The sequence below is a fragment of the Corvus moneduloides genome, chromosome 4, assembly GCF_009650955.1.
Source record: "Corvus moneduloides isolate bCorMon1 chromosome 4, bCorMon1.pri, whole genome shotgun sequence".
Taxonomy (NCBI): domain Eukaryota; kingdom Metazoa; phylum Chordata; class Aves; order Passeriformes; family Corvidae; genus Corvus; species Corvus moneduloides.
In genome coordinates, this window is record NC_045479.1 from 14,869,528 (window position 1) to 15,013,706 (window position 144,179).

General features: G+C 41.8%; 3 protein-coding genes and 3 long non-coding RNA genes across 10 annotated transcripts; 4 read left to right on the forward strand and 2 right to left on the reverse strand.

The window, feature by feature from the left end:
* Window positions 1-3,749: 3,749 nt before the first annotated feature.
* Window positions 3,750-10,877, forward strand: LOC116442575 (DNA repair protein RAD51 homolog 1-like). The gene is given in 7 exon segments (XM_032105739.1): window positions 3,750-3,821; window positions 4,226-4,304; window positions 4,504-4,802; window positions 8,664-8,781; window positions 9,339-9,430; window positions 10,110-10,136; window positions 10,138-10,877. Coding segments are annotated over 7 exon segments (780 nt in total). The 3' UTR covers window positions 10,231-10,877.
* Window positions 10,878-11,441: 564 nt separating this feature from the next.
* LOC116442464 lies at window positions 11,442-16,084 on the forward strand. Its single transcript, XM_032105493.1, has 4 exons — window positions 11,442-12,889; window positions 12,998-14,050; window positions 14,923-14,977; window positions 15,305-16,084. Exons 2-4 carry the CDS (start codon window positions 13,982-13,984, stop codon window positions 15,994-15,996), a joined length of 816 nt encoding a protein of 271 aa, XP_031961384.1. The 5' UTR covers window positions 11,442-12,889; window positions 12,998-13,981; the 3' UTR covers window positions 15,997-16,084.
* LOC116442463 (transcription intermediary factor 1-alpha-like) lies at window positions 14,891-73,573 on the reverse strand. Its single transcript, XM_032105491.1, has 19 exons — window positions 73,171-73,573; window positions 51,478-51,596; window positions 43,397-43,544; window positions 40,745-40,877; window positions 39,349-39,465; window positions 38,207-38,321; window positions 37,388-37,534; window positions 34,657-34,774; window positions 33,147-33,412; window positions 32,357-32,521; window positions 30,239-30,418; window positions 28,302-28,437; window positions 27,138-27,210; window positions 25,658-25,826; window positions 24,817-25,115; window positions 21,638-21,770; window positions 20,528-20,602; window positions 19,163-19,312; window positions 14,891-18,103 (listed from the first exon to the last, which is right to left on the reverse strand). The coding sequence occupies exons 1-19, from the start codon at window positions 73,556-73,558 to the stop codon at window positions 17,894-17,896; spliced, it is 3,141 nt and encodes a 1,046-aa protein (XP_031961382.1). The 5' UTR covers window positions 73,559-73,573; the 3' UTR covers window positions 14,891-17,893.
* LOC116442465 lies at window positions 21,754-31,586 on the forward strand. Its single transcript, XR_004239558.1, has 2 exons — window positions 21,754-21,839; window positions 30,471-31,586. It is a non-coding gene; the product is annotated as an uncharacterized LOC116442465 (long non-coding RNA).
* Window positions 73,574-85,348: 11,775 nt separating the features above from the next.
* LOC116443276 lies at window positions 85,349-108,378 on the reverse strand. Of its 4 annotated transcripts, none has more exons than XR_004239803.1 (6): window positions 106,793-108,364; window positions 104,123-104,198; window positions 95,244-95,376; window positions 92,251-92,363; window positions 88,991-89,109; window positions 85,349-88,593 (listed from the first exon to the last, which is right to left on the reverse strand). It is a non-coding gene; the product is annotated as an uncharacterized LOC116443276 (long non-coding RNA). The 4 variants fall into 4 exon arrangements; XR_004239802.1 differs by having other exon boundaries at window positions 94,767-95,376; XR_004239800.1 differs by having other exon boundaries at window positions 92,251-95,376; window positions 106,793-108,378.
* LOC116443277 lies at window positions 105,325-117,094 on the forward strand. Of its 2 annotated transcripts, none has more exons than XR_004239805.1 (5): window positions 105,325-105,559; window positions 105,677-105,733; window positions 110,568-110,686; window positions 112,487-112,684; window positions 115,984-117,094. It is a non-coding gene; the product is annotated as an uncharacterized LOC116443277 (long non-coding RNA). The 2 variants fall into 2 exon arrangements; XR_004239804.1 differs by having other exon boundaries at window positions 105,326-105,559; window positions 110,571-110,686.
* Window positions 117,095-144,179: the final 27,085 nt, after the last annotated feature.

Here is a 144,179-nt window from a genome sequence, read left to right on the forward strand (position 1 = left end):
AGGGCAGAGAAAGAATGTAGAGAACCTAATTTAGGATTGAAATCCATCAGTCTGTTGGTTCAGGCTCCTGGCAGGAAGAGGTTGGTGAGGAACTTTCACATAAGCAGTAGTGTAGGTTTGCAGAGGGGTTTGACAGCACCTCTCCCATGGACTGTTCGTGTTAGCAGAGGATTAAAGATGTCAGTCACGTGAAAGAGAACACTGTTTTGTACAGTTTGTTGCCAGCATCCAAGTGTGTCTTGGCCTGCAGAAGTGCTGCAGCATTTCATGGCTCTGCATCACTTGGTGACAAGACAGGAAAGCGAGTCCTGCGTGTGCAGAGATCCATCAGTTGGTGTTGACTGCATGTGTTCCATGGGCTTGTCCCAGCCAGACAACGGTGTGGGGGACACTCTGCACCCCAGCCAGAGCAGGGAGGGCTGAGAGGGACAGAGGGTTCTCCCCAGCCTGCTGGGAGCAGTGTGACACGAGGCAGGTGCCTGCAAAGGTGCATCTCATGGAGATGGGCCCATGATGTTGGTTTGCCGTGTACCTGAGACCCCTGGCACGTGTCTGTATCTCATTTTGTAAAGGGTGAGTGTTGCACAGAACAATACCTCAATACTGAGGTATTTGGTAATTTGGGATGTTGTGTGCTGTGGGTTTTGGGGGACCCTTCTGTGTTTTGGGTGGTTCACACTGGAAAGTTTCGGGTATAGGTGATTCTGATCTGCTGGGGTTTGTGCTGCATGTCCCACTACAAGCTCTGAGCAAAGGAAGGAGATGGCAGCTCTCACTGAGTTGGCATTCTTGGCCTGAGCAGTCGTGGAAGCAGCAGGCAGGTTTCTTGCCTTGTGGTGTTAAGGCTGATATCCAGTGCTAAAGAAAATTCCTCTCTTTTCATATGCCAGTGGCACTGAAGGAGAGGGAAGGACTGGGGCAGAGTACTAGGAAACTCGGAATTTCAGGCGTGACTCAAAAGAAAGCTCAGAGTGCAAAAAGGGAAATCTGTGCCCAAACCTTGAGGCAGGTTTGCTGTCTGTTCTCATGCAATTGTGTCTTCTGAAAATTAGACCATTTTATTCATTGTGCTGTGCAAAACACTTCTCACTTCTCATAATGCCAGGAAACAGATGATACTAAAACTTGAAGGAATTTAGATGTGTAAAAACAAGCTGCTCTTTCTTCTGCAGTGCGAGGTGTTTGATGTTAGGGAATCCTGAAGAGCAAGGAAAAGGTTATAGTTGTGTTCGTCTCTCTTTATTTATTACCCCCTTGTTTTTTGAAACAGAGAAGTAACTGGGAAGGTTACAGGAAATAAAGCTGGATGTAATAAATCCCTGAATCTTAATAACCAAAGAGGCTTAATGGAGAAGTTAATGCTCCTATGAGGGGATTATTTTTGAACTCAGAGGAAGTACACACTGCAGAACCATAAAATGCCACCTGCAGGAGCCTCAGTCAGATTGGACTTTTTGTCACTTCCTCACGTTGTTTTTCTTATTTTTAATCTCAAGGGCTGACACTGTCATCCTTCCTTGTGGTCTTGGCCTTCCCAGCACAGCATTGGGTGGATCCTTCTGTCTCTGCTGGAGGTGCAGCTTCACAGACGAGGAGTGGATTCACTGCTGGGGAAGGGGAGGCCAAAGCTGCTGTGTGTGAACTGGCAGAGGGACTGGCCTGATTTAAACAACTGAACACAGCAGAGTCACAAAGTGACTCTGCTGCTCTCCAAGCTCCTGCCAGGATTGTGGACACAGGTGGAAATTAAGGGAAGGTGACCCAGATCGAGCTATTCGTTGGTGAAATTGTTTGTTAGGGAAAGAATGTAAGAATCTTGGGCTGAATGGGTTTTTTTCCCATGAAATGCCAAAAGCAATGTTGGAAAACTTACTGATTCTATTGGCAATGGCTATACACTCTTGCACTTACCCTATTACTTTTCCTTTCAAGTAACTGGAAATTCAGAGACTGTTCAAATGGAATTGTTGCCTGTCCATGGTGTTTTCTTGGCTGTTTTCCAAAACAAAAATACTTGGTCAGTAATAGTTAAAAACTCCTGAAATGCATTTGTTTGTGACCAATGAAAATGCCAAGAAACACCACCAGGAGAAGGTGATGCATTAATTCTTGCATGGAGATGAACCTCCATAGTGGGGATGAACCTCCATAGTTATGCATAGTGGGGAAACTTCTCTGCCCCTTCAGAGCACAGGCATGGGACTGAGTTTGGGTTGATTTGACCCAAGGCAGCCCAGGCTTCCCTGCCTGTGGGCCAGGTTCAGGGCCAGCTCTGTGTCCTGGCTGCCCACACACACCTTGACGTGCTGTGTGTGCTGCAGGAACCATCAGGAAATGTTCCTGCTTTTCTCATGCCCCTCTTGCTCAGTCTCAAAGTCACCATAGGATTTCCAAAGAACCTGCAACAGAGAAGCCTCTCATCACGTTCATTCAGAGCACAGTGAGATACTGGGAGGGGAAGAGAAAGGATAAAGGTGAAATTTCCCTGAGAGAAGGTTGGGAGATCAGGGTGTTCACAGGTGGCACAGGCTGGGATTAGGGCTGAGCAGGACCCAACCTGGTGCACATCATCCATCAGCTTTCACCTCATGTTTTATCGGGGTTTATGGCCCTACCAAGAGGCAGATGTTGAGTCCCAGGCCGAACCATGGCAGTAAATGGTTCTGTTTGAGCTGGTGGTTTATTTACATTACATGTTCATCAGCCATACTCTCTAATAAGTCCTGGGGTTTGTTCTTGATTTTCTTTCAGCCTTACATCCAACTTTCCACCACTTTTCTTCTGTCTCTCTGGTGTGTCTTTTGTGTTCCTTTCTTGTCCTGTGTGTTCCCCATCCCATTCCCTTTCACTACTTCACTCTCTCGTTCTTGTTTTTCTTTAAGTAAATACTCAATATTTATTTAATAAATATTGCTCAATCTCTCTCCCTATTGTCTCTCCTTTTTGTCTGTCTCCCTCCCTGCCCGCATTTTCTTCCTCTCCTTATTCCTTTGCCCTGCACCGTGACTGTATGTCCCTCTCACTGTCCTTTTGCCTGTACCTGTCTGGATCTGCTGCTCAGTCCCTCTCCCTCACTGCACTCTTCTCTTTATAACCCTCTGCCCTGCTGCCCGTCCCTCTCTTTCTCCATCCCTCTGCTGTGCCTTGCCCATCTTCCCCCCACACCCACCTGCCGTGGTCATTTCCTCTCTCTGTCCTTGTTTCCCTCTTTGTGTCCCTCTGTCCTTCCTGTGTAATTACCACTCTGTCTTTATTTTATATATACTGGCAAGTAATACTAATTTATATATTAATTCATTTCGAAACAAACCCTCTCTAACTACTATATTATATACAGGAATATAAGAAACTCTGAATATAGATCTGTAGGGTTTGAAAATAATGACATAACGTTTTTACATACGAATGAAACAATAAAGCGCCTGAAAACGTAAGAAAATACGATGGGGGTGAAGGAAAAGAAACCAGCTCTGTCCCCGCTTTTTTCTCGGACCCAAACGTGTCGCAGCCCTTGGCTGAGCTCTGCGGCGGTGCTGCCACCGGGTGACAGACACCGGCACTGCCGGCCCAGCGCCCTGGCCCTGCCTGCTGTCCCCCGCTGTCCCCTGCTGGGTGACACGAGACACCGGCGGCCTCCGTGCCTGGGGAAGCGTGCGAAGGGCAAGAAGCGGGGCCGAGCGGGGCGATGTCCGCAAACAGAGCGGAGGGGTGAAGGAGGGTCAGGAGCGCAAGCGGGCCCGGCCGTGGCGATGGAAGGAGCGGCCGCCGTGCGGGCGGTGCCTGAGGCGAGCGGCAGCGGAGGGGGCGGCCCGGCGGGGCCCGTGAGGGGAGCGGAATGGAGCTGCCCCTCTGCCACTCTCAAGATGGCGGCCCGGAAAGGAAGTCGCAGTTCGCCACTCTCAAGATGGTGGAAGCGGCAAAAATCACGTGACAGGACGCTCCAGAGGGCGGGTCGGGGTTGAGCCACGCTCGAAATGGCGGACGCGGCTGGACCGCGACAAAAGCGTCCCCGCCGCTGCCTGCTGCCGCTCGCGCGGCTCCCGCCCAGCCCCCGCGCCGTTGATACCACCAGCCGTGTCCCCACATCGGGAAACGCCGCGAAAAATCGCGCTGAAAGCGCAGCATCGGGGGCGGGGGCGCGGGGGCGCTTCGGGCAGCTGATTAGACAGACACACTTGTGAGGTCCGGGGGCCTTAACGGTACCATACCAAAAATGGCGGCCTAGCCGGAAATGACTTCCGCCAGCACCCAAGATGGCGACGAATTGGGACGTCACGTGATGCCACACCAAAGATGGCGGTTCGGTACGTAGCTCATTTGTCCTTCCAAAGATGGCGGCATCATGCACATGCGCGTTGGGTAGGAATGAAAATGGCGGCCCGAAGGACCCCGAACCATCTCTTTGGCTGCCTGAACGTGACCCCAACCCCGACGTGGGCCCAGCGCTCTCAGCGCGATTTCCCGCGGCGTTTCGCGGTGTGGGGACACGGGGGGTGGGGTCAGCGGCGCCGGGGCCGGGCGGGAGCCGCGCGGGGGGCGGCAGGCAGCGGCGGGGACGCCTCTGTCGCGGTCGCGCCGCACGTGATAAAAGCCCCCGGCGCCACCCAGTGCCGGGTCGGGCTCTTCGCTGGCCGCCCCGCGCCTCTCCCCGCTTTCCCCCCGGCCCGGGGAAATGCAGGAAAACACAAAACCATCGAGGAATTACAGTCACCGGAGCTGCCCGGGCCATCCCCCTGCCCGAAGGGCGGCTTCTGCCCGGAGCCGGGAGCACCCAGCAGGACGCAGCTCCTTTTTTCCAGGAGGTGAGAGGTGGGGGCCGGAGGTGGAGGCAGGGTTTGCCAGGCATGGGGAGCAGGGAGGATTCCAGCTCCCAGCAGCTCTCTGCGAGCGCTGGATGGACTCTGGGCTGAGGAGGTGGGAGTTGTGGGTCGTGTCCATGTCGCCGGGAGCTCCTGAAGTGGCAGCTCGCAGCAGTGTGTCTGTGCGTGGAGCCAGCTCTAATGCTGGCAGCCAAATTAAATTTATATCAGATTTGTATCAAACGTGGTGTTTATATCTGGGACCGCTCAGTTCCCTGGGTGTGAAAGTCTTTGAAGTAGCAAAGCTGAGCCGTTCTGGAGCATTCCAAGTGTTGTGTCCTGGGCCTGTCAGGATTAGCCATAAAGAACCCAGCCAAGCCCCCGAACCCTCCCTGGATGTTTGAAACACTTCCACAGACAGCCAAGGCAGTAATGATTCCAGAGCAAAAATTAGAGGTGCTTGCTTATGATCCGTGGGGAATTTCCTCTGGAATTATCAGTCAGAGAGTGTATCGAAGCAGAGCCCATCTTTTGGCTTTTTCTGGTCTGCAATCTCCTCTCTGGCTTAACAGAGTTTTGTGTGCTCCCACGTGTTTTCAGGTTGAAATTTGGGGTGGTTTTGTTTCTTTAGGGCTTGGGGTTTTTTCCCAAGTGAATCAGCTCTCCCATAAATACTCCATGTTGTTCTACACGGCTGCTTTGGTTATGGGCCAGAGAGAGAGAAGGGAAATGGGCTTTTATGATCTTGACATTTTGCCAGTGGTATTTGAGGTGAACTGTGGCAGAATGGAGGAGCAAACACTTGGGATTAATTTACTGCAAGAATTAACTAGCAGCAATCAGCTGAGCTGTGGTGAGAAACCTCTCCAGTTTGTGCTTCCATTCAGCTCCTTCTCCTGTCCTGGGCTCCTGGCACTGCTGCCATGGGAGACAGGCTCCTCACTCCCAGTGAAGCATTTGAAATGCCACAGATTAAACATTCACGTGGAGTGGGAAGTGGGAAACAACTGCTGGCAGCAGGGTGACCCAGCGAACTGGCACTTCCCTGGGACTTGGCAGCCACGTGGGGAGGAGCGTGGCAGGGCTTCACCACGGAGTCCCAGCTCTGCCAGGGAGATCAGCTGCTGCTTCCGATCCTGAGCAGGCACAGATTATCCATATTTGCTTCTCAAAGAAAAGGCTGGAGCTTGGTGTCCTGCATTAAGGTTGTTTACAATCTTTGGGGTTTCCTTATTCATAACTGCCCAGGAAGGAGCTTGTAGGATGTGTTGACAAGTTTGGTCACAACTGACAGAATTCCTGCTGCCTCGCTACCCTCCTGGCCTCTTGTATTTCACTGAGCAGAGCTGGCAGCACTGGGAACATCTTTGTGCTCCTGCTTTTCATCCCCTTCTTAATCCAGAGGGTCTGGCAGGGGAGAAAGAGAGGAGCCAGGAATATTGGGACAATGGGGGACTTCAGTTACTGTCAAGCAGAGACTTCCCAGGCCTGGATCTGAAAAGACCCAGGCGCTGCAACCCTCTGGCTGCTCCGTCCCATCCTGGACTTGATGCTTCCAGTTGTGGTTTAGCAGCTTGTCCCAGAAAACCTGCACAAGCCTGACACAAGGTTTGTCCTGGGTTCTGAGGAACCTGGAATTCACACCTTTGTCCCTTGGCAGTGTTTTCTTTGGCTCAAATTTCCCTCTAAGCACTCGCTGCTGGGATACATGGGGAAAAGCCCTGTCCCTGCATGGGATGGAAACTCCTCCATGTCTTACCAAGGAGTTAAAAGCCCGTTGGGTTTTCTGGAAGCAGTCGATGAACTCGGCCTCGCTCGGGGGTCTTGCTCGGAGGGTCAGCATTCCCTCTGCCCGGAGAAGGGGCAGAGAAGGACACGGCCCGTTAGTGAGAGCATCCCTTTGGGAAGGTTCCATCTGCCTGCCGTGCAGAAGGCACAGCAGGAGTGGGTGTTGGCACCAGAACTACCGCGAATCAGGGCTTCAGGGCAAGGCAAAGTCCCTGTGTGTGCCCGAGGCTCCGTGTGCTCTACCAGAGGTGCCCCCGGAGCAGCGGCACCTCCCGAGCTGCTGTGCCCGGATCCGTGGCTGTGCCCGGCCTCGATCCGGCCTTGCTGGGCCGGGAGCTGAGGTGTCCCCCCCACCTTCATCCGTGCCCCTCTGCGCTCCCCGTTTGTTCCAGCACTGCCCCTCCTGGCCCTTTCTTCTTGTTCTGCCTCCCCTTCTTCCCTTGGCTGAGCTGTCGGAATGCCTCTGCGGCCATCTGGAGCCAGGTGATGAACACTGGGATGTCATCTGGGGTGCAGTTCTCTACCAACTTCAAGCGGCAGGTTTGTTACAGAGCCCGGACAGTCTGCCTCCTGAAACACAGAAATGGGGCCGCACACGCCTGAGTTTCTGAGCTTTGGGGTAAAATGACGGGTACAAAGGGGGATATGTGGTAGGCGGTTCAGGAAGGCTGTACCTTCCTAGTACCTCAGCCAATGGGGAAAGGAAGAGGGCAACAAGAGGGAGTTTAGGATAAAAGGAGGCTGCGCCCTCCTAAACCTCGAGAGAGAAAACTCCACGAGTGAGTGTCCCAGTGGTTTCTCTCCCTTTATTTGAATAAAGTTTCAGGCATCCTCTGTCTCCTCTATGGACGCTGGCTTCTCATAGCGTGATTTTCCATACAGGAGGAAACAAAAAGAAAAAGGAGGGAAGGACAAAAGGAAAAGGGGGAAAAAAGAACAAAGGCCACTAAAGCAAGGTCCGCGCAGCCTGAGGGCCGAACTCCCACAGCCCGGTCCCGTCCCATTCCCGGCGCTGCTTCCCGCTCCAGCTGTGCCCGCGTGCACTCCCGAGCAGGGCCACGAGGGGCATTAAACAAAGGGCTGGAATTGGGCACCGTGAGGGGACCTGGGCAGGGAACGCGGGGAGCTCCAGACCGCGGGCGGGGGGCGCTCCTGGCTCCGGCAGGGCCCCGCTAAAGCTGGAACCCTGGAATGCCAGAATGGTTTGGGGTGGAAGGGACCTTAAAAACTCATCCCGCTCCATCCCCTGCCACGGGCAGGGACACCTTCCACTGGCCCAGGTTGCTCCAAGCTCCATCCAGCCTGGCCTTGGACACTGCCAGGGATCCAAGGGCAGCCACAGCTTCCCTGGGCACCCTGTGCCAGGGCCTCCCCCCCCTCACAGGGAAGTATTCCTTGCTAATATCCAACCTAAACTCTTTTCCTTCAAAACAACGTGAATCTACAAACTTCTTTGCTAAATTCGTACTTGTGCTCTGTGAGAAAAAAACCCAGAACAATTCAAAAATACTAACAAGTGTCTTTTTCCCTCCCTCCATCCCTCTCTCCCTCCCTCCCAGCAGTGTGGCATAAATGCCAGTGATGGGAAGAGGCTGGAAGAAGCTGGATTTCACATGGTGAAGGCCATGGCTTATGCACCAGAGAAGGAGCTGCTGAACATTAAAGTCATCAGTGAAACCAAAGCTGACAAAATCCCAGTAAGGGTGTTCTGGAGCTTTAACCCAGGATATTCCACAGGTTTATTTCTGCTGGCTGAAAGTGTTGTGGTGAATTTGGAAGGTCTCCAAAGGGCAGTAAAGGTGATTGGAGGTGTGACCTGACTTGTGATGGGAAAAGGCAGAATGTACCAGGACTGAACCGAAGGGAAGGATTTCCCTAAAACACACAAAAGGGATGTTGGAGCTTTTACTTGGAGCAGAATTTCCGTTCTGTGCAGAGGTACCAACCCATGCAAGGTCTGTGAAATGTGCATGGGATGATGCAGGCGCCTCTCCACAAGGCAGGAAATATTAATTACTAGGGGGTTAACAAACGGTGTGAACTCTCCTGGCACTGCTCAGTTGGGTTTTCCCGCAGGCTGATGCAGCTGAACTGGTTCCCATGGGTTTCACCACAACCACAGAATTCCACCAGCGGCAGTCAGAGATCATCCAGATCCCCCGTGGCTCCAAAGAGCTGGATAAGCTGCTTCAAGGTCAGCATTTTATTATTTCTCTTTCCTGCTTAGGCTCAGTTTTTGGGGTGGGGTTTTCCCATGAGTGTGATCTTTGCATGGAACCATGTAAGGCAAGTCTTGGTTGGATGAAAGACCTCTAGGACTGCTCTTGAATAATTGCTTTTATTTTAAAAGCTGCAGAAATAGTTTTTAATCCTTTTAGTTGTGATGCAAGACCCAGAGCTTTCAGTTTTTGGATGTTTCTGGTTTATTTAAGTCCGTGCCATGTTTAGTGAAAACAAAACCAGGCATCACCATCTCCTCATTCCTCTGGTAATCCAAAAATGAAAGCAAGCAATTTCAACTCTTCAGCATCTTCAGAAACACACCTGGACTTCCTATCCACAATACAAACAAACCTCAGGATGACAAGCGGTTTTCCCTCTTAGTTTTGAAACTTTTAGCCAAATTCAGTGTTTAAATTTTATATTATATATATATAAATGTAATATTTTATATGTGGGTTAGATACATAGATATCAGTTTGTAGCATGTGACCTTTTAATTTTTATTAATAATTGTTATTTTCCTTCCAGGAGGAATAGAAACAGGGTCCCTAACGGGGTTATTCGGGGAATTCCGTACTGGGAAGACGCAGCCGTGTCACTGCCTGGCAGTCACTGGTCAGGTGGGGGGTTCACCTCATTACAATCCAATATTCAGACCCCACAGCCGTGGGATATTTGCTAATTTGGGCACTTTCTTTGACTATCTAAGTGTTTACTACTGTCTAGAGGTTACCATTCTCTAAAATATTAGTGGCTTGGACTTAATTTGATCATTTAGTTAACTCCCTAAACTTCCCAGCTCAAAGCTGAGCACCTGTCATCTTTTGTAGAATCATGGAATCCTGGAATGGTTTGGATGGGAAGGGACATTAAAGCCCATCCAGTTCCATGGGCAGGGACACCTTCCACTATCCCAGCTTGCTCCAAGCCCTGTCCAGCCTGGCCTTGGACACTGCCAGGGATCCAGGGGCAACCACAGCCTCTCTCGGCAACCTGTGCCAGGGCTTCAACACCCTCACAGGGAACAATTTCTTCCCAATATCCCACCTATCCCTGCCCTGTGTCAGTGGGAAGCTATTCCCCCTTGTCCTGGCACTCCAGGGTGACGGGCACTACAAAGGGAAGGTGTCAGAGATGGGGGAACAGGCATCTTTCCTCTTGCTTTTCCCAGCTAAATGGGACTTTAGTCACAATAGCTTGGGATATTATTTGCTGTATGACCTCTGTGAGGGCATGTGGCAATATCTGCTGTATTTATGGATACTTTATTCCCTGTTCATTCCTTTCCTTCTCCTTTAGCTCCCCACAGACCCTGGGGGCGGGCAGCAAGGGAGAAGCCACATCCATGGACACAGAGGGGATCTTCCGTCCAGAGTGGCTCCTGGCTGTGGCTGAAAGGTCTGTGAGAGGAATAGTTTGACTCACGACTCAGCTGGAAACTATTTTCCACAGGTCCTGGAGGTTGATTTGGCAGGTGTTCCCTGTAGTGGGTTGACCCTGAGTTGATGGACAGTCTTTTAGACGGATGACACTTCTCACAATTTACATATTTAAACTGCGCGGAAAGGCGGGAATTGCCTTTTGTCCCAGCTCGCCTGCCAGAAGGTGGGGGGGCCTTGGAGCCTCCGAGCCACTGGGCCAGGACCCCTGCCCCCCCCTTCCCCAACGCCACGGCACGGACCCTGGGTCGCTGGGGGGGCACTGTCCCAGAGCCGCAGGCAGCTCAAACCAGCCAGGGACTGCCACGCAGCTGAACCCATCCGCTGCGGCTCCCTGGGACCGGCGGGTCCCTCTCCTCTCCATGCAGAGCCAACGGGAGCCGGCAGAGCCTCCTGTCTGCAGCCAGCACACTCTGTGCTGAACTGAAGGAGACACCACGCAGCCAGCAGCACAGAGGGAGCGAGGCTTTCTCCACCATAAAGCCTGAACAAGAACACTCTTCAACGTGGCGGCTTCAGAGTCAGAAGGAGAAGGTGAGTCACGTGAGACCCAGCTGGAAATGGCGACGGGAGAAAAGAGGGCGGTGCCGCGAGTCTCACGCGTAGCTTAAAAACCTTCTTGCATGCCGTGGTAAGAAACTGTAATATCACACACAAACTGTCTCTTTAATCCATCTGAAGTACATGGGGGGATGGAGAATCCTTGTGTGGCCTGTGAAGATTGTGAAGAGTGCCTATGCCAGGCTATATAGAAGCAGTGAGAGGCTTTTAGAGACTTGTGGCGAAGAAGCCTTTGTGTGCAGGCCAAAAATAACTCATCCTTAAAAAGATTAATAACCCCGTGTGATGGCCCATGTTTGGCAGTGTGAAGGAACTGTGAGATTTTTTCATGGCAGAGATGTTTTACACCACAGCAGATTGTTTCTTTCTGGGCAGGTCTGCTGTTGGTGGCTGTTTGGGAACCTTGTGCAGCTGAAGAAAACCCTTTTTTCCTTTAGCATGAGAAAGAGACTTTTCAAGAACTGCAACATTGACTAAAATCCCACGTTCTGTTACCCTTTGTGTGAGTTGGGTAAAAGGAGGAAAGTGCTGGAAGGGGGGCAGGGGGTTTGCTTTAATTTCTTGTTATTTCTTTTTACTTTTAATTCTGTTGGTAATAAAACCCTTTCTTTGTACTGCAACTGTTTAAGTTTGAACCTGTTTTGCTTTCTCCTAATTCTTATCTCACAGAAGGAAAGTAAGTAATGGATATTTTGAACCAAACCACTACGCTTAATTGGCGTTTCTGCCCAGTTTACGAACTGAACCTGCCACATTCCCTTTGGAAACTTCGGTGCTGCCATTCCTCTCCCGTCTCTGCCGCTCTCTCTGCAGCTCTCGTGTCACTGTCCCTCGGCACGAGGTGATTTCCCTCTCTTTTCCTACTGGAAGGGACTGGGACCTTCCCAAGCAGCTGGGGACAGGACTGGCTGGATCCTGTTAGCTCTTTCTGAAGGGATTTTGATCTAATCTTGCTGGCTTCTCCCACAGCAAGGACTGTTCCCATGTTTCCTGTTGCCAGGGAATACTTGGCAGCCAAGTGAAGGAGAGGAAGTGAAATGTTGTTTGCAGCAGGCACAGGTATGTCTGTGCTGGCTGTGTATGGAGTGTCCTTGGAATCATGGAATCCTTCAGGTTGGAGGAGCCCTCGGAGATCACGGCGCCCAACCGTTCCCCGGCGCTGCCGAGGCCACCACTGTCCCTTGTCCCCAAGTGCCACATCCACACGGCTTTAAATCCCTCAGGGATGGGGCCTCCACCACTGCCCCGGGCAGCTGTGCCAGGGCTGGACAGCCTTTCCACTGAGAGACTTCCCAATATCCAGCCTAAACCTCCCCTGGGATCATGTGAGGCCGTTTCCTCTTATCCATTTCAAGTGGTTCTAGTCATTCAGTTCTCTTTTCATCACCATGTCTTGCATTTTTTTCTGTCTGTTTTTATCTCTGCCGGGGATGTGAGTTTTTCTTCCAGTCTTTTGGCAAAGCTCCTGGCTAACTCCAGGAGCTCCAAGGTTCATCCCTTTCTCTTCCCTGCTTTTGCAGGAATGGCCTCTGGCAGCAATGCCCTGGACAAGGTGGCCTCTGCCGGGGCTTTAACAGCGACCCCCAGGCCCAGCTGCTGTTCAGGCTGATTCAGGGAGAGGACCCCGGCCTGTGTTTCCCTCCTGAGCCCTTGGTCCGCAGGGAAATGAACGTCTCGGGCAGTTCGTACAGCTCTGTTCGATGCTGTATGGATTAGGATGATTTTCTGGGAGCAGGCTGTCCATCCTGACCCTTCCTGTCAGGCTATACCTGCGGCAAGGCCGAGGTGAGACCAGGATCTGTAAAATCTCTGACTCTCCGTGTCTGGCCGAGGCTGAAGCCGTGTTTGCTGTCAGTGCCGACGGAGTGGAAGATGCTGAAGACTGAAAACTCCTTTTCTTCCCCTGAATCCCACGACTATGTCTGTAAAAGGCTCCTTTCTTGGTGGCACCTTAGGGAAACTCCCCAAGGCAGCGGGCGGAGGAGGCGGTGGTGTGTCACTGTGGGAACCATCAGGACACACGGAGCACAGTTGGAGCTGTTGGGAAGAGATTCCCTCTGGGCTGCAGGCACAGACGAGGTCAGTGTGGTTAATTAAAGCAAATGATTGAGAAGGGATTTGAGCAGCCCTTGGTTGGAGCTGGCAGCTCTTCTTTATTGTCTCTTCTTTCTTTGAATTCTTTCTTAGGCAGTTATTGCAATCAAGATACGCAATGAGGAGAACAGCATTGCTGCCCTGCTGGATTGGGAAATCCAAGTCCAGTTCCTTGGAGAGATTGAGGGGAGGGGGAGCTGAGCCTCAGGCTGGGTTTTGGCAGCGGGAATTCAGTGAGGAGGGGAGATCCCCCAAAACTGGTTAAAGCCAATTCTGCTGGGTTTAGGTGCCCCCACCCCAAAAAATTATCCTGGTTAAAGGGGACTTGAGGAAGCAGTGGGCTGTGCTGGGGGGGGCTGTGCTGGTCAGCGATGCTGGGCAATGCCAGGTCCACTACAGGTGGGCTGTGCTGGGACCCCGAATTCCAGCCAGGAATGCTGGGCACTGCCAGACCTCTGGGACACTGCCTGATCCAGAGAATTTTCCCATTATCTTCTGTCATGCTCAGCACCTGGCATTTCATTAGAGTTCCACAGGCTGAAAATACCATGGGAGCAGCTGGAATCACAGCCAATCACACAGAAGCTGGTCCAGGATTGGAAATGAGCTGTTCCACAGATTTATTTTTCCCAGTGCGTTTTTAATTCAAAGCAGAACACTGCCCGCCCCATATCCTTATTTTTGGGGTTCCTCCATGAGAATTATCTGCCTGTGCGGGATAAAAAATTCCCCCGGCACGGCAGGGAGCGGCGGGGTTTGGAGGTCCCGGGGCCGCAGCCGGAGCGGCACCGCCGGGCTCAGCCCCAGCGCCCGTTCCAGAGCGGCTCCTCCCGCCCGCGGGCGAGCCCGGGACCCCGCCCAGCGGACACGGACAGGACCCGGACCCGAAGGCCCGATCCCAGTGTCGGGAGCATTTCCCGGGGCTTAAATCCCTTCGGCCCCGCCCCGCGCAGCCGCTCTGGGGCCCCGCGCACCTGAGCTGGCCCCGCCCTTCACACCTGAGCCGGCCCCGCCCCGCCCATAAATCCCGGCGGATTCGCTCCCGCTCCGTTCTGTGTGCTGGATGCTCATCCTGAGATGCGGCGGGACCGTCGCTCGGAGCGCCGGACCGGGGGCTGCTCCCAGCGCTGCGCGGAGCCCAAGGCGGTAAGGTGGGGCCGGGATCCGGGCCCGGGAATTCGGGTTCGGGTCCTGCCGGTGTCGGCTGAGAGTCCCGGGCGGAGCCGCTTCTCCCTCGGCGGGCGGGATGCGGGTCCCGGGGCCGGAGGACCGGGGCGGGTTTTGGGCTGGGATCGGTACCGGGATCGCCGCGAGCGGGAGGAGCCGCTCCGGGACGGGCGCTGGGCTGGGGTCCCCCTGGAGCTCCGGGCGGGGTCCCCGCGCCGTCTCGCTGCGGCCGCGGGGAGCCGGGGCTGTGGCGGTGCCGGGCCCGGGAGGAGGGCGGCGGTTCCCCGGAGCAGGCGCTGGGTCGCGGCTGGAAGCGGGCGGGGCGCGGGGACCGCCCGTGCGGGCCCCGGGACCCCTCAGGCGCCGCCGCTCCCTCAGGCGCCCCCTGGCGGACACGGAGCGGCGGCGCGAGCGCAGCGCCCCCGGTGCGCGCTCCCGGCCCCGCAGGCGCCGGTGCGCGCTCCCGGCCCCGCAGGCGCCGGTGCGAGGATGCAGAACCGCCCCCGCCCCGAGGGCCACCGCACCCCCCGTGGCAGAGCAGCGCCCGCCTCCCCCGTGCCCGCTCCCGCCCGCCGTGCCCCCGCGGAACGAGCGCGGCTGGATCGCGGCGGGCGGGAGAAGCCGCTCCGAGGCGGGAGCTGGGGCCGAGTCCGGCGCTGCCGCTCCTGCTCCGACTCCGACCGGCGTGGGACTGCGGCCCCGACGGGGCTCGGTCCTGCTCCGGCTGCTCATCCGACACCTGCCGGGTGAGACCTGATGCTCTCCCTCCCTTTTTCGGTGGCTCGCACTCCAACGGAAAAAAACCTCTGGGTTTAAAAAGCCAGTGAAAACTATTTACTCTTTATTTACAGAGCACAGGAGATTTTAAGTTAGAAAGACCTCCAAGGATCATCAAGTCAAACCATGGTAAGTAATTGGCCCATCTGGGGATTGAACTCAGAATCTTGGCATTTTCAGCACCCTGCTCCAAGCACCTGAGCCAATCTCGGGATCGTGAGGAAGGTCCTGCCTGGGATGAGAATGACTGCTGCCAGCAAGAGAATTCCTAGGCCAATGCAGCTCCTTCTTTTCTGCTCATGCTGCTTCACCCACCAGCCCCTGGAATGGCTCTAGAGCAGAACTGGCTGGCACCTGACATGACAGCACAAAACTCTTACAAATAATGACGATTTCCTGCCCTTTCCAGGATTTACCCAACAGCTGTAATGGTACTCATGCAATGTTCTTTTCCAGGGAGAAAGCACAGGACGAGTCCTGAGGGTTCACTTAGTCCGTTGCAGAAGTTGTTCTGGAGTGTCAGGGCTGGTCCCGCTTGCACAGGGGCGTTTTCTGCAGGTGAGTGTTCACAGCCTAAAATCAGGGCAGGTGCTGAGGCTGGGGCTGCTTTTCTGGCCCAGAGCTGCGCAGAGCCCTCGGTGACTCCCGCTCGCTGCCAGGAATGTTCCTTGGTGTTTTCTCCGTGTGTCCCAGCTGGCCGGGAAAGCGGGGTGGGAGGTCCGGAGCCACAGAAAGGGAACTGGCACCTCTTGTCCTTTGTATTTCCAGGGGAGCAGCTGTGCCTGCAGTGTCCTGCCTGTGGCACGCAGAATACAAAACACACATCCCAGGCACGGGCACTGGGATGCCCGGGCAGTGCTCAGATGGACATGGATAAAGGGCTGCCCACAGCTCCTTGGCCAGGGGCCGCTCTGAACAGGAACCCAGAGATGCTTTGCTGTGGACAGACCTCACTGACACCCCAAAAATCCCCCAAGGAACAGCTTGGGCATTACCTGGGAATGTCGGCACTGTGTGTTTGCAGAGGGGCTCAGACAGCAATTGCCAATGCCGACCTCCTGGAACTCCCACACACCTACCAGGTATGTCCCATGCACCCCAAATCCCTTCCCTTCCAGCCTGAGGACATCATCCATCACCAGCATTAAAGCCAAGGGAATCTTCCCTCACAGAAATTAAATCCCAAGCAATAGCCCTTGGAGATGCCTTAAAATAAATGTTCAAGAGTTGGATGAAGTTTTGTTTGGATTAAGTTTGGAGTTTTTCAGGGGCTGGCTGGAACTACGGAACTGATGGAAAGCTTTCACAGGTGGGTCACGCTGGAGGTGCCCTGAAGGCAGGGACATGCATCCCTTTCCTCAGGGAAAAGAACTTCCAGAGGCCACTCCTGAGGCTCTCAAAGGAAATCAGCTTCTGCAGGGAGATGTCCTCACCTGGGCACAGGGGCTGCCTCAGCATGGGCTGGGAGTGCATCAGGCCACTGCCTTCTCCTGCTTTAAAATGACAACAGTGACAACAGCAATAATAATTTAAAAAACCCAGCAAACCGAAGCCCACCAAAAAAAAAAAAGGAAAATAACTGGTTACTTTGGGCAGCCTAATACTCCACCACATGATCAGAGGTTATGTCAAAAGGCCTGCTGCAACCACAACTGAGTATTTTATGGGAGTGTCCACTATATTTTAGTGTGCAGTGCCACCCTATGACAAAGACAGGCACGATCTCATCAGGTGAGAGGCAAAGCCAGGCCTTTTTCTCATTCCACACGCACGCAGCAGCGAGGCACAAGCAGCACTTGGATCCAGTCTCTGCCATGCTCTATGCACCACACCAGGGCTACAGAGCCAGGCAGAAGCAGGCTTGGGTACGCTCAAGTGTCTTCACAAGTCAAACTGCAGAATTCTGGCACAGTCAGAGCTCAATTAATCCAAATGACTGTCTGCTCTCCGAAACACTGAGTTTTCATTTAAGATTACATAAATGAAGACTAAAAAACAATAGCTAGGGCAACCACAGACAAGTACTGCTCTAACTCTGCAGCCTCGGAGGGCAGAAGCAATCCTAATGTTGTTGTCAGAGCTTCTGGAAAGTAGACCAAACAAAATAAGGTACTTCATCCTCATTTTGTGGTGATCTTAACCAGGATCGATGAAGGGCTGAAGAGCCTTCTTTCTCTTCAAACTTGTGTACTCCCAGGTGAATGCTGGTTGCATTCTCACAATGACAGATTTAGAAATACGGAAAAAGAACAAGGGATTGTGGACAGAAAGGATGCTTTTTCTCCCGTCTTTAAAAATACACAAAAATGACTGGTTTTGCAAACAAACATTTTTCCACTCAAGACGTCCCCATCAAATTCATTAAACAGAGGTACATCACACTTGAGACACCTGTTAAACAAAATAGTACAGAAATACCATTGCTTCCTGCTGGTGGTGAGAAAAATGGTGCAAACCAAAGTATTCTGTCCTTTACTTCCTCCATTAGAAACTCTCAAACAAATTCCTCTTCTTCCTTTTTTTTAAAGTTATTTTTAATACCCTCTCCCTTACATTTTAAAATTCCCAGTAACTTCTTTGGGGGCAACTACACTCTCATTATACCAATCAGTATTGCAGGACAGTAACATTACACCATCTTTTTTTGTGGTTTGTGTTGAATACAGTACAGAGAGATCAAATTATGGCCAGCCACATGCCTTTGGTAAAGTTAAAAATCTGGTGAGATCACATTTTCTTCAAACTCAGAAAGCCACATGTTGAACCCATGTCATGTTTTGAGGTTCAATTCTATACAAACTTCTTCTTCAAAGCAAAGTTAAACAGCTGTCACCCCACACAAATGGCAATTTCTGAGCTGATCCACAAAAGAGATGAAAGGTTTGAACTTCAGAGAAGCTCTTCACATGCCTTGATCTCCATTAGATTTGTGTTTCAGATGGGGAGAAAGTCTAGTAAATATTCACAAACCTACAAGTCAAAACAGTGAGAACAGTGATAAATATTCTCAGTTTTAAAAAAACTTCCTGTCGTAACGCATGGGGCTCATTTAAGCAACTGACGGTCTTCTCCTTTGAGGCGTTTTTTCCGGGGCTGTACAAAGTCATCATCTGAGTCATCAGTAAGTTCTGGATTCTCTTTTTCACTCTGGCTGCTTGGCTGTACAGGGAACTTTCTCTCAGGATAAAGGTTCCTTAGAAGATCTTCAAAGTAGGCTTCGAGTTTCATGCCGGCATCAGCCACTTCTGAGTCAGGCTGTTGGGTGAATTAACATCATCAGTGCATCATGAAATAGCTTTGTACTCAGGTCACACTAGGACTTTTAGGTACAAACGACAAGAAAACATCAATCAGCAGCAAGAATGGCTACAGAACACAGGGTCCCAAAGAGCACAAGTCTGCAGAACAGAGAGCGAGGGCAGATCTTTCAACACCCCCCAATGATTTTTTTCTCTGACAGGTGACCACAGAAGCCACTCACAAAAGCCACCCTGCCTGGGTTCTGAAAGCTATGTAAAGAGATTCTAAGAACTCTTAAATCCTGACTGGGGTGGGGGCAGGGGAACAGAAGTTGTGTTACACTGTGAAACACATAGATACGTCCTCAGGGTGTTAGAAACTTCTCTAGCTTAGAGATCTTTTTAGTAACAGTGAAAATATTAGTAGACAATGACTGTAATGTGGAAGACTGGGCAGTCCTAAAGTCATCCATACCCACCAGAGCTTTTAGTTTCCTGAAGTGGAGATCACTGTGGTGGGAATAACTCCTGGCTATCAAGGATGACTGGATGAGAACCCCATGGAGGCCACTTGGAGAAGCCTTTATTCCACTGTAATTCTCTCTCATTTTGTGGTCCACTCAGAACCTGCATCCCTATTTCACCACGTGTTCCCTTATGTGCAGTAGGGGATAATAATCACTCAACATGCAACTTGAAATCATAAGGGTGAGTACAGAGCTCCCAGAATGAAAATCCCACTGAATTTAAGATCTGAGACAAGGAGGATGAAACCAATTTTTAAATCATAATGTCCACCATTAACCTGCATGATAAAAAACTGTCCTTTTCTTTACCTGCTGTCCTGCCATTCAGCTATGTTTGTTACCATCCTCCTCCCCTCCATGGAAAGATCTCCACTGCAGAGTAATCTCAGACCACAGCAGTGTTAAATCTGATCAATGTTTTCACTGCAGTCTCATAATCAAAATAAGTTTAATACAATAAATTCTTGTGTTGAAAGTTCTACCCCCATTACAGTTTTCCTCAAAGGAACTAAACCAACAAAACCTGATAAAGTATCTACTTTTCTAACCTCATTAAATTCAGCACAGTTTTGGAAAATCAGTCTGAAATCAGCCACAAAATCTTCCGGCTTTGTGTAGAATGAATTGGTCACTTCAAGTCTTTTCTTGATGGTTGACAAGTCCATAGGCTTTTTGATTATTTTGTAGTAATCAGGGACCTAAGTGGAGAAAAAAAAATCCCAAATGCAATCATATTCATAATTTATTGTTTTATAAACCTTTAGATTGGAGGGCGTGGGCAAGGTTTAGTTTCATCTTCAAAGTACAACTCAAAGATACAAGAATTGCACTTTTAACATACATGCAGACAGCTTCTGGAATAACACTGATGTATGACAATTTGTTGGCTAAAATACACTCTTTCTAATGCCTATTTTAAAATCAAAGAGAAACACATAAAACCTCCACCTCCACTGACTACATATAATAGAGCCAATGACTTGGTTTGGACATTATTTTCAGGTATAGTCAAATAAGCTTTCTATTATGTTTCATTCTCAAGACCACCATATGAAATAAGTCCTTGAAATGGTGGCAAATTTCAGTGATATCAATGGTTTTGATACTCAAACTGTGGCTGTAGGATTAACTTTTTTTTTTTCTTTAGAAAGAATAAGAAACTAGTAAATAAGCTATGAAATCCAGTGGTAATATATTGATACTTTTTCCTAGCTAGATTCACATTTTAATGTTTTAATACCTGAATTTAGTAACACATGACCATGATATGATTAATCAATGAATCTCTTGTGCCATTTCTTATTAAACTCTGTGATATGTTCTTCAGAATTCTTATTCAAATGGAATAAAGGCTGCATAGGAACATACTACTTTTTGATTAACTCTTTCCCCACTGACTTTTCCTTCCCTACTGACTTGTTTGAAGAACATCTTTTCATCTGATCATGGTGGTAGTTCTGTGTATCCTTGGAATTCTAATGCACCCAGGTACTGTTTCACATTTTAAACGAACAAATTTCAAGCTAACAGTAAGAAATTCGATTTCATGTTAGTACTATGGAGAACCCTCATTCTCAAAATCAGGTAATGTTTAAAACCCCCAAATATATGCCAATTCACCTTCTCAGTGATACAACTCAGGATATGAAGTTAGCAGTGTTAGAACTTACTTTCTGTAACTATTTCTGAAGTATTAAGTAAAATCAGCTATTGGGGAATTTTACTTGTAAATCCCCTGCCAACCCAGTGCTTCAACTTTTAACTTCCCCCCTTCACAGAGTTTTAATAAAACTAAACATGTTTAATGTATTCAATATCTGTGGAATTTGACTTCTGATAATGGAGTTTGGAATGCCATTAGAAACATGGCAAATATGCTGCTAACATAAAATGGGAAGAAGTGAGGTACATACTGTGGGAGGAACTGGATCTTGAAAGGCAGGACTCATTTCATGGCAGTAGAGGTACAGCAGCAGTCTTTCACACTTCTGTGTCAAGACAAATAGAGACCCAAGTAATTCAGGAATCCTACACGGTTTATTCTAAAATCACAAACTACAGAAGATATGGAACAGATGCTTAGTATTCCCCCTTTTTCTTTGTGTATACAAATATATTAAACTGGATCTTGAGCCTTGAGAGAGATTCTAGAAATACTTTTGTGTGATTTTATGCTTGCTGATTCCTTATCAGAATCTTTACAGGACTTATAACTTACATTTAATGCAAAGTATCAATAGAGCACATGTAAATAATGGTGTGACAGTCTGTCCTCCACACACACACACACACACACTGCTCTTGATGGGCAATGTGATTTATCCTAAGATAAGAACACCAGGTGGGAATTGCAGGAGGAGCTGTCTGGATGCTTGCATAATCAATGCATTCCAGAGATGGGGGAATGGTGAAGATTGTGATTGATCTTGGTACACGTGGGCCTGCAAAAGGGTACAAAATGCTCCTGGAGACTGGGCCAACTGGGCAAACTGATCTCCAGAGCTTGCAGGGCAGCTTCCAGGTGGATCCCACCCCAGCAGGGACACCTGCAGGGTACATCCAGCCCGAAGATGGGAACACTCCGTTTTGGACAGGGGAGTAACAGGGCTAAGATCCAGCCACACGTGGAGATAAAATCCTCAAGTAGCTCCGTGGGTGCTTTGCTGCTTTGCAATTGTGCTTTCTGCAAACCTGCACGTTTCCAGCTGTACCTGCTTATGTTACAGCCCTTTAGACCTGCTGGTATAATACACTGCATTGGCAATACTTAGGTACTGTATTAGCAATAAATCTCATCAAAATCACCCACATTATCAGTGTCGTACATCGTGAACCTGAGAGTCTTCTCCCTAGTACTCTGCCATAAATGGCTCTACATGTAGACCAAGAGCCCACATAAAATACTAATTTCAGCATATTTACACAAGTTGCCAACTGAAACCAGGTAAAACACTGATGAAAGTTTCTAACACAGCTCAAAACTGCTTCGGTTTAAAAGTTTTAAATAGCAATTTTATCCTTACCCTACGGTCTATGGGTGCCAAACCCGTGGTGTCTTCCAATTTTCTTTTTTCAGAGCCGTGAGCAGGTTTATCACAGTCATACTCAACTTCTGGCTTGGACAAATCCCGACAGAATGTACAAATCCACTCTCCACTAAAGAAGACAAAAAGACTTTGTGTGAGGGAGCACACCTTTGACAGAAGGCTTTCCACATATTTCTGGGTAAGTCCCTCATCTGTGGGGTGGGTTTTCTCTGCATCTCTGTTGTTTTGTTGGTGGTGATTTTTAAAATATTACAAAAGGCTGAGACAGCTGGCCAAAATGCTTTACTACAGCTTTGTTTCCTTTTAGTGGCACTGGTGTCATTAATGGTGTCCTAACAGAAAGATAGACAGATGGTTTCTACCTTTGTCAATACTGAAATTTTTCACTTGAGCTCACAGGATTTAAGGAAAGCACTTTTAAGAGCCCTGTACAAACATAACTACAGAGACTGAAGGAATCATATGGGCTGAACAGAAGGAAAAGTGTTAGTATTATATGGTGAGAATTACATATTCTCTACAAGCTTGATCTACAGCACACTACTAATCTACAGAGATTACCACAGACAAGAGTTTTTGTAAAACTGAAAATATTTCACTCCCTAAAACTTTCAGATGTTCATGATTTTACCAGTTTTATATATAAGACAACCCTGGAGATTTAAAGGTCAGCATAAGACTGCGACATAATTAGTTCTGCAAGCTATGTCCACTGATTGTCAAACACAATTTATGAACCTCACAGTTTTGAAAAAACTATGAAGAGTCTATGTTTTTAATATAGTTCTCCACAAAAGAAGAAACTTGTATGCTTGCAGATAACCACCAGAGGGCTGAATAGTCAGTCACACAGAAGGTACAGAATCCAGCAATAACCAGTTATGAGATCCAACTGCATGTATTTGCTCAGAGGTACATTATAATAACAGTGTCTTCATAAATGGGAAATGGTTTCTGCAGCACCCTTTATTTCATTTCAGTAATAAGGCAGAAGACTTCAAAAATTTAAAAATAAAATCTTACTGTTTCCTATTCAGAGTGATCCAAAGATTTTCACCATCTGCCAGTTTTAGCATACAGGGGTGAATGATGGGCATTTTGCTTCAAGAAGAAGTTTTACTTTCTACTGTCTTAACTTCACAGAGTGATTTATGACAATGTCACCTCTGTGCCTGGATGAGCCTTACAGAAATGATGTGGCAGACATGCAAAAATTGATACAGGCCATGACCTAAAGATCTTATGATACAAGAAAACAAGAAACAAATTAAAGACAGAGGAATGATGCATTACAATATCCAAGGATCAGGAAGAATGTGGTAGGCTGGAGTGAAGGAAAAAAGATGCAGAGGCCTTATGAATCTATATGGGAATATTGTTTTAAACTGAAAGAGGATAGACTCAGACTAGATAAAAGGAAAAAGTTTTTTACTGTGAGGGTTGTGAAACACTGGCACAGGTTGCTTGGAGTGGTGGTAGAGGCCCCAGCCCTGGAAACATTCAAGGCCAGATTGGATGGGGCTCCAAGCAACCTGATCCAGTTGAAGATGTCCCTGAGCATTGCAGGGTGGTTCAGATTAGAGGGCTTTTAAAGGTCCCTTCCAACCCAAACCATCCTGTGAGTGTATGAACCTATGACATTGCTCTATCCATCTGAAACAGGAACAAAAAGCAATCATGAAAGCAGCAGACTGACACCACTGACATAATAATAATGAAATTATTTTGTATGTTTGAACAAACTAATGCTAAGAGACTAAATGTTTGGCAGACTTACAGCTGGGGGGGGGGAAAAAAAAAGCAAGCAACCCCACAAAGATGAGAACAAAACCCTGATACATCTGAAGTCAGGAGGAAACTTCAGCTAACTGTGCTCTGGAGCCCAGGAACACAGTGCACTTGTAGTAGCATGCACCTCTATGGATCTGAACACCTGCCACCAAGCTGGTTTGGCTCCCTTGCCCTCAGACATCGTTACCTCAGATCATCCACTGAATGATCCAGTAAAAATGAGACATTTTACAGACTTGTTCTTGAATATTTAATTTTAATAGAAACCAAGTCTTGTAATACATAGTTATCTACCTGCTTCAAGATTACTTTTTGTTTCCTTGCCAGAAAGAATATTTATTAATTTAAGTGCTTACTGTAACCTTACTGAGTTTTCCTTATGGCACAAAGCTGTAACATAGCATTATTTTAATAAGAAAAACCCTGGAATTTGAAGGTTCAAAAACTAAGAGAAACATTTTTATGTGCCATTTCAAATGACATTTAAAAGAAAGATATAGTTCCAGAAGTACGCCTGTTCAGAGTAGCACAGAGATGATCAATGGGCTAATCTAAGTTGCTATCCAAATGTTTTGCACCAATAAACTATGCTGATATTTAATCAGAAAACCTAATATTTATAAAAGCATTAACCAATGAGCATGTCATGACCAATGTTTTTATCCTTTAATACAAACAAGCTTATTGCATGATGTTTCCAAGCTGGGGCATTGCAAAATGCCATTTATTTTAATCAAAGACACTAATTCCAGAAGCAAAGGCTGGTAATGCTTATAACAATAACCTATTTAAGACTCTATTTTGAAAGTCAAGAAACTGAGCAATGGTTTTGTAACAGCCAATCAAGAAAGCTTAATGCTTGTTTCAACACTGACTGAGATGTTATAAAAAATGTCAGTCACTACACATCCCATGCTTGGAGTGTAGCCATGTTTAGCGCTGAAGTAATATATTTAATACTATATATTACTTCAGGTTTTTCTTGTAGACATTAATTTTTCTTCTTTTTTCTTTTTTTAAATAATTATTATTAAGAAGTATAAATATTTTTCAGTCACCCTTAAAACATTTTATGACAGATTGGTAATTCTGTGTCCCAGTTTTAATAATAGATGCCCTAGATGTGATCTTACTTAATTGTCAAATAAGTGAAGTTTTACAAAAGATTTTGTAGAAAAAAATACAATCAAGCTGAAGTTTCATGAAAATTCAGATTTTCTCCAAATAATAAAACTTCTGGATATAAGACTTTAAAGACGACACTGCTCTTTCTCTGAGACTGAAACTTCTTATCCTGGGTTTCATAATACAAGTCTAATGTCTTTTGCTGCAATTTTAGATGGAATTGAAGGGGTCATAATTACCTTGGAAAGTTCATCAGTGTAGGGACATGACAAGAAAGATGGAATACTTTGGGACACTTCTCACAGCAAAGGAGCTTCCCTCCATTCTGACACACAGCACACCAATCTTCATTGGGATCATCCTCTTTTCTGCCCTCCCCAGCGTGGGAGGATCCCATCCATCCTGTTTTCCCAGTGAATGTGTTCTCCTGCAGTACCCCTGGCTGGTCATCTGTGCTGTCTGGTGCATCTGTTCTTAGCACAGCTTCATCAGAAGTGGAATTGTGATTGGTATCCAGCAGCAATGAAGTGAGTATGGACTGCAGGAAGAAACAAAGGAAGCCAGGTTACAATATTTATGTGAATTTACATGACCTTAACAACGTGCAAACTGACCTGAGTAAGAGATTTACATGCAAGCAGCCATAAAACTTGCAACGTGCATGCAGAAATTACTACCACACTATAACACAGGCAAATGAACACAAGAAATTAGCTACAAAAGGCTATTTACTGCTCCACTAATAAAAAACTAATCTCTGATGGCCCAAAAGTCTAGCAAACTTGTTTATGGATATTCCTGCACAATGACTGGAAACACTTCCCAGCAGCAGCTGAAAATTTCATCTCTGCAAGTTATTTCTGGACTTCCCAAGTTTTCAATGGATAAAACCAGTCTGATCACACCAGTTAATTTAACTGGCAGTAGGGCTAATTTGATTTTGAATCTCACCTCTTCCTTTTAGCTTTTTAGTTTTCCCCTGAAACAGTCCCCAACACAATATGAGTAAGTTATTTTACTCCCCATAAATACAAACTACCCTCCAAAGAGAAAGGAGATCTTTCTAGCTGTAAATATTACATTCCGAGGCTGAGATTCCTCCTCCGTCTCTTGCTTCACGACAACAATTGGGAAATCAAAGTTCTCGTTTGGTGCACTTGACTCCTGTTTAATTCGGATCGGCTCCAACATAACAACCGGGACTTTGTGCGTAGAGTCAGCTCCTGGTGGCCTGCTGGAGGAGCCAGAACTGTAAATGACAACAAGAGGCAGGGAAAAAGGGAAATTACGAGTCAGAACTGGACACCTCCTGTACACTGATGCTTTCCAAGACCTCAGGATGGTAATCTACTTTGCTTCTTTGAATCCAGAGCACCGCATATGCCCTTTATGGAATACAACATCCAAGCTTATTTCCTTTGATGTATACTGAAAAAGCATTACCAAAAGGGAGAATTTTAATGGTGCAGCTCCAAAACTAGAGAATTACTCATGGTCTGACCCATTAGTGCAAGATTTGCAAATAATCTCTGTTTCTTTCAGATCACACACAAAAAAGCACCTCCACTGAACACTATAAACCACACAATCGAGTAAGGCAGATAAAACATGTATTTACATTATCTTGGAAAACTTTCTTAGAGCCTTGCAGCTCTACCAAAACTCACACCCTACTTTTAGAACCAGATCTTTTTTTTTTTTCATGTATTTAGTCCTAATAGGATGAGAATGAACAATCAAAAATACCTGCTTACTTTTTAAAATAAAACTGAATAATTCAAATTAACAAAACGAATTCAAGCAGCAGCACATTGAATCACATTTTTTAAATGCAAGTAGACTCTTCAAACAACCATTTAAACTGTTCATTTAAACTGTTCATAAGAGTCCTTCACACAATTTACCATGTAAATGGAATAGAGCAAAAGGTATTCTAGATTAAAAAGCACCTGCATTTCCAACTCAAGTAGGATGAATGTCATCTGATTTTTCTCCGCATGAAAAATTAATCTCATGTCAGATGTATGCTCTAATTTATTGCAACACATTAATGGATCTGCACTCTTCAAACAGCACTGTGTAAATATATTTGTTCATTAATATTCCATCAGTAAGGGATAAAAACATTCGTGTAGACTCTCAGTAGATATCTAGTGCTCACTTAACTGTACTGCAGCAGAAAATTCTTAATAACCCTCTTTGTAACATCAGTTCCTTAAATCTGAAGTAATTTATAGTTCCACAAGGACTTTCAAAATGCAGTTTTTTCCTTTAGCTGAATTTTCTGAACTTCAAACCTAATTTGTAAATGGTATTCTTTAAATAACGCAAACCTAGCCATCATTTACAGAGTTAATACATTTTTACATGTTTTATTAATACATTACAAATTAAATTACTGCTTTTAGAATGCAAAGAGTGCTGTAACAACCATCAGGTCTGACCTGTTAACAGAGAAGATGAGACAAATTGACATCTATGTGCATTAAAGAGAGAAGAGACTGAGGCGTGTTCTGTGGAGGTGGAAGTTATATTTTCTTCTCTCACATTCTTTCCTTACCTCTCTCTGCTCCCAACACTGGAGGCACTAGGTGAACGAATTGGAGGGTGTACGTTTGTCACACTGATTCCTCCTAGGACAGAAAGATCAGATTAGAACAGAACACAGGTCTGTGCCAAGTCTGAGATACAAGTCTCGGAGAAGTACACACGTTTTGGGAAAAATTTCTCCTGCAGTGAGAAATATCTCATTTAATACATTTTCATGAGAGGATGAGAAGCATGAGATAACAGAGGGAAAGAGAGGACTAAGAAAGGGCTCATTATATGTAAGCAGGCTGATGGGTCAGTACCTTTGCCTGGCTGACCCCTCCACCTGATCACTGCAGGTTGTTTTGTCTTACTAAATTCAAGCAGATCTCTCAGGAGAACTGCCACGAAACTTTGAGCCAGCAAGCAGGAAGAAATCTGAGGGACAGATAAGAGAGAGACCAAAGGTCTGGGGACCAGAGAGCCGAAAGCCTTGTGAAGGACCTTGCTGAGCAGCAGCCCTGAGAAGCCTGGGAGGGCTGTCTGTGCTGCCTGTGAATGCACGGCTGTCTCTGCTATCCCGCCTCAGTGTGGGACCACCACGCAAGCGCATCAGTGTCGAAGCTGCATGAGTGCTCCCCGGGAATTCCCACTCACACAGCCTTCCCACAGCTCACATCAGATAATGGGAGCAAGGAACAGCTGCTGAGGGCCACCAGCATGGTGACAGGAATCTCCTGGGTCCTCTGGGTCCACCGCATTCAGCCACCCATCACAGTAACTTCTCTGGTCATCCTGTGTCAGTGCTGCACTATCTTTCCCGAGGCACCATTTCTAGTCTGCTGTTACATCCTCTCTTACTTTCTCAAATACTTGTCTCTTACCACAGCTGCTACATTTTAATCTGGTGCACACCCGAAAGTGTCACTTTTCTACGGATTTCTACCCAATTTGCTAGAATCTACTGGTTTTTTTCCCTCCCTGTTCTTAAGATCTGGATGCTTAACTTTTGATCACAACACTAAACTATTGTCTCAACTCTACCTCCTACTATGGTTTCTAAAACTTTGCCTTCATTTTCTTATTTCTCATCTTTAATGTAAAACAGAATTAATTCTCATGGCAGTGCTAACATTGCCACGTTAGGTTTTTCAATTGCATCACTTAAATAGAAAATTGCACCACATTCAATTACCTGAGAGGCCTGGTGATGGTACTGAGGAATTTGGTGACTGCACAGTCCTGTTTGAAGGGGGTTTTGGCTGATTCTGCTCTACAGTGTCATCCTTCCTTACAGCAGTATCCAGTGTGATGTTTCCTGAACAATCAATCTAAAAGGTGGAGAAGCAAAGGGAAGCAGTTAGTGTTGGGAGGGGAATAAAATCCTCCAAAACAACAAAACCAAAACAAAACCAAAAAGCCTCTGCCATAATGTTATTTTGAAAGTGAAGACCAAAATGCATTTCACCTAAGTTTAGCCATCCAAAAGTGAGATGGTTACTTTAAAATGCATCATCTTGCTTTCCCTAAAAAGAAAACAAAATAGCCAAATCCAGACAGTGCTTCATTTTAAGAGCAGATGATTCTGTAAGTGCCAATTTTTCTCCAGAGGCTACAGAGAAGGCTTAAATCAAACAGAGAGCTTTCACACACTGAAGTAAATGCTGAAGTTTATCTCCACACCTTCTTTGGACATGCTCACATTAAATACTCTAAAAAAGATAATACGCTGTACACAAACTACCCCTTAATCCACTGGTGTTTAACAGGACTGGAAGAAACTCAAAGGACACTCAATCCCATCTGTCCTACATACCTTCTGGACAGGAGCCATGCATATTGGCTCAAAATGGAAACAGCAAACCAACACTTGTTCTTTCCACCATGGCTCAGGCCAGAAAACTGAGCTTTATTCTAACGGCTCCCAATGTAGCGTTCTAACTTTCTGTAAAAACTACACATTCCAGTTTGATAAGGAGGAATGACTTTCTGAAGTGTTTGGTTTCTTCCAATATATAAGATAATGTTTGACAAGAAAACACCTCACCTTGGTATCGGTTTTCTCAGTGGACACCTCATAAATCCCCTGGTATCAGACACACTGACTGCTGTAATTTCTACTCATGAGCCAGATGTATACAAAGTGGATGCAGCAGCTTTGGCAAGGTGAGCATATTTGCAGTGATTTGGGCCATGTAGCTTAATAGCATAAACTCAATCATACACAAGTAGAAGAGTTCATAATACTGTGTGCAAAAATAAATATGCTAGAATGTCTCAGACTCAGTAGTTTTATGACCATGTTGTGTGGTTCCCTCTTTAAGTCTGACAGATACTGGGATTGTGTAGTCTATGTACTCCATTTTAATAAAGAGAACACACAGTACATTGCTAAGAACAAAGCATAGATGGGAGATACAAGAATTAACAGCAAGCTGTGACCAGAAAACCATGACACTTCAGATTTCTACAAACCTTAGACCACAAAAAACAGGTTAGGCAGTAATGTGAAAAAATAAAGTCACCTGACTAAAACTCAACAACTCCAACATGGACCTCTGGCAAACATGTACCATTCAGAAGAAACTATAAAAGTGAAGCTTAGAAGTTTAAGAAAAGATGATTTTACTATGCTCTATCATCAGCTCACAGGCATGTTAGAGCAGATATAAAGAAAAGAAGCACCAAAAGGAAAAGATATAAGGAATATATCCAGTATGCTGACCATTAATACCTACCCAAGATAGCTCTTTTAATAAGTTAAAAATATATTTTAAAAATGTTAAAAATCTACCAGAAATGCCATCAGCAAAACACTGCTATCTATGGACACTGGTAAATGAAAGGGAAGCTAACACATTTTTGTTAGGATCATTATGAGGGCTGGGGAAAAATACGCAGCATCCAAATAAACAAGTCCAATTACAATTACAACCTGTAATGTTATTTTTCTTAGTTGCCCTAACAGCTGTCTCCCAGAACAGTTCTGAGTATTTCCAGCAATGTGCAGGCAACTCTGCATTGTTTATTTCCTAGAACTGTCTCATTTTGACAAACAGAATTTCAGTCCAAAAGGTTTCTATTTCTCACAAACATTAAGACTTCAAAATATTGCTTCTACGTTACACTTACATCAGGAAGAGATGGTAGATTATAGGAGCTCCCCACTGGGGAACTCAAATCTATCACAGGGGGACCGTAATTCTTTCCATCACACCCAGCAGCACTGGTGACTGTGGGGCTGGATGGAGTCGATGTTGTGCTGCTTGCAGTTGAAGGGGTGGTTGAAGTTTGTCCACTACTGATCTGCCACTAAAAAGAAGAGACAATAATCCACAATTCAGCATTATTTTCTTTGCAACAGGTCGCATCTACTGAATATACTGATAAAACCAGCAGCTCAGTTCAGGAAGCTGAATTCAAACATAAAATCCTGATTTACTGTGAAGTTATCTCATTTCAAAAACCAACCTCACAAGACAACAGAAGATGACACGTAGCTGAAAACTATGAATAGAAGAAATGAATGCAAATACTTAAATTCAAAGCTATACCTCAGTGTTAAGTATCTATTAATATTTCATGCTGCATTGACAGTGTTGTGGAAGAAATGTAACAGTTTTTGTGAAATAAAAGCGCTACAGGTAACAGGCTGAATGCACAACTGCTCCAGTGCTTTACTAAGTAAATGGCTACAGTGTCACCTGGATGCCATCAAGTCTTTGATGTTGTGCTTCCCTTAACAACAAAGTCATTAAGAATTTGAAATGCTGACTGGATCTCCATCCACATATATATTTAACACCATGATATGAAGTGCACAGTCAAGTCAGACCAAATTTCTTTCTCATTTAGATGTATGCAGTTTTCAATGACTTTAATGGAATTTCACGGCAACTGCAGGCAAAATCTGACTCTGCTCAATTCCTTTTTAGTCAGTCCTTCTATTTACTGGCCTCTAGTTCCAGAAAGACATTACTGAATAATGAGGTATCTTGAAAGAAAGGCTTGTAGACAGGCCAGTCTTCTTTTCAGAGGCATGGAATACAAGTGACTTACTTTTTATTCTTACAAGTTCTCTTAGATATTGTACAGCTTTCTTCAATTTGTGGAAGATAAGAAAAATCTTATAGAATAAGAGCCTTCTAGGCCTCTGATCACTTCTGTTCACTCACAAAAAGAACTTTGGAAGATGTGCAGCTGGCATGAAGAAAAAATAAGTTGTGTAACCTCCTCATAAGCAGAGTGCTGACTGGTTAAGGAGACACGAGGACAGCAACACAGGTGTTGACATGCAGCCAATGTGTGTTTGTTTTGGTTAAGAAAAATGCTAACAGGTATAATTTTAGCTAGTGTATTTTTAGCACAGTATAAAGCCTGCATGGTGTATTTTTAGCATAGTATAAAAGCTTAGGCATACTCCTACAGTATATAAGGCCTTGTGTGATGGCAATAAACTCAATTCTCTTCGGAACAAGAACCAAGAGGGTCCGTGTCTTTATTTCTCATTGCTACACAATTTTGTTGGAATTAGTTCTCTGATATCATAAGCACTGCAAACATAAATGGTATTACACCACTTTTCAGGTCACAGATTTGTTTGATCCTTTCCTGCTTACCTCTAGTGACATGACTTTCTCTTTCCTTCCATGCACCTAACAATTCATGTGTTAATAATAGGCTTTTTAATAAAGATGATCCTTCCTAAACATTTAGAACACATATGATGTGTTTGTTTCTGCCCCAGCTCAGCTGCTGATTAGCTGGGCACTGATCAGTCTCACTCAGCAGAGGTCCCACAATTGTGGACTCTGCTTTCTCCCCTCACCTGTAAAAGTTCAGATTTGCCATACTCTGGAGAATCGTGGCAGCTCTAACTTTCTAGTCAAGGTTCCTGGTGAAGCCACTATAATCTGTTTTGTCTACTCATGGACTGCAGTGTGCAGACCATGGCCACGCTAAGTTCTGCATTAGTGGTCAGAAACCACAGTAACAGCAAGTAAGACAATGAAACACCTACACGACACACACGGAGGCTCAGGTCCATAATGCTTCAGCTGCTTAGAACTGTCAAAATGAAAGCAGCTTGACAGTTACCTCATTAAGAAAACTATGGGTATCTTGTCATAGAGAAATAATGCAGCCTCTGTTTTAATTGAAAAGCACTCTAGAAGTATAATATAAAATATGACACAAAGCACATTTGATGCTTTATTTCTAAATGGAGAGTGAAAAGGGAAAGAACTCTACCTGTTTTATAGCTTGCTGCGCCAAGAATGCCATTTGCAATGGGTTGGGCTTTACTGCTGGCCTTGGCAGGTTCTGATTTTGGGGAAATCTCATCTGTTGTGTAGGAAGAGCTGAACCATTGGGCTTGGGGCTATGATTCTGGAAATGAATCAAGCGCGGAGGTGCCTGCATAAAAACCATAAAAACAGTTCTGCAAGTTAGCTGATATCTATTCAATATTCCACACATTTTTTACTAAATGGCTCTCTTCTGAAACTCCTCACAAATTATATGCAAACGAATACTATCACACCATTTATCAGAATGATCAAAAGCATAGACTTTCAATGTTAAAACCTAGTAGACAGTTTTGAATTATTTTAATATATGAAGAGATATCACAAGAGCCAGTGAGAGTGTTTCCATCTTGGAAAGATATATGGGAGAATCATTGGGTATTATGCAAAAGAGATGTAGAAAAAAATTAATGACATTCACTTTTTCATCACTTGACAAAAATTCAAAAATGATGCTCAGCACTATATATGGCTAGATAAAACAAGATTTTATTTTTTTAATGAATAAATATAGGCTGAGTGTTACCATGCATTTTGCAAGGCAAGTTTAAAATGCCCATTCAATTCTCCGTAGAGAAAATGTTCTCTATCTACATAGCCACATGCTGAAGATGAAGCTATCTGAAATTATGTATCTAGACTTAAGTTCTTTCCTTTTTATCCTATCTTACTTTACTTTCTCCTTCAGTGCCATGAAAAAAAGAGACTCTTCTTTGTAAACAGTCCTAACTTACCTGATGAGAAGCAGGAGGTTGCTGCATGGCTCCTGGCATTCTTGGGTTTGGCAGAACTGCTGGTCCTGCTCTGCGTTGAGCTTGCTGTCTCTGAGCCATGACCTGCTGCTGCATGTGCTGGAGTCGGAGCTGCGCTAAGCTGATCTGTGTCGGGAACTTGGAGAGCTGGTTGGAAGGTAAGCTGCCTGGTGGCTGTAAGTTTGGTTCCATCACAGGGCTCTTGGGCATATGTGGTGGGGTTTCCTTATCTTCAATTACCAAAGAACCTATTTTAGCCAAAATAAATAAAATCAATACCAAAGTATGGTAGTTAGCAGAAATGCCATCACATGTCAGCAATATGCAGTCTGACTAGAACCCAAACCATTCCTGAAGTAACTTGTTTCTTTACTCAGACTTTATTTTTTCTTCACTGGTTCTTAAATCTAGCTTATCTAAAGAAAGTGAACACATTTGATCATAAACAAAATGGCCTAAAGGTTGTGATTTCTGAAACTATATACATAAACATGATATGGTTTTATCTATCACCTAAACTCTTACAAGAACCTCAGTGCTGGTCTATACAGGTGCCATCTCTATTATAGCACTTTTCAGAATGTAAGGGACCATATTTCAGAAGTTCATTAAATGAACACACACCAAAGAAAGAGCCCACCAAAATCAAGAAAAAGTGAGTCATGACAAACATCTCAGCTGAGCAGCAGTTCAGAGTTATCACCACACAACCTGACAGCTGGTTTCTGGAAACAAGTTTCACTTTCAATTCCTGTCTAAGAAAATTATTTATAAAGAAGAAACTCGGAGAATTTCCTTGCTACCATCCAATGTCCTCATGTCTGGGAAAAGCAGTTTGTTTGCCTTGAAGAACTGCTGTAACACTTTCTTTCTCTGACACTGTAGAGAATCATACACTTGCCCCTCTGTACACTGAGAGAGCACTTTCTGATGAAAGGCAGAAACGGTCCCACAGGTATCTCACAAAGCCTTCTGCACATGACAGAAAAACAACACTGCCCACCAAGCTAACAGTGGAGAGAGAAAGGAAGCACAACAACAGTCAAAATCCTAAAAGAGCTCTAAAACCTTTAAGTTCTCCTGCTAAGCTCTTGAGTTTCTAGGGCACTTATCATCGTGGCTGAAAGCTGTCCCATGGGAAAGGACCTGTGAGTGCTGGTTGACAGCAGGAACCCATTCTCAGGATAGGGTTATAAACTGTGTTCCTTGCTTCAGAAGCCAGAAGTTATATGTATTGACCAGAAAATTGAAAGCTGCTATTTTCACCATCACATACACAGTTCAAACAAGGTAAGTTTGTTAATATTTTCTCATAGTATTCATAAATAATACTTTTCCCCATGTTATGCACTTTAAATGTTTTTCACAGTTAGGGAAATACATTTAACAGAGTAAATCAAGAAATGAACAGTGCAGAGGCTATCATCGCAAAAAGAAAGCTGCTTTCAAAATAGGATCAAGACACCAAAGGGCTAATAAAAATTTATCATACCTAGATTGAAAATATTCTGAGCCCAGAAGCTAGGATCACAGTGGAACTGGATGGTATTGTTAGTCACTGGTGAAGGATCACACCTTGCTCGGAGAAGATACCGTAGTCGATATGTGATCTAGAACAGGAAAAAAACCAAAGGGTTTTTTTCATCTGGGGCCAGAGCCATGTATCTGAACAGCATAAAAATCCCAAAACCACACACACCCCCCAAACAAAGCAAGCAACCAAAAAAACCACCAAGCCCCCTGAACAAGCCCCTAGAGAACTGAGGTTAAAGACAGAGAAACTTGTCCAAGCTACAAATAAAGAGGTATTTTTAACATCTTCCCCTTATTCCTAAAGTACTTTTAAAAAGAAGTTAGCTACAGCCTAAACAAAAATAACAATTCTTCCCAGTAGAAATACATATCTTTCCAAAAACTAGGCCATTATATTCAATGATTTTAACTGCTTGCAAGTGAAGTTCAGATTTACATAACCATTGATGTTTTTTACCCTACAAATCTATTTTATCCCATTCATTTTTCTGTCAAAGAAAAGTATGCCATACGTTTGGCAACAAGTATGGTCACAGGGAATTTTCTTTTGTACTAAATTTAAGTTTTCTTCAGACAGCCAAAGAACAGATTTTTATAAACTGTCTTTGAAAACTCAGGTTCACAGATATTTTCAGATTCTTCCAATACCTTGGTTCCCAAGAACTGGACTGTGATTACACAAGAGGATATTCTACCAAATGCTCACAATTTATCTACTTCCTGGAAAGAAAATGTTGTCTTGCAGTTGTTTCCCTAGAAATGTCAGGAACTGATATACAGAAATATAACAGGCACTCATTTTAGAATCACACACAGCAGATCCTGAAAAAAAAACCTCTTGTTTTTCTTGAGTGATAGATTATTTCCTGGAAAAGATAAATATTTGGCAAAATCATCTTAACTGTTCAAAATAATACAAGTTGGGCTTTTTTTTTTTTTTTTTTTCCCCAGAGGAATTTTATAAGAGCTTCCAGTGAACAAGTTTTTTCTTTCAATTTTAGGCAGGTCAGTTTAAGACCAGATACAAAAAACATTTAATGAGACTCAATATTTTTAAATGACCATGGAAAATTTTAAGTGCATTATTAATATTTTGGATATAGACTTCCTTAGGATTTCAGTGTATACTAACAGAATCAAGTACATGACACTACAGAAATTCTAGTCTTTTGTCCTGTTACCAGTACTGGTCACACACAGTTCCTGTCACAGTTTGTTCCATTATTTTCCTACTACTTTGCACACACACAGGCATTGTAGATAAACTCATGACTAGTTACCTCATGTTAGTTGTAATGAAAAGTACAGCCCCCAAGCTGTAATGATACCTTTAAATCTGACAGGCATTCCTTCCTCTCTCCTGGATATGCTGGAGCAGAAGTCTCACATGCTCCTCTACATATCACTGCTTGGAAATAGATTTTTCCAAATGCCCACAGATAGGTTAGCTACTCAACTCCCAAGCAGCACCAGCTTTCTAAAGCTCAATCTGTTCTTTTCAAAAGTACTTCTCATTTGCTGAGGGTTATGGGCTAGATGGTCCTTTTCTTCAGCTGCCTAGTGTTCACATGATTAAAAAGCCTGAAACTCAACTTGTTTTCTTACACAGCAGAGTCTTTGTGGCAACACCAAGCAATTATAAACAACATGACTCAGTCTGATGTCCTTTTTCTCTATTCAATTAAAAAAATATGACTGGCTGAGGCAGAATAAGGCAGACCCAATGAATTTAGCGACCTGAAGTTGATAAAAAACAAGCAATATTCTAGGATAGCCTGCAGTATCAATGGGTATCAAAAGAAGGAAAAAAACACCAGCAAAACCCAACAGCAAACCCAAACAAACAAACCCCAACAAATATCCATGTAGGTTCTCAACTAATCAATGAGAAAATAAAGAAAAAAACTTTGTGAACCAGTTTATAGGAATTTGGGGGGGAAAAAGCATCTAGCATCTTTCCTCAGCATTGTTACAGATTTCTGATATCAGGCAAGTACAGCCTAGTAACCTTTGGAAAAATCAAGGTAAGCTTTTGGTTTGCTTTTTTTTCTTTCAAATTTTCTAGGATTTCTGTTCATCATGAACAGTCAGTTTAGTGAGACAATGTGCACTCAGACCTTAAGGGCCATTATAGCAATGAAATATTTAGCTTTGTAACTTGTTTGTATGGACAAACAAAAGCCCTAGTTTAATTTTTATCAGTTTTGGAAGACTTTTAGTGGGAGATGAATCTGACAGAACAAAGACACACAATAATATTTACATTAAAATGCTAGATACCAGATACTATGATATACAAATACTGTTTTCAAATACTGTTTTTACTCAGATGCTGTAGCAAGTACTGAAAAGAAGCACACTGATGATGTAGCACACACAGCATTTTTTCCCAGTGTTTCACAGGTTCACAGTTTTCAACCCAGAGAAAAGGAGTTGTTCCTACTTCTGCAGATCTACAGAAGTTCTGTGGTATTGTAACAGGAAAGAACCATGACCAGAGAGCCAAATTAATAGAAACGTTCTGCATTTATGTTAAAGAGAAAACCACGAAAAACTATATATAAATATTCCAGTGAGTAGAAAATCATGAAAAATTCTAATACCCTAGAACACCTGACAAACATGTGCATGCATATCTGAGTTAACTCTGGTCTCTAAGTGAATGGAGAGAGCTGTCTTCCTAACCTTACCAAGCGTTTGCTGTACAAGAGCGCGGTGCTGCTCCCACTGGAAACTGCCCATTTGGAAAAATTCATGACATGTTCCAGCTGTTTAGAGAGACCTGCCACTTCCTGTTGCTGCTGCAGAAGTTTCATCCGATGCTCTTTTGCCAGAGTCTGCAAGTAGAAAAGCAGTTCCAGTCAAAAGGTTCAATGGGCAGTTAAAAGGCATTAGCTTTCATATTGGTAACTCACAATGATCAAGTGGTTTCACTTAGCTCCTCTAAAAAGGACTCCTGCCCCCTGATGCAGCTATCAAAAGAAAAGTCACTACACATTTACTCAAGATATCAGGACTTGCTGTGCTAATGACACATTTTATATATATTTATATATGTGTGTGTGTGCCTCTCGACACACACACTCTTTTTAAAACACAACTGGAGATTCTATTTTTCCAGGTGTCCATTCTAGACAATTCTCTCCTATGATTTGCTACTGGATTGTTGAATTTATGAAAAATTCTCATAGAACACTTTCCATGCATGATGCATAGAACTATAAATTGCAAAAGCATGGAGAAAGAAAGTGGGCTCAGAGACATCCCTGATCAACAAACCAGGGCACACAGATAACTACAAACAAAAGAGCAACCACCCCTCAAAAGCCAAACTTGTCTCCACCAGAAACCCCACTGGCTCAAGTAGCTGGTATAGGACATCTCTCCACTTAGGAATCATGATAAGACATGCACAGTGCACTGAAGCTAGAAATTTACTTTAATGTGAATACATAGAAAAAAAATATTAAGACTGACATTTTTCTTTCTTATGATAGAAATTAAATTACCTCCAGCTGATGCAGCAGTGCTTTTCCCTTTTTATTTATTTCTACCATCAGTGTAAATATGGCAACTTTAATATCCTGTTCCACCTGCTTTTGATTCTGATTCACTTCAAGAATTCTGTAAGTAGACAGTATAGAAAATAATGTTCTTTAGCTCACAAACCCACCCTCTAAACAGTATTAAAAAAAAAAATCTGTTGCTTAGAGTACAATACTTCTTGGTCATATGCATCAATTAATACATGTATCATCAGATACTTATAGTCAGGAAAATTACAGGCAGAAATACAGACCAAGTAAGAGTGACCTATGATAAAATTAATTAACTAATGCCATAACTCGGTAAAATTGCTGACATCTGTCACTGATAAAAGTTAAATGCTAGTGGTAATTGAAATTGTCAATTTTCAGTTGTCCGGAACTTCTCTGGAATGGTTCCTGGCAATCAAAACTGCTTAAGTCTAATTTCCATCTATGGTAGAATGGCACTGATTTAGCCACGTCAACAACACTGCTCAAACTCATAACAGCAAAGCTTAATGTTATACTGGGGAAACCTCTACTGCTAAGATGAAGGAAGAGTTCAAGTCATACTCGGCATCCCCGACTGTGCTGAATCTCCCTGGGCACTGCTGCCCCTGAACTCTCCTGAAGGAGCAACCAGAAAGGCTCACTGCAGACTGCATTTTACAGATTTATTTTTCTCCCAGGTTTGTAGTACCCAGTGAATAAAGCCCCAGGCATAAAAGTATTACATAAATCTTCAAACACATGTCACAAACATTATGAAAACATGAGTCATAACCTTTCACTTTCTAAGAGGGATCTACACTAAGAAAATTAATGTGCTGATGGTGGGGAAGCATTTAAGACTGTCTTTTACAGTCTTTATTGCATAAGTTGTTTTGTTGCACCCAAGCAACTGCTGCCCATTAAGTCCACAGGCCGAGCAGAAGAGTTACCTAACACAACCAAGCGCATTGAACAGGCAACAGTCACTACAGTGAACTGAAGATCTTAGAATTCCTCTTTCTGGAAGAATTAAAGGAGAGAGGTACAAAATGCACTAATTTAAACATTTCAAGAAACTACAGTATATGTAAAGTTGCCTTCTGTCAGTTTTAACCTCACAATCTGATACATACCTGTTTTGGATCTGTTTCCCTGTATATTTTATGTACTTAGTCTTCTCCATCAATTTGGTGATTAGTGTCTCAATGATAACTTTCTGGTTCTGAAAAGCTTCTTCTATAAACTGGTACCTGTAGTAAAAAGCAGTGAGGATTTACACTTGTAAAAAGTGTGATATACTTGCTAAAAAGCAGAGTGACTTACAAATAATACTTCTTTAATTGACGAAAGGAGCTGCTCAAATCCAAAATTTAACTGTCATCATGGAAGCATATGCCAGCAAATGCTGATAGATTTTATTTATAGTATATTTAATTTTATAGTCTATTTCTGGTCATACTGGGGGAAGAATTTACAATTTTCATAGATACAAAAGGACATTGTATGACCATAGCCTAATTTTAGCAAAAGAAAAATTATTGTTTTGAGGTAGTCATCACTTTGAATGTGAAAATGCATGTGAGCTATTACTTCATGCAAGACAAGGATGCAGAAATAGAAGAAGAGATTGCTGAGTTGGCGGAAGTTGGCAACATTTTAAATCAAGGAACCAAAATCTTTAAAAATTTGAGGACAAAAGGAGGTGGCACATTATACAAGGGATATAAATCCTCAGAAAAGGAGAATATAAGAGAAAGACTGCAACTCTGCAAGAGCAATGTTTAGGCTGTTCCAAGGAGCAACAGCAGCCAACACTTTCCCACCTACTGACGTTCACCTGCTCAGGCAAGCAAGTTCTTTGGGTGGTTGCATCAGGTACAGCAAGCATATAATATTTAACCAGAGTGCATCTGTCCCAAAACACTACTGAATGTGTCAACCAGCAAGATCTTTGCCTTGCACTCAGAAGTTGTATATAATTCTGCTTTTCAGCTTCAGCGGCCAGTAAGAGATGACCAAAGAACAGCAACACAAAGATTTTGGTGTCATAGTGTTGTCCAAGTACAGTATTAGCCAAACTGTAGGTTAACTCCTCCTTTGAAAGGGCTCTTCACAGAAAAAAAATTCCCATTTACTGCATTCTGAAACTGTTTGGTAATGCTGTTATATAATCATCTTGTTGAAGGACAAATGAGAAATTACATGTAAGTGTACAGTTGCATAACACAGCCCCTGTGTTTTCTACGGACTCTCTGAAGAGCTGCATAGCAACAATTCTAACCAAATAACTTGACTGTAAAGAAAGGTCTTGTGTTTAAGTCACCAGATTAACAACTGGAAGAATTAGATTTTATTCTAAATGTAACACACACTCCTCAATCACATTCTTTGGGACACAACCTCAGTTTATTTGTGAGTTTTATGTTGCACTTTTCCACCTGACTGTATTCCATACAGCTAGAAGTACAATCTACTTCAAGCTACCTTCCTGTAAGTGAGATAGATAGAACATGTGCTTTGCTTTGGTACCTGTGCTCTTTGTGCTCTAGTAACTGACAGTCTCGGCAGGTCAGCTTGTCACAGGTCTCACAATACAACTTCAGCTGCTCCTTTTTGTGGTAAGGGCAGAACACTGGTCGCTGACTGGTCACACCAACTGCCTCTGTTGAATAAACGAAGATGTTAGTACAGGCTACTGAACTTGTTCAAGATTTGCATTCTCCTGTTTTTCCTTATGTGTGCAAGTGTGTATCAGGTCAATCACTGAGACTAAAACAGCCATAAGCTCAAACTGCAATGTCTCACTCTTGTTGCTCAAGCATGGAACTAGCACCCTCTTTAATGGAAAATGTCTAGAACCTATTTTAACGTAATTCCTTATGGCCTCACAAAACTATTTACAAAAGGAGTAGCCAGTACTGTTGAGGCTGCAAAAGACATTGCACAACCAGCAAGTTCCTTTCTTAAATGGAGGTGAGGAGGTGGTTGACTTAATTCGTGCTCTGTCTTCTTTCTCAGCTGAATTGGTGAAAAGGGGTTTGAGGATATCAAGACACATGCATTCAAAAGTGCAGAACACCCAGGATGTAATAACCAGGAGATAGGAACTTCCCTTCAGGACCCCATTTTAGATGGGTGAGAGGTCTCACTTCAGTTTCTAGTGAGCAAATACCAAAGGGTGGAGGAAACACCACCAGATCATAGAAATGAAATCTGTTCCTTTAACAGTTTAACTGACAAAGCCTCATTTCCTAGGAGTTAAGTTTGACACTGATTTCATAAGGATTACATGGCCTGTAATGAAAACTGGCTTCACACTTGTCCTGGGTTGCAGTGTATTCTATTACCATCCTCAGGAGCTGTTGAAACCAGGTGGGGCAGTGTTTCCTTGCCTCCTCCCCCTAGACTATCTTGCTGTTAATTGCCCATCATTGTCCTGCTGCATGACTCAGAGATAACTCCCTCCGGACTATCTTCTGTTAATGAGCCTAATCAACACTTTGCCTCATAACTCATTACCCCATTGTGAGATGCTCCACCCAGAGGGAGGAACCAAGCATCCCATCGTGGATATAATCTGGGACTCTGACCACCAGAGACAACCCTTCCTACTGGATTTCCAGAGGACAGGAGCTACACAGCCACCATTGGACTTTCTGAGGAAGAGCAGACTCTTTTACTACAGGATCACTGCTTCAGAGGACTGCAGCCACCATTCTACCAGACTGCCACCACCACCCTGCCTAACAGGGTGTCAGGTTGTACCTTGACTCTGTCAGTTTGACAGTGTTTTCTTTTACTTTTTTTTCCCTTTTCTTTAATTTCCATTAAATTGTTATTTTGACTTGGTGCCTCCCACTGGTTTGTTTTCAAACTAGTACAACACTGCAGCCCATCCTTCACTGCAGATCAATAAGGACTCTTTTTCATTCCCCTTCATTTACTTATTTTCAAGAAATCTGGAAGAAGTTATTTTCAGATCTCTGTCCTTCAGTCAAAATTCTTTTCAACTCATCAACAAACTTCCTCCCAAAGAGGCCTGAATGCACTGAGACCATTCCTACCACCAAGTCATGTTTCTGCCTAAGAGTCCATCAGCCACTTTTACTCACTTTTGTCTTCTCTTGAAACTACACTCTACTCACTTTTGATTAAACATGTGTGAAAGTGGGATACAGAATACAGTGTATATCTTCAAAGTACCATGGTGGAAGATACCCTTTGAGCAACAGACTACCTCATAATACTAGATAGGGTGGAATGAAAATAAATATATATTATAATACATATATTTAAAATAATGTATAACAAAAATCAAATTTAAAAATTATACCTTTACAAGAAAAATCATGAAGTCCAATGAACATATTAGAACCAGTAAATGTTTGTCAGCATCCTATAATGTTTATTATTCTCCTACAATGACACTAAAAGACGTGACACAGTGGGGAAAAAACTGAAACAAAAGGGGTTCTCAATGAACAGGAATACAACCTTTTCTACCACAGAGTAGTCAAGATTTCTCAGAGAGGCTGTACTGTTCACCACATTCACCACTGTTGGTTCCCAAGGCCCAAATGGATAAAGCCCCAAGCAACTGGAGCTCAAAACTGAATGCTTGAAGCAGGAGGCTGAACTAGATGATCTCCTGAGGTCCCTTCCAGCCCAAATTATCCTAGATCCTACTGAGGAAAAATGCCCCAATTCATAATATACTTCCCTTACATTTCTAAGGTAAAACATTTCATCAAAAGATACTTCGCTAAAATAATGAATTTTGGCTGGCTTTTTATCAGAATGCTGAAAAAATTTAATCTATCAGTGCTCCTTTCCTGTTGTTCCTTACAACAATAAAGCTCATATTAACCATTTGTTAGACCTCTAGTAAAACTAAAGGAGCCAAATGCCTAAAGAAGTATTTTCTGCAGCTGATCTCTAAACTCAAGAAAATAATTTGCAATTAATCCACCTGAAAGACAAAATCTATGTATATTTATTGGTTTAAAACATATTACATTAAAAAAAAGATAAAGAAAAACAACCTTTACCACTACTCAACTTATGTGAGACAAACTGACAGAAAATCAGCTTTCAGTTTACCACTTTTTAAAACAAGTGTGTTGGTCCAATATAATTTTCCAGTGCAGACACAAATTCTTTGTGAAATTATAAATATGTTACCTGGCGATACTTCCTCTTTCTGCCTCACAGTATGATCCTTGGTGAATTTAACCCTCTGGTGAGCTCGGATGCAGGTCTTGCACAACCACTCTACACATTCCACACAAAACCCATGAGCTTCTGCATTGTCTTCACAGCTTGTGCAGACCTGACAAGAGGAAGAAAAGGTAGCTGTCAAAATAAGTTTGGAATATACACACAAGTTATTTTTCATACATCATCAGTGCACTTCCATCGTTTTCTGAAAACAGTGAAATGAGAACGGAAAACTGCCTGAGGTACAGGAACATTATAAATAACAGCATAGAAGTAATTGAATGTGACTTTTCAAAGAAACAGGTCATTTTGTCAGTGTTACCCTAAAATCTTTGCCTGACATGATGAAAGTCAGACCACTATTTTCTGCCATTCCCTGCACACTCAGAAGCCATACAATGTTTACTATATACAAGATGTATATTGTGAAATATTTACTAATGACAGAACACAACCAGCACTGCTCTGATTTTAGAAGCCTCCCTCAGTTCACACAGCAGCTCTAATTTTAGCTTCCTGTCACCTGCTTGGGTTTCAGGAAGCACACACAGTACTGAGCAGCAAGGCTCCTCTCAAGAATCTTAGCATCACCACTTAAAGACAGTATTCCAGTTAAGTTTGTCAAAAAAGTTACCCCAGAACAGATTTGCAGCCAATGCATAAGAATTTTCAAACTGTGGCCTGTTAACCCCTGAGGCTCTATGGACTATACCCAACAGACCTAGGAAAAAAAAATAATTAAGGAAAACAAACATGTCAGCAGACCAAAACCTCTCTGCACAGACTAAATACATACACAAGAAAAAACTGCTACAGTACCACAGTCTGAACAACTGGTTGAAAACTCTGAATGATGGACAACACCAGTTCACACGTTCATAGTATTATTTCATTTTTTTTACCCCTCCTTTACAACGCCTCTGTAGTCCTACCTTCAATGGGGTTTTGGTAGTAAAAAATAGTGAACATGCTTATGCAGATACTTGTTTAGGTAACTACCACCCATTTCTGGCAATGTTTAGCACTGCTGCAAACCAAAGCCTCAAGGCGTCTGAAGACTGCTGCATCCTACAGACCACAGTGACAGATTTCTGCTCACAGGAGCAACAGGAGAAAATTTTAGGTTTTAGTTTTGTTTTCAGTTTGATTAAAAAAACCCCAACCAAATGACTGTACCCACATATGGTAAATATAGATTAAGTTAAAGAGGAAGGAAATATTTATATCTTATGCAGATAAAAACTATATACATAGAACTATGTTCCAGTTTCCTCTTCAGGAAAGAGGAAAATTAGCACAAAACTTGCCTTAGGCCAGATAGCAAGTTACTGACAGAACTGGAATTTGAACATGAGTTCCAGATTCCCAATGCTGTGCTTATTCTTCTGGATCATATTACCTCTCAAAGCAAGTCTCTTTTGAGAAATGAAATTACAACACAAGGGCTGTCAACCCCTCCTGTTGTCACTTGAGTTTGAAGCAGTTTCTTTTCATTAAAGGTGACCTGCAAAGGAGAAAAAATTGGGCTTGTGCCCCTTTTTCTGTTTCTTTTCAAAAATAAGGCCTGAAAGTTTTCTTCTTCAAAATAATCTCAAAAATTTAACTTCTCCTTGGTTTTTCTTGTAATTCCCCTTCTTCTCTTAACAATAAAAATTCTTATTCCTATCCAGACCAGTAGACTAGGGAAAAACACCAAAGTCAGGACACTATTAAAAAAAAGTCTAGGAAATGGAAATAAAGCAATTAAAGGGAGTGAACTGTAATCAGGAAATCGAAGATTTTTACTTTCTGTCCTGATTTCAGCTGGGATAGAGTGGGGGTTTTCCTTAGTAGCTGGCACAGTGCTGTGGTTTTGGATTTAGTACGAAAATAATGTTGATAGCAACAACCAACACATCAGTGTGTTAACCATTGCTTATACAAAGTCAAGGACTTTCAGCTTCCCATGCTTTCTGCCAGTCAGGACATGCACAAGGAGGGAGTGTGGCCAGGACAGCTGACCTGAACTTGCCAAGGGGATATTCCATAGCACAGAATATCATGCTCAGCATATAAACTGTGGGGAGTTGGGTGGGAGGGACCAATCTCTGTTCAGGGACAGGCTGGGCATCGGTCAGCGGGTGACGAGCAAATTTATTGGGCATCACTTGTTTGTCTTGGGCTTTATTCCTCTCTCTCTCTCGTTACTACTATTATTACAATTATTTAATATTACTTTATTTCATTTATTAAACTGTTCTTAGTCCAACTCACTGTTTTACCTTTTTTCCCCCCCAATTCTCCCATCCATCCCACTAAAGACGGCATGGGGAAGGAAGGAGGAAGTAAACTGAAAGGGGGAAGTAAAGTAAGGGCTGCATGGTGCTTGGTTACCAGCTGGGGTTAAAGCATAAAACTTGCTATTAACCCTTAAATTCAATGACATTTTGAAAAACAACAAAAAATTTTTTTAAGTATTCCTTATTCTTGGGGGAAAAATCCTGTCCCTCCTTTCTCTTTCGCCTGTTGCTCCTCCTTTGCTGTGCCAATGCAACCCTCTGCAAGACTGATGCAAACCAGGACTGATTACACCATTGTAGCCCAAGGCTCAGTTACATCAGCAACGCTGACTGGAGAGTGAACTGAATAGGCAGGACAAGAAAGTTTTCAAATCAGTCTTGTTGCCAGAAAGGTGTGATTGTGCTGTGCCCCCAGATACCCACACATATTTTTAAAAGTCAGAGTGGAGATTAACATACTGGATGTTTGGTTTCCTAGTGTAAAAAAACACCAGCAGCAAAAACAAAATAAGCAGAGAAATAAAAAGAACAAAAAAGTCTTTCAGGCATTCTTTAAGTCAAAGAAGCAAAACAAAGACCAAAAAAAAAAAAAAAAAAAAAAGGCAGGAACGAAATTAAAACCAAAAACAAACAAACAAAACCCCAACAACAGCCTTTCCAGATCACCTTTAGCAAAATTAGGTAGATGAACATGCCAGGGCATTCAGGTAAGTTCAAAGAACTTTTTAAGCTATTAATTCTCCTTAGATTCCAGGAGCTTTCATCTATTTTCTTTTTTCAATATGCTTTAGTTGGGTTTTCTTCAACTGCTTTGACCTGCTACACATGGAATGAGATTAAAATTGTGATTCAATAACCAATAATCAGGTGCTGCGAAATGAATCAAAACTCCTCCTTTGTAGCACCAAAAATATATATCCCAACTTTATACTCTCCAAATCCACCAAGTGGACGTGAGACAGATTTCTAAAGCTTTTCGTAGACATCATAACTCAAGCTGTCAAAACAGCAATGCCTTCTAGGTAGCACTAGATTTGCTCCTATCCTCTTCTGATTTGAAATATGCATTTTCAGATATAGGCTGGATTTTGCTAGAACTCCTAGTTATTAGAGTAAGCCATACAGCTAAAGTTCATGGAAGTATAATTACTGTAAATATTTGTTATGAACTTACAAAACCTAAAACTCATTTCATTCTTATTTTTGTGACTCACACAAGCAGTATTTCAGTGATTTCAAAGAAAACTCTCCCTAGTTAACCTACAAGCCCTTTATTCTGGTCAGACAGACATTTATTTTTAATTGAGTTTTCCTTGTAATTACATTTAATTCAGTTACGAGTTTTAGTATTTGTAACCCTGGGAAGTGTTCATTCAGCCTTCAGTCAAATTTAATGAAAACAGAAATTACTCAGCATGTTGCAGGTAAGTACTATTTTAAGTAAATACACAAGCTTTCACGACAGAAAAAACACATTTACTTGCAAGAGTTGAGGTAATAGACCTGTCTTCTCAGCTACTGTACTAAGTAATCACTCTTCCAATTAAATACACTTGGAGTATTGAAGAGATTAAATAATCAAGCAAAGGTTTCAAAGGAAGAGAGCAAAGTAGACCAGATGAATATTCAGTGAACTCCAAACTCCACCAATGTAAATGAGATACAATGCTTTCCCCTACTGGATCCAAACCTCACTAATGCTAAGAGTTATGTAACTATCTCTTGGCACATACAAAATCACCAAAGACAGCAACTGCATGCAATTCTAAATATGAACCATGTACTGATAGCTCAAAATGCATGCAGTCTGATCAGCATCTTCTTACCACACCATCTCACCCCCACATCTCTTCAAAGCATACAAAACCATATTGTGACTCTTCCTGAGCCTATTACCCACCACCATAAACCACTGACTTTCAAAGATGTTTTGGCTACAGGTACAGCTTTTATAAGCTGTTCAAGCATAAGAGTTCTTTTTTTTGAAAAACACACAGTGGCTCCTCTGGCACCATACAAACCTAGAGAAACTTACTGTTCTAAATCCTCCTCATTAATCACCTCATTATGGCACTCAGACTTGCTTTCCTAGTATCTGGATCTAGTATCAGATCTAAGCTCATACCTTGTTTTGTTACTACATTCCCAAAATCTCACATAAAGCCCAGCTGTTCTTCATTCCTACTACAATATTTTAAACTCTCAGGTCAGTAACTGGTAAAGATACAGGAAGTTACTCTCGCCATCAAAAATATTTTTACACACATTGTCTTTTGGACACAGAAGCTATAAGAATGAGGACCTGGACTAAAATGCAGGAGAGGCTCAGTATGCTGCACCAACACCCATGTTATCACTATGGTCTTCTCTCTTGCATCAATCTCACACTTCTCACTTTTATTTTCATGGCTTTGCACATGCCATGTTCTTCTGTTAAAGTCCCTAGATTTCCCTCACTTGTCCACCTTTTAGTCTTATTCAAATCTAGCACTTGCTTCAGCTACATCTCTTAGGTCTGAAGCCCCTTTCTGTTCACTCTTACGCATGAAATATAATTAGTTTTTATTTTCAAACTTGTCTTTAGAAGCCGATAATTTTGCCAAATCTTTAAATAAATCACAATGTGAAAAAAATTACAAAGCATCTGCTCTTTCAAAGTATTTATGTCCTAGCTGCCCACAACCTACAATGATTACCTTCAGGAAGATCTCAACAGCATTTCCTGTGAGTTTCTTTTCTTTTGCAAAGTTTTCTATGCTAATAGCCAGCACAAAACCTTTAATGCTACACAGGAAAGCTCTTGTGGAACATGTAACAGGGAGTTCTCTACCTTCTTCAGGTTCACTTCTTGTGCTCCTGAAGTTTGCAGTAGTAATTGCTAGAAAGCACAGCTATGCCAGTAGCGTACTGAACTGCCCAAATCAGGCTCAGGTAAGGCAAACATGATTTTATATAGATGGATAGGACTTTCATGGGTTCCGGTTATTTCTTCTCTTCCCACAATGCCAGGCTCCCTGGTACATCATTCAGTCCTACAGTTTTAGTTCAGTATGCTAAAAATTGCTTTAGCATTAGTGCGATTTTGAATCTGAAACAATCGAACATTTAATTTGCAAGAGGTCTCTTGCAGTCTCTCTTGGATGGAAATAAGGCAGTCCCTCGTGACAACACACATACAGGCTAGTCATAGATACAGACCAGTGGTTCTATGCCACAACATCTTGCACAAAACCCATGCCTTGCCTCCAATTCTAATTTCTTAAGCATTCAAATAAAGCTGCAAAACTATTGAAGACAAACTAACCATCGCAGTAGAAAAATCCTATCAAATAGCCACAGTTTTGGACAGAATTTGGATGACCTCTGATGCAATAATTCCTGCAAGTGTCAGTAACTTTTCTACTTTAATTTCTCTGATCTGTTGCCTATGTAGCTAATGGCAAATTTTCTTTCTTTTCTCTTTGCTCCTTCAAAGACAAAACAAGACAGGCTGATTAGAAGGCTGTATCATCCTTAGACCTCATAATATTTCCCCCTGGACAGTACACTAATCTGTTTAACTATTATTGATTTAACTTTGCTGTAAACAGAGAACTTTACAGAACAGTGTAGCTTTTGTCTTATGTGGAGGTACAAAGGAATGTACAAAAAACTTCATCATCATACTAAAATAAATCTTCAAATGAAGAGAACTGCACATCATTCATTTCCAAGAGGTAAGGTACACACTCACTTACCAGGCATCTAACAAAACATCTAGCTCCATTTTTTTGCAAAAAAGTCAGCAAAAAAGCACGTGACTGTCCTATTCTGCTGGTTCAGCAAAGTCTGCTGGTCTGCCTTCAACTGCTACAGAAAGTGTGCTGAACTCAGCCAGGGAACTTAGCTGAAGAACAGACTTGCTTTCTAAGTGCAAACCTGCTGGTTTGTGTAAGGGAGAGGGAGACACAAATATGGAATGGAAGAGAAAGACTGAAGTCTAGAAGGGACCTTAAGGAAACACAAATGCTTTCAAGAACCTCCCAGATATCTGCTCACACCACTCAATGGATTAAATTCTCCACTTAACTTTCACAGGAAGCAAAAAAAATATTGCAAGGGGAAAAGGGGGGTGAGCAGAGACTTTAAAAAAAATTGTTACTACTCCCAAGAAAAAAAAAATCCATTTCTGTCACCACTCCCCAAAGTGGTATCTTAGAGGACTTGTTATGTAACTACGCAGAGGCTATGGTACAGCCCCACCCCATCAAAAAAAACCCCTTTTAGGACTGCTTCTGCATAACATTATTTGTTGTCTTGCTTCTCTTCCTAATTTTAAAGACACTATAAAAGTTATGATCAAATTTTCAACAGGTACTACTCAATTTGTCAATCTTACTGGTACAGTATTGAGAGACTATGTAAATCTCACAACCATCTGCAAAACTCATATTATCCTGCAATTCCCAGGGGACAAACAAAAAAAACAACATTTCCTCTTGCCAAATCCAACAAAAGCAGTCCTACATTGCAAGAACACAGCTTGTACTTCCAGGGACTCACAACTCAATTTCAGTTTCTGGTAAGGTCCAGTTTCAAAATTCCTTAAAATCTGAACAGTTTAATGGTTTGCAAGACATTAAGTTCTCTTCCTCAGAGATGATGACACCACTCATGCCTTCAATAGTCAGCAAGTTGGTATCACAAACCAGACAGGGTCCTGTCATCTGCTCCTGAGAGGTGTGCCCATTCACACATGAAAGCACAAATTCCAGCTAAGCCTTGAAACGAGCAGAACACACAATAAAGGACCTCTAAGACACTGGCCCTGAAGCAAACAGCTCAAGAGCCAATGATACAGTCCCCTCTAAAATGGGAAGTGAAAAAGCGGAATTTTCAAAATAAAAGGAGACCACCATCCACATATTAGGGCATGAGTTGGAATGCAAGCCACATTGATATACCAACCTTACTGTACCATCCTTACGAAGAATGCAGTAACATACAAAGAGGCTGAATTATTTACAGTACGTTTCTGGAGTTTAATAAAAAGTTTATAAGTAAAGAGATACATGAGATACTCTCTTACTAGCTAAAAATGAAGACATGCAATATTTTGCAAACAGAGATTGCTAAATTGTCCTACACAGATGTGGTTATTCATTTGGTATTGCTTCCACACTAGCTAGTACTTGCCTCCGGAAAAAAACATCATGAGAAAAAACTACCCCAGATTATTATTATTATTCCAGATAAGGAGCTTTTATGATAGCTATTACTCGACTGCAAAAAGAAGAAAAGGCAGTCTATGTAAGAAAACAGACAAGAAACCCCTATAATATACCATCTTCCCCAATTAGCATTTTGAGCCTCTCCCTTGGCAACAGGACTCTGGCTATTTAGTGCCATGTTCTGTCAGTAATCTGATAAAGTCCATTTAGATCTCCTGATGTAATGTTATTCAAGTCTCTGCTCCAAAGAGTGCTTCAAGCACCCTGTCCAAAATACAGAAATTCCCATTCTAATGCCTATTCCTTACTTTTATCTTTTGCTATTAAGATGCAAGTTTATATCAACAATTAAAGATAGTTTAGGGTAAGAGAACCACCTTCTTCACATGCATTTTCACACATTTTAACTGATTTTCTAGAGTAGCTACCCCATGTGATGTCTAAGTACTTGAAGTTCTGTCTGCATATAAACAGCAAGAAGGCCACACAGCAAGAAGCCAAGGATATGCACATGCATCCAAAACGTGTTAACTTGATTACATGTTAATGCACTTACCTGATTTGATTTCTCTACTGTGCTACTGGGAACCTCTGTGGTATCCTTCACAAAAAAGTTATCTATGATGTGTCTCTCTGCACATTCCTGACCACAAATTGGACAGCGGATAACACCGACTGGGGGGAAAAAAAAATATCTGATTATGCTTGTACAAACTAAGATATATTAAACAACTTCAAAGAGAGCTTGCAAGCATAAATACTTTTGAAAGGATGTTTTAATATTTCCTGTCAATAAGGTGTAAGCAGAAGAAAGCAAATTCTCTTTTATCACTGAAGTAACATTTACCTGTTCTTCCCTGATGACATATTCTATCAGCCAAGGTCAAACACTTTGTTTCAATGCCATAAAGAATTTGCCTTAATTTAATAAAAAATTAATCCTTTTACACTAAAGGGAATGTATTCCCATTGACAATTTGTTGTTATAGAATGGATTAAAGCCAACACTCATTAGCATGGAATATTAATTAGCGACACCGGGTGGTATTACATACACACACATACATACATGCCAGCAGTGTGACATGACTGACCTTCATCCGTGTCATACAAGAAACAGAAACGTAGTACATTCAGAATTAATGAGGTGAGTTGTAGAAAGGAAGAATGGACCTGTATTAATATCATGACTACCCTCACATTAAGCAAGGAAAAGCAAGAAGAAATTAGGAATAAACAAGCAAGGTTCTCTCCCTCCTCTCCTCTGCAAGACACAATGGGGTACACAATTCTAAGACAGCAACATACTTAGGTTCCAGGCTGAAGAAAGAGCTGTGAACTAGTAACACAGAGGGTTAAACAGTTAGTTCTCTCAACAGAATGAAAAGGACAAAGTAAAGTTCAAAACTTGGAGTTGAGCTGTGAGTAGACTAGCTTGAAATGGAAAAGATCTATATAAACATTTTAGAGAAGACATCTTTTCTAGCTGCAGAAAATACAAATATCTTATTAGCACTGAGGCTTGTTTTTAATGTCCAAGAAATATCTCTAAAATGCTAGGCACTGACATCTTGCTTGAAGAAAATTACCATAGTCATTACAACCAGAAAAGGAAGGAATTGAAACTAAGTTAGGTTGAAATAATCACTTACGACATGGAAATCACAGGCAAAAAGCCTACAGTAGAACCGTCATGCAAGTCCACACTGAGATAGATTCTAGACCTTCAGCTGCTATTTGAGAGGAGACATAGATTTAGGGCCTTAAAAAAGATCAGAGGCACTGTTTAACCCAATGAATTCAACACCAGTATATAACTCACCACTTGCATATTTAACTGAACCAGTGTGGGCTTAAACCTGTTCCTGTTTCATTTTCACAATAAAATGCAGAAGCACAGAAACTAGTTAATATTTCACTTTCTGCAGAAGAACTTAATTCCTTACTCTAAGTGGTTCATACAAGATTTAGGTAACTTTTTCATATGATTCTTTCAATAGATGCTCAAGATTTAACTGGCAACTCAGTAAAAGCGTGCTCTAATAAAAATCCACCCGTTTTACTAAAGCAATTCTTCATTCTGGAAAATCAGCAGGCAGTTTTTCACTTGCTATCAAAGCATTTCACTTTGATCTGAACAGCTATGATGTTAAGCCTGATTTTACTCTAAGTGCCACTTTACCAGTCTGCATTTCAATACACATTTGTGCAGCTTCCTTTCATATACAAATTCCCTATTTTGGCTACAATTTTTATAATATTTTTTTATACCATCATCTGCAAGGATAATTGAGAAATCCAATTCTGGTAAGTCAAGTAGTTAGTAGAACTGCAAGTACTGAATTTCTCCTTTAATTAAGCAAATCAATTTACCCCAGTCAAGAGTGAACACATCTCCTAATACTCAAGCTACACACTTGCCAAAAAAGACTATTTTTTACATTTTTCAACAGCACCAATTACAAACCACCCTCACTCTGTTCCCTCACTACTCATTCTTGACTCTGACAAAGCACAGTGCTCTGGGTTGATACTGAAATCAGCTAGGGAGGAAACTTTCTATCACAATTTGAAGTATTAAAAAGGAAGCATTCTTTATTGCAGTGCAGTGGACACCCAGAGGATATTTCCTCTAATCTGATGTGTCACAAAACTTTACAACAAGATATTTATTCCATCATGATCATTTATATTGATTACAATGTACTTCCTGCCTAATAAACATCACTTTTCATAGAACTAATTTGCATGCATCCACTTCTTACTAGAAGTCCTTTTATTGTCCTAGAGGGTTGTCTGAAGGGGTCTTAGGTGGTCATACTCACTGAGTGCCCCCAATGTTAGAGACGACCTTTCCCTGAACTTCTCTCAAGGCATGCACTGTTGCCTCTTGTTACATAACTGCCACAAACCCCCCTATATTCCTCATTATCTGTTTATCCACTGGTTCCAGCGACATTGAGCATCCTGTGTGTCGTATACATTCTTTTATCTACTTCTTTAAAACACACTGTTCCCTTATTTGGGCAAGTAAGGCATCATTGTGTTCTGTTCCTTTTATCAAGCTCAATACAGGTATCTGAGTTGGTCTTTGCACGTGTTTGGAAGATGGGTATAGACACAGAACGAGACTGGCAAACCAATTCAGACACAGATGTGTTTTTCCTGCTCTCTCAAGCTTCACTTTCATCCCCTGTTCTGCTTCACTGACCAAATGCACTACTTGACTACACTGAAGCAACATGAGAAGCAGCACAAGGATGGGGACAACACCACGACTGAAGATTAAACCTGGAACCACTGAACCAGATCAGCAGCATTAATCAGGGTTTCTAAGTCAGCTTGAATTGAGAACATGGACGACAAGGAAGGGGAGGTAGAAATTAGGAAATGTACTAACATAAACCAAATGCTTCATGTGCCTTTTCACCACGAGAATATTGCCAACTACCTGCTCAAGAAATCACTTAGAATTTCTAGTGTGAGATGGAAGAAGGAAAAAAAGGAAAACTGCCGACTGTCAAAATCTTCATGAATTTTCTTTTCTAGAATTCCTTATGCTGTCTAGCTTTATGTCAGGGGTTTCTTCTGCCACGGTGTGAGGGTAAACTTGCATTTGTTATAATCCTGAAGTGATGACTCTACACAAATCAGTTTTAATCCAGGTTTAGTCAACCTTAGGATGGTGAATTTAAGCAAAAGATCTCAAGTATCAGGGTTTATACTCCTCAAAGTAATTCTATAAGATTCTTATTTCTTTTTAATGGAGCAAGCACAGGGGGCTGAAAACATATTACTTAAATTGGGAGGTGTTTCATAATCATCATCATGATAATTGTGAGAATAGTAAGTGAGCAGATCGCACATTTTTATCTGCTCTTTTGTTCCAGGTGTAAGGAGTTAAAGAACACAGTTGCCGGTCCCAAACATTGTTACACCCACATGATTTACCAAAATATCGATCTAGTATCAATATCCAACTGAGATGGACAAAAACTCTCTAACAGTTTAGAGCTAGAAAGTGCATGTTTTTTTGGCGCCAGGCACTGCGTGGGATAGCTCCCTAAGACCCAGGGCCCCGATACAAGCAAACACAAAGCTTTTTATTTCCAAATATTATGAATATCCAAAATACAAATGCATATTCATAACATTAACACCTCCCATTCTCCGCTTCGTATGGAAATGAGCTTAAATATCATTAAGCATGCGTAGTGTGTGTCCTGAATTGAGTCGGTGGTCTTGAATTGGGTCAGTGGTCCCAAAAGAGATGAAGTAACTCATCTTCCTCAGTTTGACCTTTTTGCCTTTCTGAACTTTAACAATCCTAATTACTTTAGTGACCTCTAAGTTTCCTCTTGCGTGACTTTTGAACGGGTTCCCACCAAGGCAGGAAACTGGTAATTGTCCTTGTTCCCTACACCAACTTATCAATGTTTCTATTCCTCGTTTTAAGTACAGCTAAGCAAACATTACAAATGACAGATCATCAGTTATTTGGTAATCAGTTACGAACATCTTAAAACCCATTTCAGGTCCAGCTCTCTTAACTATTTTAATTAACTCTAGCTGGGCCCAAATTCCTTCCTATTCTAACTAATTTCAACACAGCTAGCCTATAACTAAAATCTTTGTGTTTCTTCTAAATCTATGTTTCACACAGGACTTTGCCATGAGATAAGCACAGAATGCAGTGACAGTATAGCGCTATCTCCAGGCCTGGCAGAGGTGAGACCTGGTTAGCTCATTCTGGGTAATGCATCCAGACAAACACTCCCACTGTGGAAAACTCTGGAAAGAAGCAACTGCTCACATGCATATTACTGGTCAAACAAAGATCATCCTAAATTATGGGACAGCCAAAATCGGCGACCACCACCAACCACTGAAGCCGCCTGAAACTGCCTCCCTGTATACCTGGAACTTGGACTGTAAGATAAGCCAACACAGCAGGAACTGGATATAAGATAATGGAGGTGCTATTGTCTGAGTGTTATCTCAGATCTAGGGGGAGGTTAACAAAGCTGGGGGAGAAGAATGCAACACTGATAACAGACACAACTGCAGCATTTATGGGGCATAAGGAAAGCCAGCTCAGCAACTGTGCTGAAATCAGCTCGGACTTGGTAAAAGGTAATTCCGGCAGGGGGAGATCGCGACCACCAACTCCAGAAACCCACCAACCCCAACAAAGAGGAAGACTGAGCACAAGGACTAATTTGCATTAGAAGCAAGGACATCAACTAACCAACAGAGTAACAGAACTGTGTACCCAATGAGCAGTAATTAACTTCTTTGTTAAAATGTATGAATAGGGAAAAGACCTCAAGATTCCTGCTACTGAGAAGCCCAGAGTGAAGGATCAAAAGGACACCACTGGATCCACAAGTGGTGACTATCTTCTACCTGATCTCTTTCTGCTCTCTTTTCCATTTCTTTCTACCTTTCTCCCAGACATTCCATGTTAAATAAAATCCGTATTATTGACTTCAGTGTATGATCTTGTTTGAACCTTAATTTGGGCACGGGGACATCTCAATAGTTGGATCTTAGCACCAGGAACATTGTTTTTTCAGCTGTAAAGAGAGCTGCATCAAGAGCATGTGGCTCTTGCGTAGGAGGAGTAAAGGAGAAGACCTCCACCCTTCTTAGCAGCATTCTACAAAACCCAAGCAGTCGTGGAATCTAACATTCAGATTTTGCTTGAACCAGGCCAGGACACCACACTGCTAACAAAAGTAACAATGCTGGCTCCCTTGCTCATTCATTTCTATCCCATGACAACAGAAAGATTTATGCTGCCATGCAGGGAACTAGATTAGGGACTGCAATATGGATTCAGTGAGGCTGTGCCAGGAGAGAAAAAGTGTTCCCCCTCACTTGCTACAGGCTCCTAACATGTGCACCTCTTTCATGAAATGCTGGGCTGCATTTTAGGTAGGAAAAATCATGGCCCATTCTTAGTTTCCTTCACAAGTTACACGCTGCATCCACAAGGGCATCTCAAGCCATTCAGCAGAATGGATTTATAGCTTATACAGTATTATTTCCAACTCAAATCTCAGTTTCCTGGGAGTACATCCAAGACTACTGAAGCATCCTGAGACACCAGGAGGAGACTGCTCTGGTTTGCCCCAATTTTGGCTCATTTTTGTCTTCACTGTTGCAAACAGGTTTCAGAGCCAATTTAATAAAGCCACTGGATGATCATTTGTAGATCCAAGAGGGTATTTTTATTTGTAGATGCAAAGTGCCTTACTAAAAAAAGAGACCTTAATAGTTCCCTGTCTTCAGATCAAATCAGTCAAAAAACCCACTAGTTTTCTGAAAGAGAGCTCTTTTTATTAAATAGAGTGCTCAGAAGCAACTGGCAATTTTACCTGCAACGACATAGTCATTACAGAATAAATAATTAGGGTTTCGTACAGCAATCTTTCCCAGTTTTACAGATGTTTTGCTTGAGATTCTAACTGTACAGATTTCAGAACAAAAAATATTAACAGCAAGTTACACATGCAGTTAAAATGTTTAAAACATGGGCACACTAGTTAAAACTAATAAAAGGTACGTCAGATTGAAGGCAGCACCAGCTATAAGATTTTTAACATAACTACACAGAAAATTAGGGTGTTTCAACTGTGAGCTACAGATTCTTTTCTCCTCTTGCTCTTTCTATAGATACCACTTGCAAGCCTTTTCATTAAAATGCATGGGTTTGAGGGTAAGCTAGTTATATTTACACAGGTCATGTTTCCCAGTTAAGAACAAACACTTAGAAAACTTAATTTGAGAGGCAGTATCATGTGCAATAACGTCTGAATCAATTTTTAAAATAATTACTGCTTTCCTCTTGCTTCTCATTAAGCCACTACTGGTGCTGCAAAATTGGCAACTTCTTCAAACCAGTTTGTTCCAGAAAAAGCTGCTCCCATCTAGTTGTGACAGCCTGCTGCTGCTAGTAGAGGGGATAGGTTAAACCAATAAGCAGGCACATCTCAAGGGAAAACTGGCAACTACTGCCAAGATATAAACACTCCAACCAACCACCAATCTAGCAAAAAGTTTATTAAAATTATAATTAATTAGCTGTTAATTAAAATTATTTAAAATCATTTAAAATGCAAATAAATGAAGACCAGACAAAGACTATTAGCTGTAATCCCCCCTCCGAAAGAGTGTTACAGGCCAGTTTTTATGCTGCAGTACATTGACTTTTCTTGGAAAGCACTGCAGAGCTGAATTAAAATATTTCAGCTGCTCTGTGAAATGGTTCATTGTTTTTGCTATACGTGCCCCATCTTCAAACATTTTAGATAGCGTGTGTTAAGACTTCAAAACTGTAAATTTTCAAGGATTGACTCTCTGGCCACTCCTGAATACCTTCAGAAATTCTGATGGGAGAGTTTACATTCATGTCCGAAGCTGTCCAATGCGTTTTCTTCAACAACACAATTACAAGAAGTGTCATAGTGTTAACAAAAGGAAACACTGTTATTGTGGGATAGACAGTGTTTAAATACAAGATGATGAACAAAAAGTCTCACTGTCTTGCAATGAACGTGCTTAAACGATGATGCAGAAGCTGCCAACAATTAAGCCAATTGTCACTGCTGACTGTGATGAGCATTTCTTTCATCAAAATTAAAATACATTCTTTCAAGTCCTGAAATTGTCAAGTATTTCCAAATGGTATGTAATGAATTCAGACATACAACATGCAAGGATTTTTAAGATTCTGTGATATTCTTGCATCATTTTCTCTGATCAGCCAAATATTTAATTTTGAAATAACATTGTGAAAGTGGGTTTAATGCTGTCTAGATTTATACATTCTACTGAAATACCATTTTGCAGACACTCTTAAGATCTTGCCAACAGTGCTCAAGTCCTTTGTATCCATGTGTTTCTGGAACAAGGAAATTAGTACCTTTCTCCATAAATAGCAGCATGTTAACATGTTATTACTAATTATAAAAAAAAAGATGAGTGGGATAAAAAAATTTTGTTGCCAGCATCTCTGGTATGAAGATGGACCCTGCCTTAGAGCACAACACAGCTAATAATAATTTCTTTGTAGCACTACATTTCATACTCTGGTCTTCATCTTTTCGAGTTCTTATCTACCACCAGCTGTTAGTTCAGTAGTTGCAGTACAATGCATCTATTCCCAGAAATCATAGTTATAAAAATAGCAGGTTAGCAGAGCATCATTTGGACAGTTAAGAGCCAGTCACACCCCGAAGAACCAAGCCCTTCTCAGGCACTGAAAGAGTTGGTTCTTCCTAATTCTTTGTTGAAAGGATGAAAACTATACTCCAACATGTGACACTCTTGAGTGTTTTGCCCACTTCTTCTGTTTAGCCCCAGCTACCTTAATGATCCCATCAACACTGAGCAGATGTGAAGGTTAAAAAAGCCTCAAAAAATAACTTCTAAGAATCTGGATCATATTAAGGGAACCAAGTTAGAAGCAGCAGTGGGAATAACAGTATGTAACAGGCTTTAGTAAGAATATTTCAGTATAAATGTCATCCAAACAGGAATGATAACACAATTCAAGACCTTTGACTAGCTCTCCTTCAAGTGCTCAGATGCATCCTTGCAACCTGTTCCTTCACAAGTCTCCTTCCATTCTCAGTATGTTCGCCACTCAGTAACTGGAAACTACCCATGAGACTTGGCAAACAACCCTCTTGGCCCTCATTTTTCCAGCCACTTGCCTCAGGGGAGCAATTTAGGTGCCTAAATAGACATACCTAATTTGAGGATAATATCCTGCTTGGCTTCCAGCTACTATTCCAGAAGGAAATAGGGCTCCTGTGGATTGTACAGTACACCTACCAGCCCTTTTTAAAATACTACAGGCATTGCAAAAATTCAGAAATGGCAGAAGATATTCTAGTTCAGACACTTGAATTTCAACTTACCTGCCTATTCAATGCCATGTATTTTTGATATTGTGATTTTAAATTCCTGTTGGAAAACACCATTGAGGCACAGAGCTCTTTGCACCCAAACAAACTGCAGTCTGTAGCTCCACAGGAAAACTTGGTTAAAATCGCTAAAGTGTCATAATTCAAAGCCATCAACTTGTTAACTACAGTGTTCACTGCGTCTGTCCATATTCTGCTATAGGGATATTTATTTTGAGGTTATCCTCAAGGACAGAGTTCAGAAGTCATCAATACTTCTATTATGTTTCCTTCAAACTATCTCAAAATACAGATTACAGTGATGCAAAAATATAATAGAAAACTCCATCAACTTTATCTGTAAAATATATGTGTGGGGAATGGATGTTCAAAAGTACATAGAAATAATGTGCTGATTTAAAATAATAGGCTCTGCCTTTGTTTAAGTTATTTTGTTTGGTGAGAGGGTGGAGAGAGAAAAAAAGGCTGATTGTTACTAAGAAGAGATTTTTTACTAATTAATGTCTCTTCAACATATTCTTCAATAACAGTATGGTAATAGCACATTTACCATCCAAGTATACTGCCCAACACTTCAATCCCCAACAGCAAGAAGGAGGAATTTATGTATTAATCAATAAATTCTGAACATTTTAAAAGGTACATTTTGAATCTGTGCTGCAATTAAATCTGTTATACAACGAATACTTTAACCTGGCAGTATTTTCAAATTTTCTAGATTTATTTTTTTAAAGCTTGCTCTTGGATAGGGACAGAGACAATGAAAAGTAAAAAAAAAAAAATATTTGATGAAAATTCTCACTCTAATAAGAGAAAACAATAAAGATACCGATTTCCTGCAGTTTACATCAGGTAAGTCTGAGTGCTCTGCAAGACACTATTAATGGAATAAAAATGTAAGGCTCCAAGCCATTTAATTTATTTAAGTAATACAACCCAAGACTCCCAAATCTAGTCTATTCTGACTCCTTGTTATATTTAAAAGCTATTCAACAATAAAGCTTGTCACAGGCAGGATTTTTGCATCTACGAAAAAGCCACTCTTAATGGCAGCACAAAACTAATACTGATTTATTATGGTGACTCCATAGAGTAAAATTTTGCACCTGAAAGATGGATAAAGTTTCTTTGCAGTGTTGCCAAGTTTTAACACCTTCCGTGGGATTCATCTAAATGTTACACAAAGTTCCCTTCACAGTCATTGCAGACCTAGGTAATAGTTAGGTCATGAGTGGTCTCATTGTTAAAGCAGATGTTTACACTTGGTCAGATGAATCACACCTTAAAAACATCCACTTCTTTCCAGTAACTACACTAATATGCTTATCCATTACTGGGCATCCGCTTCAATTGCAAGAATTCTTCCAATATTCTAAAACCAGTCATTAAGAGAGGAGAATATCCTCCAAATATCCCTGCAAGTTACAGGGATTGCCTTTTGGGTGTAGATGCTCAGGAATAAAAAGCCAGCTCACTTTATAGTCTTCTCTTACATATGGCCAGTATTCCACAGCACCACTGTAAGGGTTCAAAAAGCAAGGTGCCCAGCTTTTTCCAGACTCCACACAGCTTTAAGACTACCAAGCTGGAGCAATATATGCATTGTGAGATTCACACATGGTTATGCAGCCTTCAAGAACCAGCATTAATTAAGAAGCAGTGTTATCTTCTCAACTGACACTGCATTAATATGAAAATTACTGAATGTAACTAATAAAACACATTCCTTCTGGGTTGAAGAGATGCACTAATTGATCAAATAAGAACAACAGGGATTTCTAACAGCTGCCCCACAGCTTTCAGAAAACAGCAGGTTACAGAGCCAGCAGTGATAGTACTTATGTTCCCATGGTGTATCTCCTTCTGTTGCTGTAATCTGCAGTAGATAACTGAACCATGAGCCAGACCCCGTTGGCTGATGTGAATGAACATCCACATCCACTGAAGAAATCTAATCTTCCTATGGTTTCCCCCATTTTCTCAGAACTAAAGAAGAGCTTCTTCAAAGGCACTTTCCCAGCATGACCCTCCCGGTACTAAGAATGAGGCTTAAGAAAATTCATCTTCTACCAAAACTGGCCTTCTTAAGTGCCATTTATTTACCTTCTGTCCTTTAGACTCACTCAATCTTTTTCCACCTTCTTCCTTTGAGGTACCATACTGCCTCAAAGGATTGATAATGAAGTTCTGAAAATATTACACTTAGCATCCAATACCGGTTTGGGAAGGAACTAGGACTGTACTTCTATTCCTACTTTATTTTTAAGGAATATTCGCAAGGGTTCCACCATGACATTGTGGTTCTTAGTCTAGTTGTCTGGCATAATGACAAATGAAAAGCAAAAACAAACAGCCACAACTTTAAGCCAGAACAACAGTGATTCTGGCAAAAGTTTTGAGTCAGACATCCTGCAGCTCACAACACCTACACTATACTCTCAAAAATTTGTATCAGTCAAAAGGCAGCCAAAGAAACTATATTAAATCTGACCTCATCTCAGTGAAACTGGGAGCAGGGAAAAAGAAAAAAAACCCACACAATACATACAATCAGATTGGAACAGAATACAATAATACTGTTGCTAAATGGACTTTTAAAGGATGCAAGATTAGCATTTAGCCTCTTAAAGAATCCAGATTACATTCAGCTCTTGCACAAAGGGTGGAACGCAGCAAAGAGGACTGTCAGCTGAATCCATTTGGGATATCCATATATATATACACATGTATATATATATACGCAACTTTATATATAAGGTCATCTTCATTTTGCCAAAACAGCTTCTAGACTCATTATTTTGAAGTGAGATCATTCTCCCTGTTGAGTGTCAATGGCTGTGATAATCTAAAAGACACAAACTACCACAAACCATGGCTTTGCTTCTAACTTGTATCTAGTCCAGCTGTAAGGCCATTTCTGAAAAGCAAAAGGCAACAGAGTCCTGTCTCCCTGCACAATCCATCAAGATGCACACAATTTTACCTATGGTGCCAGTGCCAAAAGTCTATGTATCAAATAGTTATTTACTTAGTGATAAAAGCAATACTTGCAAGTCATTCTTATGGTATAGACAGGAGTTATGACAAACAAGATAAAACCAGGGGTTTTTGTTTTGTTTCATTTTTTGTTTAAACTTCACTGCTAGATCTGGGAAGACAACAGGTCCTCTCACATGTTCCACTCCAGAAACTTCTGAACTCTTTCACAACACTGGACTCTGCCTTTGCTATGAAGCAGAAAATAAACATTCTATTTAACAACTTGGAGTGCAATATTTGAAGAAAGAGCTGCTAGTAGCTCTGGACTCCCGTTCAGATAAACTATCTGAACACCACCTATGTTTATCCAAGGAAAGAATTCTATGTCTCTGTTTTGAGGTAATACTTAGACAACATTTAACACATGGACTCTGAACACATGAACACGTTGGAGTTTCTTGCATAGAGAAGGGACTGAGGAAAAGTTTAGAACCTCTCAAAAGAGATAAAGTTCCTTTAACAGATGATTAAACTAAATCTAAGTACTCTAAATTCAGTGATTTCCAAGATATGCTAGCCAGTGGGTTATACCTTCACAGTCCCTTCTCCCTACTCCCAATGGGAAGAGAAAACTGAACAATTGAAGGCCAAGTAGTCTGTAGTTGGTTAAGTTCAACAAACAGTCCATAGGTTAAAACAAGTGAGAACAATAGCTGCTTATGTGCGATGGAAAGCCCCCAAACAAGACAAAAGCAAATAAGGAACAGAACTATTGAGTGCTGAAAGCAAGAAAAGGTAGGAATCTGCAAACACCCAAAAGAGATAAATCTAATCCAGAGGAATGATACCCCCAGGGTTTCAAAGTTCCCAGACATTTAGCCATTACTGAGGCCCTGTTATGGGACACTACTCATCACTACATAGCTCTACATTCATTCAACAAAGCTTGTCTGCTAAACAGATTGTCTTTATCTCAGTTTATAACTGATGAGTTGCCTGCTACCTTAATTTAGCACTTTGAGGCTGTGATACTGAAATCAGCCAGATAGAAACTTTCTAACAAGAGTTTAGAGTATTAGAAAGCAAGCACTCTTTATTGCAGTGCACTGGTCACTTGAAAGATTCTTCCTCTAACCAAGTGCCCTGAGCATCAGGTAAACAGAGTTTTTCATCATACACACTGATGACATACTTACTAGCTATCCCCCCTTACCTGATGCATACATATTACTTTATTTGACATAGTCATACTCCTTATCAGGAGTCCTTACATGGTTCTTTGGGGGTCTTCTTCAGTGGTCTTCAATGTCCAGTGTCCTTTTCAGGTGGCTGTTCCTCGACCTCCACTTTTGAGTAAGCACAATATCATTGTTTTCTATAACTTCTGCTTTGTCAGCCTTGCAGAGCTGAGCTGGCATCCTACTTGCCTTTTGCATGACTTCTGTTTGCCTAAGTTACATTCTTTATCCATTTCTCCAAAGCTGGGCTGTTCTGTTCTACTGTCCTCAGACTAAAACGATGTTCTGTTCTACTGTTAGCTGGGCAATGCTATGAATTTCAACTTTTACTTGAAAACTGTTGAAACAATAGTTACAAGTCACAGAAGTTTCTCCAAAGACAAGGATGATTCAAAGCTACTACCCCTTCTCCTTAAACCAACTGATGAGGAAAGCATGTAATTTACACTCCTACATCACTTCAGCAACTAGTTTACTCATTTTACAGCAGAGACCAGGTTAGAAAAAAATAAGTATTTCAATCCACACTTTTGCTGTTCAGGACAATTTTGCATACTGCTTATTTCTAGTAACAGACTTGTTGGTGCTGGGCTGTTTTATCAAGGCACTGCACCTAGCACTTAAAATTAGAACCTTGCTCCCACTTTAAATGTCTCATTCTCCAGTCCCAGCAGTGCTGCAGCTCTCTCCCTCTTTCTTTCCACCTACTCATTCCCTGTGCAGCTGCCAGCATTCCCTCCCCTAAGAGCATCAGTGTTACAAGTACCCTGACATAGCAGGTTCAGCAGCAACTGCCTAAGCACAATATGAACTTGCATGAGGGCTGGATTATAGCATTAGGTCAACAAACTTCAGCTCCACACATCCTTGACCACGCTCAGACTCTACAGCACATGCCTAGAAATTAATGAAGCCGATCAAGTAAGTTTTATTAAATGCCTTCTGACCTCAAGCAGACATCCTAGAAAATACAGGGGGTTTTCTAAGTCAACATGTGTGTGAAAATAGTCCCATTTCTTTTTTACATGCTACAATACAGACAGATGTGTCAGCTCATTGGGAAAATTATACAGCCACTTTTCAAATTAGGCAATCGCTTTAGTTCAAAGGGTATTTGCACTACAGTCTTGTTTTATTCAAATTGGACTATGTTCACTTGAGGGACTACAGTTGAAAGGGGAACTCTCCATTTTAATAGAAAGTTGCCTGTGGCAACTTGTTATTAATCAGAAGCAGAAATCTTTCTACATTCAGAAGGCAAATGGCTTAGCTCCCCTGTCCATGTACTCCCTCTTACAGAGGACTCAGCACTAGAGTTGCAGATTTCTTTTTTGAAATGAGTACGTCTCCATGACCCAAAACCATGTTACAAACAAGGGCCCTCAAAACCCATGAGTGCAGTTCAAAGAGCTGAGCCTTGCTTACCGTCATCCTTTTTCCCACAGCCCACTGATAAACTTCAAAAATAACTAGAAAGCTTGTTCAACATCAGTCCTCTATCATGTTAGTAATGTATGTAAAGTAATATGCAATTTTCTCCCACATAAAAGCTTCAACTAAGCATTTACTTAAATCACTGGAGAGACAGTATCAAGTAATTAGGGACATTCCTCGGCTCAACCTTCAGTTTCTTAGCTGATTTTACAAGACTGTTTCCTATTAAAAATGGTGTCATTTTCTTACTTCACACAACTGTTTCATGCTTTCTTTGATGGTAAACATTTATGGTTTTATACATACTCTCTGGCCAGTAGGTAAAAAAGTAGATAATTTGGTCAGTTCAACTATGGCACTGATGCCTTCAAAGCACATTTGAACTGCAAGTACATACTTTAAACACTACACAACTCCATAGCTACCTAATTGCTGAGGTAAATTTTAAAAGCATCACTGGAATTTTTCTATGAAAAGAATTTTTCTGTGACCTTTAAATTTGCCAAAGAAAAAAGAATGCTTCATAAAACTGTTACAGCACATAGAAGTTAAATAAAAATTAGTAAGTCCAATAGAAGATTTTGATACTATTAACAGTTCAGAGGGATCATCTACACTGGCCCACAAGCCACACTTCCAGCCATACGCACCTGAAGAACCCTGCCTGACCAGTGTGTTATGGAGGCCAGATACCCATCTTCAGCCCATGGAGAATCCTGTGCTGGAGCAGGTGGATGCCTGAAGGAGGCTGTGACCCCATGGGAAACCCATGCTGGAGCAGGCTCCTGGCAGGACCTGTGGATCTACGGAGAGAGGAGCCCACACCGGAACAGGCTTGCTGGCAGGGCTTGGGATCCCATGAGGGACCCACAGTGGAGCAGTCTGTTCCTGAAGGGTTGCACCCTGTGGAAATGACCCATGCTGAAGCAGTGTGCAAACAACTGCAGCCCGTGGGAAGGATTCACATTGGAAAAGTTTGTGGAAGGCTGTCTCCCATCAAAGGGACCCCACACTGGAGCAGCAGAAACACCATGTGACAAACTGATCACAACCCCCATTCCTGTCTTCCTGCACCACTGAGGGGGGAGGAGGGAGTGAATTGAGCATACAGTTAAGCCTGGGAATGAGGGAGGGGTGGGGGAAAGGTTTTTTTAAGTTTGCTTTTTCTTCTCATCATCCTACTCAGATTATGATTGGTCATAAATTCAATTAATTTCCCCAAACTAAGTCTGTTTTGCCCATGATGATAATTGCTGAGTGATTCCCCCGTCCTTATCTTGACCCATGAGCCTTTTCTTATATTTTCTCTCCCATTTCCAGTTGCGAAATGGAGTGACAGAGCAGCTTTGGTGGGAATCTGGCATCCATCCAAGGTCAAACCACTGCACTACTGTATTAAAGTATTTCATTTTACTGCAAAAACCTTTTAAAAGTCTAAATTTCCAATTTCAGAAATAATGGATTTTTTAATCTAGTCAGTTACTCATCCTGAAATACAGTCCTATTTAGAATTCACCTTAAGTTCCTTTTGGTTTTCCCCTGACTTGTTTTTAGATTAGATACAACAGGCAAAATACCAGCTTTACAAGTTTACCGTTACTGGGAAATTCCACTAAATAATATGGAAATTCCTCCTACAGCATCTTAACACACACAATACTGGCATAAAGATTTTCCTGTTCAAAAGACAAGTTTCTTTAACAACACTACCTTTGGAATCAAGAGTTTCAGCAAAATTTCTTTCTCAAATTTAACAAACTGCATGAAGTCACTTTGTAGTACACACGGAATTCAGCAGACCAACCTAAAAGCCTGCTGCATAACTGAGTAGTTCTTCAGGACATTCCTCCTAGGAATGAGCTAGCCCACAAAGAAGACACTCGTTCTTCCACTTGCCTCTTCATGAACATATACACCACTATTTTCCCTTGCTCTTCAGACAAGACATTTTCTTAAGAGATTGCTCTATTATAAGCATTAAAACAACCCAACACACTTTCAATTAGACATAGACCTGAGAATTTTTAATACATTAATACGTATTTGCTTTCCTAATGATCCTTTCACCTTATGATCTAGGGTTCTTTTCCCCTGCTAAAAGTACTAATTGCTTACCAGAGACATTATTAAGCTGATTTTGTATCGAAACAGAGCTAGGTTGGCCTCTGAGGATAGAAATCTTTGTCTGAAAAGAAGTTTCACACAATGATACAGCTATTTTGATAACTTGTACAGCTTAATTTCTGTAAGGCTTCCAGTTGGAATGAGCTTGGCAACTGCAGTTGTTTTAACACTCATCTGATGTTCCTGATGGCTTCAGCTTTTCCATCTCCTACTTTCTATGAGTGAAAGACGCAAGAACATAAATGCATCCAAATTACCCTGGAAACACTATTCTGCATATATACCTAAGATAATAAACATCTATTACATACTTATATTAATCATATATCGGAGCAAGCATGATTCAAGCTTATTTCTACAACATGCAGTTGTCTACCTTAATAAAGGCTGCACAGGCAGGCCTCCAGATTTTTATGGAATTCCTGGTAGAAAAGAAAGCAGAATTTTTTGGCAAATATATCCCTACTTCAAATTATACTTGTACAGTAAGTATCATCCCATTGTACATCTCTCGAGAGCATACTTTTCTCTAAAAGAAGGGTATTATAACTAGAAAAGTTAGAACTTTCTCTAGGTAGTTCATTCATTAGTATCTTAAGCTTTTACTAGCTTAGTGACTTTTTAACCAAGAGATTTGTGCGTTACAGGCTATCAACACAGTAATACTGTATTTCACCTGTAACAATGCTAAATGCATTTCACATACGCAATCTCTGGGGCTCTGGGAATTTTCAATTCAAAATAAGCACAAAACCATAACTAGAAATCAGAACATGAAAATGTTTCATCCAAAACATGATGTTTTGTTTCATCTAAAACATGAAAACTAGACATGTCTTTCCTATACATACTCCTGTAACATACACTATTTCCAAACATTAGCACTCCCACATCTCCTTATGCTGGAGGTTAATTCACTTCTTGATGCACTACAGCAGAAACAACATGATCCTTGTGAAAAGGATGCATAGATGTTTGTGAAAGTGTGAGTGTATAGCCACACAACTAAAACATGGGCTCTTTGTAATGGCAAAGATGGAAAGAATTCACTTTAAGCAAGTGGGAATATCAAGGATGAAATGAAAATAATCATTTGTAGCAGCAGATGTAGAAAAATAATCTTAAGTCTTCTTGGACTACCAAGGCGTGGAAGAAAAATTGAACTTCACCATAAGAAACCTCAAATGAAGCTATTATATCCTTCAAACTAACTAATAAGGATCCCAATCACTATCCAACTAAAAGAGGAAAGTAACAAAAGAGACAAGTAACAAAATCTAAGTTGATGTCAAAAGCTGTATTTTCAAGGTCAAATGAAGTGATGAAAGTCCAGATACAAAGATCAGATGAGAATCTGAAAGAATTTGAAGCTATCTGTAAAAGGACTGACTGTGGGACATAATAAAAAAGCAGATGTCATCCACATATGAGGGGATGCCAAGGGTAAGGTCTTCATTCCATCATTAGAGAACTTTAAACTGTATTGCTAAGCAAGTATTTCTGGAAAGTAATGACCTCAAACATAAACATCTCTGAAATCCTTGTTTAGTAAGTCTGAAGCATTTATTCCTTACTTAACAGCATGTATTGAACATATTTGAAATGTTAGTCTGGACACTCCCCAAGAATTTAGATCAGGGGATTGTCCAAACATTATAAGCTTCTAACAGCTTCATGTAAGTTTGCTTGCTAGCAGCTTTGCTACAGAGGAGTTACAGAAAAAAAATGTTTCCCTCTACTGTTTTGGCATTGACCCTAGCAAGATTTTGTGATGATACCTGCATAAAACTTTTATATGCAGCTCCATTCACAAGTATTTCCGCGCACCACTTCCAAGTCTATTTCGTGTACAGATTTATGATAAAGAACAAACAAGGATACTTGCAACTTAAAAAGTTTTGAAAAGGAATAGAATCTCAATCTCTAACTTTGCAGCTTTCATGCACCTGTTTCACATTTGAAAATTCCAGAAGAGTACCATGAGGGTCTCCACAGTACAGATACTACCCTTTAAGTACAGGCTACTACTCACTCACTGAAGTGCACCTTAGACAAAATTTGGGCAAATGGCAGACTTCTAATGACAGCCTTTTTTTGTATGCATCAGTTGTAACTCACACAACTGGATAGTAAAGAATGGCCATTTGAGAAACAAAAAGAAAACCCCCATGAACTTAGCCAAATAGTTAGTAGAGGTGTCTGTAGATACTTGCTCACAAGTGGGTGTCACATTTACAGAGCTGCTCTTGCAGCACTCCCTGAAGTTCATAATGTTCTGTCTGACAACACATTTTTTGGCAATGCAACACCAAAATTACCACCTATAGCAAATAAGCTGCCACTGGACATTTGGAAAGCAAGCAGTGAACTCTCCAATGCTAAAATTACTGGTGTCTGACACACTGATGATTCTTCAACACCTCCAACTTCAGGAACAGTACAGAAATCAGAAACTCCAGGTTTTCTTTTCTATAGAAGCTATTCTTCTTCAAAACTGAGTGCATGTGGCAGCATACAATATATCCATGCCAACTGGCCTTTCCACCAGTTTGCCTTTGCAGGAGGAATACTGGCTAACATTCATCACATGAAACTCCTCTGCATGTCTTGCCACTTGTCTGCTGGTTATCCATGCTGAATCTTGTATTCAAGTGAGCAACTCCAGAATTCTTAATTCACTCTACATCTTTAAGCTTGAAGTCTTTTCTTTCACAGCTCCCTAATTAGTTGTTAGAATCTTTACATAAAGAGAGCCAACATTTTCCCAAATAAATTTGCCTGTGTGTTGAAAGTTGAAGGCACACCATATTCTACTGAACTGAACAAATGTTTCTTCTTGGAAACAGTTTGATGAAGACAAAAAGTAACTCCAGATTATACTTTAAACTCCACCTCTTTAGCTACCTGTTTCTCAACTAATTTCAGTACTGATACAACACTCAAGCCTGGTTTGGTGAAGCACTTTTCAAATCACATCCTCTCTTTTGTTCAAGAGGGACTTTCTTCAAGCTTCTTTTTGTGCAGCATCTTAGCGCTCAGCACACGTGCATAAGCAGTCTGCCTGCTTATCTCTCAGGACATTTCCTAGTTTGCAATTTGATTGTGCTCCTTCCTTAGGACATTCCTTCCAGTGCAGACAGGTTCCTTGCTGTTTATTTCTTCAGTTTAGTCACGGTAATTTCATAATTTACATCATAAGAGTTATTTGTTATCCAACTTTCTAAGTTTATACTCCTCAGTTTATTTCTTCATGTCATTTTTCATAAGCATTTTGCACAACATATTACCAGAAGAGCTGACAGTTTTGCACTGCTTTGTCCTTCCTTCCATGTTGTGAGATTTTAAGAACCCCTCCAACTGTAACAAATTTCCTCTATATAATCAGTTTTAGACAATAACAGGTGAGTTTTTTTCCCAATCCTAACTTCAAGTTCACAGCTTTTTTTGTACCAGTTGGAAAACAGAAAGTAGACAATGCACATCACCAGGTTCAGCCATAGCTAGCTAATATACAGTCCCTGTCACTTTAACCAGGGCAAACACATGACAAGATATAAAAAATGTCCCACTGGACAATGAACTGTAGTATGGAAGCATAAGTCAACAGGGTAGAAATAACTGTCACCAAAAGTGCAGTATGTGTAGAATGAGGAGGAGTATGTAGTGTGAAAGTCATTCATACAGAACCAACTCACAATCAAAAGGAGGGAAGAGAGCTACAAGTTTACTGTTGCTATGATTCATTATCAAGCAGATGTTTGAACAGCACTAATCTTTTCATTCTTATCATACATCTCATTCCTCATTCAGCTACAGATCCCTATTTCTGCTATATTTATATGGAGCATCTGGGAATGGACCTGTGCTGTTCATGACCTCAAATCTCAAACGACAATGATGATGATATCACCTCTTAAACTACGTTGTGAACTCCAGAGCTTGTATCTATGCCCTCTTTCCTATTTCCAAGTATCTAATCTCGAAATACCTCATCATACTGCAGAGTCTGTGTTTTTCTGTTCCTCCCATGCAGAATTTCCCATTTCTACTCATAGGCATGAGCCATAACATGCCGTAAATCAACTAAGCTTAAGTATATAGGCTTTAGGTCTCAGAGATTTTCCCATTCTGTAACTTTTGATTAGGCAGTCTGACTATGACATACATTACATGCTTAAATTAAAGACTGAATGAATATACTAACACAGACAATCGCACAGATGAAGAGGCTCAGCATATCCTGTTAACATACTTGGGAATTTCTCCGATATTCTGAAGCAAATCTCTAACTGTCCCAAATATTCCTTTCTCTCAAGAGGGCATTTCCGTTACGAATTGCTGCAAACACTTTGCATATTCAAGTTGTAATCTCTTGGTCAGAACTCTGGCAGGGCGGTGAAATTTTCCTAGATACATTTAAAGGACTTAAGAACGGTCAACCTGGAGCTACTACTTTTCCCTTGAGCCCCCACTACACATCCCAGTGAGAACAACCTCTATTACCTATGGATTAGCTCATTCCATCACACTTCCTCTCTTCTATTCAAGTTTTTCTAAGACCTTGACCAGCTTCCACTACAGGATGAGTGTTCGCACTTTTTTCTAAGATAAAATTGCCTTTAACAAAACTAAGTGATCCATTAGATCACTAGCCTAAGAGGGCTAGAGAAAAAAAAAATCAAAAACATTAGGAAAGTAGTTTCAAACTGGAGGAGTTTATTCCACATCTTCTACAGCGATATGCACTTTTCAAATACACTGACACAGGCTACTATGTCAGTATATGAGCTTAACAAAACTTCCTCGTGGCATTCTCCCTTCGGCAAGGCAATTAGCAAGTAAGTGGTGCATGAATGCATTAGCAGAGCCATCCAGGCTGCCCATCGCGCGGACAAGTGTTGTTATTATTGCTCGGCCGCCCCGGTCCCCGCCCAGGCGCGGGATCGCTCCCGGCCGAGCGCCGCGCACGGTGGATGACACCTGCAGGACTCCCCTCCGGCCGCGCTCCACACTCCAAACGTCACTCAAAAAAAGTCTGTTTTCTCGCTACGTTTTTGTGCCCCTGTTATCAGCCCGTGTTCAGGTTTTCCGCCGGCCAGGGGCCAAAGCCTCCCGGCTCCCTCGAGAAGGGCTGCCCGGCCCCGCACACACGGCCCGGCGCGGGGAGCGGGGCCCGGCTCTCACCGCTCCTCTCCATCAACACAGAGAGGTCCTGGGAAAGCACAATAGTTCTGCCTTCCCTCCGAGGTGGGAAATTTAAAAAATAACGATTAAAACAAACCAAACCAAAGCACAACCCCGCCGCCAGCCTTGGCGCTGGCGAGCAGCGAGCACAGCCCGTCCCGACAGCTCCGTGCCCCAGCAGCTCCGCGGCCGGCCACCCGCACCCCGCCCACAGCACCCGGTCGCGACAGCTCCCCGTTCCCCGCACCAATCGCGACTCACAGGCCTCCGGGTTGCGGGGTGGAGGGGGCAGCAGCCCTTAGCCAGGCGCCCACGGGCCAGGCAGGCAAGGGGGGGTACGGCAGAAGGGCCACTTACCGGGCGTGCAGTGCAGGGGTGAGGCCGGCGAAGAGACGGGCGAGGAGGGAGGCGCCGCCGGTGGCGGCTCCTTGGGGGCGGCGGCGGCCGCGAGGGTCAGGACGGGGGGCAGCATGAGGTACCGGTCGGGCTGCGGCAGGCAGCGCTGGCACACCGAGTGCAGGCAGGGCAGCAGCTTGGGCCGCCGGCTCTGGATGGGCTGGCCGCACACACCGCAAGTGTCCAACAGGTTGAGCGGGGCCGCGTCCCCGCCGCGCTCCGCCGGGCCCTGCCGGCTCTCGGCCTCGTTCTCCCCGCTCAGCGCCGCCGCCGCTGCCCCCGGTCGCTCCGCCGGGCACGGCCCCCCCGCCACCGCCGCGGCTGCTACCGCCGCTGCCACCTCTTCCATTGTCCTGCGCCGGCCGCCGCCGGAGAGCCGAAGAGAGGCGGGGCAGCCCCGCCGCTTCCCGCCCGCGCCGCCACCGCCTCCCGGCCCCCGCCCCGCGCGGTGTTTGTGTGCCCGCCCCGGCAGCGGCCGCCCCGCCGCGCCCGCCGCCAACGGCCGCCCGCGCCCCGCCCCGCCCCGCCCCGCCGGGACCGCGCCCCCGCCCCCGCTACGTGCGGCGAGCGCTGCCCCGCCCGCCCCGCAGGAACCGGCCCGGCGGCCGCGGAGCCCCGCCCCGCCCCGCCAGCCCCGCCCCGTCCTGGGAGCACCGCCTTCTCCCCGCCGTCAGTGACCGCCCTCTCTCGGCTGGGTGGCAAGCTGGCTCTGTCCGGGTGAGGCGAAGGGCGGGAAGTTCCTCTTGAATATGAGGAAAAACTTCTTTGCTGTGCGGGTGACCGTGCTCTGGAACAGGTTGCCCAGAGAGGGTATGGAATCTCCCTCACTGGAGATGCTCAAGAACCGTCTGGACACAATCCTGTGCCGTGTGCTCTAGAATGACCATGATTGAGAACGGGAGGTTGGGCCAGATAACCATTGTTGTCCCTTCCAACTTGACCCATTCTGTGATTCTGTGAAAGACCTTTGTCCCTTGGACAGGGCATTAAAAGAGGTTGCCGTTCTCCCTGCCCTGTGTGCAGGTGGGAATCCGTAAGTTTTGGCCCGTGCTTGGCTTGGTGGATCACAGCAATACCACCACATGCGGCCATGGTACCTGACTGAAGCTAACTGGTGATTGGTACCATTAAAAAGATACAATAGGAAAGTACAATTCTGGTTTAAACACAACATTTTATTTAATCAAAGGCCTTAAGTATTGTTCTGGTGAGACATTGGAACAGGCTGCCCAGAGAATTTGTGAATGCCCCATCCCTGGAAGTGTTCAAGGCAATGTTGGACTGATACTGAAATCAGCTAGAAAACAAACTTTCTAACACAATTTTGAGTATGAAACAGCAGACATTCTTTATTACTGCACCGGACACATCAGAAAGATAGCTCCATTAATCTGATGTGTGTCCTGAAGGTACAACAAGGTATTTATTCCATCATGATCATACATATTGATTACAGTGTACTTCCTGCCTAATACATCAACATCACTTTTCATAGAATTCGCATGCAGCTGCCTCCTACTGGAAGTCCTTTAATGGTCCTAGAGGGTTGTCTGAAGGGGTCTTAGGTGGTCGTGCTCACTGAGTGCCCCCAATGTTACAGATGACCTTTCCTTGAACTTCTGTTGGGGCATGCGCTGTTGCCTCTTGTTACATAAGTGTGCCAAAAAAGCCACTATATTCCTCATTATCTGTTTATCTACTGGTTCCAGCTACATTTATCATCCTGTGTGCACACTTTTACATTCTTTTATCTTTTCTTGTTAGTTGGTCTTTAAGCTCTATCCAGCAACTTCAGGGAAACTGAAAATTTCTGTTCTCTGTGTTATCTATCAGGACAAGAGTTTGAGCAACCTGGTCTAGTGGAAGGTGATGTGCCCATGGTAGGGTGGGGTGGAAGCAGATAATATTTAAGGTCTCTTCCAACCCAAACTGTTCTATGATTCTGTGAGATTCTGTGAAGTATGCATGCAGACACAGAGCATTGCCTACACATTGGTCAACCATAAACTGATCCAAGCTCCTCAGAATACTCCAGATGTCTGTGCTTAAATTCCCAGAGCAGCTAGTATACTTCCCACTTCCTTGCAATTTCATCAAGACCCTAACATCGGTCCCATAATAAATAGGACCATAAAAAAAGCTGTACATGACAAAATATGAATTTCTTCAGCACAAGGAACAATTGTGTACAGGAGCATTGTCATGATTCAGCATGTCTCACATGCATAATTTATCATGATAACAGGAGAACGATACTACAGGTTGTTTTGGGGATGAGGAACGGATTTGGCTTTACAAGGAATTGTTAAGAGGGAAATGTCATTCTCTGACTATCAGTGGAGGAGACAAGCCATGCATTCTCAACCCTTGACCTGCCAACACATAGGGAAAAAATGCCTCCAGAAGCAGTCTCCTGAAGTACACCTTCTGTCTTGCAGTTCAGCTACCTCTGTCTCTTTTCTAAGAGTCGCCAAGTGGTAGGATAAAGCCTTGTAGTTCTCTTTCCTGCCCCCCACCGGTTTGGCTATCCAACGCCCTATGATGATGTGCTAACAATCCATTGTGACAGGAGCTAACAGGCTGAGAGCATGCAAGTGTGAATGATGTAATGGGTTCTGGAATTAAAGTTAGGGAGAGTAGTACAGGTTCTGCAAGGTGAAAATTATCAAAAACGACATTAGAAAGGGTCTGTTGGGGAACAGGCAACAACTGGAGAATGGTTGATTAGTATTAGGAGCAAGCATGATCAGAAACCCGGTAAGTAATACATTTGTGAGGAGTAATAGCAAGTCATAAGATCATCAAACTAGGTGGCTTCTGTAACTAGTATAAACTATTTCTCTAACAGATGTCAACACAGGAAAATAGCAATACTGTGTAATGGTACAAAGATCACCCTGTGAAGGAACTGAGCAGACGCTTCGTTGCAAAAGATGATCCCCTGAGGCAGTGTCCCAAAGATTAGTAAAATAATAGGATTATGTTTCCTGCAAAATTTGTTTGCAGGGATGTTTGCAAAGCTCGCTCAAACTGTGCTGTAAAATCTGTAGTTGCGTGGCATCTGAACATCATCTGATTTAAAATGAAAGTTTGAACTTGCATAATTTGAATTTAAATGTAGAGCCTTCCCGTTAGTGGTAGCATCGTATTAGGAGTACATGGGACAGGAACTAAAAGGACGAACTAAATGGAGGAACAGAAAAAACCACCCTGAGATAACTAATCATTCAGTACGTGAAGACAAGGGAGTGAGGGAAAAAGCTTTTAAATGTAACCACATTGTTTAGACAAAATGTGACAACGATCCGTGAAAGAAGTGGCATCCCGTTATAGTCACTTGGGTGCACAGCTTTTGGCCACAGCTACACAATCCTGGCCACCGGGGAACACAGGCAGAGCTGGCTTGGAGCTGTTGGAAAAGGTCACGTAGACAAGCCCTCAACGAGGCAATATGTGCTGTACCTGCTTTAGTCTGAAAACATCTGATGGTTTTGTGTAGTTTCTGAGAAGACAACTTTTTGGGCTCTCCAGCGTTTCACTGGAATGAGTCAAACCAATGAAGAAAGAATGAAGATGGTGACAAGATGATAGCTAGAAATCAAGATGACTAGCTACAGGAAACATCCAGAAGCTGAGGTTGCTTCCCTCTTCCACACTCACAAGAACTTCAAAGCTTGCTCTGCTACTCGTTACCTCTGTTCACAATTTGTGAGTTTTACTACATCCTCTGCTTCTTCTGGACATCCCATTTAAAGCAAATTCCAGAAGCATTTTGCCTTCTGTTCAGATATACACTTTGTGGCTGCAATCTAGATCTTTACCATTTGTAATCTACATTCCTGTGATATACTCCACAAAATGTTATCATTCAGAAACTTCAGCTGCAGAAAGAAATGGCTGCCAGCTGCACTGAAGAACTTCTCAATGGAGATCTCATAACTAGAAGCTCCTTGCACTTAGAATTTATTTGCTGGCTCTAATTTCCTCCTTTTGTCCCTGGTTCAGTTTGTCTCTTCCCTGTATTTCTAGATTTTCTAGCAGTCAGTCACTTGGGCTTACAAATGCAACCCTTCCCAGATTGCCCCTAAACCTCAACATGTGCACTTCCTCCTCTTAAAGCAGCCATGTGACACTAAAGAGTCTCTTTCCAAAGTTTTTTTTTTTACAGACCAAAATAAAGCCACGGGGCTTTGCAGTGTGACAGCTCAATTTAACCTTTATGTGGCAACAGTGAAGGAGGTGGGGAGGAGACTCAGTACTCCACATGTGTCATTAAAAAATGCTTTTGCCACAGAAGTCATCCAGGATGTAGATCTGGCAGCTTTTTGGCCAGGCTGTATTACAGCAACATGAAGCAGTCACTGGGAGGATGAATATACAGAATTTACTGGTCTGTGTTCTTTTGAGAAATGGACATCTTAATATATGGTTGGTTTTCCTGCTGAGCGAAATCTGTAAAATATAAAATATGTTCACTGGAAGCAAGATAAATGCATTAGGAATTCATGGTTAGGGAAATGTAATATATTAACCTTTCCAGCAACAGTGAAGAAGGAGAACTTTACATACTAAAACATCTGGAACAACCAATGATTGAGCATAGTGCCTCACTAGCTCTTATGGTTGAATTAGGAATTAATCTAGAATACGGCTTAGATCTGTAGGCTGCCTTTTGGCCACAATCAAGAACCCATCAAGCTATAGTAAACTACTACTTTTCCTTTCAGTAAGGAGAGGGTGAGAGAAACCTCAGGTTCAGGTAATTTTCTTAGGATTCCCAACTTTCTGTTTTCTATACTTCACTCACCTAACATACACAGACACACACATAAAACTTTTCTTCCAGGCTGGAGGATGGTTTCTTGGAAACCTTTTTTGTGTCCTATTATATATGCTCTTTAGCCAAATAAAATATTTCTCCAGCACCTGGCAAATAACAACTGACACTTTCACAACTGAGAAGAGATTCACTTTACCAGTTTCAGCTGGAAGCTCACCAGAGATAAGGCTGGATCCAGCACTCTGGAGTGGGCCAGCTGCCATGTCATATTTCCAGTTCTCCACCCAGCATGCCTTCACTGTAAACTATGGAATAACATCACCTCTGCACCGTTTCCTATTGGTCTCATGGTCAGAGAAGACACTCTGCTTTTGTAAATTAACCCTGGGTTCATCCTGTTAGATTTCCTTTCAGTGAAAAGGAGCTTGCCTAAATGGAGAGGCAACACGCCAGTTCTGAATGCCCAGTATTAGATAAAAAATGATGAAAATGACTGTGGTATTCACAAACTCTTTTTCTTCCAAAAGATATTTTTTAGGGTTCACTATCGTAGAAAGTACCATAAACACATGGAAACAGCCTAGAGATACACGAACATATCCCAGTTAATGTCTCCCAACAGTGCTCTATCCACTTGTTTTATCAGACACAGGTAGCATCTCTAATTCCCAGTGGACCTTTGGAACCCTGTGTCTCTCCTAGGGATGAGTAGGATGCTAGGCCTGTCCATATAGAGATGCTGTGGTTCAAAATTTAACCTCTTCCCCTTCAAAGTCCCTGTGCTCCCTGGCTGTGCAGCATCAATGGAAGTGGGGCACCCCAGGGTAACAAGCACAAATCAGCTCTGATAATTTAAGAATGCAACTGCAAGCTAACCTCTGATGAGTTAAACCCAGATATTCAACCAAATAATCAGGCCAACAGACCATATTCCTAAATTATCACAGGCCAGCTCCAAATCTGTCATATTCAGTTTCTTTTCTAACACATAAAAGGCCAGAAATATCTTTCTGCAGCAGCACAAGTAACCTCATTGGGTATTAGACTCATTTCAAGGAACTTGGGAATTGCCCAGTGGGGGCCACAGCTTCTGTTGATGAATCTCAGTAATTATAAAGCAGGGGGTATAGTTGTATTGCCTGTAGCTTTGAAATTCAGTAATAATTGATTGCTTTGCTCCCTACCTGCCTAAGCACTTCCCTTGCCCTGTCTCAACGATCCTTGTGGGTGCCTCCCAACTCAGCATATTCTGTGATTCCTTATCTCATGAGGGTTTCCTACTCAGGTTTTTGTTAGCATTGTTGCTAGAGCAAAATGAAGCACTGCCAGCTCCTGGTAAGGTATGAACAAAACAGCATTTCCTCAAGTCACCTGGCTCTGCTGGGAGACTGTAATCTACCACAGTGAGATTCTGCCCTGACTTCCTTCCTGAAAACGGACTTCATAGTCTTCCTTTTGAGGGAGAATGGAGGAGGAAAAATGCTGCTTTAACAGTCAGGTAGTAGGTGAATGCACATGGAAAATAAGCCCTGCATGATATCTTTTCACTTCCCTAGCATGAGTCTTTAGCTGCAAGGAGAATCAAAGATTCTCTTAACAAAAAGGTTCCCAGGTTTCAGAACGTGCACTTCCATTCAGACTGGGAAAGAGTTTCCCCAAATTTAAAATAGTTTTAAAGAAAAGTATTGCAACATAGTCTGGATTTGATTAAAAACTATGCTTTCAATACATGTATTTTGTTTGGATTTTGATATTTCATTTATTACTATGTTAAATAAATTATATACTGCCACATGAAGTATCTGGAACTTTTTTCCTCCAAAAGGAGGAAAAGACACTTACAAAATTGCTAAAACTTTTACTTCAACCTTACAGTTTTCTAAAGCATTTTTATTTAAAAAAAGAGAAAGAAAAAAAAAATCCCCAAACCTCTGCGGACTGCAAAGGAAGATGGTCATTACCTCATTACTGGTATTCCTACTGTCACCTCCCTTGCTGACCCCACCTGTTTTTCAATAATGCCTTCACAGGCTGTGCCATTTTTTGCCCAGAGAACTTTAAATACCCACAGTAGGTACATTTTGTTCTCTTCTTAGTCTTATTGAGCATCAGAGGTTTGTTTTCCCTCTTGTTGACAGCAGATCACATTAAATTACTAAAACCAGCCCAGGACCAAAAACACATTAATTTTCACTTCTCTTCTGAAAAGTAACCATATAATGCAGTTATGCAATCACATGTTTCTTTTCCTAGTGATTTTAAGGTCAAATATACTCACTTTAAAGATAAAGGGCATTTTTTAAAGTATTATTCTGTCTGTTAAGCCTCTGCGGCTTGCAATTTAAAGGTCATAATATTCCTTCCCGATCAACACTAACTCCTAACAAACCCTTATTTTTGACCAGAAAGTCCCTTTCTTTCAACTTAGGCTTTCAGGGGCATCTACATGAATTACATTAAGGAATCAGTTGGGAGGAATAGGATTTCTCTCTTTCACTTCATTTTAAATATTGCATATATTCAGAAATGCCCTACTTTGCACACAGGCATTACATCTGTGTGAGGGATTTGCTTCAGTGTGACTAAATTGATTTTGCTGCATCATTGCACATTTGCCTAATGTCAACAAGGCCTTTACTGTTGGCTATGCTGAACTAACAAGAATAGAAAAGTGGCATCGAAAACTTTCTTTAACGCTGTTTGGAGATAGGATTCTGCCTATACCTACAGGGAAAATAAGAAGGGTTGGTTTGCTTTCACATGTTGCTGTTTTTAGACAGTTGATTTTCAAAAAAGCGAAGCTTATTAGAAAATTTAGAGTCTATCAGTTTAAGTCAAAGGAGCATGCTACAAATTTCCCAGCAGAGAGATAAACTAATCTCATTTTGGGTACTAAAAATTTTATTTGCAGTGGTAACTAACTAGTAAATAAAATGTTCAGCTCTTCAAAAGCTTCTGAGCTATTTTGAGTTTCTCTCTCATTGTGTCCCAAGTGTTGTGCCCACAACTAAACCAAACCCACACTGGATAACAGGCACCAGGACCAGCTGGAGCCAAACCAACTCTTCTGTTTTATTACACAACTTCTCTGAACAGCCCTGAATAGAGGGTGGGACAACAAAATAGAGGATAAACAAGTCACAATCCTGATTAAAAGCCATGGTGGATAGACATAGGACTGTGTTACTTGGAATAACACCTTTTGAGTCCTTCAACCATCTGTGTCTGGATAGACCTCAAGACTGCTGCACAGAAATTTCAAGACTCCTGCCTGGCCTCTCAGCTATGAAAGTCCTCTTTGCTATAGGAGACATGGCAATATGGCTCATTTCAGCCCCAAGACATGAGGGATGAGGTATCCCAAGCTTCTCTCCAATTTGTTCATTCTGCCGTCACTATCTTTGGTATTAATTCTTAGGGGATTATATGATAATGGAACTATTTCTGGTATTAATTCTTAGGGTATTATAATGAAATTAAAGGGAGTAGATATATATAGGTCCTTTGGATAGATAATATCTAAACCCCACACATTTTGCTCTCAGTTACCTCAAGATGTTTATGGATCTAGGCAAATGCTGAACACCTAAGAGCATTTCCATTTTTTAAATCTTTGTGTTTGGTTAATATCTGGGGGAGAAGGCTGGGAGATAGGCAAAGTTCACTTTGCCTTTGCTTTTCCACATGCAATTTCCAGCTGTACAGAAATTCCTTCCTGGGGTTACGATGTGATATACAAACCTTTTGGCAACAGTGCCAGTGATGAAGTGGTGCCACTTCAGCTGTTCAAATGTTCAGTCATGCCCTGAACACAGCACTGCTACGTGTTCCAGTTTTTTAGTGGGGGAGGGGGTTCTCATGCTTTGTTGGCTGCAGGAAAGAGAATCTTCAAAAATCAATGACTATGCTAGTGGCAGCTCTCCTGTGTCCCATCACAAGAGAGTTACAGAGCATTGATGGTACCGTGACGTCCACTTTGCAGCTTCTCAGTCATGCTCGCCTCTGGATTTAAAGTAAAGGGGTGATTCTTAATTGCACTTACGATCAGAAACGGCAGGTGCTATGACTGATACCAGCTTTTATATGTGTTGACTCGTTTTATTTAAAATTTCTAATATTATTAGAGGAGTAAAAATGAAGCTTCAACTACGAGCCTTCAGAAGTTCTGGTAAGGAGGGATAAATAGCCATATATCAAGCATATTTCAGCTAGATTTCCTATGAAACCATGAACGTGCTGATACACCCCTTCGAAGTATTTCTACCAAATACTGTCATATTCTACCCCTCTTAAATTACAACTTCAGTACATTTTTTGCTCATGTTTGGAGCAGTCAGCACTGTGCAGCCGTACAATACTGTGACAAAACCTGCTCGTTCACTCATGTGTTTCCATCCTAAATCTAACGTGAGAAAAGCAAGCAGAGTTTGACCCTAAATTGGAGATCTTTGCCAAAAGAAGCTATGTATTACAGTCACAGGAACCTGACCTCCAGATTTGTGGAGCTGCATATTTATGATTTTCCAGTGCTTGAATAGATTTTAAAATGAGCCAGTCTGTAAATACAAGTGAAAATCTAACTGCAGCGTTATGAAATTGTGCAATGCAGCACTCCAGATCTGCTTTCTTCATAAATCTATAGAACTCTGGGCAATATGTAAGTAAATAAATGCTTAGTTTATTTCTTGTACTTCTATTCAAACAAGTCATACCCTAAAGGAACATTTTAGTAACATGTCAAGAGTATAATGAATTTTAATATATTTTTTGAGAGTATCATTTGACATTTCAGGATACAGGATCAAGGATTATGGTTCATGCATCAGAGACATATTCTGGACTTAAACACATCTGGATGGAGTTTATAGATATACACACACACACATATATATGACATACATATCTATATTTTCTATATATATACATGTATAAATCACATACTTCCCTGGGGAGAACAGTCTATAGCTCTGTTTGCATTTGCACAGAAATTGCATTTTCCTGTCCCATGGGCCTGTTGTGAGGGACCTCAAATACTGAGATATCTCACATATTGCTGTAATTGGAAATCATATTAAATGTGCAGCAGGCAGATATCCTAAATGTTAAAATGAAGTTGGAACTCAGAAGTAATTTCTAATTTGCCATTATCATCATCTAGTAAAATATTAAAATAAGGAGAATATTGCAATTTTTTTTCCTGGTCTCAAGTAATAACTGTGTGTATTTTTGCCCTGGGAGACAACTCACAGCTAATGACATAATTTTCATTTCAGATGTTGACCAAAGCAAAAATTTCCCAAGGTATTACTCCTACAGAGATTACACTGTATTATGAAGAACATAGCAAGGATACTTAAAATTCAGATTCTCAGAAAATATGGTTCAGCATAACTCCACTAAAGGAGCTAGAACTAGACCAAGTTGGAATTCCTGACAGTCTGTCACAGTGTTCCTACCCACAGTTTCACAGTTACTGAAACCTTAGCTCACCTTTACAAAATACATAATTTTATTTCTTAGTTTCTGCTTGATTAATCACAGGTGAGTGACAAACTGAGAAGAATTAATGTAAAACCAGATCTGAATAGCAGCAGTATCAAGCAATGAACATGACAACTCTTTTTCCCTAGAGAGAAACTGAACAACCAAAATAGGAGTGGTCAAAGAAATGTGCATTAGCTTAAAAACCCCCACCATTTTCTGATAAAAGGAGGTAGCTGTGATAAAACTACGTAACAGCGTAATCAGTTGTCCACTGATTTGTAAAAGATAACATAGAAGTTGCTTTAAATTATTTATAGTTACCCATTAGACCAGTGCAGAATTTTTTTTTCCATTCTGTAGTTTTCTATGGTTTTGCCCTGATATGAATACTAAGTAGCTCAAGTTAATGATTCCTCTCTTGCCACTGGAATGATGCCAGTCCAACACCTTTCACATTTTCAGGTGCATTTGTTAATTCTTCGTTTTCATTTTCCTACCTCATTTTTCTTACATACATTCTTTTGTATTACAAAAGAAAAAAATCATCTATTATCATTGTCAGTATCTGTTTCCAACGTCTGCAGAGAGTGGGAGCCTTCACCCTCTGATATTTTTTCTCGCGTGTATTTACTGTTAATATTCCATTTCAGTCTTTCCATTTCTTTACTCACATTTTGCCTTCTTCCCAATGTTGCTGCATTCTTGTTGCAGCCTCTAAGATTTCCCCCCAGTGTTGTGCTAGCTCGGTGCTGACTGCTATGTAGCAATCACATCCCAACAGCATTACAGGGCTGTGTCAGATCAGAGACACACAGGAGTCATATCAGATGTACCACACTCTTCTTATACGGTTACCTATGAGGTGCAGTAGCTGAGGCACAGAGTTCTATTAAGAAAAATGCCTAAGGACTTTTAGAGGAAATATAGGGAGCTGAAGAAAACCAATGTTTCAAATAAAAGAGAAGGGTGTCTTCCATTTAACAAGGTAGTGGAAAAAAGAAACTGTGTTAGTGATATTGCAAGCCACTGAAAATTGAGTGATTCAGACTTAGAAGCAGCCAACGATTGCCTCTCATATATACCTTGGTCTCAGTGAAAGCAGTATTTCCGTCCTTCCCTCTTTAGGCTGTGGTCCTGTGGCCATCACCAGCTTGGCAGAGGCTGGAAATGTAATCAGGCAGTGCAAGGAAACGAGGCAGATGTGCACCTATGCTTTGGGGTCCATAAGAGCTGGTGTATTGGGCCTGAAGATTACTGAGAACTTTCTGTGATCTGCTCAGCCACAGCTGATGCTGTGTGTTGGGTTAAAAGTCCTTCCTCTTGGGTTGCATAGGGAGCATGGCTTAGCTCAAAGGGGAGAAGAGGAAAAGAAGATAACAGCCCAGGTAGAAACACTTCATCTGTTTGCCCAGACTAGGAGCCTGGAGATCAAAAAGGCTGCACACATTTCAAGTAGATTCAAGGTAGAGAACTGCTTTATGGCTTACAGTAATGGGCTGTTTTTCATGGATTCTAATGTTTAACACAAAATAGAGAAGGGAAAAAAAAAAAAAAAGAGAAGAAAAACCTTATTTGACCAACCTGTAATTCTTTTCCAATGGACTTTAAATGTTTAAGTGGAAAGAGATATCCCTGGCTAGCCTTCCATAGCTTGAACATGGAAATAAATATAACTTTCCTATAATGATTTGTTCCAGCACATCCTTAAACAGCTGACTGCTCTGTTTTGTTTGATAATAAGTAGATATAAATGTTAAAAATGAACCAGAGACAAAATAAAATCTGCACATGAGTATATAGCAAGAGGGAAGAGAAAACCATGTTGACTGAACAATATGGAATAAAAAGAGAATAGATATTTCCATCATTTTCTTATTTGCAATCATATGGAGAAATCTTTCAAATACAGAAAATGCCCTGTCTTATAGATTTTGTTCCACAGCTTGCCATTACAGAATAGTTTCCCAAATATCAAGTAAAAATAAATTTAGGGGAAAAAAAGATTACTTCATGGTATCCATTCAAGAATTTTGCGCAATACAGTGACAGTAGACTGCCATCCTCTTACATAAATATATAAACTATGCCAAGGAAAAAGAGTGTTGGTAAATGTAATAGTTAATACACCATCTATTGTTCTGATAGTCACCGAGCATATTAGGTGCATTTCTATTCAACCATCACAATTTCTCTTTCCCTTCAGCCCTACGAGTACTAACTGGAATGTCAGGGCAGGAGTTGATTATGCAGCTTTGGCGGCGAATTGGTTTGTATCCAAACATAAAATGAGTTGTCTTGCACAATGATGCGAGGGGATTTAACTTTGCTGAGTCAAATTTCAGTAAAGCAAACAGACCCAGAGGGTCAAATGAATTAAAGGTACTGTGTCACTGTAACAAAACTATATTGCTAAACAAGCTTTGGATAGGGTTTGAGGTTTCAAATGCTTGTTTATTCCTGTGGCAATATGGATCACACAAAATCTTTTAAACCCTTTGTTAAAGATAGAAAAATATAAGGGAAAAAAAGAAGACTAAAAGTACTTAGAATGCAGAAAAATAAGGCTTTAATTTTAAAACTCCAATTTTCATTCACTATTTAAAGTCTATGTGAGAAAAGCACCATTCTTTAACAGGCTTAGATATAGTAAGAAAGACAAAGTATTGGGTTTTCTATTTCAGAAAAGAGAGTTATTCAGTTCACTGAGATAGGCTGGGACTTCTACTGGAGCTGTTGACAGAACCAGTCCTCCTCTGGAGAGGCATGGCCGTATGGGCAAGGGACAAAGACAGCACAAGAGCTGCAGGGGCAGGGAGCTCAGCCTCTCTCTCTGGTGTTGGCACTGAATAGCAAATTCATTGCTAGAAAAACTTCAGGACAATGTATTGACTGTTGGTTACATGGAAACATGGAAATTGCAGCAATGCCCTGCTGTCTCTAACATAGCTTTTTTGGAAGCTGTTTGTTAACAGCATTACAGCAGCTCTCCAAAGGACATAGCTTTAATGTTTCAAGCAGATTTTTCTTAAATAGAAAACAAAGGGAAACACACGTGAAAAAAGAAAGAACCAGCAAGGGAAGGAAAAGCACAAACCAGCCAGTCGTGCTTCTGCTGCCTACCTATCTTTCTGCAGTTTGGATCAAATAAAGCATCCTTGCAGCTCAAGATTTGGGTCACCAGGGAGTCAGAATAGCCCACCCACTCATGATTTTGCTCATTAGCAATGTTTACTCTACCGTATCAATTTTGCCCCTGTGATGGTCACAAAAAATAGTCGGTTCTAGGAGTGTGTCCTCCACACACACCACCCCCCTCTCCCATGCAGACTTTGAATGTGATTTATCCTAAGATAAGAACTCCAGGTGGGAATTGCAGGAGGAGCTGTCTGGATGCTTGCATAATTAATGCATTCCAGAGATGGGGGAATGGTGATGATTGTGATTGATCTTGGTACACGTGGGCCTGCAAAAGGGTACAAAATGCTCCTGGAGACTGGGCCAACTGGGCAAACTGATCTCCAGAGCTTGCAGGGCAGCTTCCAGGTGGATCCCACTCCAGCAGGGATGGGACACCTGCAGGGTACATCCAGCCCTGGGAACACTCCGTTTTGGACAGGGGAGTAACAGGGCTAAGATCCAGCCACACGTGGAGATAAAATCCTCAAGTAGCTCCGTGGGTGCTTTGCTGCTTTGCAATTGTGCTTTCTGCAAACCTGCACGTTTCCAGCTGTACCTGCTTATGTTACAGCCCTTTAGACCTGCTGGTATAATACACTGCATTGGCAATACTTAGGTACTGTATTAGCAATAAATCTCATCAAAATCACCCACATTATCAGTGTCATACTTCTTGCACCTGACTGAAGAGTCTTCTCTCAACTGCTCTGCCAGAGCACTGCTGAGTCTAGTCTCACTTTTTTTTATCTTTTCTGGACATGATTCCAGCATAGTCCTTGGGGCTTTTCATTGGGTCTTGTTTTCTTAAAGAAGCTGTCATTTTGTGTTTAATTCTCACTGATCTTCGCAAATTGTTTTATGTAACAGTCTGAGCTGTACATTGGTCACCTTGAACTACTTAGAACATAGGCCTTGGCACAACAGGATCTAATTTTTCTTGTTTGCAAGGACATTCCTTATCTTCCCTAAGGAATAAAAGTCTGTATTGTGGTCACTAAAGATATTAGAATGCTTTTTATAAGATTAAATGCATTAATACCACTGTCCTGTCTAAACAATATGAAATTGTATCATTCAGGACTTTTTACTTGACACATATTCTCAAGGGGAACTAGTGCAAAACAATTCAGACATGTCTGACAGGCTGTAGGGGAAAATGTGCTGTGGTTAAAAATTCTGGTGTTTTCTGTGACAAAGCCTACATCTTGCAAGTTTGGTGTAAGGACTTAAAAGCTGATAGAAGACAGATTTTGTGTCAGTGACAGGTATTTAAAAAGTCACTGTGCATATTTAATAAAGATGACTTTGATTTCAACAGAATACTTTCCTAAAAGGTTTCATTTGCTGTGGATGGACATGAGCTGTAAGAGGTCTAGTCAACAAAAGAAAAGGAGGGGTCTCCCTTCCTCAGGTCCCAGCAACACAGATGTCCAAATCAAGAGTACAGAGGACAGAGCTGCTAAAATGCACTGTGAAGAACTTCTCAGACAGAGATACTGGATACCAAACTTACTCTAGGTGAGAAATGGCATCATAAGAAGGAACTGGGGAGTTAGGGTGGTCCAGCCAAGTAGATTGGAAGCAAAGAATGTCATACTGGGGAGTGAGCAAAGAGCTAATCAGATTGGGAGATCAGGAGCTGGGATCCACTGTGACTTCCTGTAGGAGAAGATGGGGTCTGGAATGAAGTGGGGAAAGAAAAGGGACAAGGACGGTGAGAGGCTGGAGGAGACACAGTGGGTTACCTTACATCTGGAATATACATCTATCAAATTACTTGCCATCCCAGCCAACAAGCAAATCCTCAGTTCATGTTTCTCACCAGTGACCATCAGCAATCCTCTTCTGGGAGTGCTTTACTCAGAGGATGACAACCCGTGACTGGTAGTGGCACTCCATTAACTCAATTAGCAGAAATCTGTGCTGATACTGCAGTTGTTCATCTGCTGAGGAGAACAAGGAACCAGGATAAAATTAATCTCTTTCCAGCTTGTTTTAATTTTTCTTTTTTTCTGTTTAAGAAAATAAATAAAGAATTTGTTAAAGAACATTACTGAGATTGCTAAGTAAAGCAATTGAAATAGGAAAGAGAAGAATCAAATAAATTATGTTTATTCTGCTTAATTAATTTTTTCTAATGTGATATTAGGAGCTTATCTCCCCTGCTTATCCCATTCTGGTCCGATAAGTAATTAGCCCAAACTCATTTAGAGCAGTGAATATGCTAGTACAACATAAATATTTCTTCCAGTATGGTTTTTTTCGTGTATTTGCTATACAGGCTTATTTTGCGCTCTCTGTTAGTACAGTGGAAAAACGAGAATGCAACTGTGCACTCACCCTGATTTATCTGTTCTGGACATTGTGCCTGCTGCCCTTACATTTAATCTCAGGCTGTGCAGTCTCGTCACAGACTCTCTTCTCTCTGGTCACAGACTCTTTCCATCTCTGCGTGAGATCTGGAATATTTTGGAAGTGACTTATGGAACAATAATGCCATGGTAATTTCCTCAGATATCTCCAAAATACAAAGGACCCTTTGCTCACTCAGAGGAGCAGCTTATTGCTGCCTAAGAGGAAAATGGAAAGCTAATCATATTTTTCAAAGGAAAATAGGGGCCCATATTTGTGTCTTGGCTCGCATTCGCTCTCTCTTTGAAACAAGCCTTAATGTTCCAGCTTACGTAAGCTATGGCTGAACCTGCCAGATCAGCCTAGAGAAACAAGGTCTCCTATCAAAACTTATTGTTTTCAGACATGAAATTAATCCAGTATTAATTCAAGAAAACTACTGAAATTGTTGAAGAGTCTTAGCTGTTCCCAGTGCTTGCAGCTGCTCCACCCAACCAATAACCTGCACAAGGGCAGAGCTGCAGCTGGAACCCGAAGGAGAAATCGTTTATTAGCAAATTTCAACAAAAGGTGGACATTGTCCAGTTGTTCACTGTGGCAGGGGCTCTCAGCATGGAGCTGGCTGTCATGGCCATAGGACCAGGGCACAGGAGAAGGTGAGGCAGGGCAGGCAAGAATGCCACTTGCTTAATTTTGTCCCCAGTTAGTGCTGGGAGCTTATCTCCACCTCTTGTCACAGCCCAGCCTGTTAGGGAATTAACCCAACCTCATTTACATCAGAGAATATTCTAATACAGTCTAAGTATGTCTTTCAGTCTATAATTGAATGCTCTAATTATATAACAAATTTGAATGTCACAATGTAGATTTGCTTCATCACAGCTGTGTTCTGGGACCCATGACCTTCATCTTGATGCTTCCACTGCATAAAGGCGGGTTACTAAAGCACATGGTCTCACCTGAGGAACAACACGATGTATGATTACATGCAATGTGTCCTTATATTACTGGTGAGGCCACTGTGAGCTATGGTTTATACCCCCTTGCTGCTGTCAGCCTTGCAAGGAGCAAGGGATCCAGGCAGTGACATTTCAGTCAAGGTTTTGGTTCCAGAAAATAAGCCTGTTCTTCGATGCACCCCTATTCAGAAAAGTGTGTAAACACGCATGAAACTTATCTTCAGGCTTAAAAGAAGGCACACATTTATGAGTCCCTCCTGAACGAACTCTTTACTTCAACCACTATATACATATAAATACATATAGGTCTTGATGGATGGATTCCCAACATTTTGTACACAACACACATATATATATGTATTTAGTTATTTAACTTGGAGAACAAGAACAACCTCATTTTGGAAATGAGGTTAAGCTTCTGTGAAAGTAATGAAAAAATTCTCATTATGAAGACATGTAAGAAACACTGATGCTCCTTTATGGAGGCAGGTATCTAAAATAACAGCAGTCTGTACCCAAAACACAGACACAGGCTGCTGCTCAGGACACAGGAGTATTTATAGCACAAGAAGGTGGAAAAATTTCACCAGCTACCATTGAGGAATCTGGGCTATGTGTGGGCTTGATATTATGACAAATGTAGAAGAAAGCTGAGAACAGACTGTCGAGATTTACTTTTCTAAAGAAGCATAGATTTAGTGCTTTTGTGTTAAAACTTGGCTAAGAAAATGACTGGGAATTGTAGCAGAAACAATTTATCCTGAATGTATTCAATGTGCGCCCTTATTTCAACAAGGGATCACCTCAAAAAGCATGCTCAGATCTAAGCTCAAACTTAATAAGCTGAAACAACTTGGTAGATGATGCAAATAAAAAAGGACTACTTATTTTATACATATTAATAACCTTGCAGATCAACACCAGATTGCACACCCAAATATTTATGGTTAAACAGCAGAACTGTCTCTAATACAACACAGTTTGATTAAAGATCTCTCATTCAGTCTAGATAATGAAAATAAACCATCAGTGCTAATGACACCAGTGGACTCGAGATACCTTTGAAGACACATGAAAGGCAAAGCCCCTTTAATCAGGGGTCAAGTAATTTCCACTGTGGCATGGCTACCTCATTTGCTGCTACCTATCATACCTGCCAACCCTTCTTGGCATGGACTTTCTCCCCAGTCCGCCATGGCTGCAGCAATTGCACAGTGATGCCTTGGCAAGATGTTTTCCCTGGCTCCTTGAAGTATTTAGTACAGTGCTTTAGCCTGGACATCCATCAGCTACTCTTTGCATCTCTGGAGCAGGAGCATTATTTTCCTACCCTTTGGTAAGGTTCACGACTATTACCTCCAGTGGCAACCTAGCTAATACAAGTTTTGCTTTGAAGAGCAAACAAACCACTTATGGAGAACGTATTGGATCCTCTTAGCAGCCCTTGTTATTCTTGCTGTGGAAGGCAGCATCTTCCATTGCTTACTGTCAATCCTTGTTGTTTCTAGCACACACAGTTGGAATTGATGACCATCATTCCTGTCAGGTGGGTCTTCTTCATGCACATTGGATCATCCTGGGGGGGAATTCTTGGGGATTGCCATTCAGAGAGTGCACAACAATTATATCCCATGCTCGCTGCTGACTGTGGTGGAAGGAGAAGTGGTGGTGGGCAGTTCTACTCCACACTGAGACAGAGACCAACATTCAGACTTTTTCATAGGCACTTTCTGTTTCTCAAGGCGTCTAGTTTTCCTATCATCTTTGATGTTTCTGTTTTCCAGGATCTATTTTAGCATTGTAATTATATGTAAATAATAATTCTAAAAAAATCTTTTTTACATTCTGGAACTGAATATCTTGAATTTCCATATGCTGAAATGAGTATGAGTGGTGGAAGATTCTCCTATTTTTACTGTCAGTTCTTTCCTGATTACTCAGAAGTGAGAAATGGACAGGACTGGCAAGTTCTGCTTTCCTAGAATTTGTGTTTTCTAGCATGACTTTGATGCTTGGTACTAAGCTTTCAGAGATGTTTGCTTTGATAACTGATTTTGAATCCTGTTTGGCTTACTTTCTTTGCTATCTTCACAGGTTTTTTCAGGTCTGTGGCTCAGTAACGCAGTGCTACTAGCACAATTTACGCTTCCAAGATATGTGCAATCTACCCCACGGAATGCTGCTGCTCATGCTGCCCACATTGTAGCTATGTGTGATAATGCTAAACAGCCCCAGAAAGCAAGTGTAGCCTTGTTTCACATCAGTGTTCCAAGTGAACCAGCCTCTTACTTAGATGGACTCCCAGGTGCAGCTATCCACCCCTCTCTGCAATGCTGTGATGATGGAGTAAGAGCTGAGTGCTGAAGTTCCACAAGGCATCCCTGAGGCCCACGTCAAGCAACCTGAAAAAATAATCAATGGAAGTGGTGATAAGCAAAGCATGTCATTCCACATGTTCTTTCAAGATGCTCTTTTGCATGAATATCTGGTTTTCTGGGCCTGAGTCCAGAGGCTGCTCTCTTCCAATTCTGTGTCATCTTGTGCGGTATTCCAGTGCAAATGACCTCCCTTATAGCATAGGGCAGAGAGACACTTTCCCTGTCTCACATTTTAATATTTTAACAACTCCGTGTTTCCTCTTGTAAAAATTTGGCGTTCTTTCCTAGGTTTTTTTCAACAACTTTTTAAATTTGACTCCTGCAGTGACATCGTGGTCTCTTCTTAGCATTTCTACTACAACCAAAATGTCTTTCATTGTGTTTTTGCTGCTACCTACTGGACTACAACTTGCTTTTCTAATATCATCACCGCACCAATGGCAATCTCTTTTTAAAGAGATTCACATCATCTCATGTCACAGAATCTCATGTCAAAGTAGGGCTAGCTTTCTGCTCCTGACTTCTTTAAAATGCCTTGCTTATCCGTATTATCTCTGTTGTTCATATTTCCCTATCATTGCTTTTGATCAGCCCGTTTCCTGTTTAAACTACCCACACAGGATTTTTGCAATTTGGTAAACAAGATCTGTGGTTTCCTACCATGGCAGGAGTTTCAATTTCAAGTGTTAGATATTTGATACATCTCTCTTCATCTTTCCTTTGCATCTTTACAAAGGACGTTATTTGTCACTTTATTTGTTTACTGTCATGTTCCTTCATGTAATTTGACACTTTTCATTGTCTCAGCACTATAGAATTTTTATTTCTGAGTTTTTATTTTCTTTATGATGCACCGTTTTTGCGCTTACCCAATTTGTTCTGCCCATATTAAAGCTGCTGCAGATATATCACTTTGTTTTCCTGAAGCAGCAAGGCAAATGTAATGGCTCACTCCCACTGAGAGGGCCCTGCCCACCCTTGACTCTTTCCAATGTTAACCACATGTTCCCACCTCCTCCTCATGCTGTGGTGCTCATCTGTCTCTTAGGGAAGTAGTTCAGCTAACTAAATCAGCAGAAAGCCAACCAGTTAAAAAAAAAATCATCTTCTCTCAGGTTGGTGAGCCGAAACAGCTCACAGAGATGTTGGACAAGGGCCAGCACTAGCTTAGGAGAGAGACTAGGAACACCAGGACAGGACCTGGAGAGAGACAGGATCACCTTACACAGATGGCAGCAGTCAAGCTTTACAGAGACATGGGCATACTGGAAAATGTCACACTGAGCATTTTCCCTCTGTAACACTATTTCTCCACCTCATCTTGGCTCCAAAAGTAGCTTACAGAATCACTAAGTGATCCGAGCTGGAAGGGGACTCAGGAGGCCCCTGGTACATTCATCTCTCTCCTTGCAGGGTCAATACTTCGCTCAGACCAGGCTGTTCAGGGTTTTATCCACATCTGGAAAACCTCCAAGGATGGAGAGTGCCAGACCTCTCTGAACAGCCTGTGCCAATGATTAATTATCCTCACAGTGATTTTTTTCTCATCCTTATGAATCTGAGCATGATCAAAGTCAGAATATCATGCAGCACTAGATTTTTCAGCTTCACCTCACTGATTTCTAGGTATTTTGCCTTTGAAGTTCATCCTTCCCAGACTTTTCTGCTGGGCATTACAAAGAGCATCACTGATACCATCAGTTATATAGCACATCTGACCCTGCATGGTGTTTGTGTCAAGATCTATTTCTGAGTCTTTTTGCCATCTGGCAAGACCCACATGTTTAAGCCAGCAAGGTACTTAAAAATACATCAAACAATAAGTACAGATCAATCTGTCTCCCACCATATTGGTAGATCTTTCACACTTGTGCTATTTTAATACAAGGCCTAGGTAGGCCGTGTGACCCCACGTCTGCTTTACTAAAAAAAGGTTGCTAACCTATAAGTGACAATACAAGCACTTCAGCCAAGCAAGATATATAAGAAAAAGCTAGAACAAGAACAGAAATGAAATTGATGAGTTGATAGCCATCACTTGAGGACTCATGGAAAAATTAACAACTGAAATAACTCTAAAACTCTGAGGGGGAAAAAAAATCAAAAATCAAAATAGAAGATAGCAACTCAGCAAAACTGAGGATCAACCTATTGCAAGGAGCAATAGAGTCTGGCACTTCCCCGTGTGATTACCATCTTCCTGACCAGCAGAAATCCAGTGGTTACTTGCATCAGAAGTGGGAAGGGTATTAATGCTTAGGCTAATAGCACATTACTCACAGCCATTTATTGTGTGTACAATCCAACAAATGGCATAATTGCTCCATACTCATAAATTGTGTTTGTGATCCCACTTTTGAGCCTCCATGCAGAGGAAAAGACACCCATATAAAAGTGACCAAAAATGCTGAGAGGGTTATACTACACCATTGCTCTAGCCATTTCTTGATTGCTGTATTCATCTTCGGTATTAAAGTGGTCCATGAAAAGAAATAGGCTGAGTTTTGGTTTTTCTTAATTCCTACTATGAAGGCCATTTTGGAAATGCATTCTTATGTTCTTCTCCACATTTCTCTGTCATAGCCAACATTGTGCAACCTCTGTTTTGGCATGTGGGGTGCGATGCATTGCTCAGTCCTGTTTGGTTGGCACACTTCCTTCTTCTCCATCCTAGTTGCCAGATGACAGTCTGCCTTCCTGGGGTGACTCAGCCTGCAAGCTGACTGGTTTACCTGTCCCTGCTGCTGTCATCTGCACGTGGATATGCATCAAGGCAGGATATGGGTGGAGATGGAAGCACAGCCCAATTACAGAATCAAGAATGCAGGCAGGCATGAATGCATGAAATTAATATTGGTAGAGTGTAACTCCGGCTTTCTTCCTAAAATCTTAAGCTCTATCCACCTCTTAAGATGACTTCCAGCAGAGTGAAGAATTGGGCTGGTGTTGCAATCTAGGGATTCAGTGTTCACAGACACATAATAGATTCAGACAATTCACTGTGTCATCCATTTGCCAAAGAAGCTAGCCACCAAAGCTGGAAAAAAGAAAAAAAAAACAGCTAGGAACAAGTGTAAAGAAAAGTTATTTTTTGAAATTGAAACAAGCTATCATTTTACTTCAGCTAAACAAGATTGTTAAAAAAAATATATTAAACAGTTGTGAGAGTGTCAAGGTTTGGGAGAAAATGCTGAAGAAGATGGAGGGATGAGAAAAAGTGACAATTTGGCCTATGAAGCCCCACGCTGTCCTGTAGCAAGGTCAGCTGTAATCCTACAGACTCATCAAGGAGACAGTTGTCTTGACTTTGGGGAGGGAGGGAAGGAGGTGGGGAAGGGAGGGGAGGGAGGGAGGGAGGAAGGAAGGAGTTCGGAAGGAATTTGGAAGGAAGGAAGGAATTTGGAAGGAAGGAAGGAAGGAAGGAAGGAAGGAAGGAAGGAAGGAAGGAAGGAAGGAAGGAAGGAATTCGGAAGGAAGGAATTCGGAAGGAATTCGGAAGGAATTCGGAAGGAATTCGGAAGGAAGGAAGGAATTCGGAAGGAATTCGGAAGGAAGGAATTCGGAAGGAATTCGGAAGGAAGGAAGGAAGGAATAAGGAAGGAAGGAATAAGGAAGGAAGGAAGGAATAAGGAAGGAAGGAATTCGGAAGGAATTCGGAAGGAATTCGGAAGGAAGGAAGGAAGGAAGGAATTCGGAAGGAAGGAAGGAATTGGGAAGGAAGGAATTCGGAAGGAATTGGGAAGGAATTCGGAAGGAAGGAAGGAATTCGGAAGGAAGGAATTCGGAAGGAAGGAATTCGGAAGGAAGGAAGGAAGGAAGGAAGGAAGGAAGGAAGGAAGGAAGGAAGGAAGGAAGGAAGGAAGGAAGGAAGGAAGGAATTCGGAAGGAATTCGGAAGGAAGGAAGGAAGGAAGGAAGGAAGGAATTCGGAAGGAAGGAAGGAATTCGGAAGGAAGGAATTCGGAAGGAAGGAATTCGGAAGGAAGGAAGGAAGGAATAAGGAAGGAAGGAATAAGGAAGGAAGGAAGGACTAAGGAAGGAATTCGGAAGGAAGGAAGGAATTCGGAAGGAAGGAATTCGGAAGGAAGGAAGGAATTGGGAAGGAATTGGGAAGGAATTGGGAAGGAAGGAAGGAAGGAATTCGGAAGGAAGGGAGGTGGGGAAGGAAGGAAGGAAGGAAGGAAGGAAGGAAGGAAGGAAGGAATTCGGAAGGAAGGAAGGAATTCGGAAGGAAGGAATTCGGAAGGAAGGAAGGAAGGAAGGAAGGAATTCGGAAGGAATTCGGAAGGAATTCGGAAGGAAGGAAGGAAGGAATTCGGAAGGAAGGAATTCGGAAGGAAGGAAGGAAGGAATAAGGAAGGAAGGAATAAGGAAGGAAGGAAGGACTAAGGAAGGAATTCGGAAGGAAGGAAGGAATTCGGAAGGAAGGAATTCGGAAGGAAGGAAGGAATTCGGAAGGAATTCGGAAGGAATTCGGAAGGAATTCGGAAGGAAGGAAGGAAGGAAGGAAGGAAGGAAGGAAGGAAGGAAGGAAGGAAGGAAGGAATTCGGAAGGAATTCGGAATTCAGAATTCGGAAGGAAGGAAGGAAGGAAGGAAGGAAGGAAGGAAGGAAGGAAGGAAGGAAGGAAGGAAGGAAGGAAGGAAGGAAGGAATTGGGAAGGAATTCGGAAGGAAGGAATTGGGAAGGAATTGGGAAGGAATTGGGAAGGAATTGGGAAGGAATTGGGAAGGAAGGAAGGAAGGAATTCGGAAGGAAGGAAGGAAGTCGGAAGGAATTCGGAAGGAATTCGGAAGGAATTCGGAAGGAAGGAAGGAATTCGGAAGGAAGGAATTCGGAAGGAATTCGGAAGGAAGGAAGGAATTCGGAAGGAATTCGGAAGGAAGGAAGGAAGGAAGGAAGGAAGGAAGGAAGGAAGGAAGGAAGGAAGGAAGGAAGGAAGGAAGGAAGGAAGGAAGGAAGGAAGGAAGGAAGGAAGGAAGGAAGGAATTCGGAAGGAATTCGGAAGGAAGGAATTTGGAAGGAAGGAATTCGGAAGGAATTCGGAAGGAAGGAAGGAAGGAGGGAATTCGGAAGGAATTCGGAAGGAAGGAAGGAAGGAAGGAATTGGGAAGGAATTCGGAAGGAAGGAAGGAAGGAATTGGGAAGGAATTCGGAAGGAAGGAAGGAATTCGGAAGGAAGGAAGGAAGTCGGAAGGAATTCGGAAGGAATTCGGAAGGAAGGAAGGAAGGAAGGAAGGAAGGAAGGAATTCGGAAGGAAGGAAGGAATTCAGAAGGAAGGAAGGAATTCGGAAGGAATTCGGAAGGAAGGAATTCGGAAGGAATTCGGAAGGAATTCAGAAGGAATTCGGAAGGAAGGAAGGAATTCGGAAGGAATTCGGAAGGAAGGAAGGAAGGAAGGAAGGAATTCGGAAGGAAGGAATTCGGAAGGAAGGAATTCGGAAGGAAGGAAGGAAGGAAGGAAGGAAGGAAGGAAGGAAGGAAGGAAGGAAGGAAGGAAGGAAGGAAGGAAGGAAGGAATTGGGAAGGAATTCGGAAGGAAGGAAGGAAGGAATTCGGAAGGAAGGAAGGAAGTCGGAAGGAATTCGGAAGGAATTCGGAAGGAAGGAAGGAATTCGGAAGGAAGGAAGGAAGGAAGGAAGGAATTCGGAAGGAATTCGGAAGGAAGGAAGGAATTCGGAAGGAAGGAAGGAATTCGGAAGGAATTCAGAAGGAAGGAATTCGGAAGGAAGGAAGGAAGGAATTCGGAAGGAATTCGGAAGGAATTCGGAAGGAAGGAAGGAATTCGGAAGGAATTCGGAAGGAAGGAAGGAAGGAAGGAAGGAAGGAATTCGGAAGGAAGGAAGGAATTCGGAAGGAAGGAAGGAAGGAAGGAAGGAAGGAAGGAAGGAAGGAAGGAAGGAAGGAAGGAAGGAAGGAAGGAAGGAAGGAAGGAAGGAATTCAGAAGGAAGGAAGGAAGGAAGGAAGGAAGGAATTGGGAAGGAATTCGGAAGGAAGGAATTGGGAAGGAATTCGGAAGGAAGGAAGGAAGGAAGGAAGGAAGGAAGGAAGGAAGGAAGGAAGGAAGGAAGGAAGGAAGGAAGGAAGGAAGGAAGGAAGGAATTGGGAAGGAATTCGGAAGGAAGGAAGGAAGGAATTCGGAAGGAAGGAAGGAAGTCGGAAGGAATTCGGAAGGAATTCGGAAGGAAGGAAGGAATTCGGAAGGAAGGAAGGAAGGAAGGAAGGAATTCGGAAGGAATTCGGAAGGAAGGAAGGAATTCGGAAGGAAGGAAGGAATTCGGAAGGAATTCAGAAGGAAGGAATTCGGAAGGAAGGAAGGAAGGAATTCGGAAGGAATTCGGAAGGAATTCGGAAGGAAGGAAGGAATTCGGAAGGAATTCGGAAGGAAGGAAGGAAGGAAGGAAGGAAGGAATTCGGAAGGAAGGAAGGAATTCGGAAGGAATTCGGAAGGAAGGAAGGAAGGAAGGAAGGAAGGAAGGAAGGAAGGAAGGAAGGAAGGAAGGAAGGAAGGAAGGAAGGAAGGAAGGAAGGAAGGAAGGAAGGAAGGAAGGAAGGAAGGAAGGAAGGAATTCAGAAGGAAGGAAGGAAGGAAGGAAGGAAGGAATTGGGAAGGAATTCGGAAGGAAGGAATTGGGAAGGAATTCGGAAGGAAGGAATTCGGAAGGAAGGAAGGAAGGAAGGAAGGAAGGAAGGAAGGAAGGAAGGAAGGAAGGAAGGAAGGAAGGAAGGAAGGAAGGAAGGAATTGGGAAGGAATTCGGAAGGAAGGAAGGAAGGAATTCGGAAGGAAGGAAGGAAGTCGGAAGGAATTCGGAAGGAATTCGGAAGGAATTCGGAAGGAAGGAAGGAATTCGGAAGGAATTCGGAAGGAAGGAATTCGGAAGGAATTCGGAAGGAAGGAAGGAATTCGGAAGGAAGGAAGGAAGGAATTCGGAAGGAATTCGGAAGGAATTTGGAAGGAAGGAAGGAATTCGGAAGGAAGGAAGGAAGGAAGGAAGGAAGGAATTCGGAAGGAAGGAAGGAAGGAAGGAAAGAAGGAAGGAAGGAATTCAGAAGGAAGGAAGGAAGGAAGGAAGGAAGGAATTGGGAAGGAATTCGGAAGGAAGGAATTGGGAAGGAATTGGGAAGGAAGGAATTCGGAAGGAAGGAAGGAAGGAAGGAATTCGGAAGGAAGGAAGGAAGGGTGAGTCTGCTGTCCTGTACATTTTGCTCTGCGAGCAGCCCTCAGTGACTGGCCAACACCTGATGATCTGCCCAGCAACATGACCCCAGCAGCCTGCCAGCACTTGGTGATTTAGTCCAGCAGCAGCACTGAAAACTTTCTTTCTCCATTGGTGAATGGATCAGCACAGATGTGTGACCTCACCAGGCTTAACGCAGTCAACAAAATACTTCTGGTGCACACACAGTTGTTTATCAAGCCATGCAAACATGCAGTGCTGCTATCACCTCAAAGCAGCAGAGTTAATTTTAACATACGCTGAGGTTTCCTGGAAGTCAAGGGAAATCAAGTTCCAATTGAAATTTGGCCGTAAGTGTAAATGTCTGCCAAACTATGGCCTGTATACATGACCTGATGCCTCATTTCTGTTTTCTGGTTTACAAATGTTAAAAAAATTCTTCAGTTGTGAAACTACCCAAACTCTCTTGCAACATGAATAGGACCTTTGTTTCCTCAGATGTAATAGTAAATATTGCAAAGAAAATACATGAGTTGTGAGTAGGTGACCACATAGACATTTTCAGGGTTAAAAAAAATGAGTTTTCTGTGCTTACAATTAACCTTATCATCATTAATTCCCATCATTAATTATTGCTGCAAATGAGCAGCTTCCTAGAGAAGAATGAGACCCAAATTACTGTTGGAGCTGAAGGAATGGTGGGTGCAGCTCACCCTCTCCAGCCTGAGACCTGGATGGACACCAAGCAGCTAACACTGTCCCACTGATCACAAAGCCCACAGGGAGTCCAGACAAACTGCTCTTTATCCTACAAAACTGGCTGGAGCTTGAGAAGGAGCTGGGACAATGAGGAGGATGATATAGACAAAAGTCATGAACACAAGCAAACCCTGCTCCCATGGTTCCAACACTCCACTACAAATATATCTATTAACTACCAGTGGTGGTCTGATGGGAGCATATCGAACCAATATTTAAGAAAAAAAAGATTCAATCACTCACCACGCTGGTGAATCCTATTGATATCATATGTAGGGGTTTAAACACATTTTGAAGGAAGTAATAATTGATAGGTGGATAAATGGGAGAAGAGATTAAAATGCATTGATGACTTGAAAAGACTAGATCATGCTAGAAATCATTTTATTCAATATAAATGGAGACAAACATGCTTTTAGCATAATATTGGAAAAAAACAGCATTTGGTATAAAGCAAGCCTTCATGAAAGTGTTAAGTAATGCTTGTAAACTATGTCACATTGGACATAGTGTGCATTCAATACACAATGGTGATAAGGAACATCATTTAGGAACATATAATATAGATAATCAGGAAAAAAATAGATCAGTGAGTAAGGCTGACCATTATCGCTCTTCCTGCTTACACTCTCAAGTCTTTCAAACACATTTTTGAGTATGATAAGCTTTATAGTTACACTTCATAGCTAAATTGTGATTGAAGTGTGTGATATATGCGAAGGTGCATGTGATGGGACTCCATAAGCCTGTGAAAAATACGGGCCCAGGTAAGTTGAGGCCTGCAGAGAGAGAACACCTGAGAAGTTAGAGTACGGCCCAGGAAATGGGTGAAGGATATGAAAGAGAAGTGGAGAATGTTCTTTGTAAAGCAACTGGAAAGGGAATTCGAACACAAAAGAAATGGGATGATGTAGGCCTAAGAGGATCCTCAGCAGCAAGGACATCACATCCAACTCAAGTGCTCCAGTATATTATCACCACTGCCTAGTTATTAGCGTGGCAGTTCAAAGTGAGTTGTCACTAAACCAAACCAAACCTACACTCAGCTGCTGTCTTCTGTGTAAGGGGGAGGGGGTGTTACATCCTTTGGTAAGAACAACATGAGTTGTGGTTTGCACAGCATACCCCAAATTCAGACAGATGAAGTAAAAACTGAAAGCAAAGTCCTTCCAGCCCTAAGAGATTCAGTGTAGGAACATACATTTACCCATTTTTCTGGACAGCTGTGCCCAGAGTTCCTCCTCCTACATCCTTTCTGAAACCTCCAAAATGCCAGAAACTGACGCAGATTTGGTGCATTGTAGTCCTTCTCATGAACAATGCTCTCCCATCTGGTTACCTGATTTTGTAGGTGATAACCTAATGACTGCCACTGGTACTTCCTGGGATTACACAGTTGGGTTTTTCCACAATGCTTCTATCAAGTCATGCCCTTCTTCTGAGAAAAAGAGTTCTAGATTTAGGTTAAACCATCATGATACAAATGAACAATTACCCCCAGCACGGCTCTGTGGGTTGAATAGGCTGAATTGAGATGTGTTTTCTTCATGAAAGTGTACCACTGCAGTAAGAGCAGTCCACTGATCTCTTTAGGAAGAATTAATTAGACAGAAAAGAGATACTGAAAGAACCTGAGCTAAATGGCCAAAAATAGAAAAAAAAATGCCCAGAGGGGGCTGGGGAAGTGAAGTAGCTAAAAGAAAAGAAAGTAACAATGAGTTAACCAAGGGGAGAAAGTATATGATGCATTATTTTATACATCATCATTGAAAAAGTATGTCAATATCAGCAGATTCCTGGCTGGATCTGTGGCAACCCTGCAGATCCATCCTTCCAGCCGATGGCGAGGGAGCTGCAGCCAGCTTTGTTTCACTCACCAGGCAAGGAGCGGCATCGTGGGGCCCTTGTTAAAGTCCTAGAGTGGTTTAAGCAGCTTAAACTGCTTTATAAGCTTAAAGTATCTAAGTCTTCAAAGCTGCTTAAAGCTATTTAAGCCGCTTAAGACACTTTAGTCTGTTGGCGTGTGCAGTGGGGCTGTACCAACACGCTGGCCTGCAAACCAAAGAGTCCACCTTCAGATTTACAGGTCCCAGCAATGGAATCGTCTCACTGGGGCTGCCCTGAGCAAGCTCAGCTCAGCTGAGTTCTCTTCTCTTGGGTCATAGAATCATAGAAGAGCTTGGTTTGGAACAGATCTTTAAAGGTCATCTACCCCAACCCCCATTGTCTAATTGTCCCTCCCTGTGCTTTGCGATTAAGCCTGTCCTTGACACCTGACATGTTTGTCCCAGGGTCCTTGAAATTCTGCAAGTGTTGATCCAAGGGTAGGGTGTCTAATGATTTACCTGATGCAAGCCAGATTTATTATGTCAGTATTTACCCATTTGCACAGCAAAATTCACGAGCTCCAGTGTTTTTTTCATAAGAGAGAAAATTCTTGTGCAGTATGAAATAATTTTTCTGGTGTCTAAACGTTATGTATAGTTTTAAAAAAACAAAAGAACCAGTGGATATTGACTGAAGTATAGCCTATAAACACCAAACCTAAAAATATTTCTGAATTTCTGGGAAGTCATAACCCTGATCCTATCTTTGAGGATCATCTTTTTACTAGACTAAAATAACAATGGTGACTGCAAACACTTCCAGTTCACAGTCATATTTTGGTCAACACTACAGTCCACTCTGATGAGCACAGATTCCTCTAGAAAACATTTTTGAGCCAGTTCTTTTCATACTTATTAGTGACTAGAATTTTTCAGAAGTTTTATATGGGTTTGAATTTCTAGCAAAGAGTATATTTTCTGAAAAAAACCCTTAGTTTTAAGTAATTTTAAAAAAATAGAAAAATAAATGGGTTTGCTCAGTTTTCCTTTGTGAGTATGATTTTAAAGAGATTTATTTTGAGCTAACACAAAAAATATCATATTGCAGAATGCTATTTTACTTGCACAGTAATTCTGGTTGGCATTTTCTTGTGTATACGAGGGCTCTGTGCTCCCCTAGCTAAGATATAGATAGATAGATAGATAGATAGATAGATATTTATATGGTACACCATGACTGCAACATTTTGGGTTTTGAATGTTGAAATGTTCAGTTGTAATTCAAGCCCTCAAAACCTTCCAACCTTTTCAAAACACTTGCATTTTTTCTCATTCCCATTCTTCTGATTTTCCAAAATAGAAAAACATCCTAGAATTTTGAATAAAAAGAATTACTAAAACAGAGAATTTCTCACAGGTTGAGAAGTCTGCATTTGTTAGTTTTACTGACATCTGTATTTGTGCCGTTGTTTTGCAGACCCACTGGCATGAAAACAAGATTTTGTCCTTTTCCATTGGCAAAGATGATTTGATCTGTGTTTATTCTGGATATGTTTGTTTAATTCCTTATTTGAGCACTATCATAAATGATTAGGTCATTACTGCCCTGGGAAAAGAACTAGTTTAATAATTAACTTGTGCTTGGAAAGCTCTTCAACAGCTTAGAAAAAGACAGTAGGTTGCACATGAATCATGGAAATATAGATTTGGATGGGATCTCAAGGGGTTATGTAATTTCTTATTCCTCAATATTTTTAATCAAAGCTGTACCAAGCCTTCCTGAGGTAAAACAAACCAAAAATCCCACAACACAAAATCAAAGGAAAGATGTTTAAAAAAAAAAACAAAACCAGAGAACAACTGTTCAATATTCCATAACAGCACCTGACTATGCCCAAAACCACACATGGAATTTTCAAGTGCTTTCTTAGTGAAAATATGTTACGGATTACCCTGTAATAATTTGTATGCTCTGTCCCAGTTCCAGTGATCTCAGCCACCTGCTACAAAATACGCACCTGGTCCATCTCCTAACTTCAAAGAAAGTCCACAACTGTCTTGATAAGTTGAGATGACAGTCCTTCTGATTTGTATCTAAAATCAATAATGGCAAGTATTATACAACCTTCTTGGGTAATATATTCCAGCAATAATCTTTTCTTCTAGTTAGAATGTGTTACTGTAATGCTTATTATAGTACAGCTGAAAAAGGTTTCCTTGACATTCTGTGTGTCATTAGGGGGCATGAAAAAACATAACACTACCCTCTTTGTAATAGCCTTTTATGTACTCAAAGACTGTTGAACACCATATAACCTTTTTTTTTTTAAAGATTAAAACAAAACTAGAACTTGCAACCTTGCTTTATGGATCCAATTTTCCAATCTTCATCCTTGTTGATCTCTGGATTGCTTCCAGCTGATCTACATCTTTCTGAAATTATGGTGCCTCAGAGTAAAACAGTATTTTAGCTGAGGCCTCACCAGTGCCAAGAAGAGCATGCTAATTATCCCATCTAACATACACTGTTTTGAGCAGACAATTCAAGAAAATCTAGAATTACATTTATCTCTTTTCCTCAGCAGTATCACACTGTTGGCTCGTTCATGGCCCTCATTAATCATTAGATCTTTATCTGCAGTGGCATTTTGTGGTTACGCTTTTGATTTCATCCTCCCAAATGTAGCCCTCTGCGATTGCCTTTGTTCAAATTTTTCATGTTGGATTTCACAACCTATCAGGACATTTTTGAATTCTAATTCTGTCCTTGAGCACATTTTGCAAATCTTTACATGTTGTCACCTACCAAGCTTATAATGATTTCAAATTCTGTCATCTAAGTCTATATTGAAATGTTTAACAGATGTGTATCCATTAGGAGCTGTGCAAGACATCTCCAAGTGCAGCTACCAACAGCCAGGTATTAGGTTTACTTTTGACAGTGGATTGAATTAGGGGTGATTTCAAATGGAACAGCTTTCCCCAGTTCATTTATGAGCATACAGGACGATGTCAAAGCCTTACTCAGGTCAAGATACATCTTGGGTCTTACATACAGTCATTTGAAGTGCTTTTCCTTATCTATTGGACCAGTAGCCTTATTCAAGAAGGAAATTAGATTAGTTTGACAAATTCGTGTTGGACGCTTCTTATCACCTTCTTCTCATGGCGTGTATGAATTTACTTCTCAATAATTTGTCTCATTATCTTTCTCGGTATTGACGTTAGGCAGAGTACTCTGTAATTCCCTAGGTTCTTCCTTTCCCATTTTTAAAAGCAGGAGCAGTTATAACCCTGCAAACAGCCAACAACTTCTTAAGGGTGTTGAAATCTAAGCTTGCTGAGAATGCCAAATTTAAGAAACAAAAACCTTACTAAATTTTTTTTTCTTTTCCTTTTTTAAAACCCAGGTGCCACAATGGGAAGAATTAATGAAGAGCAAGGCTTTAAACCAAGTGGGTGTTTGGTTTAAAATAGTTTGTTTAAAATTATTCAAAATGTATATTGTAACGTCAGATTTCTGATAATTACCAAATATTGTAGGTATGATGCTGACTGTATTTCCATCTTAGGCTACATAGTTGCTGTAGGCCCTGGTGACTTATCCACTCTTTCAGGAACTCTCAGAGGTAAGTCAAGAGGCCAGTGGGTATTAAGTGAATTTCAGCAAGCACTAGAGGCTTGCGTACGTCTGACTTACTCAAACATTCTTTTACTTTTTGCCCCTACTCTGGCATATGTCATTCTGTTAAAAAAATAACATTGTTAAATACCTATCATTAATGTTTATGTGTATGTGAAGAAAGTAGCAAAATTAATAAACATTTCCCTCAACTCTGGGTACCTGTTATTTGTGCCTCTGCCCTTCTCTTCCTCTAACTTCATGGTATTTAAGAACCTCTCTTTCTTCCATTTTATGCTCCAGGAAAGTTGTAAGTCATTTTGTGACTGATTCTTTCTAGTTTTATCTCTAGATGTTTATGCCACTGCTTTATTACCCATCATCTTATATGCCCTTGATTTCACTCTTTGTAGGATTTCCTTTTTGATATTCAAGTCACTGGAGAATTCCTGATACAGATATACTGGTCTCTTACTACTTATCTGTCTTCCATGTCAGGATGGTTTGCTGGTGCACCTACAGCATGGTTTCGCTTACTCACAGGTTTATTTTCCTTATAATTTCTTCACATGGGACAGTTCCTAGCAGAGCTTTCAATTGCTATGATAAACAGTGGTCAGGTTCTTTTATTAACTTCATTTAAAAACAAAACAAAACCAGTGTGTTTCATCTGACAGTTTTCACATGAAAAAAAAAATAGGTTTAAAATAGGTAATATGTGGCTCTAAGCAACTTAATTATATCCCATTTTAAAAAATTACTTTGCCAATGAAGAAAAGGCGTGTCAGGATTTCAGCACAATGATTTATGATTCTGTCATAATGACAGATGTTCTTCATGCATCTCTAACATTGTAATCTGGAATCACTGTGTCTTTTTTTCATGTTTGCTGGTAAAAAGAAATGCACTATTAAAATACATTGTTATTTGTCTTCAAGGCTTTGTCCTGTATTAGCTTGGGAATCTGATTTGGTTTTGAGACGAGTTCTATAGTAAAACCACTGTAGTAGTGATAGTGTACCACAAAAGCAGCACTGCAGTTTGGGCCCTCTTTCTGGGCACTTACCAGGCTGATACACTCAAATCCAGGGAGGATCTGGCATGCTGCTGTGCTCCTCTGAGCCTTGGCAGACTTCAGCCAGGGTATCCAGCTTTTTGGTTTCCTGATCTTAAGCACCCCTTGCCTGCATTCAGGATTTATTACCCATACCCCTTGACTGCTGAGAGGCAGAATTTGAGCCTAGTGGGAGAGAGAATCAGTGAAGCATGAACAGAGAAAGGCATTAGCTCACAGAGGAATAAAAGTGACAAACCGTACCAAAAAGGAGCTTCTTTCTGCCACTCCCTGCCTCACACACTTCAGTTCGATAATCCTCCATCTCTACCCCTTTCTTAGGTAGAATTTTTCTTGGATCCCATGTTTCTGCTTAGTGGACTGCTGAGAGAAACTGAAGGGCCATGACTTTAGCTCAATAAAATAGTGGAGTGACAGAGACACAGGAATATCTGTACACATATTTTTTGAAGATTTGATGTTGCAGTGAAATTACAGTAAAGTTCTCTACCAGTTCATCTTAGGTATTGTGCTTCTTCACAGCATGGCCACACTGGTGACAGCTTGTGGGATAAATATAACTGAGGTTCAGAACTTCTGCAAACCATATCTCGTCTTGCTGCAACAGCTTCTATGGGTTTCTTATTGTGAGGGCATTGCTCTCAGTCCAGATCTCTGCTACAGTTATGTTTATTGGTTAGTCTTGCTCAGCTCAGAATTCTCAGGAGATGGTGCACAGAACCATCTTCCACAAAACAAAGAAGTTACAGGAAAACCCCTTTTGCCAGATGTGACTTTATAGCCTATCTTCACTAGGAAAAAATGTGTGATCAGCTATAAATTCACCCTTAAAAATGTAGTGAAATATTACATCAAAAAATACTCATTAACAGTGAACTGTCTTGGTGCCATTTTTATGAGCTTTTCTATATGATAGGCTAGGAGAAGAATCAAATACAGAGAATAGTTCTGCACTGAGGAGCAAAAGGTGTTAATTCATCTTTCAGATCTCTACTTTTCACAAATGAGATAACAAACAGGTGCAATCATCAATAGGCAATCCAAATCCTGCATTTGAGACTGCCTTCATGATCATTACTGACGGAAGATGATGTTGCTATATTCTGGGGGTTCCTGAAAGCTGCATCACATATTAAACTAATCCAAGTCTCCCCTGCTAGTTTTACTGCATGAGTTATAGTAGGATGCATGATAAGAAAAAGGAGATCTACTGTAGAAGATGTCTGAAGCCTTCACGAAGGTGAAATTTCTTTATCAAAGGTCATAGTTCGGACAGGGTCCCAACAGAAACAAAGTGAACTGTGTCTGCTAAGGGATGCTGAGATTCAGGCTAGTCTGGGAGCTAGACAGGCACAAGAGTGGATCTCCACTGCCGCTGAAAACCCCTGACCCTCGTCTCAACCAGCTCCACAGCTTCCAGATTACAGCTGGTGGACAGGACACAGGTGCAGGGCAAGAGCAGGGAAGTCTGTTCCCAGCCACAACTGCTCATCTGACCATGGTTTGAGAGACCTAACCACAAGCTAAACTTAGCAATACTAGTACATGAAAGAAAATTACTCCCATGAAAGCTACAAAAGGGCTTATTTTCAAGATGCTATGGCCTATCAGTGTCAGTTCTGCAGAGCTTCAGACACTGCTAAGTTGAAGCCTTAAACTGTATTCTTTAGGGTTTAGGGAACCAACAAAAGTTAACCTTTAATCAAAGGGCATGCAGATAATTCACCATTATGGTGTAAATACAGAAATCAATTTTCACAGATGGTTACTATTTCCTTCCTTCCTCAGGGCTGCAGATCTTTCAATTCATTTGGTCTTAAAAAAAAAAAAAGCATATGGCATTGCTCAAAGATTTGTACTTATGAAATCAACACATTTTTCAGCTACTACACGAATTTATTTGGGGTTGAAATATTTACAACATGGCAGAAAAGCAAAGTATGAATGCAGTTCTTTGTATTGTTGCAAAGCTGTCCTGTTAACAAGATGTTCTTTTTCATTTTCTCCATTTTGCAGAAAGCCAGAAACCATAAGCTGTAATCATATTATTTCTTTTTAATCATGTGCCTTTTCAACCCTTAAGGAAAATAAATAATAATAATAATAATAATAATGTTGCTCATGGTCATGAAGAGACATATTCATGCGCTTACATGCACAGCCATTCTGTTAACTTAGTAATTCAGTTCACAGCAATAGGGTAGTTTTGAAGCAAATACCCATTTGTCACATATTAACTGGTTTCTCAAAGTGATATTGATGTGCACAAAGCAGATTCCTGTTGCATGAAACCAGAACTCTACAGCATTCCAACACTCAGTGGAGTAATTGGTCCTAAATCCTCATGTGCACTTTCCATGACAAGAACCTCTCCTATGTAGTTAAGGTACATGCATTCCCCAAAGCTGTCAGACCCTGAAGAGTGGCCTCAGAGCATGAAGGAGGTTGCATAGTCAGGTACTGCATGTATCTTCCTATTTGTTGCCAACTTCCTATCCTCAATCAATTTAGCAGTGTCTATCCGTCCTGCTTTATCCTCAGTCATTCGTATTTTAGATCTGAAACCCTTCCTTTCTCATTTTTCTGTCTTTTGCTGCTGAACCCATCGTTTTTGTATTGTATTTTCCCCACACTTCTATCTCCTCTACCACACTGGAAGTGTCCTCTCACACCTGCCAAAAACACTCAAGTAATTGCAGTCTGCAACCTCAAAGAAATTACATTTCCAACAAATGTGTACTATGATAGAAAGTGGAGTTTTTCAAGGGGCACAATAACCCAGTGGCAGTCTCAGAGGTTGAGCAAAGCCTTATGTATGTAGCTGCAGTAGGCTGGAAGTAGAAGAATAAGATAAGAATCTTATCAAAACTTCTTTCTCAGAAGTCTTGGAGACTAAAGCCTTGAAGAACTTCTCAGATGTCACCCACAGCACTACTGAGGACAAAATCTCCATACCTTCTTTACCTGTGGCATACTTGCTCACCCCAAAGGAATTAGTGACCAAGGAATAATGGTCAGAGGCTGCAAGACTCTAAAGAATGGCAGTCATTTACTTGGACATGGCTCTGGGTTCTGAAATCTCATGTGAGGATGGTGAAAGTATGGCACCAACTCACAGAAGATGGCCTTGATGATGCCCTTCAGCATCCAAAAGCACTCACCACTGGTTATCCTGTCTGTCACAGTCAGCAGAGTCCCAAGCGTTACATTTATTTTAAAATTTGTATCTTATATTCAGAAAACACTGCAGCATTTGAGTCTCAACAAAGTATTATGGAGCAACAGTGGCATTTTTATTCTTCCAGACCAAAATTACTGAACTGCTCAAACATGATCTTCACAAAGCATCACAAACACTCCTAGAAAAACATTGTCATTGCAGTACTTGGTCAGACCCATGACTGGTCTGGTCTGATAGGTAATGTCAGTGGAGAGTAGTGCCAAATATCCATGAGTAAGTCTCATGACTCAACTGTTACTTCAATAATTGGGGGTGGCTGAATATACATGATTGGAATTTTGTCAGGCGGTGATGATGATCTCGCATATCTCCACAAAGTTGTTAGCTCTGACACAATTAAAAGTATTTACCATGTGTGCATTCCTTTTTAATTACATGTTTAACCCACCAACAACTTACTGAAACAACAAAAACTGAAAAAATAGCTTAATTTTTTTTTTAATATTTTGAACTCTAAGGATGCTAATCTAAGAATATTACTCACCATCTTCTTTTATCATTTCTATGTTTGCTTGTTTTCTGGAGAAGTGCATGTAAACACTCACTAGAAATGCTACAGCTACTTCAGTCCTGCTCTAAGAAAATCTTCCAGAAAGACTTTGCTACCAATGCAAAAATCCAGGCAGAAGCTGTGTAACTGTGAGGTAATATTATGATTCTTTTCACCACTCTGGGTAATGACAAACTGGGCGCCTTTTAATTCAATTAACCCTAAATAAGGGATACGGGGAAAAGAGTTGTTGTAATTTTTAAAATATTAAATGGACCTCATCTCTTTTTCTCAGCTTCATAATTTTTTGGTTGTGAAGAACAGCTCATTGCATACTAGTGGAAATGCAAACGCTTTGTTTTAAGAGAATTAGGTTAATTTTCCAGACTGGCTTCCTTTTGAGGTCTCTTCATTACCCCATCAGCCACAGCCAGTCTCTGCATATCCTATGCCCCTCATCAAAATGCATTTTCCTCAGCCTATAGCTCAGCACCTACAGCTCATTCGATTGGGGTATTATGCATCTCCTCATCAGCCTCTTCTGTATGCACTGTCCATATCTACATCAAGCCCCTCCCTCTGTACCCTTTTCTTTCTCATCCTTTGTTGAAGCCTGCATTTATTTTCAAAGACTCCTCTACTCAGCCTTTTATGTGCGGTGCTTTAAATCCTTTTATTCCCCTGAGCATTCCCAGCTATCCATTCTTTCCCGGAGAGGAGGTGGATCTTCCTTGAAGTCATTATTCAGGGAAAGAAGACTAGGCCCCATGATTTGATTGATTTCACAAGTCATTTAAATGAATAGTATGTAGGCACAACTAGCAAATGCTTGTTAAAATGGTTAATTTGATCATTTCTTTTCAGTGATAGTAGGAGAACAAAAAAATCACAAAATGGGTAGCTGAGCAAAATGGCAAGAATTATGTTTTTTCCTTTGAAATAATATTAAATGACAACATAAATCCTATAGAAATACTTATGGGATATTACTATATCTACCAAGAGTTCATTATGTCTTACATTATTAGAATGAAAGGCAAAGAAATGAGTGATTATGTTATGATGTTAAAGCTGCACCAATTTTTAGTTAAGCAATTGCATTACTAGCAGTGCAGTGTGCCAGAAAAATGACTGGTTCGGTGACAAAAATCCTTTTCTATTACAAAGCCCCTTTTAAGATAATTAGCAACGGGACAGAAAATAAGATACAAACTATCTATAAATGTAGGAAAAATGGGAAATTATTCTGATGATCTAAATTTGCCTTAAGCATTTGCTTGTATGACAAAATCACTACAATGATTTGTCTAACCTAGTGGTCTTCACACAGAAGAGGTTGAACACTTAAGTTGAGTAATAGGACAGGAAAGACAGTGACAAAGCTCTTAAAATTTTTTTTTCCATGATCTGCCTCACTTATGTACTGTTTCCGTCAATACCAGAAATTTTGTAATTACTGAGAGGAAAAAAAAAAGAAAAAAACCTTTTTCCTTAAAAATAAAACAGTCTACCATCAATTTATTTAAAACGTAAACAACTTTCTGATTTTATCTGAAAGACTTTGGGAAAACGCTACATTGGCTTTAAGTGATCAGGCTAGGTTTCTGTTCCCAAATATTTGGGTGTGATTTCCAATGGCTTTATCGGGAGTGGCACCTGTAATCCTTGAATGGAGAGAAAAATACGGATATGGAAGTAGAGATTCCAAAGTCAGGTCTGACCGTGTCTGCAAACAAGCCTGTGACAATTGCTGAAAGTATGGTTGGAACCTGCACCACTAAATTTTGCCAAGTGAGTGCACTGATGACAGGCATCCTAGGTTTGGAGACCTCATTCAGGTGTAAATGCGTTCCTTAATAGCAGAGCCTTAGTCTTAATGCTGGAATTTCCTATGGGCTCAGCGTTTGCTAACCTCCAGCCCTGGTCCCTAACTTGCCTCTCTTTGTTCCAACAGAGCAAAGGAGCTGCAGTAACTCACCACTCCTCCCTGGCCAGGGACTTCTCCCCAGCACATCCCCAGATGCATTTCAGCCAGCAGTGCCAAACCCTTTGCCATCACCTTTGGCAGCTCCAATCCTAGAGGTGCCACAGGGGTGGCTCCTGTGCGGAAATCCCCAGCTGCCAAAAGGCTTCTAGGAGCCTTGGGGAAAAGGTACAACATTGCTTTAAGGACTACATTAAAATGTTTTTGAAGACTTATTGCAGTTGGCCATTTGATTAAATTGCCATAAGGCACTCCCTTTAGTAGCACAAGCGTGGTTCCCATGAGGGACTGTTTCTCCTTGGTGGTTAATCCTTCAATTGTGTATTCTCTCTGTCCATAACTTTATTATACTCTTAACAAGAACAGAGTCATATTTCATACTTCTCCTTCTAGCAGTGATCGGGAGGCACCTTGAAGCTGGTTGTCATTATTAAGCTTGCCTACACTCACAAGCAGTTTGCTAACACTTCCCAGACCAGACAGCAATGACCCTTTGTTCCATGTTAAGCCCTGAGCTTATCAGAGCTGTGGCAGTGGGTCCATCTTTATCACAGATTTGCTCATTTCTTGATTGAAATTCCTTAGATCTTTCTGAAGTCAGCTGGGAGTAGTGGCTGAAATGAAAGGTCACTCCTCCTGAAGTCTATGCAAAGCAGTGATTGCAGCAAAGCAAGTATCCTTTAGGATGTATAGTGCCTTCCATACTCTAGTCTCTTGTATGCATGCCAAGATATGTTTGTGTAACTTTTATTATTTATGCTCTAGACATCATCAGTTTTCCATATTAAAATGTGATGATTTCATATTCACTCTGTGGCAGCATATGCTGATCATTCTGAAAAATATTAATCACTTTTCTATGGTTTCTATTCTATACAGCCATTGTTCCATCATTTCTATCTTTGCAGTGGATGAAAACTTACCCACTGGTGTCATTGTAAGATGATAGTCTGCTACCAGGGCCTCACTAGCAGCATAAAGTATGTGTTTAAATAATTAATTTAATAAAGAAATAGGAACTCAGTGACAGGAAATAGCATTATAAACTTTAGAACACCAGGAGCATAATTAGTACTGTGGCATAATGATGAAAGAAGGCAATAAAATAATTTTACTTCACTCTGTAATTCTTCAAGCACTGAAAATTAGCTTGTCAGCAGGGAAGGGTTGGTTTCCTTTCTTTCAATTTCATCTCTATGCTGTCTTAATGTTATTTTCTTTTTAAAAGAACACAGACCACAGTGAATATCATATAAATTAATTTTGAATTTGCATGGTACATGAATGAATGCCTTTTCTCAGGCTGAGAATCTCACATTTAAGAGAGTTTTTAGTGTCTGAAGAATCACTGGTTCTGTGGTCCCAGGAAAAATCGCAGGATGTGACCATTTGATCTCTGCCAAGCCACAGAGGCTCAGGAGGGTGGAGATAATACCATCACTCCACCAGCCTTATCCAAAGCAGAGAGGGATCACACTGGTGGCAATTTGACAAATTCAGAGTGACGAGAAGAACCAAAATGTTTGAGATACTAAATTTAGTGGAAAACAAAATAACCTAATATATTATCAAGTAATGGTGGATAAATGATGTAAAGGAACAAAACACTAGAACAATTAGCGTAAAAACAAATTAGAAACAAAAGATCAAAGGACACCAAGTGCCATCTCCACTTTCTGTGGATGCACTTGTCAAAATATCCCCTGCATTTCTACCCTATATTAGAAAGCCATTATTTAAAGTGCTGATCAGAAAGATCATTGTGCCACAGGTGTGGAAAGATGCCTGGCGACCCCATGGACAGATGACTGGGGGTAGGATTGGAGGAAACTGAGGAGTTATATTCACATCCTAACAGAGATTATGCCACTACAGAAATGAAAGGGTAAAATACAGTTGCTGCTCAGAGCAGTGATTCCCCATACAAACGATCTGCAGCTGTAAGCACCTGCTAAGGGGGATGGAATGGGTGGAGCAGTGTGGAGAAACTGCCAAGCACCTGCTAAGGGGGATGGAATGGGTGGAGCAGTGTGGAGAAACTGCCACCAGGTGCTATTGAAATTTTTGCAGAGAGGGGAACTCGATGGTGAAATTGGTCTCCTTGGATGAACTTGGTTCATGATACAGTTGTAATATTAACACACACCTCCATCCCGAAGGCACAACCACCCCTCACTGGGCACGAGCTCTACATTTTTTTAACTGTTCCTTTAAAAGCAAAGCAAGGGGATTTTTAGACCGATCAAAGGTATATATGACTAAAGTCACTCAAGCTCCACCTAAACATAAAGAAATGGTACAAGCTGAGCATGGGGGAAAGTTAGGTATCAGTACTGCACTTGATTAATACCCATTTTACTGTTGGATATTTATTTCCTGTTGCCTGTATTTATAATATATCTACGATACCAAATTGAAACATATTGGATGATATCCAATTCTGGATGCAATCTGATTCCCTGCTTTTCATTTACCTTTATCTTCAACAGGGTACTGGAATTCCAATTTCTTTAGAAAGAGAACAGTCAGTCTGAGTTTCCATAGATAGTCAGTCAGTTTGCTGCCATTTCATTAAAACCTAATTTAGACTGAACTAAACACTTCTCTGAACTAATTAATCTGACGTGGAAAACTTCAGAATACTAAATCCCTGATGGTCTCATTTTACCTTAATAAATGTAGGCAGATGTATTAACATCTTATAGATTCATGTCTTTGTGGTATAAAAATGCAATAGAGAAAAAAAGGCAAGACCTGACAGGGATTTAAGTTTAATGGAGCCAAGCTTGGTCAAGAAATGGGACTGAGTTCTCCTATGAGAAAGATGGACATGAATTACAGGCCTGGAAGATAGGATTTGGTGATGGGATTTAAGGCAACTCAGAAAGCCATTTAGTCTGTTCCAGATGGCGAAGGCAGCATGGGAGAAGGAGCTCAGTGCCAACTGTGGCAAAACAAGCAGGGGAAACACAATATTTAAACAATTTCTACTGAATTCCATAAAAAGCCTCTATTCAAAAAGTGTCAGGGTTGCAAAGTTGTGTTTCCAAGGATAGAAAATGCCTGATTTAAAGTTTCCCAGACAAATAAAATTTGTAACTCTTACATGCACTGTAAAACCTTCAATTACAGGATAACATGTACCTTTTTACACAGTACCTTTAGCCTTTCTGTGCACATGGGTGGCATACATTTAACGAGCAACGATTCATTAGCTTGTTTTATCCTCACTGCTAAGTGCACGGCCTCATGCCTCATTTACTATATCCTATTCAAACTCTGGCCTGAATACACAATTAGTAACATCCTCATAGGATCACCCATGTAATTTATTGCTATACTACTTAGTGCTTCACAAACATTAATTAGTATCTCTAACCTCCTTGTAAGGACAGGTCATTTTTCTTATTTTTATGTTTTAGTATAGCATGAGATGACAAAGGACTGATTTTTTTTTTTTTTTCCAGGAAAGCCCACATTTCTCTCTGGTAGATTCCTATATATGTCTCCTCTAGAATAAATGACCGTTCAACCACTTCCTTTTTCCATCCCTGTGTGAAGCTGGAACTCCTTCCTCTTCAGGAATACCATGTCATTTGGCAAGCCAGTGAATCTCTGCTTTTGATTGTTTGGGTGCAAGTCTATCCCACTGGGCCATCTGCAGCCTGCCCAGGCATTTCCTTGGGCAGCAGGGTGAGAAAGTGAACAACCACCTTTCTACACCTATTCTTTGAAGGAGACAAGTGTGTAAGCAGAGCCAGAACACAGGTGTACTGAGCTTCTTTTATCATGATTCTGCACATTCACGTGAGCTACCTTTAATTTTAGAAGTTGATATTTGCACTGCTCCCTGTGAAGCTGAAACAATCCTGAGTTGCTGCCATAACTGGCAGGAAATTTTTCCAATAGAAAATAACATCAAGCACATATTTCATTCCTCTGCCTTCCCAGACCCATTAGATCCCAAGTTTAGCAGAAACATTGCACACAACTCTGTGATGAGCTGTAGCAGGAATATCAGTCTTGGTATGGATAGAGCAAAAGTGGAAATGTGTGAATGTGGGAGAACAGGAAGAAGTGGAAGAAAAAGCCATGAAAGAAAAGCAAGCGTTAATGGCATCTAAATTAGTAGATCATAAAGTCTCTGGCACAACTATCTGCAGTTTCTATTTACAGAAACACCCAGATTGAGAAAAACAAAGGACAACCTAAATACAACAGCCTACACCCAGAAAGAGACTAAAGAGCAGTGAGTTAATCAGCAGTTTTACCTAATGACTCACACAGGTGGGACAAAAGGAGAGACAAACACATTTCACGGTAACTTTTGAAATGTGTAAAAGACACGTTCACAAGCCAGCCACATGGCTGCCATTAATAAGAACAACCCAGAAGACACTATGAGAATAGCGAGCTTCCCCAACTCTTTGTGACCACAAATATTTTTGGACAGACCACGTGCAGACACACCTTGAAGCTTCCCGATAGGAAAGAATGAGTAAAACTAGGAGGAGAATGCCTGTGCTGTGCCTGAGTGATACCTGGCTCGTACAAAATAAAATTACTTTTCCTTCTTAAGATGCCTCTTGTCAAAGGTTGCTCCATTAGTTAAGATTAGCAGAACACTTCTGGATGCTGGTTGCTTCTCCATGGCTCCCCTCCCACCAAGTGAAGCCTCAATGTTGGCTAAGCACCAGCACGTGCTCACAACTGTGATTTCCTTGCAGAAATCGGGTTTGATTTGAGCCCCAGGTCAGATGATGGAGAAGAACCAGCACATGGTGAATGAAGGATTTTGGGTGGGCGTGGGTGTATGTCTCTGGTTCTCGTGCAGGGACCCAGCTGCAACCCAGCATCTGAGCACTGCACAAGGAATGCTATGCAGATTTCAAAATATGATCTCACCCATCCAGCATCACTCCCTGGCCCTTCATTTGGTCCTCTGTAATCACTGATAAGCTGTGTCGGTTGCCTCTACTTCTGCAGAAAGATGACATCCATCTCCACTCCCAGATGCCCGCAAAGTTTTAGGTCATCAATCCACTGAGGCACCAGCTAAACTTCATAGGTTGGGGAGGTGATTTTAAATACCAAAGCCTGCATAGTCTTTACGAATAGTCACTCCTCCCTTGACTGTTAATGACTTTGCAAACTCCCGTTGCATTTAACTATAGTACACGCCTTTAAACCTTTTACAAGATTGTGGTAGTCACCCATTCATGATTTATGGTCGAGCACTAAAATATTTTGCAGGTAACTGTAACACTAGAAAGCGTTAACAAGTATCATTCACATAGTGAGAATTTCTTATGTGTTCTAAGAAACTTGTGACATCAGCATAATTAGCATTTTAATTTTCAAAGCACTTTTAACAAGAATCGATCCATACAGGATCATTGTGACAGAGGTAGGCATTGAAAAGAGATTCAAACTATTTCATTTCCACACAGCACTGCAAATAAAACCCTGAGTTACAGCCTTATGCCATCAGGGCTGAAAACTCTGCTTACATATGAATAAGTAGTAGACACTGCAGTTGTATTTTCCCGTATACCATACTTACTTACCCCTTACAGGTGAGCTTTTAGCTTGGGCTGCATTAAATTACTGCAGAACAGGCTGCAATCAGACACAGCAACCTGATTATTGCCAGGCCAAATAAACTGCTTCACTTCATGGCTAGCTACAAATGTCATGCTCGGTCACAATCAACATTCACAGAGAATTAGGTTATTTTCTATATCTTAAAGCTAATCCTTTATTGTAAAACAGGTCCATGCACCATAAGCAAATAGAAAATAACAGTAAACTAAATAACAAAGGACTAGTTTGTTTCCTCTGCTTGACTTCAGCAGTGCAAGGGGACTTCAGTGAGAATGATAATCGTGGCCAAAGACATTACACAGAACAGCTGTAAAATTAGTCTAACAGTCTAAAGCAACAGTCATCCATTAGGTTCAACAGTCCTTAAATATTTTCCAACCCAATCAAGTTCCTCATTTGGTTCATTGCACAAATAACTATGCTGGCACAGAGGGTGGAAAAGAGTGGCAGAAAATTGTGTGGCAAAATACTGAAGGGTAAAGTGCTTCTTGTGCTCTCACCACTGGCAGTTGAAGAAAGCTGAAGCTACACACTGCAAACACTCCCATGGAGTTCATCATCATGTCCTTTAAGAGCATGGTAGCCTAGTTTAGTGGTGGATTTGGCAGTGTTAGGTTTATGGTAGGACTTCATAATCTTAAAGGTCTTTTCCAACGTCAACGATTCGATGTTTTTGTGATCTTCCTCAAGGTCATTAGGATGCAGTATTTTAGAACTAAGCAGTGAGAGGCCTGTGGCAGTACATTCAGGAGAAAGTCCAATCTTATGAAATGGACAACAAAGTGTAAACACTGGATGACAGCTGATCAAACAGTAAGTCTACACAAATTTAGCAGCAATTTATCTGTAATGTGATAAAATAATACAGGAACAGCTTTAGAGCAGTAAATCAATACATCACAGCTATCAGCTAGCTTCTGTGTATAATAAATGCATACAAATCCCCCAAACTCCTCCTGATATTCAAACTTGAAGGAAAAAAAACAGAGCTGTTTTTTCCAATCCTGCATGTGGCTATAGTAACAATGAATTCAAAGTGGACTTTTGTCTGATCAGGTATTGCAAAATGGTGGCTATCATTGACAGAACAGTGGTCTGGCTGCAAGAAAGCAAATTATCCTCTTTGATTCCAAAACCATAAGAAACCCAGGTGATGGTTTTCTCAGAGTTTGGGGACTCACCAACCTGACAGTTCCCGGTAAAGCTTAACAGATTCTTAGAATCACTTAGGTCAAAAAGACCTCTAAGATCATCAAGTCCAACCCTTAACCTAACACTGCCAAGTCCACCACTAAACCATATCCCTAACTGCCAGATTTACACAGCTTTTAAAGACCTCCAAGGATGGTTACTCTCTACTTTCCTGGGCGACATTTCCAGTGCTTGTCAACCCTTTTGGTGAAGGATTTTTTTCCTAATATCCAGTCTAAACCTCCCCTGTTACAACTTAAGGCCTTTTCCTCTTTTTACGTGCTAGCTGGGAGAAAAGGCCAACTCCCAAATGATTGCAATTTCTTTTCAGGTATTTGGAGAGAGGGATAAGGTCAGGTTTTTTGGCTAACACATCTCATGCCTGATGTATATTGGGAGCTGTGTCTTTAGTTCAAAGGAAGAATATCAAATAGGTGGGACAGGAGGAGGTAAAGGACCATTACACAGCCATTATCACCTGCAGATTGTTGTCTCCTGCAGCCACTGCCTTTGCATGGTGATTGTCTGGCAGTTTCATCAGAATCTGCTAAGTCATGGAAATAGCACAGACAAAACTTCCATGCTGGAAGGTATAAAAACGTCAGTTTAAGCAAAAAGCTTTGGAAGCTGATCCAACAGCAGTTGCACTGGGGCTGTTGTGCTTCCCGGTGTGATACCAGGGATACTTAGTGCCGTGACAGAGGAGGGAAAACGAACATCTCCCTACCAGTTAGGTAACTATTGTGCACATTGGGGCATGAGTTGAGTTAGAAGTTGTCAATTGCAAGTTATGAGTTAGAAAGAAACTTCAAAGTTAGAAAGATGTTAGAAATATGTTAGAAAGAAACATTACATAGTTTATGTGATGAATTAGTGAATTCACATGGCAGACTAGTCTGTGCAAAGGCAATTGAGCCCCTGTTTGTTGTGTTTCTTCCTTTCTTTCTCAATGAGCTTATAAAATAAAGCTTCATTTACAGAGTGCATTGTCCCATAAATCTGAAATACCCAAACAGACCATGACAGCGGTCCTCAAAAGTTCATTTTATTTCAACATGACTTGGTCTATTGCAGCACAGAAGAGTTAATGGAAATTTGAATTAATTAACTTCAACTTAATGTGAAAAAGTAAATAATTACAGAAACCCCAACAGCTGAAGACTGATACACAACAAAGTTTGCTCACAGCTAGACAGACAGGTCAGCCTAGGAAGCACATTCACTATTTTGATCACCTAACATGCCCGTGAAACCAGGGAGATGCACATATTCATTATTTGGATTACATTAGATACCCTTGAAGCCAAAGAATTACAGACCCCAAATAAACTTATTTTTAAACCAGACTGGACTAGATATTTTGTTTTCTTCTACACATCTGCCACTGAAGTCCGTAACCTAATGATTTCAGGTCTAAGTTTTACTATATGGTTTCCTATGTGACAGTAGCAAACTTCTATCAGCTATTTCTAGAGACATCAAAACTTATACAACACAGCACTGGTGCTTGTGGAGACTCTGTATTTAATTATGTCACTTTGTGCTTTATACAATTAGACCAGGGTGAACTATCTCGATTAACCTCTTCCCCAGCCTTTCCAGACGGCTTCATTTGTCTGTAACAGCTTCCCTTATGATCACAATAATTATCATTGCAACACCCTGGGAGCACTTTTTTAAGGAGACTCAGTTCTTCATCTGTGATTTATTTACAAGCGTGGTCTCAGGCCAAGAATTTGTAGGTAATTGTATGGTCTTTCTCTAGGAATATAGCCTGTGAGTATTACTAGTTCCCTGTAAAATGCTTGAAAAAATAACCTGAGTCTGAGCTAATTCAGTGAATTTTTCTGACAGTAAAAAAAAGGGGAGGGGACAGAACTGGGATCTGTCCCACTGGTACTCTGTCATTTAATAGATTTCTCTTACACCAAGCAGTCCCTGAGAGCTACCAGAGAAGGTTCAGATGCCCAGGATAGGATGCTTTTCCTTTTAATGCTGTGACTGTCTCCTTGGTTGTTTATGATGTTCCTTGTGACAGTTCTCAGCAGTGTACCAACTCAGTGGGTGCTGTGTTGCCAGAGGAGAAGATCATCCTGGCCCTCAAAACTTCCTGTATCCCTAAGCAGTGCAGGCAGGATAAGAGGGAAACCCAGGCCAGGCACACCAGTGCCAACAGCCACAGCCAAGGATCCGTGGCTGGAACATCGGTGGTCTGCTGTGCTCCCAGTCTTTCTTGAGGTGAAAGAAAAGCATTGTCAGCCCTGGTGAAGTGAGACAGCCAAGGAAGTGGCAGCCAGTGTGGTACTGTATGGCACAGGGACAGAGCTGTGGCACAGAGGCAGTTGTTTGCAGAAGGTATGGGGGGATGGCAACCACACTGTTTGCAGACATGCTGCCTGCTTGCACATGAATGGAGCTGAAGAAGTGTGGCAAGAGAAAACTAAACAGAAGGTCTGTCACATGAGTTGCAATATCTCATTGTATAAACCTATCCAAGGTCTCCTTCTTGTGGGCAGCAGAAGCAAATAGTCCCTGACTGGGTAAGGCAGACATGAGCAGACACACTGAATGGGGAGCAGAAACAGCTCCCTGTCTAGAGCTGTTAATAACATTTACCCTGGATGGACAAGAAGCAAGTTGTGCAAATTCACACACGTGCATATTAGCATTACCATATAGCTCTTAAGATGCTCCACCTCTGGAAGCAATTTCTTGTTGTGCAGACTTTTGTTTGAAACAAGCAGAAGGTACAACCCAAAAGCATCCTGCTGACCATGTATGCACACTCCTGGTTAGATAGGATATGCCAAGCCATGCTCCTGGAGCGGCACAGAGATGGGACCTACAGGTGTCCCAGTACCACCACGGGAGAGGCTGCCCAACACTTCTTATGCTTCTCATGTAGTATTTCCTGCTCTACAGAATCCCCTAATTTAGCAGCATCTTTATTGAAGTTCTACTACTAAATGTCCTGTCTGGGAAAGTATGGCTGGTTTTGTCTATTCAAAACAGCAAGTCAACAGCAAACGTTACCTTCTTGGCAAAAAAAAGTCACTCACTAGGCATCTCTAGCTCCCAGTTACTACTGTGTTTTCATTTGGGCTGTAATATTCTTTCCCTGTTGCAACATTTATCATTACACTTTCCACTATAGGTAGCTTACAATACTCCTAGCAGCCAAAAAGCAAAGGATGCATTTCCCAAATAGGTGTCAAGCCTTGAGCATCTGTTGAGACTGACCCCATTCCTCACCAGAGAAAATTAGTCCCAATTTATGTTCTTTGAGAAAAGTCTCACGTCACCATAAAATCCCAGAGCAATTTGTCTAACAACTGTCTGCTACATCCAACATGTATTAGTGGCAATCTTGCCCTCAAAGGGAGAGGGTTCTGAAATGTGTAGTAGGAGAGCCACATACCCCAGGCAACACAAAACCTTTGCCATAAACTCAGCTGGGACCCCTTACTCTGTAGTGGGTCTCTGTCACCTCAGCGGCCAGAATTTACTGACCAGTGAAAGCCCATGCCATGGTTCCACCTGATTTCAGCTCTAATCTGCATGCACTCCTTGCAAAATGTCAGTTTCCAAAACTGCCCACCGCCCAAAGCATTTTCAAATTTCATGTAATCATCAGTAATTCACATCAAACCTCGGTCACGGCACTGTTTTGATCCTTCTAACCAAAAGAGATGCATGATTCATCTCAGCATCCCTAGTTGTAGAGGGGAGAACCCACTGTCATTCCCATGAAAGCCCCCCAGCATCCAGCTGGCACTTTCCCTGCCTCCTGGAGACTTTTAATTACACTCCTGCCTCCCTCCTTACATTGCCACTCCTGAGCTCCTCAGCTCAGGATCTGTCACTTTCCAGCTACGGATTTTTTCTGGTTGACATCCAGTTCTGGTTGAAGTCCAGGGCAGGGCTCTGCACTGCTGATATGCAATGAGGGCTGCATAGCCAGGGGGCTCAGCCAGCCTGTCCCATATGGCTGTTTGTATCCCTGGACAAGCTTTTGCTGCTCATCAGGCTGACCTGATTCCCACAGTCTCTGCTTCTCGGTGGGGCTTCTGCCTAAGGCCAATTGCCCAGGCTGGGAGATCTCACGCTGCAGCTCCAGCGCACCTTGTGGAGCACTCCAACCCACTGGGGCCCCACAGACACATATAGGCTTGAAATCCCTCCCTTTGAAGGGATGGCAGTAACCTAAAATCTGCCTTCTCTCCTTTCAGAAAGGCTCCTCCTTTGCAGCTAAATAGCAGTGCATATTAACAGATTTTACTCCCTCAACCACTGAAAGCAATTTGCCTGTAGAAACCAAGTAGAGAGGTCTGCAGCTTCCCTGGGCCTTGTAGCAGGTCAGCACACACAGACACAGGCCCACACTCAGCCCAGGATGTGTTTGGTGCTGTTGGAAGTGCAAAGCAAAGGCAGCTGACTCCCAGAGACACTGGCTTTCTCTGCATGTGTTTTCCCAAGCCCGGGCAAAGACTGAGTTACAATCTCTCATGCTGAGCTCTCTTTGACTCTGGGAACTCCCATATGTCAAATCAGAAGTAGCCAAGTGTAAATAATAAATTTTTTTAAAGAAAACAAGAAAGTAAGAGAGTTTTGATGACTTAAGGTCCCAGTGGCAACTCGTTGCCTGGCTCACTCTTTCTCGCCCTCTTGCAACATTATCACAATGACTTTGAATCAAAAGTTCAAGGAATCTTTGGGAAATTGGGTTGTAAAGATGTCTGAGACACCTGCAACAGGTTGTTCAGTAAATGTATCTGCAAGAGGTGAATCTACCAATCTCACCAGGCTGAGCTCTGCAGGAGGCGTGCTGACATATTTATGCTGGACATAAACACAGGTGGAAAGAAATTGCCATAAAATTGCCATAAAAACCCCAAACATGAAAAGCATAAAGGATGTAAGCACATCTATAATGTGTTAGAGATTAGTCAAATTTTAGGTTTGTTAAGCTACAGAGGAAGATTTCATCCAACCAAAAAGCCCAGCAACCAAGTTGAGAGAGGTCCAAGAGGCTGCCCCAGGCCAGCCACATGATGTTGGAAATGATATAAAGTTTAAAATTTTTTAATATAACTTTAGTCAATGGTTTTGTTCACCTTTGCCCAGGGGGAAAAGGATTGAAGTTTCTTTTCAAAGGACTATTTCACCACTCAAGGACTGATGAGCTTAACATCTCAACAGACTGGGAGTAGCACAGAAGATACGCTAAAGATAAAGACCATTAAGGAACATCAAGGCTAAACATCACCCCGGCATGGTCTGGGAAAAGATAGATAAGAGAACAAAGAATGAGAACCTAATTAACATTAAGGTGAAGGGATCAACAACCAATAGGAAACCAAATACTAAGAACTGTGTAACTTGGGACCAATGAACATTGAACCAATGAATTTCTCTGGGTTTTGACTGTGAAGAATCTAGTAAAAAGTCATGTGTGTTGGAATGATTTTCTCTGCATAACCCGGGCAATGTGTGGATGAAATTATTTCTGTTGGACATCTTGGCCAGAACAACAGCCTGACCAGAATAAAGTAATACCTTGATTCTCTAACACTAAAGATGTTGTTGCAGAGGTTTTGTTTTTCCTGCAGTATCAGTGACAATGGGACAACCCATCCTGGCCCCCTTTCTCTTCTGCTGAGCTGCCAGGAAGGACTCAGACACCAGGCACAAGTGGAGATTCTCAGTCCAGTGAGAGGTTTCATCCCCAGCAGCAACAGCAGTTTGCAGGTGGGCTCAATTCTCAGTGTCATGTAAGTGCCCAGTACAGCCACCAGAAGGAGGTGCCAGCCATGATTTGTATTCCTGTTGCCTCTGAAAGCAACAGTGCATCCAGAAATAGGATCAGTGGGGACAATCTCCTCATCAGGAGGAAAGCATTAGCCACAGAAAGGAGGAATGAGCCTATAAAAGAATCTCGCTATCGAGGGACCCATCTGGCTCTCACCAGCGAGAATTTGCATGGCTCCGAAGCATTTACAAGCAGAATTAATAAGAATCTCTTCATTTCATCAGTTCTAGGCAGTAGGAGCACCAGTTGATTAGTTTGCTTGTTAAAGTATTACTGACATTTTATCCTATAGTTTTCAAACAATCAGACCTTGATTATTTTTGGTCATGTAAATAAAATCCTTAAAAGGATTATTTTCAAGCCTATTTAACTCTATATATAAATGAAGCATTATTTTCAAACCTCAAATCCCCTTGCCCCAACAAACTAAACAGTATGTTTTCAGGCTTATGGCACAGGAAATGAAAAGGTTTTACGGGAATATTTAAAACTCACTTTTGCAGACAAAGCAGACTTAGAAAACCTCTTTTAAAAGGATGATTTTTTTCAAAGTTGGAAGGGGCTAATTATGAGCCTTTGAAACAACATTCATCCTCCAAAAATAATATCAATTTTATCACATGCAGAAGATTAAAGGTGAATGGATGGAAGGATATCAGTTGTGCAGAGCTTGGAAATAAACCCAGATTCCAGCTTTGTAGAGAAGTTCACTGGAAATTCTTGCTGAGAATTCTTATTTCCACAATAAAACCATAAAACAGACATCTTCCAAACGCACCGGACGCACTACAGTGGCCTATGCCACAAGTACATATACTTTGGGAAAAGCCCAGATTACCAGGCTCCTGGGCCAAGGAGCAAACAAACAGCAACATGGATATTTCTGGGCAGAGATGGACTCTGGCCCGAAGGACTGTGGCCTTCCCTGGCAGAGCCAAGCATCCTCAAGGCAAGAGGTGTTTAAAGAGCATGCAACATGATGCCAAGCTAAATACGAATCTTTGATTCCTCCCTCCCTGCACAGTTTCACACGTGCTTTAAATGAATGTCCCTATTTGGGGGAAAAAAATGAAAAGAAAAATCAAAGGAATTCTAGGAAGAAAATGTATTGACAGCAACATCTGCTCTAAAAAGGCACAGGCGGAATTTACCTTACTCCTCATTAGCCTATAACCCTATTACAGAATAAGCAGGGGAGGGCCAAGGCATGCTGATGAAGGATTTTAACAGTTTCACACACCAAATGACAGGAACTTTCAGATCATTAAGGAACAAAATTGAGAAGTTCTTCATCATGTAAAAGCAAGTCCAAAGAAACCCTGTAAAAGTAGGAGAATATCTTACTGACAGAGCAGGAAGAATATTCAAGAATTAATTCAATAGGAAGAAGAAAAGTTCTGGGGGACATTTTTCCATAAACATTCAACATAAAGAAAATATAAAATATTGAAACAATGAGTAAATTTAGGTTGAATTCAGCTAAATCCTTGGCTGAAAGAAATAGAAAGTTATAGATTTCTGAAGATGCCAAATATTTCCATTCCAACCATTTGCAAGTAAAATTTTGTGACTTATTTGTTCAAAGTGTCATTCAATTAAAAAAAAAAAGAAAAGGCAAGAGTAATCAGAACACAAACATTCAATTTTGGTGGAATGAAATATTTTGGTTCATTCAAGGTTTTGGCATGACACATTTTTTGGTTTCATTTTGCCAAAGAAAACGTCAGAAAATTCTGACTTAAGACATTTTTTCCTGCTTTTTTGGTTTGGCTTCTGAACATAAAAAAACCCAAACCAGTATTTGTCTGGACCTGCTAGAGTCATTGAATGAAACCATGCCAAGGTAACATCGTTTTAAAGTAGCCAAAATGAAGATGTTAAAGCATCAGATTAATCCAAAGCGGCTGTGTGCTGTCTTATGTTTGCTGACTTCGGAAGGAAATAGAAAAGGAACGATGCAACGCTACACGTGATGGATTCTGGAATGTGAGTATGTGTTTAGATCCCAAAGCTGGTGGAGGATTTCTCCCTCTGTCCTTTGCTTTTTCTCGCTAGGTTTCTGGCCAAACACACCAGTGATATACTGCTGCTGAGGCAGACAGGTGCTGCCCAAAACTTTTTTTAAAATGGACTTCACTGACAAGCAGTGGCTGCCTTTTACTAGCACAAGTATTGTCTTGGCCTTCACAGGCGATTTATTGGTGCTGTGCTGCAACATACTTCATTTCAAAAGACATAAGCCAATTTAGCTGTAAAGTCCTTTAAATTTTTGTGTGCCCTCACTTGTAATGCTGAATGTTCTCCGGTAGGCAAGATGTGATGGTTCAAGAGACAGGCATAGCCTCCTGCTGCTCTCTGTTCTCCCCTTCCTGCCACCATTGAGGCCACCACTGGGATCACTGAACTGCTGCCAGCATCAGGAAAAGCAGCATGTTTCAGCTCCTTTCATGTGTATCTGGCAAAACGAAGTTTTTAGAGCTCATTTCTCAGTGGAAAAAAACCCTCAAAACAACATCTTGTCCTCAGCAAAAATGTATGTACACAGAGCAGAGATAAGGAATAATGGATGGGAGCTAACAGAGCAGTTAATGCAGGAGGAGTCCTCACAGCACTCAGCTTCCAGCAGCAGGGATGTGTCCCTATATCTTGATGATGGTCTGTGTCTGGGGCTTGGGGGATTGAGGGCAGCATTTGCTGCCAAGTAAAGAGTTGTTTCATCTCCCTTTTACACTTTCTGCTATGTCTCCATCAGAGAATGCCTCTATCTTATGTGGCAATAAATTCATAAGTAATGTAAACATCAATAAAAGGGACCCTTTTTTGCTAGTAACCCTTGAAACCTGCTGGTTAACTGTTTCATGAAAAAACAAGGAAGGCACAGTATGTTCTACAGCCAAAACAGAAATAGGCTTCCTGACAGAACAGTAAACAAGAGGATTTGTTTGTAATGGAGGAGTAACAGAAATGACAAAGTAAAGACAGGGAGCAGAGCATTTTGATATGCATGCAAGAGCTTAAGAGCATCATTTTCATACTGTCATGAAAACTGTAAGTAGAATAATGTAATAAGGAGTGATATTTTCGGTGGTTATTAGAACATTTGACAGCACACATGACAGCCAAGAACTTTGACAATGATATAAAAACTTGCTTAAGACCACGTGGGAGGAGATACAGTGATTTAGAACAACATTTAATAGTCTGGTGAAGCTCAAATTACTATGCTATAGTTTACTAGAAAGGTCCAAAGATATAACAAGAAGAAAGAGAATTTAAGAGGGAAACATCCACTTTTTCATTTTTAGGATGGTGGCAGAATAACATTCAAATATATAATCTTACAATCTTTGTTTAGTCATATTTTATAAAAATACTCCATGTGGTATACAGTAAGGCAGTATTAAAGCAGAAATACTGCTGTCAAAAGGCAAAGGCACTGCAGCCATTGGCTGAAACAAGTTCCTAAAAGAAGATTTTACACAAAGCTAGGTAATGTGCATGCACTGGCATCTTTACACCTATTCCCACACTGCTGTAAGCAGTCCCCAAAAGAACAAGCTCAGATTTAAAAGCATGATATTGTGTCAAGTTACTATTCAGCATGTGGCACAAACAACAGGTGAGGGTTTCACTTGGTGTATTTCAGCTTTATAGTGAAAGCACAAGTCAGAACTCTACAGTCAAAGCTGTATCTCAGATTCACCCACTGTGGGTCCGGTACCCTCCACAGCTGCTTTTCAACAAATCCTAAATAAGGAATAAAAACCTATTTTTATATCTACTGAAGTCTTCTCTTTTGAAACTGAGGAGTCACAGTCAACATCCTTGATCTGGTACTGAAAGCGAAAGACAACTGCACTTGTTCAGAGTACATAGTATCTGAGTATCTATTTTCGAAGACACCTGTATTCTTTGGTAATTAACTGTCATGGGTTAGCATAGCTACGGGAGTGATTTTCTTGCAAAGAGGAGCTTACAGCTTCCTCTAGCACCTAACAGAACCTATCAACTGGCTAGTTTGAATATTGACAATTTTTTAAGCCACTTAAAAAAGCTTGACACACCTCTGTGGTCCACATTTAAGAATGGACAAACCCCAGGAAGGCTCTCTTGCTTCCAGCCTTGGGACAGGTAATGGGGCAGGGCCCATGCAGCCCAGTGGGACCAGGCTGGGACCTGCTTGGCCAGGGCTGTGCCGGGACACAGCCATCCTGGAGCCATGCAGCCCTATTCCACCCGCGCCGCCCCCCAGCTCTGCTCTCTGCAGACGGAGTGGCCCAGCTCCACACCCTCCCCCCCCCAGTGCGGCCGAAGATTCAGCTGAAGCTGCCCCACTGCCCAGCAAAGCTCATGTGACCAACAGCGATAAGCGAATTCCAGCTGCAAGGCCTGGGTGAGATTAACCCTTTTAGTGCTGTAAGTCTCCTCGAGAACAGATGAAGCCTGCAGACATTAATCCTCTTCCGAGTCTGAGGAAGAAGGAAGGTGAAGAAAACACCATAGAGACACCAAAGTCAGTAAAGAAAGAAGATCTGAAACCCTGAGGGAGGAAAAAGAGGAGGTGCTTCAAACCTAGAAGCTGAAATTCTGTTGTAAAGCTATGATGTATCAGAGTATCCGTTGTAATTTCACAAAAGCATGGGGGGTGGAGCGTTTAAACTGCAATTGTGAGCAAAAGTACCTGTGCAGAAATAAGCAAATGCTGAAGCAGCTGTAATTTGATGAGAAGTTTGAACAGGGAGAGATGGAAGTGATGAGGACTCTTGCTCCAAATCGGAAGGAGAAGACCTCTGTTTCCTAGAGATGCTCCCAGAGATAGTCCTAGGGATGAAGATGATGAGGACCCTTTTGCTCCCAGGGAAGGGGGAGGACCTCTATTCCTAGAGATGAAGATGCTCCCAGAGATGGGTGAAGAGAACCTTTGTTTTTGAACAGCTCAACCTTAAAATGGTACCCCAGTAGCTCAAGATTAACCCTCACAAGCAGTTGTGGGGAAAGCTGTAAGTCGAGGGAAGGGACTCTCACATGCGAGCAGAGAACCAACCCAGGTGGCTGTCTTGTTGTGACACTGAAGCCATGAGAGAACTGTTTCTTGTGGAGATGTCTCTATAGCATGAGCAAGAGAGATTCCTCTCCCTAAGTGAACTGAAAAAGGTTATTATAGAAGGGGTAAACTGACTGAAAATCTCAAGGGTTGTCTTTTTACATTGTTAGTGGGAGAAGGGAGAAAGGTGGGCGGAGGAGAAGTGTTCTGAAGGTGTGGTCTGACTTTTTTTCTCTTTCTTTTAGGTCTGTTAATAAACTTCTTTATATTCTTTTAAGTTTTGTGGCTGCTTTGCTTTCTCCTAATTCTTATCTCACAGAAGGAAAATAAGTGAGTAATAGATACTTTGAACAAACCACTGCATTAACATAGATGAAAGTCTTAAGAACCTTATCACCAGAACTAGCATCAATTCCCAATGTTGTCATAAGTGAAGCAGCATGAGAACCAAGTCTGGAGATCCTCCCTTTAGACAGTAGGATTGTCAAGCCTAAACCACCCCTGCATCTTTCAATCTGCAAACAGTTTTTTGTCTGCCAGGTACATTTTGCCCACAATATTTGCTTCACATAACTTACAGGATGTCACTTCAAGAGGAGTGATGCTATCTATGAACAAGAGGATGCCTCTTCACCCCAGGGACTTGCCTCCTCACGTGGCTGCATGCTCTGGGGACCCCCAGTGCTACAGCAATGGACTGCATTTAAACTGCCTTATAGAAGCCTTGAATACAGTTATTAAGGTAATTTGTATTCCCATTCATGTCACTGGTTACTTGTATCAGGCAGACCAGACTTCTGAAGACTGCGTCCCATAAAAGATGAAACCTGGAGGCTTGGGCTTGCACTGCAGGAGCTACAGAGGGACATGACTGTGCCAGGTACAGAGCAGATGCTGCCCAAGCCAAGCACGTAAATTGCTATCTGTGGTACTAAGACTGGATTTTAAGCTCTTTGGTCCAGGAAAAGCGTATTCTCTTTTGTAGAGCCAAGGTAAAAAGCTACAACTTCCAAACATGACAAAAAAAAAAAAAAAAAAGTCTGTGATAAATTATGCATTAGCTTTCTCTGCGAAGTCTTTCAGGTGACAGAGAAGCAGAGGGTTTTTGAGTCATGTGTACATATGTTTCTCAGCAGAAGAGCTTCCTATGGAAGTTTCTAGGCACAAAGAACACTGAAAAGATCAGATAAAATCCTTTCAAAGAGGAAGAGGAAAAGATGTTATTCCGGTGACAACTTAAAATATATTAATCAAATACTGGAAAAGTTGTTTCAGCATATATTTAAAGCTGAGTAGAAGTTTCCTGGATTGAGACACAAATGAATATGAGGCTTTGTGTCTTTTCCTTTTAGGGGTTCTTAAGCAGGTTGTCACGCGGGGTCCCTGAGAAAATGCTCATAGAGTGACAGCAGAGGCCTTGCAAGTAGAGGCAGAGGATGACTTCAGAGGGAAAAGCACAAATATGAATCGTCAAGGATGGTCATTGAAGGACTGCAACCTGAGAGCTGGGCAAGGTTTGCTTCGGGGTGCAACAAAGAAGCCATAAAAGAAGGGAACTTATACTGAATACATATAAAACATCTCCTGTATAGTGAAAAAGGAAAGAATAAAAAAAAGGAGGAATAGAGAGAAATCCCTCTGCGAGATGGTGCTTGCAGGAAGAGCAGGGTGTGAGGAGGTGCCCTGCACTGTGCCATCCCCTCACCCTGGCAGTAACAGCATTGTGCCCAGTCAGTACTTATCCACAGCAGGTCCTCTCTCCCCTGCTGTGGAGAAGGAATACTGCTCTACTGAAACTATCCATCGACTGTTATCTTTTTGTTCTTGGGTTAAAAAAACTAGAATTATAAAGAGCTGTGCACATGTGCATGTGTGGGCTTTCTGCTCTAGCTTTCCAAAGCAAGGTGGTTAAGACCACAGCACCAGGTCAGATTAAAGGTGGACATAATCCATTTTAAAAAAGTAATTAAAAATATGGAATATTAAAAAAAAAATTAAAAATCTACAAAACCTCTAAGTACTTAAAGGTTTATAAATGCTATAAAGCTTCAGATAATGAATAAATAATTCATTACACAAATAATACTTAAGGGTGCATTTCCTCGCTCGAGAAATTCCTGAAATGAAGCTTTGCAAATGTAAAGAACCTATAAAAAGAAAAGGCATTAATTCCAGAATGTTCTGAATTTGACAAGCTTCCACCTTAACATGAGATGAGAATTATTATTCTGTCACTCCTTCTGAATGATACCAAGATTCAGACGCCGAGCACGGCGCTGGAGTGCGAAGGTTTGCTGTACGCAGAGCAGCTCCTCGCTGCACCTGTTTTACGATCGACTGCCTCATTATCATTTTCGCTCAGCGGGAGGGAACACAGCTAAATTCACATTCGGAAAAAACTGAAAATTCTCTGGCTTTATTAATGCCCCTTTCCTGTGCAGCCCTGCACACCGCTCCCTGAGCACTGCACGGCCAGAGCAGGGAGCTTTGTTGTCTGGTGCTGCATGGCAAAAAATAGCACCACAGAAGTCTCCAAGCTGTGGGGATGGCAACTGGACATGATAGAGCACAGAAATAAGGAGCCACGCCCATATGATGTGTCGATGTTTTGGGGTTTTTCGTTAGGGTTTTTTTCCCCCCAAAATGGCTATATCTAACCAAGAGCAAGGATAGAATAATATATGGAGAGGAAGGAAGCAGGAAAAATCAGTATATTTTTCACATGTTTTCATAAACCACAATAAACCACTATCGCTGACTATTTTCATCCCTGCAGCTGGGTGGACTCTGTGCTGCAGTGCAGGGATCCAGAGTTTCCGCTTCCCACCATGGCTTTTTGCTTCCTGGAGAGGGCAAGAGACCCAGTCCTGCTGGGCTGCCCCCCTGGAAACATGCAAGGTCAGATTGGATGGGGCTCTGAGCAACCTGATCTAGATGAAGATGTTCCTGCTCATTGCAGAGGGTTGGACTAAATGATCTTTGAAGGTCCCTTCCACCCCAACTATCCCAATGAGTCTGTGATTCAGAGCTGCGAGGAGGGCTCCAGGCACCGCTCCCCAGATTGACCTGGGGAGTAGCTTTTAGGGTAGCCTTCTAAACCCTTGGAAATGCAGTTTTTACAGCTGGAGCATCATAACACCAAAAATTGCTGTGGAGTTGCATTTCATTGGTACTTATGTTCCTCCTCAAATACTTGCAATTCCTTATCTCTGGTTTTTGTTCTCTGGTTTTTATTCTGTACACTGCTAAAAGCAAAATTTATTTGCACGTAGGGAAAGCTCAGCAAATAGTTAAATATATTCACCCTAAAGAGCCACATGTAAGAATCAGGCGTGCAGAAACTGGTAGCTGTCACATGGAAATAGCTGACCAACCACAAGTCCCAAAACAGCAAATACCCACTGAAATGGTTCTATCACTGGAATATGTTTGCATAAATTATTCACAGAATAATTCGGAATATTGAATGTGTACAATGTTAAGGCAGTCTGGGAAAGTCTGCAGAGATGCATTTTTCTTTTTTGTACAGATTTTTATCACTTCATAATAAGATTGGTCCTGTGGTCTGCTCAGTTCTCTCTCACAGTCTTGCAGACAAAGGTGTTACTGAGTGTCCCTGTCCCACAGCACCCCTTGTAAGTCAGAGTCTGATCAACTCTGAACACTAAGAGCATTAAGGTTAATATGAGCAAAGTGGTTAAATCAGGATTTCTTCATTAGAACAACTGTCTGTCTGTTATTAGGAGATTCTATTTGATGAAAAAGCTTACAAGAAATTAACTCTGGGAGTTGACTTGTTTTATTTGCTATCAGGGGACTGTGCTGACTTTTGGGTGCCTGGATTCTATGCTGACCAGTCTGTAGCAATCTGTCACTTGCCCAAAAAACTGCTCAGGTCTGTAAGGGGAGATAAAGTACCAAAGGTCCTTTAAGAGGCAGTTTGACACCACTATTTATTTCCTGTTATTGATTCAGCACAGCGCAAAGGAACAATTTCAGTTCTTTACTAGACTGAAGGTATGCAAGAAAAATGAATATTCCTTTCTTAAAATTCACGGAACATGAGGTTGAGGATCCTCTTGGTTCATCGTGACCAGGAATTTAATTCTATTCTGACAAGTGCATTAATTTAAGTCAATGCATCTTGGGTGGAAGAGGCATGAATCAACTGATTTTTTTTTTAAATATATATTCAGTAGAAAAAAACCCAAAAATATATAAGCAGAAAAAAAATCTTATACCACTTTTCCCCTACTGATTCTCCAGCAACAAGCAAAGAATACGAAGTGTTTTTGCACAGTGTTGTAAATTCTCATAATAATGATGTTCCCTGTAGTACTTGTGCACTGTGAAATGAAAAAAACAATGCAGGTTTGTGCCAAAAAATTAGCATCTGACAGGCAGAAAAGCACAACCACAGAAGGAGAAGGTGGCAAAAAGCAAAGGTCAAATGAATAAAGCAGCCAACAAATTCTGAGGTGTTTCAGAGGCAGAAGTTTTCTATCAGTAAAGCTCCAAGATTAGCTTGTGGCCACGTGCAATCCTTATTTTCACCTCTGAACTCTGTCCAGTGTCTCAGGATACCTCTTCATGGCACAATATCAGGCCACACAGAGACCCCGAATGAACTTGCTCAAAGAACTAAAGTAACTAAAGCCCTTCTGAGAAGTGTATTAAGAACATGACTTTATCCTGGTTAGTCTGTGTCTAGTCCTGAGAGGAGGATTGAATATAAATCTCCCAAGCTCTAGAGAAAAATGTAGCCTTGGCTTCTTGTGTGCCATCTGCACATGAGTAATTTTTCCATCTAGACAAATTCTTAATTGCCTTGACTGATGCTGAATGGTTTTTTTTGTATGGCTAATTTACAGACCTACCTAATAGAAGGTATTATTTCAATTATCATGGGAAAAGGAATACAAATAAGAATAAAATCCCTTAAAGAGGTGGTGGATTCACAGAAGTCAATAATAAAATTTACCACTGATCTGAATATTGCAAGAAGTTCATCTTTACAGCCAAAAATATCCTTTCAAACAAGATGGAAAGGTCAAATTAGCATCTGGAACTATGTAGCTCTATCTGCAGTAAATTTATGACTTATGTAGCTATTAGGTATAAGAACTTCACAACTGTTAGTACATTTATCAAGTATATGAATCATCCCATCTCCATTTTTCAGGTATAAATTCAAAGGCCCCGCAGAGAACATTAGGATACTTAGCATCTAACCTTAACCAATTTCCATGGAAAACAAATGGGCATCATACCTTGAAGAATCTGGCACAAAATTATTTCCCTCAGGTCTTATAAATAACCAGCTGCAGAAGAGAAAACTGAATCCAATTTTCCAAGTTCAAGGCTGGCAACCTAATCTCTGGACAGGTTCCCTCTCCTGTGTGTTAAAACAGCAGCCTGAAAAAAAATCCACGTTCTGCCCCTTGGTTGAGTCTTTGACCTTGTCAAGACACAAAAGACCCATGAGACTTCTTGGGGCAAGCTATGAGAAGAGGGTTTTCTATATGGAGAAAATACTTATTGCAGGATCTTATTGCTCAGAGTTGCTTATGTGGGTATTCATTGCTACAGCAAATACCACTAATTCACCTCGGGGCGTTTGGTTTTGCTGTTTTTGTTTGTTTAAAATCTCTTTCCCCATACAAGCTTAAGGATCTCAGTGCTAGCACAGCCCTGCCAGAAGCCACAGTGGTGACTCCCCAAGGTGAGGCAGAGCAAGCCTTTCACATTGAGAGCCCTGTGTAGCAGCAGTCCCACACACTTTGTCCTGTTGCTGGTAAGAAAACCTGCTGAGTACCTCAAGGGAGAAGGGGCTGCATCACAGCAGCAGCCTTCTTGAGCAGACAAGACCTGCAAGCTCAGGGGCAGATTTATCTTAGCCTTTCTGGCATGTCTGTGTTCTCAGGAATCTCCTGCTTTCCTCTCCACGGGCCTCAGAGAACTTTCATTCCCCACCTCTAACCCACAACCAAGACGTAAGTAGGAAAAAACATTTCAAGGTGAATGTTGGAGTGTTTTCTAGGCTTTCTGCCCCACTCTCTAGGCTTATTTGGGAGAGTGATGTAAAGTACAGAGCCAGGAAGGGCTCCTATAATCCCTGGGATTTACATAGAAAAATCTAATCCTGGTTAGCTCTGCTTTCTTCCTCTCTAAAGAAAATGTATGAGCCTGGATTTGCAGGCTCTGGGAGTAAGTTCTTTAAATTAGTAAAGCCTGATTATTCAATGTGGAAAAGAAATCTGCTCCTTGGTGAGTTTAAAACTATTGAATAAAATTCACAGTCAAACACAATCCTTAATCTTAATCCTTAATTTCCTGTTCCTCACTGCAACAGCAGATTAAATTCCAATTAGTTTAGTTTCAATTTAATTGTTTTCATATGAAAGATGCAAAATCTGAAAGATTGCTTGACAATGGGTTCAGAAATTACTTAAACATGGGGTTGATCCCAAGACTACCAAAATCAAAGTTTTCAATGAGTTTTGGATCAGTCACAGCATAACACAAATTTTGTACAAATATCTAAACACATTCTGTTGTACAGGAAGAGTCTAGAAAAGCTCCCATCTCCCTATAAAATCACTGCCTGAAGTTCACCCACTGCTTCTTAAAAAAATTTGAAAGATGTTTTATTTGGAAACAATTTTATCAACATGTTTGGTATGTAGCATACTTCTCCTATCTCTCTGTTTCAATTACTACTAGTATTATTAATAAATCACAATTAGTTGCTATGGAGATAATTAAGTCTGCAAATAAAATATTGTGACTGAGCTTCTGAAGCAAATAAACAGTAAGTACCAGGAACAGATTAATGCTAAACTAACAATAAGTTTATTTCCACTAAAATTGTGTAATCAGGAAAAAAAACCAAACAAAAAACAAGAAGAAAGAATAAAAAAACCAAAACACACACAAAAAACCCCCAATCCCAAACCAACTAAATCGCTCTCTATATCCAGCACTTTCTGATGGTCTCTGGGAGACACCGTGTTTACTAGAATGTTGTACTTAAATCTGAATATTTATTAAATCACATGATAGCTCTCCCAAGGGCAGGGCAATAATGCATTGTCACACCAACATGTGTGACAGCCACACCAGTCAAAAACAAGCACTAAATGTGCTGCATGTACACACAGCTTTGTGTACCAGCTTACTTGAAATAGGGTTGCAGTTAGAGGCAAACTTTAGCATTGATGCAAATGTGATTTTCAGCACGTGAGAAAAGCTTTTTACCTTGAGCCATGAATGTGATTGTACCAAGCCAACAAGAGTATTTTGCCCAGAGTAAATCTGGGGTTTCTTTATGGTGAAGAAAATATGCTAGCAGAAACTGTTATTCATCTAGGAAGAAGATATGGTTTTTGGGCATGGCTACGTGAAACTAAGTGTTTCTGAAAGTGAAGTGGCAGATGGGAGGTAAACCCTTGGGAAAAGATTGAAATCAGCATTTTGCTTAAACTACATTTAAATGGAGCCACAGAGAATAAATTAGGTGTAAACATTATATCCAGAAAGGATCCCAGACAACAAATTTGGTTAAACACTTTTTCCCCCGCACAGAGAAATTCCTCTTGAAGTTCATTAAAGTATGGGTGGATAAAAGAAGAGTTTTCTTCTTAGTTCTGTCTCTAAATTCATTGTAATTGCATCGTTGACATTTGTGCTATGAAAACAAATTCTCATTTACATTTGCTTTCATCTTTACTGCTGTTAAGTGTGATTTCAAGGGAGCTAGAAAGCAGCCAGGCTTGGGTGTAGCAAGCCTTAAACTCAGTGCTGGCTGCTGTGATGCCACTCTCTGGGCCTCCAGAAAGAAAAGCTGTGCTCTTCTGGAAACCAGAGGGGTCAGGGCTTGTGCCAGCCACTCATGGTGTTTGCACAGCAGAAACGTCCTTCCCCAGCAGCAGGACACTGGTGAGGACTGCCAGCACCCTGCAGCCTCAGAGTGAGTTTATGAGAGTGGCCCTCCTTCCTCACAAAGTTCAGGAAAAAGCTCATCCACATCAACGCCCTCTACAAAGTTGTTAGCCATCTGTCATTCCTGTTCCCTTCCTTCCCAAATTTCATAATAGCTGTTAATGGAATAAAGTAGGATCGCTCTTCGTCACAGGTGGTTACGGTTAGTCTCATGCACTGGTGCTTCTAGACCAATTCCTGATCTGCCAATTAAATTGTCTCCTCAGCACTTAATGAAAACAGAGAAATAGTTTTACAGTAATAAAGTCAACGGCTGAGAAAGAAAACTACTAAGGAAATCTGAGATTTTGAAGCCCAGGCTAATAGTGAAAATCTGTCCAGGCAAAGCATTGAAGAGATACTTGTGGAAAGAGTCCTTTTCTTTCTCCGTAGTCTGATTCATCACTTCATGCTTAAGACTGTTTTGACTTTACAGTTCATGTGCATGATGTAAGACTGCCATAGCCCTGATTTTTCTATTTCAGCTAAATTCAGAGACTCCTGGATTTGCTTTCAGGACAAAAGCAATGCTAAAATACTCCAAAAGATGAAATTCCTCCTTCAACCCTGACATCTAGCCCTGCTTAACAAGATGTGCTTTTCACCAAGCTTCCTTTCATCAGTGGTTTTCAAACCATTCATCCAAGCAGGCTAGGTGGATGTTGGATAGCATCTCTTGAAAGCCTCCAGCATCATAAGCACGCTCCCATTATTGGTAAAGTGGTTGCAAAATCTCATTCAAAACAGAGCATTCTTTGATACAGTAGCAAGCCATGTTTTACATAGATTCAGCTGGAAAACCCCTAAAGAATAACTTCTGAGACTTTTACAAGCCTATAAGAAGCACAGGAAACCACATCAGTGAACGAGAAAAACTCTACCATGCCCTAACACGAGCAGGACGCAACTATGGTTTGCACCCAGTCAGTGTGAAGACAAGACCTTGAGGCTTGAAGCTGAGGAAGAAATTTCTACATTGAAGTGAAACAGTGTAAACGTTTGTTTTCTATTCCAAGGGTGCAAGAGTACCATCTGATGGTATGATCCCATCTGAATGGTCATCTCATCTGAATTTAGCTGCCTAAAAGCTAAACTTCAACTTAGTGTCTACATCTAAGTCTCTCCCCTGGTGTATGTAGACAGACAAAAACATTTTGGAGAGTGATTCAATCCACCTGTTTGGGACACCTAGAAATGATACCTTAGTATTTGGTAACTAAAGGTGAGTCTGGACCGATGGTGAATCTTCATCAGGTTTACTCAGGGCAACGGATCCCATTTTGAAATTTATGTAGGACAGTACACAACTGTCAGGGCCCCAGCGGCACTGACAGGCTTTAGTCACCCTGACCAGGTGGTAGCCATCTTTTAGTCTTCTCTGACACATATGGCCGTTGTTGTTTAGCTGTGAGCCCTCAAGAGTGAGGTCAATAACCAGGTACCAAGCTGCATTAGCAAGACTTGACCCAGCAACTTAAATAAATTTATCCTCTTCTCTTCTATTTTACACTCATTAGACCACATGTGGAGTACCATGTCCAGTTTTGGAAGAGAGACATTGTCAAACAGCAATGAGACCAGGAGAGGAGCAGTAACAAGGAACCACTGGAGGGTTGGCTCACACAAGTGTAAGAAGTATCTGAGACACTGGGCTTGTTCAGTCATAAGAGGAAGAAAACTCAGGGGAGATGTTATGACTGCCTTCATCAAACTGATGGTAGTTTTCAGAGCAGACAGAGAAGCCTGCTTGTACATACACAGGAAGAGTGCAAGAGGCAAAATTGTGCTACAGGTGAGAGATACAAGTTGTAACTTGTTCTCTTACAAGTTATAAGAGAAATTCCAGTTGGATCTTAACAAACGCTTTTCCCCATCAGATGTGGTCAGTTCTTGGCAAAGTCACTCACAGTGCCTGCAAAGTCAATGTCTTTGAGCTGAGGGCTCAACAGAACAAGACCATGACAAGCTGGCCCAGCTCATCATGCCATCAGCAGGAGGTGGAGCTGGATGAAAGCAGAAGGTTCCCTCCACAAGTCTCTGTGCAATTCAGGTTCGCTCAGCTTCCACTAAGTCCAGTTCGGACCTCTACCAACCTCAGTGTGGGCTTTCTATCCATTCTATTTCACTACCACTGGAAAAGGAGGATAAAATCCACACTTAGAATGGAAAACAAGTTACATATGTACATACATATATATATATACATAAATATATTTTTTAAATATTCAGAAAGGAAGAAATATGTTATTTAAAAATTTCCCAACCAAAACATTTTTTTGTTACTCCAATTCTAGATGTGTTGAAACCCCTATCTTTTCTCATGTCTATTAGCATATGCATGTGTGGAAGCAAAATTATTACTTGTTTGAGTGCCCAGATTCTCATGAAAATGAAAACACCTGAAAATAAAAAGTGAAAATTGAAGCGCTCAAACTTTTGTGCTTTGTAAGAGCTTCTACAGCTCACCAATATAGAAGATGAACAAAACTCAAAGGTGCAAAAAACAACTGGTCACCCATAATCACCAGTCTGAAAGAAGGTGGAGAACTTAAAGGCAGCTTTCCTCTCTACAGCAGTTCCCAGCAAAGGCAGTCAGGAGAGGGGAGGAAGTCTGATAGGACCTATTTTGCATTCAAAAAAGGCATAAAGCAGAATTCCTGAACGAGTGGGAAGAGAGCGAGGGAAGTGAAAAGGCTGAGCAGTGTTCAAGGAATAATGGTTGTGAATGCTAATGCCCTTACTGAAACTCCCAACTCAGCCAATTTAATGTGATGACAAACAGCAATGAAACACAACCCTGCTTCACACTCCTACCATAACATCACGGCACTGCACACTACAATTTAAAGATAATTAACTTACTTCATCATCAAATTTTGCCACTGCATCTGGCTGTAAAGTATGCCAAGAAGATAAGGAAATTCTGCACCAAAGTAGAATTGGAATTTCTCAGCAGTTTCCCTCTAAGAGTGTGGCAAAATTGTACTTCTACACAAGTACCTGGTTTTGGGTTTAGCATTTTTGAATATATTGCTTTCTTTGTGCCCTTTATTGCAGCAATCCTGTCATTAACTGAAGAAGAATATTTAGATTATCTGTCTGGCAGTTGCTGAGGTTATGGAATATGCTCCATATAGGATTTGAATCCCACCATCGCAAAGGGTGAAGATTTATGTTACAAAGGTTTTTTGTGCCAATTTTCTTTGCTTTTCAGAAAAACAGCACATCTCACTCACTAGTGGGATAAATATTTCTTTGTTCAGAGCATGGGGCTGTCCTATGGCACCTGAGCAACATTCAGGAGTTGTTTAAATTCCATCCACTTAGGGCAGTCTGATCAGTTCCTGAAATTTGCAGAGTTTAGATGAGGCTCAAAGCTCTCTGAGTTTCTTCAGAAATACTCTTTCCTAAGAAAGTTTGATTAAAAACTGGCTGTTTCACATAAGATTCTATGAAGAGCTGAGTTAAAGACACTCCTTTGTATCCCATGGATAAGATACTTGCTTCCTAGGACTACAGGAATGGGAGAATGCTTATAGTTTTCAAATCAGGACCCAGACTCAGGTAGGGCTGGTTAACTTCCAGTTTGCTGAATGTATCAGCTTGTTTTCTTACTTTTATGCCTAATTTTCCAGCTCAGATGGATTGATACTTTTGATACATCTTCTTGGGAATAAAAATCCCCAAAAACCTACCTTGGAACAAGCTTCTAACATTAATTTTTTTATCACTGTCCAAAACATTTTGAAGATGAACCTCTCAATTGTCAATTTATCACTTCCACAACTGTTGAAGACATAATGTATCTTGGGTGGCTAACACAGACTGAAATTTCTGCTGTCCTCTCTTTGCTTTTATGGCCTAGCCATGCCAGAGTGAAAACTAATTGCAGATTTTTCTAAATCGGCAGTGGCTATGCTTTCAAACCGTCCTGGTTTTGCCTGGGATAGAGTAACCCTGCTTTCCTGGAGGTGGCTGAACACCTACCTGCCCACGTGAAGTGGTGAATGAATTCCTTGTTTTGCTTTGCTTGTGTGCATGGCTTTTATTTTACCTATTAAACTCTCTTTATCTCAGCCCATTATTTTTCTCACTCTTGCTTTTCTGATTCTCATTCCACAGTGGGGGGAAGTCAGCAGGTGGATGTGTGGGACTTATCTCCAGGCTGGAGTTAAATCCCAGCACAAACACGGAGTACCCATCCTGTCTGAAAGCTCTGCAAACTTCATCTTTTCCATTCACACAGCTGAAGGAACACGATTAATGCTGCAACACAAGGGTATCAATGTAGTAAATCTCAATTCCAGACTGCATTGAAGGAGGTAGAGGGCAAGTCTATTTCAAAGCAGAACAGATTTCACCCACTGACACTGTCATACCTACAAGGACTAAGATGCACAGGCCCAAGTTTGGCATTTGAGCAACAGGCTAACATGTCTTCAAGGTATCTGGCCATGATTACTTGCTGTGGAGGAGGACAAGGTGCACAGTTATCAAATCCTCACCACCTCTTCAGGGCTCTCCTCAAATTATTTTTGCATATATGTACCCTTCAGGAATAGCAATTGTGATTCTCCCTCTCTTCACTATGTCTCACCTCTGCCAATCAGTATAATTTCCTCACCTCTCCTTCTCCTTATAGGGGTGTCTTATCTCCAGTTCTTTTATCTTCCCATTCTATCTCTTAATGGCTGCAGACTGGCCTGTTTTTTTGGCTGACCTTTGTTTTCTTAATTGGAATGTCCATGTGGGTGGGTTGGGATCTTCATGATCTGCTAATAGAGGTGCTCTCAGCACACCTCTTGTGCAACCCTGCTTTTTGGTTTCTGGATGACCCCACACCCAGACATCCCCATGTAGGCTATGGTGGCCCTTGGCCCATGCCAACAGACCCTGTCACCTCTTCCCTTAGGCGATCCCTGGTAGAAGGCACCTGTAATCTTGGATCAGACTGAGTGGAAACAGCTAAATTGTGAGAAGCTGTGAGAAACCTCAGTGTGGGCTTTCATCCCTGTGCCTTGGTCCTTGCCTAAGGCTGTACCTGTGCTGTGGAAAGTCCCCTGCCCAGCCTGGAGCTTTGCCTGCCCAGGCATCTCTCACCTCATCCATGGGACGCCTCAGCATCACCACCTGCCCAGACACTGAGCTAAGCCTGGTCACCATGGCCATGAGCTGCTCGCCCTCACCCTTCCCAGATCATTAATATTTGGTACAGGCCCCCTGTTCCGGTTTGATCAAATTTAGAAATATATCCTCTGAGAGAAGGCACAACCACCCCTCCCACCACCAGGTTCAGGAAAATAAATTTCCTCGAAGGAAAAAGGAAAGAGATAAAAACTATTTATTTAACAAACACAGGGGAAAAGGAAAATAATGCTAAATAATGAAATTTCACTATGGAGAAAAATCTTGGGAAAGAGTTAGACTCCTCCCTTTGGTCTCCTCGGAGCTGGGGCTTGGCCCAGGGCCAGGCCCTCTGTGCTCGGTGGAAAATCCTCCCGATGTGTTCTGATATTGAAGCAGTCCAGCAGAAAAGAGAGAAAATCCGAAATCCCTGGGAAGAAAAAAATTCAGCTCTCAGTCTCTCTCCAGAGAAAAAGAAACTGAAAAAAACTGGCCAAAAGCTGACTGGGAAAAAAAAAAAGTCATTATCTGTGTGTGACCTTGAACAAGCTGCAATCTGCTTTGAAAAAGTTTTGCTCAGGGTTTTTCCTTCCTCCTCTCAGTCTCAGTTTAAAGGCATAGAAAGGCACAAGAATTAATTTCTGGGCATAGGGCAGCGATATGGGATACACATCATAAAGTCACCCCAAGACACCCCCACACACCCTGGTTATGTTAATTAAAATATATATAAAAAATGCCCTGCTAACAAAATGAATGCATCTGTTCTAGCACCACTTTTTATTCTCAATTCTGCTCATAGCATCCAGCAATCAGTGTTAGTTCTTGTCTGACTTTGCTTTCCACATTCAGAACTCCAAGTTAGTTTGATCGAAAGTTTTTAAATTCACTTTTCACATACACAAATAAAT

Bases quoted from the DNA above. Each gene is read 5' to 3' on its own strand.
- LOC116442463 (XM_032105491.1), bottom strand. From the start codon at position 73,558: ATGGAAGAGGTGGCAGCGGCGGTAGCAGCCGCGGCGGTGGCGGGGGGG. The intron at 19,313-20,527 runs GTATGTACCTCA...TTCTCCACTTAG, and splicing joins AAGATCCAGTTCCTCCCACA to GTCCCTGATTACTACAAAAT. The intron at 18,104-19,162 runs GTTAGAAAAGTA...TTCACCCAACAG, and splicing joins ACTGTGCTGAATTTAATGAG to CCTGACTCAGAAGTGGCTGA.
- LOC116442464 (XM_032105493.1), top strand. From the start codon at position 13,982: ATGCGGCGGGACCGTCGCTCGGAGCGCCGGACCGGGGGCTGCTCCCAG. The intron at 14,051-14,922 runs GTAAGGTGGGGC...CTTTATTTACAG, and splicing joins GCTGCGCGGAGCCCAAGGCG to AGCACAGGAGATTTTAAGTT. The intron at 14,978-15,304 runs GTAAGTAATTGG...GTTCTTTTCCAG, and splicing joins GATCATCAAGTCAAACCATG to GGAGAAAGCACAGGACGAGT.